Raw genomic sequence first — 115250 nt, forward strand, 5'->3', positions numbered from 1 at the left:
CTTCACATCGATGTTTCTCACTCTCTCTCCCTTCCTCTCTCTCCCTCCCACTCTATCTGTACAAAAAATGGAAAAAATATCCTCGGGTGAGGATAAAAAATAAAAAATAAATAAAAAAAAAACTTCATGAGACTTTAGATACAATCAGCTCGTATGTTTTTTTTGTTGTTTGTTTTTTTTGTGTGTGTTTTTTTTTATCCTCACCTGAGGACATTTTTCCATTTTTTGTTCAGATAGAGCAGGAGGGAGAGAGAGGAAGAGAGAGAGAGAGAGAGACATCGACGTGAAAGGGACACATCGAGTGGCTGCCACCCGCACGACCAACCAGGGCCAGGGACAAACTGCAACCGAGGTACGTGCCCTTAGCGGGAACCGAACCCGGGTCTCTCTGTACCGCAGGCCGACGCTCCAACGCTGAGCCAAACCTGCCAGGTATCATATTTTATTCTCATAACTCTTAAGACATATCTGATTTAATTAAACCAGCCCTCTTAAACTAGCTTTAATGTCAAATATTTTCCCAAATCATGGGAATCTGAAAAGCATTTGGGTTAGTTTCTGTATCTCTGAGAATGTGTGTGTGTGTGTGTGTGTGTGTGTGTGTGTGCGCGCGCGCGCGTGTTGTTTATCCTCACCAAAGGATATTTTTCCATTAATTTTTTCCAAGGATTTTTAGATAGATTGGAAGGGGGGGAGAGAGGGAGAGAGAGAAACATTGATATGAGAGAGACACATCAATTAGTTACCTCCCACACAACCCCAATCAGGGCCGGGGAGCAAACCTGCAACCCAGGTACATGCCCTTGACTCAGAATCAAACCTGCGATCCTTAGGTCCATGGGCTGACACTCTAACCTCTGAGCCAAACTAGCCAGGGCTCTTTGAGAAATTTAGAATACCCTGTCCTTAAGTTATATAAACACTTAATTCCTTTAAGCCAATTAAACATAGCTCTTTTACAAGTAAGCAATACCATTCAGAGGTAGAAATTACCATACTAATACTACACATACATAGACACACATGAACATAAAGACACAGAGACCTAATGGCTTTCAAGAGGTGGCATCTATTCAAAGGACCTTCCTCCCCTGCCCCCCAACCTTTATCATCATCCAGTCCCAATGCTACCAGAGTTGTAGACATTCTAATATTTTCTAGCTGCACTTCTTCCTCTAACTTTCTAAACCTGTCTTTTGCCTCCTGGTGGGCATCTGTGACCAGCGAAACCACCCATAAGAGGAACCAGTCTACAGTTGCAGCCATAAGTCTTCCTGCCTTGCTGTTCCTTATACAAGTCCATGAGACCAGTCAGCATTTTCAGAGCGTCCCCATACTCATGCGGCAGTCCACATGTATCTAACTAACATACAGGCCACCCCTCCCCACATATAGGTCGATGGCCAGGTTGATCCCCTTTCCCAAAGCCCATTTCTTTGGTCTCTTGGCTGGATTGCCAATTGTTAGTATATGCAGACCCAGGGGAAAGCCCCAAGACAGAAAATCTACCTCCATAAACAGAAAGTGGGGAAAGACCAAAGAAAGAAGTTGCCACTCCATTCTGGTAATAGTTTATTAAGGGAAACTGACATACAGGTGTGTCTTGGGTGGCTGCAAGTTGAAATCTATTCCCATGCTGCTTGGCAGGTACCAAAGAATTGTATAGTGTAAAGGTGGGGGAATAGTCATATGTACCAGTATGTGAATGCTACCAGGTATGGGAAATTATTTCACATGCTTGTCCAGGTCAGGACAACCCATTTCAGGAATCAGCACATAGCAGGAGGCAAAGGAGGGATGTTGATATGTGTCAGAATGAACATCGAGTATAATCAGAAAGTTTCTAAGGGGGGAGGGGCGTTTACAGTAAGCAATCTTCCCATTCCAGCCTGGGGCCAGTTGTCCTGTCCAGCAACAGTCAAGTCATGAAACAGTCTCTCCTTCACAGTGGGGTAAGACTCAGTCTTTCATGCCTTTCCGATTCCCTATTAGTCTGTCTAGTTCACTGACATCATCTTATACCTCTGATAAGGAAATCAAAGCCCAGATCCCTCAGGTCAGCAGGGCCATCTGCTGAATTGCCAGAGGTGAGAGTCACTGTCCCATCTCCAGCAGCTGACTTAAGGCATAAGGCTTGTGAATAAACAAGTGAACTACCAGAAGGCTCCAGACTGGACCTGAGTAAGTGGAAGAACTGGAGTCCTTCTAGGAGAGTACCCGCAATGCACAGAAAGAGAGGTCTCAGAGAACAACCAGAATGCAAAACTTTATTGTTAACTGGTTTCAACAAGAAAATAAGTGGATACACCTAGAAACATGGACAGCATCTCCCCCAGCAGCAGGCAGGGTGGGGAAGGAAGGCAGGAGTAGGCCTAGGGTATTCCCCTCTCTGCCCCAGTAAAAGTGGGACCCCAGGGAAAGGTCCAGGTTCCTTCCATTCAGTTGAGGGTCCTGCAACTACCTCACCCCAGGGAAGCCCAGGACAGCCAGCAGCTGAGGAAAGGAGGCTGAGCAGCTAAGGATCAGCCCTGGAGGGAGGTGTATAGAGGGGTCCAGGAAGTGACCTCCCTAGGCTGACATCACCAAGGGGGTGTCATGGGCTGAGGGTTCTGCAGATACGACATCACCACGGCAGAGATGGACAGCCTGAGACCGGAGAGAGGTTTCGGTCAGGATGGGTAGGCTTGAGTCCTCCCTCCCCTTACTCAGGAGTCCCTCCTTCTCTAGGCCCAGCCTCACATGAAGCTACTCATCATTTGCTTAGTGTCCTCAGAGCTCCGGGAGTTAGCGAAGCTGATGAAGGAGCAGTAGACAGCAACCCAAGCGCACCACTTCAGCTACAGAAAGATAGGTGGATGGGTGGGTAAGGTCAGTGGAAGGTTGGGTGGGTTAGGTCAGTGCCTGGGGGCATTCCCAGGCACTGGTTCCAACCCACTGGTTTCAACTGGTACAGCTTGAACCTTGTGCCCCACCTCCCCCAGAGTCCCTCAGTCTTATCCACCCACAGCCTACGCCAGATACACAGTTTCTGGCCCTGCTCCCTGGCCTGTGCCTCTTAACCCCACCACGTCCCCTCAGGTCTAAGAGGACTAGCCTTTGACATAGCTCATCATACTTAGGACCCCACACTTTCAACACCATTCCCTCCAAGGTGCTTTAGAGCCTGGCCCCACCCACACACCAACCTCCCACATACCCACCCTGACCCGGATCCCTGGCTTCCCCCACGGCTTTGGCTTTCTCAGTCCAACGTGTCACCCCAGTCCCGCCCCCTCAGCACCAGCCTGGCTTCATTCTGAATCTGCCCCCGACCTCGTTGTCCCGCGGAGATACGCCGCCCTGCCCACCTTGAGCATGAGGCCGCACATGCTGAAGATCATGCCGAGCAGGTTCATGTAGTCCGGCGTCGGGTCGTCCAAGGCCGGGTTACACTCGCTAGGCGGAGGCTTGTACCTGCGGCAGAATCGAGGGTCAGGGGCAGTCACATCCCGCCCCCAGGATGGGCAAGGGCTTCCCTGGGCCCGGACCCACAACCCGAGCCTTGTTCCCATGATGCCGGGGTACTCACCTCAGCACTTTGTTCGGCCTCCGCGGGTCCGACATATTGTTCGTGAACATAGCGAGTAGGAGATCGAGCCTCTTCCGCCGCCGGAGTTGCCTCTTCCGGCGTAGAAACGAGGATGCTTTTCACAGTAACACGCGCAGCCCTCGCGCTCACTGTACCTAGTGGCGGGGGAGCAGTAAGTGGGAAGAGAAACCTGGAACCTCCAGACAGCTTTCATTAATTATATTTCCAACATTATCTCCAAAAAGCCGAAACTTTCAGCCCGGAAGTGAGAAACAGGAAGTAGAGCGCAGGAGACAATATTAAGGTTACACCCAGGCGTGCCAGGCTCGGAAGCCTCAGTGCTGACCGATGTAAGGCGGCGAGGAAGGGACCCGGAGCAATGGCTTTTCCTGAGCCAAAGCCGCGGGGCCCGGAGCTGCCGCAGAAAAGGTTGAAGACGCTGGAGTGCGGACAGGGAGCGGTGCGAGCCGTGCGATTTAATGGTGAGCGCCCTCATCTTCGTTCCGAGCCTGCCTCCCGCCTCCTGAGGTCGGCGGCCCCGTAACCCCCGCCTGGTCTTCCCCAGTGGATGGCAATTACTGCCTGACGTGCGGCAGCGACAAGACCCTGAAGCTGTGGAACCCGCTGCGTGGGACGCTGCTGCGAACGTACAGCGGCCATGGCTACGAGGTGCTGGACGCGGCCGGGTGAGCCGGGGCCACGCCAGGAAAGGGGCATTGAGGCCGGGATCGGAGGTCGACGCTGACCTTCCCTCCTCTGGCCTCTAGCTCCTTTGACAACAGCAGTCTCTGCTCCGGCGGCGGGGACAAGGCGGTGGTGCTGTGGGATGTGGCATCGGGGCAGGTCGTGCGTAAATTCCGGGGTCACGCAGGGGTGAGTACAAGCAGAAAGAAGCCTCGTTAGAGCACAGATATCGGAGGGAACCTGCATTAGCGCGTAGGCGGTGACATGAACTGCCCCACACGTTACAGTGGATTCACCAGGTCCCGTCCTTACAGTACCCTCAAAACCTTTCACCTACCCCTAGCTTTTCTCCTTACTTTAATCTGCACTGGGAACCCTACCTTTATCCCAGTCCTTTAAAGTCCAGCCACCTCTGAGTGGCATTTCCCATTTCTCAGAAGGTGAACACGGTGCAGTTTAATGAAGAGGCCACGGTCATCCTGTCCGGTGAGTGTGGGGCCTGGGCAGGGGAGCCCAGGGTACTGCCCCTGTACCCCAAACCTGACCTCACCTTCATGCTGGCCTCACAGGCTCTATCGATTCCAGTATCCGCTGCTGGGACTGCCGCTCTCGGAGGCATGACCCAGTGCAGAAGCTGGAGGAAGCCAGGGATGGCATATCTAGTGTGAAGGTGTCAGACCATGAGGTCCTAGCAGGGTGAGTGGAGCCAGAACATTGTTCCTCCCCAAGTGCCAATGGGGAGCATAGCTGCCTCTGTGCTTAAAGTCAACTTTCTCACGGTGACTCCCAAGGCCCTGCACAGTCTGGTCCTTGCTGTCCTCTCAGTTTTTTATTCATTCCCAGCCTCATATCAGGTATATATGCCAAGCATGCTCCCACCCCAGGACCTTTGCAGTTGCTCTCCCTCTGCCTGGATTGCCCTTCTATTACTAATCCTAAGTGTATTTAAGCACCTCCCACAGGCCACTTTTTTAATCAATGAGCATATAGCAGTGACTAAGACAAGAAAATAAGGAAAAATTCCTGCCCACACAGGGTTGATATTCTAGCTGCAGGAGACAGTTTTTTAAAAAAAAAATCCCATGTAGGGCTGCTCAAGTGTTGCCTCAACCCAAGGAAGCAACATCCCCATCGTGGGGGGTAGTTTGAAATGTCCAGCCTGTTGACTGACCTTGTTCCCACCCATCTCCCCTTGGATCCCACAAGGTTGGCTCCTTCTCATCCTTCAAGTCCCAGTTGAGATATCACCTCCCTCAGAAGGCCTTCCTAGATTACCCTCAGTCAATGAGGCTTCAGAAATTCCTCCTAACTTGGTCAAAGCTGTGTCCCAAGCCCTCCCTTCCCGCTACAGGATCTGGCCCAGAGAGAATGTTCAGTACATATCAGAAACAGATGGAGTGGTTCCTGATGGTCCCTGGGTCTGAGTCTGAAAGCCAGTGCCTCAGAATTCCACTTATGAATTCACTTCAGTGCTTGTTTTCCATGGCCAGCCCTGAGAGGGAGTATGAAGGACAGGCTCAGCCTTGTTCTTAGGGCCCTGGCCGGGTCGAAGCATAGAGGGACACCAAGGTTACATGGACCTACTGGCCCAGTTGAGGCTTCAGCTGGGATCTACCCTCTCTTGTAGCTCTGTGGATGGCCGGGTGAGGCGGTATGACCTGAGGATGGGGCAACTCTTCTCAGACTACGTGGGCAGTGAGTGTGACCAGGCTGTGGGGCAGGCAGGGGAGGCAAGGGCAGCAAAGGGGTCCCCAGCCCACCCGCCTGTCTACTCCTTCCCTCCTCCCAGGCCCCATCACTTGCACCTGCTTCAGCCGGGACGGGCAGTGCACCCTGGTGTCCAGCCTGGACTCCAAGTTGAGACTTCTAGACAAGGACACGGGGGAACTACTAGGGGAGTGAGTCCTTGGAGTTGTGGGGCCCCTCCCCCCACCACCTATGTCCCAGGTAAGGCCCAAGCCCCTCTGATCCCACTCACCCCCAGGTACACAGGCCATAAGAACCAAGAGTACAAGCTGGACTGTTGCCTGAGTGAGCGTGACACACACATAGTCAGCTGCTCCGAGGATGGGAAGGTGTTCTTCTGGGACCTAGTGGAGGTGAGTCTCCCCACCCCCAAATTGCACCAGGGCACCTGTCCTGTCCTCACTTTGTTCTTACCTCAGTCATTCCCAGACCTGAAAAAGGGAGTGGTCTTAGAAGCAGGAGTAGGAAGGGGATTCTAGCAAAGGGAATAGTTATGTGCTAAGCCTTGGAGGTGTGGCACACATTGGTCAGGAAATAGAAGCACTTCAGGATGGCAGTGACAGAAGCAGGAGCCATGTCAGTCAGGGCCGCCAATGCCAGGCTGAACCACTAGGACTGACCCTGATGGTGCGGGATCCAATGGCAGCATCTGACCCCGGGGGGGAGATGAGGGTGTGGTTGTTCAGGAAACCTGAGCTACTTCTGAGCACCCTGTGGTTTCCAGCTCCAAGCCCTGTGAGCCCCATCCTGATGCGTCCCAGCCTGGTGGTGGCATCATGCTGAGAATAGACTGGCTGGGCTCAGTGGATTCAGGGCTGGAGAACCTCATGGAAGGAGATGTGGGTGCTGGACCTTGGCCAGGGGAAGTAAGTCTCCCAAGAGGATGGAGGGAACTGGGGGAACTCAAGCCGCCAGCTCTCACTCTGGGGACTATGAAAGCGCCAACGTTCTGCCTACTTCTTGAGAGTTTGGTAGACTGGAGGTCACACTGAAGGGACATTTTGAGATAAAAAGGAACGGTGGCCTGCTTGAGAAACCATGTATGTGGAGCTGTGTCTGCGGGTTGATGAAGGATGTGGAAGCACTGACGCTACCAAGTGGACCGGTAGAGCACCTATGGCGGCAACAGGGAGGGAAGCTGAAAGCCAGACAGAACTGGCTCAGAGCTGGGTGGTGGCCATGAAGGTAGAGAGAATGGGTGGCCTGTGAACTTCATCTAAAAGCAGAACCAGAATTAACAGAAAAAGGGATGTGAGGTGTAAAAAGACTCCCAAGTGTTTGGCCTGAGCACCCAGAAGGTTAGAGCCTCTGAGGGGGGCTTATTTGGGGGCAGACTAGTTTTGCGGTAACTGGAAAGCCATTAGAAGCAGGTGGCTGAAGGTCGGGGGAGGGGAGGCTCGCTGATAACTGCTCCCCTCCCCCTTGTTTCACAGGGTGTCCTGGCACTGACCCTGCAAGTGGGTCCTGGTGTGGTGCAGTCACTGGCCTACCACCCCACAGAGCCCTGCCTGCTGACTGCCATGGGGGGCAGCATCCATTGCTGGCGGGAAGAGGCCTACAAGGCTGAGAGTGACACAGGCTGAAGCCAGAGGACCACCACCAAGGACACAGTCGCAGACTCTAGACCACTGAGACCATTTATTCCAGACATGCTACTGACCAAGGAGTGAGGGAAGGGCCAGGTCTGCAAACTAATAAATAGGGGGAAGCCACAGCTCTCAGTCCTCATTCTTCTCAGGCATGAAGGCATCTATCTTCTGGGCAAAGGTTTCAGCCACGAGCAGGGGGAAGACCAGGGAGGCATCAGCATAGACCTGTGGAGGGGACTCAGGTAACCATGGGACCCAAAGCTACAGCTAGGAGACCCTGCACCCCAGTGGGATGCCTGACCCTCACCTTGACAGGCTTTGCGTCCACCCGGATCTTGCCCCAAGAAACAGCTTCATCCGGCCGGGCACCAGAGTCAGAGCCATCAAATTCCTGGGCTGTGTTGATGTAGACTGCATAGTCAGCCCCATTCCGCTGTGGGGAAGGACAGGGTGGATGGTCAGCCAGCCACAGGAGACACACACACACACACACACACACACACACACACACATACAGCGGCAGGGTACTGCAGCTAGAGAGGCTGAGCCATGTGTCCCAGATAAAGGAGGGCTCTTTGGTGGCCCCTCTCTGCAAGGGAGGAACCCTACGTCAGCGCCAAGCAAAGTGAGGGTTGGAGGGTTACAGGGCAAATGATAGGCAGTGTTGCCCAGACCAACCTTCTAGATAGCAACAACCCTCTCACATCAGCTTGGCAGGAGCTGCCACCAACTCTATCTTCAGAAGACCTGTGAACCCAACCACCTCCCCCTTCCTTGGTCCCCACCCTGGTCCCAGCCCCATCTGTTACCCCTATAGCTGCCATAGGGCGCCTGTGAGTACCTGAGTCACCGCCCTCAGGGCCCTGCGAGTCTTGCCTGTCACCTTCCTACTTCACCTCCCACTCTCCTTTTCACAGGCCTCCTAACTGTTCCTTGATTTATTTCAGGCACCTCAGAGCCTCTGCACTGGCTGTTCCCTCTGCTGGGAACTCTTCCTCAAGGCAACCACATGGCTCAAGGGAGGCATTTACTAAATTTGTTCTACTCACAGATCACATTCCCAGAAAGCTTCCTTTTTGGAAACTGCCCCTTTTTATTACCATCTTTTCATCCCTCCTTATTTTTCTCCATGGCAATGACTGCCACCTAACTTGCTGTCTGTCTCCCCTGACTAAAATATCAATCAGTCCCAGGAAGGCAGGGATCCTGGCCTGTCAAGTCCATGGCTGTGTCCCCAGTACATGGCAGGCCAAGTGCCATCCCCACACTAGGGACCAGGTGCTCTGTTTCCACTCACCATGAGGTTGGCATTTGCAATGTGGTGTTTGACCACACCCCCGCCCAGGATGATCATGCCAGAGCGCTTGGCAAAGATGGCTTCAGTGTTGATGAGTCTCAGATCTAGGGAAGAGCACTGTGGTCAGGCCCTGGGCCCAGCCAACCCTCCTCCCCCACTCCTCTGGCCCCAGCACCTCACCCTCCACGATGTCCAGGACCAGGCCCGGGTTCTTGTAGGAATGGAAAAAGATCATGTCGCCCAGTGAACCATCAGTGAGTGCAGGGCTCAATACAGGGATATGGTTCTGGGGGAATGCAGCACAGGACAGTGGTAGGAGTCAGAGCCTGGTAGGGGTAGGCTAGTCCCCATTCTGGCTGCATTATCTCTCTGCTTGATTCTGGGCAGGGTGTTTAACTTTCCTGGGCCTCACTTTACTTGACTGTAAAATGATAGTAACAATACTACTTCCCTCACAGATGAGGAAGCACGGGTAAGAAAACCCACACAGAACACTTAGAATAATTCCTGGCACGTACAGAATGGTAGCTTTGTTATTTTTCTGACTGCTGAACCTCATAGCCTCTGAGGAACAGTGGACCCTATGACAGGCCCCAGGGGGATTGCTAAGCACTGCCCCAACTGCTCCCAGGTGGTGTAGCAGTACAGCCAGGATATGAGGACCATATTCAGTAGCTGTGTGACCTCACACAAACTGCCTGTCCTGTGTTTGAAATTCCTCCTCTAAGAGTGCAGATGATGGGAACAGCACTAACTCTCACCCTGGTGACTGTGAAGATGAAACAAGTTAACACAGGCCAAGGCCTGGCATCTTTGCCCTAGTCCCTCACCTTCTGGGCCCAGTAATACACTGACTCTGGGTTGTTGATCTCCTTGCCGAGCCGGGCAATCATCTTGGAAGGCGTCCACTTCACACCCTAGGAGGGGACATCAGTTTCAGCTAGCGGTGCCTTCCCTGACTTACACCATGCAAGCCCCCTAGGTTGTTCTGGCCCCACCTCTGTGTTCTGTTCCAGCACCATCTGGTCCAGAATGGGCATCAGCCAGTCCTCAAACTTGCAGTAATTGTCATTGGGCACCAGCAGGTTCCCGATCCTGGGGACAGGAGGCAGACAGGCGTCAGGCCTCAAGACCCTCAGTCCAGCTCCCCTGCCCAACACCACTCAGGCCCCCCACCTGTTAATCCCGTTCTCACGTAGCTCCTTCCCCCTGAGGCTGAACTCGCCCAGGTATGTGGGCGCCAGGCACTTGATGAGATCCTCCTCCACGCCCCCAGCAGTAGTCACCAAGACATCCACCTGCAGCCACAGGCAATGAGGTTGGCCCAGAAAGGAGGACCCTGCCCTCGTTCCAGGCAGAACTAATACCTTTGTCTAGTAACCTTGTAGGAAGGTCTGCAGCAAAACAAACTCAATCCTGTCACACTACTTAAAATTGACCCATATTTCCCTATCATGCTAAAATGACCAACACTCATTGCTGTTGAGACCCAGAGAGGCCAGGGCTACAGCCCATCAGCTCCTCACCATATTGTGCTGCACAAGATAACGGATGGTCTCACGGATGCCTGAACTGATTAGGTTGGATGTGTAGCCAAGGAAAATAGTGCAGCCAGTGAGTGGGCGGCGGCTCTGGGTCAGGTCTCCGTGCTGGTCTTCATCCTGGGGTAGAGGCTCCAGCTTCTTCTCTATCTGTAAGGGCAGGGTCAAATTAACCTCTGAACCCAAACTCCAGCCCAATAACCCATGGTTTTCAGGCCGTGCCCACTCAGGAAAGAGGATCACTTCTACCAGAAACCAGGAAATGGAGCCCCTGTGCAACTGCCGCCCCTTTCACAGCTTAGCTCTCAGGGCACACGCTCACTTTGTCCCTCTTGAGAATCAGCATCTTTGCAGGATCCCGCCGCCTTTCCGCTGGGAAGAGCAAATCCAAGGCCCTGCCCTGATTCAGGCTCTTCCAATTCTTCCCTTAAGGGCATGGTCAGCTAGGGAGCCATTCGAGGACACACACAAAGACTATAACCCACCCCCTACCCAGAATCAGTCCCCGCTCCTTCTTGATGCTAGGATGTCGCTGCTGGGGGTTAACTTCCTCTTCCCAACACAGAAACTCCGGCCCTGGTTAAGCCCCACCTCTCTCCAACTACTGGGCACGCCTCCTTCTCCCCGGGAAGCCCCGCCCTCTCCCTGTATGTACCGGGTTGTTGCTACTAGAGGCCACGCCCCCTAAACTCTGGCAGTTACGCCCCGGCCTCACCATGGCGTTGACTTGATGCACCGCGCGTCGGAAGTTGGTAGCCTGGAAACCAGTGGTGCCGAAAGCTTCCAGCATCGCGTGGTAGTCCACGCCACGGTTGAAATCATAACCCCGGACTTGGGCGCTCTCAGTCGGAAGCGCCGAGCTGTGCTTCAGCACAGCGGCTACTGCCGCCGCCGGCGCAACCCCCTCCGGGGGACCTTCCATCCTCCCGCGGCCGCGCTCTCAGATCAGAGCAACCCCAAGCTAGGCCTCCAGTGGGCTCAAACGCCGTATGTGGCATGCGCTTCTCTACAACAGAGCAGGAAACAGTGCTTAGAAAAAAACTGGGGAGATAGAACGGAAGTTGCTTGGTCACCTGACCGTCTTCTGCCAGCTTCCAGTCTGGGGCGTGGCCTGCTGCAAAATACGGAAGCCTATTTGGCTACCTCACACGAAGGAAGAGTCCTACTTTTTTTTCTATATTGATTTTTAGAGGGAGAGGGAGAGAAACACTGATGGGGGATAACATCGATTGGCCGCCTCCTGCATGCCCCCACTGGGGACCAGACCCACAACCTGGGCATGTGCCCTGACCAGGGATTGAACCAGTGACTTCTTGGTGCATGGGTCAACGTTCAACCATTGAGCCACAGAAAGAGTCCTACTTTTATTGCCTCCTGCTGGAGACCCACTGTGTTGCTTGGCGCTTGTCCATTGGTTTCTGTACCCTGAAGGGGAGAGACTGGCTTCTTAAATGATGCCTTTGGACAGAATTCGAGTTGTCAGGAACTGTCAGTTTCTGCTTCTTGGATCCAGGGCTGACATCTCTTTCCTTCCAGCAAGACTGTGAGATCCTCAAGGATGGGGACTTTATCTCATGGGTTTTCTTAACTATGCATAAGGTCTGGTCCAGAGGAGACCCCATTAGTCACTCAGTCTACATTTGTGGAGTCTATACATTGGGCTTTGTGCTGGATGCAGATTGAGCAGTGAACAAGATGCAGACCCTGCCCTCCAGAAGCCCACAGTTTGGTCAGATAGAAAGTTAACAACAGTGCTAAGTGCTATTCAGGATTTCAACAGGATGATGCAAGAGTCTTTGGCATAGGGATAGATGAAGGGTTTGGTGGCCTTAGTTGGAGGGACAGGTGGTTGAGAAAGGATACCAAAGAGGTGACATTTGCACCAAAGCCAGAAGGCCAAGAAAGGCCCCATATATGAACTTATGGGGAAAAGCTATTTTCCACTGCCCCACATTTGGAGAGAACACCCAGTGTAAGGCCCCAAGGCTGGAAATGAACCTACACAATTGGAGGAACAAAACATCCTCATTGACATTCTTGAAATTCCCTGCTTGGATCTCAAATTCACCACCTAAGCTTTCTCTCCACCTAACCCTGATCTTGCTGTGGTCTTCCACATCTCAGCAAACAACCTCATCTAAAAGCTAAAAAACTGAAGCGTTGAGTTTGATGGCTCCCCTTGTCTCACACCCCACATCTATCCCCAGCACATCCATCAAATTCTACCTACAAAATAGGTCCCAAATCCAAGTGGGTTTTTTTTGTTGTTGTTGCTTTTTTTAAATTAAGGTATATGTAATTGATATATACATTACATTAGTTTCAGGTTTACAACGAGTCAGTATTTATACCCAAGTATTTCTCATCATCCCCAAAGTCTCCACAGCCTCCACACTGCACTCACTTCCCTCCAGTCCATCTCCAAGCTGTGGCCAGAGAGCTCATTAAACACCAATCAGATGCATCCTTCCTTCTAAGAGCAGTGGCTTCCCCCTTGGAGTAGAATCTGGGCTTTCACCTGGCCTGCAAAGGCACTTGTGACTTCCCTGCCCTCACTACCCCCACTTGCCCTCCCCATACTGACCCCCACACTGTTCTAGAACCCACCAAGCTCTTTCTTGACCAAGGAACAATGCACCTGCTACTCTCTCTGCCTGGAACATCCCTTCCCCAGATCCTCCTCTTCTGGGACTCAGTTCAAAATGTCACTTCCACCCTGGCCGGTTTGGCTCAGCGGTTAGAGTGTTGGACTGCGGTCTAGAGAGAACCAGGCTCAGTTCTGGCTAAGGGCATGTACCTTGGTTGCATTTTGTCCCTGGCCCTGGTTGGGTCGTGTGGGTGGCAACCACTCGATGTGTCCCTTTCACATCGATGTTTCTCTCTCTTTCTCTCCCTCCCACTCTATCTGAACAAAATATCAAAAAATGTCCTCAGGTGAGGATTAAAAAAAAATACAAATTCAAAATGTCATTTCCACCCTGGCCAGGTAGCTCAGTAGTTTAGAGCATCAGCCCAACACAAAAGGTTGTGGGTTTGATCCCCAGTCAGGACACAGAAGAATCAACCAATGAATGCATAAATAAGTGGAACACCAAATCGATGTGTGTGTGTGTGTGTGTGTGTGTCTCAAATCAACAAATAAAAAAAACTTTTAATTGTCACTTTTGGCCCTGTCCATGTAGCTCAGTTGGTTAGAGCATCATCCCTATACACCAAGGATGCAGTTTTGGTCCCTGGTCAGGGCACATACAAGAATCAACAGATGAATGCATCAGTGAGTGGACCAACAAATCAATGTTTCTCTGTCTCTCCCTCCCTTCCTACCTCTTTCTAAAATCAATCAATAAATAAAAATATATTTTTTTAAAAAGTCATTTCCATGCCCAGGCGGTGTGGCTCAATGGCTGAGTGTGGACCCATGCACCAAGAAGTCACGGGTTCAATTCCTGGTCAGGACACATGCCCAGGTTGCAAGCTCAATCCCCAGCAAGGGGTGTGCAGGAGGGAGCCGACTGATATTTCTCTCTCTCCCCGTCTCCCCACCCACTTCTAAAAAAATTATAAAATAAAATGTTTTAAAGTCACTTCACTGAGTCTTGCTCTTACCTTTTATTGTCTTTTATAGCACTTAATACATTTTGTTTGCTGTTGTCTGTCTCTGACTAGAACGACAGCTCCATGAAGACAGGATTTTGTTTGGTTTCACTGCTGATCCCTACACTGATCAGTGCTGGACATATATTGGGATCTCAACAAAGATACTGAATGAATGAATGAATGAATGAATGAATGAATGAACGGACGCGAACACATACAAGGGCATCAGAGTGATCCATGAGGAATAAAGGAGGGAGAGGTTGATAAATAAATTCAGAGTGGGCAGAAGGTGCCAGACCAAGCAGGACCCTATGGGCTGCAGTCAGGAGAGTGGGTTTTATTCTAAGAGTCTGAGAAACCACTAGAGAGTTTTTTTTAAAAAAAGTGAGAGCCCTGGCCAGTGTGGCTCAACTGATTGGGTGTCATCCTGTGCAATGCAAGGTCGCTGGTTTGATTCCCAGTCACAGCACACTCCCGGGTTTTGGGTTCAGTCCCTGGTAGGGGGCATGCAGGAGGCAGCTGATAGATGTTTAGCTCTCACAACCATGTTTCTCTCTCTCTCTCCCCCTCTCTTCCCCTCTCTCTAAAAATCAATAAAAAATATTTTTAAGAAAAGAAAGTGAGAGACTACACATAAGATTCACCATCTTAACCATTTTAGTGTACAGGTCAGTGGCATTAAGCACATTCACATTGTTATGCAACCATCACCACCATCCATCTCCAGGACTTTTTTATCTTCCCAAACTCTGTCCCTATTAAACACCAGCTTCCCATCCCCCTGTCCCAGCCCCTGGTACCCACCATTTTACTTTCTGTCTCTATGAATTTGACCACTCTAGGGACCTCATATGAATGGAATCATACATGTGTCCTTTTATGACTGGCTTATTTCACTCAGCATAATGCCCTAAAGGTTCATCCATGTTATATTCTGATTTATTTTTTAACAGTTCCCACTGGCTGCTTTGAGAATAGAAGCTGTCAGGGGAGTGGGGGCAAGAGAGACCAGGGTAAAGGTCCAAGTGAGCAAGGATGGGGATAGGACCCATGTGGGGATGGAGAGAAGTGACCAGATTGAGGACCTACTTTGAAGGTTGATCGGCTGGCTCTTGAGAAAAGATTAAATGTAGGGTTACCAGAAAGAGAGGAATAAAGAAGTTTGAGCCCTAGCTGGTTTGGCTCAGCAGTTAGAGTGTCAGCCCGCAGACCAGAGAGACCTGGGTTCGGTTCCTGCTAGGACATGTACCTCGGTTGTAGTTTGTCCCTGGCCCCGGTTGGGGTCGTGTGGGTGGCAACCAGTCAATGTGTCTCTCTCACGTGGATATTTCTCTCTCTCTCACTCTCCCTCCTGCTCTATCTGAAGATAAATGCAAAATAAAAAGAAGAAGAATTTTGAGATTTGGGCCAGGGCAGTTGGGTAAATGGTGGTGAATTTGGGGGCAGAAAGTCTGGGGGGAAGGCAATCCAGAATGCAGTTTTGGCCTAGTGAGTTGAGAGACGTCAGGGAGATGGGTGGGAGGGTCCTCAGGTGGATCTGAGGTCAGGGAAAGGACTGGGATGGGGCAAAGGAAGCCATGGGCATAAGCAAGTGGACTGAGTCATCTGTGTTGTAAATCCCGGGATAGTGAGTGTACATGGAGAGGAGAGGCAGGGCTGCACCCAAGCCTGGGGACACTCTGCACATTGGGGGACAGAGGCTGGCAAAGGAGGGGTGCTGGTGCTAGTTAGCAGGGGATCGAGCAGGTCATAGAGAAGCCAGGGCCCCACACTCCCCCTGCCAAGGAAACACATAGCCACAGGGCACCCACCGGGCCTCCTGGGGCAGGGAACCCCTTAGCTGAGGCAGCTGCTGCTGCTGTCACTGGTGACATTTCACTCCATGAGTGTCCTGGCTTCAAAGTCTCTGCAGGGGTTAGAGAGGAGGAGCCTGGGGAGGCCAGATGGGTTGGGGAGAGAGGCAGAGCAGGACCACAGGAGGAGGACTAAGCAGCCAGGAGTCAGCCAGAGTCCTCAGCTGAGGTATGTGATTCTGATGGGTGGGGAGCATCTACCCCTATCCCACAGTCCCTAGGGACACTTGGGTGGCCCTAGGACTCCAGGTCTGGGGTTCAGCCTGCTACCTATGGCCCTGCTCACCCTCCCCCAGATGTCTGGCAAGGTGGCCATTGGCAGCGACATCGGGCAGGCTCGCCGGGCGGTGGAGCAGCTGAGGATGGAGGCTGGCATTGACCGCATGAAGGTGAGGCCAAAGCCAGGTGGGCACATCTGGGTGAGGGGCAGAGGAACAGCCAAGGTCTGGCTGACTGGGCTGACCTACAGGTGTCCAAGGCAGCCGCTGACCTGCTGCAGTTCTGCATGGAGCAGGCCAAGAGCGACCCATTACTGGTGGGCATCCCAGCTGCCACCAACCCCTTCAAGGAGAAGAAGCCTTGTGCCATCCTATGATACTGGCCCCGAGGATCCCCTCAATAAACGTGAAGTAATGCTCCTGAGGGCTTGGTGGGCTGCAATGCAAACAAAGGGGAGCTGCAAGCTTGCAGGGGCACCTGGCCCAGCCTCCCTCCCTGGCCCACTGCAGTGTCACTGCTATAGGGACACACACACCCTGGACTCTGGACAGAAAGGCACATACCTCTCTCACCCCTCCCTGCTAAACACCTATGGCAGCCTTAGCAGATCCTCTCTCCCACTACACAAACACATCCAGGGACAGTCCCTATCTACACACCAAAGCATGTCACACACATACATGTTACACGTGCCCCTGCTTCTCTCTCTCTCTCTCTCTCTCTCACACACACACACACACACACACACACACACACAGGTGTCATCCTAAAGAGGTGCCCACATCCTTCAGAATCTCCCTCTTCCTCACATGCACACACTCAGGCATGCAGACAGTCACAGACAGGATTACAGTAATAACACACACAGCCAGCTAGTATGCCTCCCCAGTGACACACAGACATACATGATCCCAGGAATGTACCTGGGTGGGCACAGGCACACCCAGACATACACAGCAGAGGCTGTCACCGAGGCTTCCGTGCACCACCTCACAGACACACACACATCCCAGCATCCTAGTCCCAAGCAAGAACTACTCCAGGTCACAGCACCAGAACATCAGGTTTATTTCCCCTTCACTCTCAAAGGAAAGCAGGCGTCCAAATCTTAAACAAGACCTGAGGGTGGGCTGGAACACCAACCTCACCTTCCCTGGCATGGGGCACAAGCCAGGGACCCCCGCCCTACAGTGGCCGGGAGTCCTTGTGCCCCAGGCCTATGGGGCGCAGCAGGGGCAGCACCAGAAAAGGGGAGGACCCCCCAAGAACAGAGGCCTTGACCCAGCCTGCCAGCCAGCAGATTCACATCCACATCCACGTCTGCCTGCTCAGGCCTGTAACCTCCAGACTTCCAGCGACAGGCCCCCAGAGGCGGCCACCACCAAATTGCCCTCAGCACAGATCTGGGCAGAGACATGAAGACTCAGGGGTGTTCTGGGAAGCCAGCAGGGCATGTCAGGCAGGGCATGTGGGGTAGGGCCTTACCCCATTCAGCACATTGTCATGGCTTCGGGTGCAGATGGTCCTTGGTGGGTCTGTGGGCACGTGCACCTAGTGATGGGCAACAGGCAAAGGTCAAGAGGTAGGCCCCAGGCCAGTGGAGGTTGGGTGGGAGAGGGTCTGTTCTGGGGCCTCACCCGGATAGTCTTATCGGTGGACGTGGTATACAAGGCCCCCAGCGAGTATTTGATTCCTGTGATCTGAGACCTGTGGCCCACATCAAAGGACTGCAGGAAGGAGGGACAGGTGACACTCAGGCGAGGCTCTCCTATGGCTAGCCACCCATCACCACTGGGAGTCTAGGGCTAAGGAGGAGACTCAGAAAGGATGGGGCAGGGGCAAGGGCCTGGCAGACCCGGACAAGCTGGAAGCAGCCATCTCGGTCAGCGAAGACATGCAGTAGACCGTGGTTGTCACCAGCCCAGAGCTGGGGCTCTTGGTAGGACATGCAGAGTAGGTAGGAGTCCAGCTGTCGGACAGACACAGTACACAACAGCTCAGGCTAGGCCATGTCACAGCCCTGGTCCCTTGGGACCCTAGGGAGGGCTCACCTGCAGCCGCTGCAAGACGCTGTTGGCCCGGCGGTCAAATACCACCAGTGTGTGGTCCTCACTGCCTGAGATGATGTGCCGGTCATCTGCCAGCAATGCCAGTACTGCACTCGAGTGCAGCCGCCGGCTCTTCAGCAGGGCAGGGCCAACTTTGTGGGCAATGGGCCAGGGAGAAGGGGGACATCAGAGCCCACCCCCCAGCCCTCCCAAGGATCCAAGGCCTCTGTCATCTGTGGCAAAACCCTTGCTTGGCTTACCCCCATCCCCCATCCCACAAGTGACCCTCTTTCCTCTCCTGCCTCAGCTGAATCTGGGCTTCCCAGGACCCCAGGCCTCTGCCACCCCCCATCTTCTGTCCCATCTCCCTCCTTCTGTCCCATCTGCTCTCAGTACATAGTAGATAGGCAAGTCCCAGCAGAAAATGCTAACTAATGCCAGCAGAGTCACTTCCATCCCCACCCCCACTTGACTCTGCCTGGGTAAGGTACACAGGACCTTCAATTAAAGGAAATAAGAATAAAAAAATAAACAACAGAAAAGGCTATGTGCCGGGCAATGTTTGTTCTAGGCATTTTATGTAAACTAACATTTAATCCACCAATATTCCTATTATCATCTCCTCCCATTAACCTTGTAGGGCTGGAGTTGTACCCCTCCTCTGGGTACCCTCTATGTTCTTTACTCCACTCCAGGTGGAGGTACAGCTTTCTCTGTGCCCCCCCAAAGTCCTCTTTGTTACCCCCAGCACAGCACAGGCTAATCTGAGTGGTTAGCATCTGCTTATATGACTGTCACCCCAGCCAGGCTGTGAAGCCCTAGTGCCTCCTTCCCCGGCATGACCATGGGACCCCCAGGCAGCCCTGCTTTCCCCAATTCAGGTCCCTGGCCCACCTCTGGGATCGTAGACTGTCACTTTCTTGTCATAGGTTCCTGTTACCAAGATGTCAGGCTGGTAGGAAAGGCACAGCACAGCTGCCTTGGCTCTGGGGACACATGAGGCATGAGACTGGACTGTGGCAAGGCAGGGCCCTGCCCTCCCTAACCCCCTCCCCAGGACCCCTCACACTTTATCTCTCCAAACTGCTGCCCATCAGCTGCCATGTCCCAGAGCTTCACCGTGCTGTCCCAGGAACCAGAGCACACTCGGTGGTCCAGCGCTGCCAGTGACCACACCCAACCCTGTAAGACCAAACCTATGTGACAGTCCTCATTTCACAGATAAATAATTGAAGACCAGGGGAGTAAGATAACCAAACCCAAGAACCCAGAGCAAGTCAGCACCATGTAGAGATTAGAATTTAAGTCTGTAGGTCTGTCTGACTGTAGAACCCAGGACATGCCTACCCCCCATCCAATAATATTCCCAAATCAAGTCCTGCAGAGACTCAGAACCAGCAATGGTTTGACATGACAATACAATTAAAAACGGGGCCTCCAGCCCAGCCAGTGTGGATTGAGAGTTATTCCATGGACTGAGAAGTCCCAGTTCTATTCCCAGTCAGTGCACATGCCCAGGTTGCAGGCTCAATCCCCAGTAGGGGGTGTGCAGGAGGCAGCTAATCAATGTATCTCTCTCACATCAATGTTTCTATCTCTCTCCCTTCCTCTCTCTCTCTCTCTCTCTCTCTCTCTCTCTCTCTCTCTCTCTCTCTCTGTGTGTGTGTGTATATATATTTTGGTGTTTTTTTTAATGGGGCCTCCATTCCATGACCTGGGCAAATCACCTCCTTCCCTCAGTTTCCTAATTGGGAATATGGGCATAAAAACAGTCCCTATCTCAGTAAATAATTTGCACATAATGCTGGCTGATGACTGACTTATTCTTCACCAAACTCTCTGAGAATATTGTAAAGTGTCCCATTCTACAAATGAGGAAACTGAGGACACAGAGAGGTTGAGTTCCCAGCCCAAGGTCACACAGCCAGGAAGTAGCAGAATAGGGATCTGAACCCAATAGCCTGGCTCCAAGACCAAGCTCTTGGCCACCAGCCCAGATCACCTCACTGAATGATGGATGTGCCTCTCCATGGCCACTTCACACAAAATGACAGTCATGCTCAGAGCTGTCGGATTCCCAAGCGCAGCCTCCTAACGCCCTACCCTAGGCCTCTTAAGACATATCTGACATCTATTGAGCGTCTACTGTGTATTTGAGTCTGAGTGAAGCTCTTAAAGCCTGTTCATTTCATTCATCCTTATCCTAACTGACCCCTGAACAGAAGTAGAAACTGAGGCCCAGAGAAGTCATACATCTCACCCAAAATCACACTAACAATAGCAGAGTAAGATTTTAATCTATCAGATCTGGTGCCAAAACCTGCACGCTTGGTCACAGCACCCTACCTAGGTCTCATGTTTCCTACATCCTCACCTTGTGGGTGCTGTTCTTCTGGGTGCCCAGGGCCTTGACCAGAACTCGGCTGGGTTCCACCCCAAGCTGCCGCATGTCCCATAGGTTGACGTTGCGATCTCGGGAGCCAGATAAACAGAGCGTCCCTCCCTGGGAGGGGAGTGAGGTGAAATTGTTGGGGTCACCATGGCCCACCCTGGCCCCTCACCAAACCCCATCTCACCTGGAACAGCAGCACTGAGTCAATGGAAGCAAAGTGCCCATCAGCCAAGCAGAAGTACTCAGCCCAGCGCCCATCCTCCGCCCAGTGTGACAGGTGCTGCTCCAGCTCAATACAGGCTGCCGGCCAGTTAAAGTCCTCCTCTATGGGGTACACATGCAAGGTCTTTGGTGGGCAGGAACACTGCTACCCACACCAGCTATCCAAGTCCACCCCTGGCTCCCAGGGAGCCCAACCAGCACCAGACTTGGAGAACCACCGCCTGCGCCCCCAATCTGGATCCCTCACCCATCTAGGCTCTAGCTTTGGGACTACTGCCCCACCTACTTTCAAAGCAGGTCTAGGACTACTCCTCACCTCAGTTTCCAGAAACTGGGGAAGTAGAACCTCAAGATCACCCTTCCCAGGCCTCATCCCAACCCAAGTCTGGGAGTTAGCAGCCTTAGGACATTAAGATCCTTCCTCACCCCCTGACTGAAGTCTGACCTCAATCCCTCAGATTGGGCACAGGAGCTAGGACTTTCTGCCTCAGCCATCTGAACCAGACCCAGGAGAGTTTTTCTTCCCAAACTAGTATCTATAAACCTGTCAAGATGCAGAACCCAAGCCCTAGGTGTAGACATTCAGTGGTATGGATGGAGCCCAGGCCAAGATATTCAGGAGAGTTCCATCACTTGAAGGTCACCAAGCTGTCTTATCCCCCAAGGACCAACGACTTCAAGGGCAGAGGGAATGACCACCAGCCCCTGCCTAAGATCCCAGGCTAGACCCTGAGCTTGAGGATCTGATTGCTGACATCAGGGATCCAACCTCCAAACCCTACACTGGGCTCAAGAGTTGCAGGCTCCATGCCATGGCGGTTTGGCTCAGTGGTTAGAGTGTCAGCTTGCGGACCAATGAGTCTCAGGTTCAATTCCAGTCAAGGGCACATACCTCGGTTGCAGTTCAGCTCCAGCCCTGGTCGAGGTTGTGCAGAAGGCAACCAGTCGATGTGGCTCTGTCACATCGATGTTTTTCTCTCTCTTTCCTTCCCTCCTACTCTATCTAATGATACAGAAAAATATCCTCGGGTGAGGAATAAAATTTTTAAAAAAGAGTTGCAGGCCTGGACCTGAGTCCTTCCCTGCCTCACTCCTACCTAGGTCAGGAATCTAGGGGTGAGGCGCTTTGGCATCACCAGTTGCTGCCTCAGCATCCTAATCCAGAACCTGAGGATTCTTGGGTATACCCTGAACCCCAAGCAAATTATGACAGTCTGAGACTTTAAAGTCGCTGTGTCAATCCTCAGCCAGGGGTCAGGCCCTTTGTACCACCACCAGAACCCAAGCCTGAGGATCACTGGATCATTAGTTCATGGGACCCCAGACAGATTTCTACAGCTTCACGACCCCGAGTGTCTGCCTCATGGTCCACTCAGAGTTCAGGGACTTTGGGCACCACCAATAACTACCTCAGCCTCCACCGGAGCTAGGACTGCCAGGAAATCTGCTCTAGGGGCTGTGCTCACAGCATCCCAGGTAGCCCCTCTCCGGCCCTAAGTCTGCCCTGGGCGGGCGACCCTGGTCCCCAGCGTGCGCACCTTCTACCACTGGATAGGGTGCGCGTACACGGCGCTGCGCGCGTAGCCTCCAGGTGACATGGTCACGCACAAGGTCGCGCAGCGCGTGGCACACGCGCGGCAAGACGTGGAGCACGAGGCGCGCGTCCAGGTAGGCGCAAATCTCGAGCAGCAGCTCCGGAGGAAGGCTCAGCAGGCCTGGGACGCCCATGGCCGAGCCCTTTGACGAGGCCCTCAGCTCCAGGGCGCCAGGGGACGTGGCGGGCGCGGGCAGCGGCGGGGCGCGCAAGGGCGCCAGCTCGAGTTTCGGCGGACTGAGCACGCGGGCCACATAAGCCTCAGCCTGCGCGTCTGGGTCAGGCTCCGGCTCCGGGTCCGAGTCATCGTCCCAGGAGTTGGAATCGTCGCGCTGCCCTGGGAGCAGCTCCATGGCGACCGAGTGGGCGCGTCTGGCCGTGCCCTGTCAGGGCAGACCCCGCGTCCTGTCTCCTAGGCAGCGCAGGCACTTTCGTCTCTGCCTGATGACGTTACGGCGCCCGCCGGAAGTGAGAGGCTGGCGTGGCTCCCGGCTGGATACGGTCAGCCGACTGGCTCCAAGGGTCTCATTCTGGGGTTTATCAGGCCTAGGGCCGGGGAATGCAGATTTCTGGTTCCTGAGGGGTTTGTTTTGTTTTTGTAATATTTTTAGTGATTTTCAGAGAGCAAGGAAGGGAGAGGAAGAATAATCGGTGTGAGAGGAAAACATGAATTGGCTGCCTCCTGCACGCCTCCCACGCCTCCTACTGGGGATTCACCGGCAACCCGAGCATGTTCCCTGATCAGAAATCGAACCTGCAACCTCTCAGTGCATGAGACAATACTCAACCACTGAGTCACACCAGCTGCTCCTGCGGGGTGTTTTGTTTTTTTGGTACGTGCCCCTAGCGGGAACCGAGTCCGGGACTCTCTGGTCCGCAGGCCGACGTTCCAACCCCTGAGCCAAATCGGCCTGGGCTGCTCCTGCGTTTTTTAAACAAGCATCTCCGGTGGTGTGGATGCAGGCTAACGGACTCTGGTTTGAAAAACGCAGCCCTCTGGAAGGCACCTTTCACAGGTGACCCTGAGATTAGAAATGCAAAAACCCCTTTTCTGGGTTGTCTGGGGCACACCAGTGATTAGTACTGTCTCTCCTTCTGTAGGCAGAAACATTCACTGTTACCGTGCAGAGGCCTCAGTGGAACCGTACTCTGAATCATACTGGTAAAAATAGCATCTCTTACTGAGTCTGTTGAGCCAGGCAGTGTTAACACAAAACACTTGAAATCTCCACCTACTCCTATAGGGACAAGGCTCTTTGCTCAAACATCAGCTTCCCAGACTACCTACTGTAAGATTGCGACCATCCCCCCACCCCTTTCCTCCCAGCTGTATTTTTCTCTGTGGGATATGTCTATTTCCTGGTTTATATTCTATTTTCTCTCACTAAAATGCATACATTTGAATGAATGTTGGATGTGTCAGCATTTTGCCCAGGTGATGAAGGTGATCTTTGGGCCAAATGAGGTTGCCACATTTTGTTCTAAGGCTTGTGCATCCCAAAGCTAAGCAATTTCTCATTTGCCTCAATAATTGACACTGATATTTTACATATCTCCCACAGGCCTGGTGCTGGGCTAAGCTTTCTACAAAAATGTAGAACATAAGCCCCTTCCCATTTTCCAACTCTCCCTCCCACCCTGTGGGAAATATAGTGAAGGCCATCTGTAAGCAGACTGTAAGACCTTGGGAACCTGGCCAGCAACTCTAAGGCCAAAGAGAAACTGCTTCTAGAAGTGAGCCTGGGCTGTAAACAGCTACAGTGATACCTCGGTTCTCGAACGCCTCGGATTTCGACCAAATCGGTATTCGACCAGGCGATTCGAGAAACTTTTGTCTTGGAATCCGAACAAACATTTGGAACTCGAACTTCCGAGATGAGCCGAGTTGAGCCGAGTTGAGCCGAATGGCGTTCATTCGGCCCAGCGCGCCTTGCTTGCGTCATCAGTGTGAGTGGAGAGAGTCACGCTTTACACTGAATTTAACCCTTAGACATACTGTACACTTTTATTTCTTGTTGAGACTTATGTTTTTCTACATATTATATACAAATTAGGCCAGTAAATAGGCATTTTCTGGGGCTTGGAACGAATTAATCCAGTTTCCATTATTTCCTATTGGTTTCATTGCTTCGGTTCTCGAACAATTTGGTTCTCGACTGTCCTCCTGGAACGAATTATGTTCGAGAACCAAGGTATCACTGTATTTTTGTTTGTTTGTTTTTTATCCTCACCGGAGGGAGAAACATCGATGTGAGAGAGACACATCGACTAGTTGCCACCCATATGACCCCAACCAGGACTGGGGACAAACCGCAATAGAGGTACATGCCCTTAGCGGGAACCGAACCCAGGTCTCTCTGGACCGCGGGCCAATGCTCTAACCGCTGAGCCAAACCGGCCAGGGCTAAACAGCTAGTGTTTTGATCTCACAGGCACATCCCTCTCCCCCTGCATGTCCTGTTTTTCTGTACTGCATAAAACCTTGTGCTGGGAAAGTCTGAGTGGCAGCAAAATAGCACCGGCCAGCCAATACTGGTGTGGCCAGTCCACAGGCCACAGAGACTTAGCAGTTCAACTTCACTGGTGGCAGCTGGTACAACAGTAAATTTCACTGGTAGGCCACCACTGGCGTGTATGTAGTCCTAATAAAACCATGTCTTTCACAGCCAGTCCTCAGGGTTATTTCTTTGGAATCCATGAACAATATACTGAAGTTTTCTGGGACCTCAGCACTTTGCATAACATGCCCAGCGACCCAGTTATGGAAGTCAGCAAGATTAGAGTGCTACAAGGCTTTGCCCCTTGTCACTCAGTTTAGTTGAAGGCAGGTGGGGATCTTGAATCTAACCTATAACACTAGTGGTTCCCCTTCAGTGAGCTCAGGACATTTACTGAGGTGTAATTATGGCCTAGAGAATGAACTCCATGTATATGTTTTCACATTTAATCTTCACCTTTCAGATTCACTTTAACCATTCTATGGGAAAAAAAACTGAGGCGTGGGGCCCCAAGAAATGTGCCTGGTATTGTTTATTTTCTTCCCCACTCCCCCAATTATTTCCTGAGTCCTAAAAATGTTTTTCCTTTGATTTTTAGAACACGAGGAAGGGAAATGGAGAGATAGAAACATCGATGAAAGAGAACATCGATTGGCCCCCTTCTGCATGCCCCTCACTGGGGATCGGGCCCACAACCTGGGCATGTGCCCTGACCAGGAATCAAAACAGTGACCTCTTGGTGCATGGGTTGATGCTCCACCACTGAGCCACACCAGCCAGGCTGCACCCCCACTTTTAAAGCTCCCCTCAACATCTCTACTGCCAAAAACAAGGACACAGGAGGCCAGCTGGAGACCAAGAGTTTCACAAGAAACTGATCTTTACTCAACAAAGTTCTACACAAGTGGAATCTCACACCACCTCGGTGCCAATCCCCAGCACAGCACGGTAACAAATGGACAGACCCTGGAGCCCGCAGGAGGAAGAGGGTGAAGGGGAAGGAGGGATATGGGAACAAGTGGGACTGCGGATCGAGGCCAGTCAGGGTCCACAGCCCTGGGCAGGGGAAAAAGTTGAGAAGCTACAACTTCGTTGTGCAAAAACCAACCGAAAATAAATTAAAAATTAAATAGTTTTCTTAAAAAAATAATAAGACAATGAACCAGGCTCCCACTTCCCTGAAGGTACTTGGAGATCCCCATTCTGGGTGGAGGAGTTTCCAAACCCATCAGACAGCCAATCCAATCTACACACCCCAAGACCCAACAGAGGATGCTTCAAAGAACTGTAATTACCAGAAAATTAAATGGTATTTAAAAATTTTTTTTTCTTTTTTCTTTTTTACAAATGGCTTCCAGAGACCTGCTGGAGTTTCAAGGGGTTGAGGGGAAACCAGCTGAGTTTATGGAATGTGCACCAAGTGCCCCTTGGAATAGAGGCAAGGCCTGACCCTGTCTGAGAAGACACAGGATTATGATGGGGGTGGGGTCCAAGAACCTCGTGGGATGGATGGAGCAGGCTCCAGAAAGCAGGAATCCAGTCAACCCCCCCCCCTCAAGAAAACCCAAAAGGGGACCCCAAACAAGTAAAAAGCAGTGGAGAAGAAAAAAGAAAACATTAAGGGAGCTGCAAGGCCTAGCTTCATTTCTAGGCCAACTCAGAACCACATTCCTAGTTCTAGAGGAGCCTCTCCCACTGACCATATCCCTGACCAATCCCAGAAGAAGCCCTAGAATCACTGCCCCAATCTGGTGGAGTCTTGGGGCCAATGAAAGCAGTGATGAACAGCAAGCCTCAGGGCCTCAAAGTGTGGGCAGAGGTGGGAGGGCATCATCCCTCCTCCAAGCCCCTGCTTTCCTTCTTGCTGGCAAGCCATAAGCCTTCCTTCCATCAAAATCAATTAAGTGCCCCTGCCCCTGAGTTTTAAAAACTCGGGCCTGGAACGTAAGGAGGACTGTCAGAAGCACAGAGAAACAGATTGCCCTTGAAATGGACGTGCTTATGGAGAGGCATGGGGTAAGTGTAGGCAGCTCTGGTTACCCACAGCTCTCTTCCAGAAAAAGGCCCCAGCCCAATGTCTTCAAAATCACTGGAGCACAAGGGAAGGAGTAAGGGAGACCTCTGGTCAGCCCCAGCAACTCGTGACGCCCACGCTTCTGGCTGGGATAGGACAAGAAAGGGGACATGGTGGCTGAGGCTGCCATAGAGCTGGCAGGAAGTGTGCTGAGCAGGTCCAAAGCGTGTGTGCTGACGGGGCAGCCCCAAGGTGGCCACCCTCTTACCCTGCCCTGGGCTCCGGGCAAGGACCCCAACCCACCCAGCCCTCCCCAATCATCATCAATTCTGGTAAAATGACAGAAGCCTCTTAAACTCTAGATGCAGGTTACACGGAAGGCCTTGTGGGTTAACTTAGGGGTTCACTAATTCTACTGTCTCCATGCAGTCAGGGAAATGGTGGGGCCGCTGGCCCAGCCTAGCTGGCTGCAGCGCCCACATGCGTGTGGCCACGTGTGTCATGTGAATGTACGCATCTCTATAGGGACACCCCTTCCCGCCTACTTTCCCCCTGCCTCATTCTAAGCTGGATTCAATCGGCCTTGTTGACTCTTTCCTCCCACATGGCTGGCCCAAATGGGCTGCCTGAGATGACCTCACTTAGAGAAAGAGGCCCTTGCTGCCAAGAAGTCCCACCCCCCTCCCGTTTGTAGGATGAGTGTGGAGGCCCCACCCACCTGCCCACCTATGGCCAGCCACATGGACCAGGCATGGCAGGTAGATGGGCAGGGAAGGCATCTGGATTTGGGTCCCACTCACTCCTCCCTAACCCCCCTTGACCAGGACACGGCGACTTCTGGACGCAGAGTGCTTCCCAGCCACCCTTCCGATGATGACACAGACAGAAACCTGCAGGGAAAGGAAAGGTCAAGGCCAGTGCCCCTTCAGCCTGATGACAGCACCAGCCCCCTACATGCAGCCTTCTCACCTGGCAGTCTCAATGCTCCTCTAGACCCCGTAGAAGGCAGCCAACCTCTCCTTGAGCAGCGGTGGGAACTGCTCTGAGAACTGCTGCCAGTTTTCCTCCCCAACTTGGTCTTTGAAACCATGGAGAATCTGGGGGGGTAGGGTGTCAGGGAGGAGTGCCCAGAACAGAACAAATGAACTCAGCCTCTCCCCCTAAAGTCTCCCCCGTGCTGCCTCCTGGAATTACATCAGGGCGAAGCGGAAGCCTCACCTTATAAAACATGTCCCGAAGGTCATCCTTCGGGCTCACCCAGGAGGCTACAGCATCGCAGAAGAAAATAAAGTCCTGAAATGTGACGGATCCTGTGTGAGGGGCTTACCAAGCCCAGCCCCAGTGCCTTCCCTCAGAGCCCAGCTGCCCCAACCTGCACAACGCCCCCGGGGTTGACGCCTATCATCATGCAGATGCCTCGGAAGGCTGAGTCCTTCTCCTCATTGTCCCTGATGTTCCTGAGGGACGTGCACCTGTGGGGAAGGTGAGCAGTAGGGAATCAGCCAGCAGGGCTGGGGCAGGAGGAGCATCCATAGGAGCAGTGGGTAGTGGGGCTGGGGTGGGCCATGTACCTATGGGGCATGGAGGAAGCAGGGGGGTCAGTGGGTGATAGAGCCGAGATGTGCATCTGAGGGTGGGCAAGGCTATGTGCACATAGGGAAGGGAATGAGTTGGTCCTGTCCCACCCACTCTGCCACCCGGCCCACCATACAGTAGGCCCCACACAGGTGAGCACACACCAAGGCCGGATGAACTGCTGCAGCATGGGTGCTACCTCCTGCGGGCACACGTAGCCCAGGCGGCCGATGGTGATGGCTGGAATGGCAGAGGGACTCGTCAGGCGACCTGCAACCCCGAGCGGCCCTGGGATGGTACGTGGCGGGGCCTCTGGCACCAGGCACCAGCCCTGCCCCATGGGCCCCAATGAAATATCTCCTGAAAGCCACCAGAGCCCTAAAGCTTGGCCCAACCTGGGTCTTCCCCCGAGGCCAGCATTATCTTTCTTGCCTCACCTCCCAGAACCCCTTTCTAGGTCCTTCCTGATACCTTCCCTGGTTCTTTCCCAAGGCCACTTAACTACACTCCCAGCCCACCTCCAAAAGATAAGCAGGGGGGCAGCAGCAGCCTAGATCTGGCACCCACCTGTATTTTCCAGCAGTGTCTTGGGTGTGTTGGGCCGGTTAATTATCTCCACCAAGTTGTTGAGGACCATCTGCACGTAGGGTTGCATCTCTGCCCCTGGGGGACCAGACAGTCAGAGCCACACACAGCCCATGCCACCCATGACAAACACCTCAGTTGCATCTAGATACTGGCTAACCACATCCAGTGAGGGAGCAAAACACCTTCAGCTGGTTCCCAGGCCAGGACCCATAGCCAACCAAGAGGCAGACCCACACCCTCCAAACACCAGAAACTTCCCTGGAGTCACCGCTTAACATCAAGGCAAGGCCAGATGACCCAGTTTCCCTGTGGAGGGCCCCGAGTGTCCCCAGGATGGTATGTGGTGGGGCCTCTGGCACCAGGCACCAGCCCTGATCCATGGGCCCCAAGAAAATATTTCCTGAAAGCCACCAGAGCCCTACCAATCCCAGTGGGCCTTGCAGCCAACTGCATTCTGGGTGAGGAGGAGGCAAACAGCCCAATCAGAACACGCCTCCTATCCTGCCTTTTGCAGAAGCCAATCACAGATGGCCTTTCAGCCATTCGCCCATCTATGATGAAAATGCTCAGAGGTGTCCTCTTGCCCCTGGCCCATGGGAGCCTTCCTTAAGGTACACCAACACTCCCTCAAGGAGACCTGTTCAGAGCCAGGCTCCAGGCCAGGAACAGATCAATGGGGAGAGGCAGGGCCTGCCCACCTGCAGGGTACTCACCCATCTGCATGCAGATCTCACCAATAGCCCAGGTGGCATTGTTGCAGACAGAGATGAACTCTGGGTTTAGGTTGGTGCCCAGGATAGGCATGAATTCAGCTGGTGGAGAGAAAGAAGAGTATGAGCAGAAGGACCTGCCAGGGTGAATTCCCAGACCTGGCCAGGCAGGCCCCATCAGACAGAACAAATACATCCCAGTTTAATCACAGTCTTCCCTGGTCATTGCTCCATCACTTGAGACCAGGGCTAGGGTCATGAGGTAAGGATAAGATGGGTGTCATACCAATACAGGGCTTGACGTGGATGAAGCAAGCTTTGGTGAGGTCTCCCAGGAGGGCGAAGGAACTCTGCCGGACCTCAGGCATCGAGTCCTGGGGGTCAGAGCAGGGTCAGCATGGCAGGGCTTCCCTCCCAACCAGCTGGGGTCCCAACTAATCCCTCAGCTCAGGGCAGCTAGGGGAGCAGTCCCTGGAGCACGGCCTGACCCTTCTAATTCCCAGCACCAAGGCTGCAGGACCACTATGTATATCAGGACTCAGGGGCCATGTGAATGAGTGTCTTGCTCAGGGCACTGCTACAGAAGGAGGGGGTAACCGCTGATACATGGGTTGGAGGGTGATGTTGAAAGGGCTGTGCTTTCATATTTCCTATTCTCCATTTTTAAATTTTCTACATTGGCCCAGCCAGTGTGGCTCAGTGGTTGAGCATCAACCCATGGACCAAGAGATCACTGGTTCAATTCCTAGTTAGGGCACATGCCTCCATTGTGGGGCCTGAACCCCACTGGGGGGCATGCAGGAGGCAGCCAACCGATGTTTCTCTCTAATAGATCTTTCTGTCTCTCTCTTCCTCTCCCTTTCTCTCTCTAAAAAGTAATAAAATATATATTTTTTAAAAAGACTTTAAAAAGTAAGTTTTCTACACTGTTGGCTTGAAAAACGAGTTTTTACTCATGTCTTATTTGAATCCCCTTTTAAAATAATTACAAGTTTTTTACAGGCCCCCTTTTCCTGATGTCCTTGTGGTATAACCAGGACTCTGACTGCCCTCACCCAGGGTAGCCCACTCAGGCTGTTGGGTGTCATCACTGTGAGAGGTCTGCGAAGGGTGTCCACCCACCTGCATGCACTGGAAGAGCAGTGTCATGATGTTGCTGCGGGCCACCAGCTGCTCCACGTGGCCACCCAAGCCCTCAGCCAGGCCACTGAGCAGGTCTAGCGCCACGATCATGAAGTCCTTGTCAGGGGCCTCGTACTGCTCAGGATGCTGGGTATACATCTGGGCACAGTTGGGGTGGGTGGGAAGGTGAGGGCAGTAGGCCAGGACTGGGGCAGCAGCAGAGAAGTGGGCAGGTGGGTGCTCACCATGGCCTGGGCCAGTGTCTTCTGCACTAGGGTGACACAGCGCTGGTAGACAGGCTCACAGTAGGGCAGGAAGCCACTCTGCAGGGCAGTGGCCACAGATGACAGACACTGGTGGGAGGAAGACAGGAGAGGTAAACTTAGGTGGGGTAGGGCAGGACTTCGAGGGGGAGCCTAGAGCCCACCCACCTCTAGCAGAGGGAAAAGGTCCTTATCTTCATCCTTGAGCTCGTTCCACTTCTGGATGAGCGGAGGCATCAGCTTCTGGATATATTCCTGGAGGGAAAGCAAGAAGTTGGGCTCTCTGGGCACAGGTGGCAGCCTGGGAACCAATAGGGCTCCCTGTGACCCATAAGCATCCATCGCCTGAGTAATGAGGTCTGGACTCCTCATTGTGGCTCATGGGGTCTACAAGGCCTTGCCATCCAGCCTTACCTCCAGGTTCTTCTCACCCATCCCAAGCCCCACCCTATCCATCCCTGCCCCTTCAGAAGCCTGGGCCTCCTGATTCCCGCAGGCCCGAGCTCCCCCAGCACAGCACTTACCACACTGTCTCATAACTGTCTGTTTCCCCCACTAGACTGGGAGCAGAGCGAGGGCAGGGGTCAGGTCAGTCTGTCTGCCTGTCAAGGTCATAGCCATGTCCCTGGCATTCGACATGGGGTCACCGCCAGGTCACTGGATGCCAGAGGGGAGCAGGGGATCGAGAAAAGGGAGCTGTGGAGTCTCACCGGTTGGTTGAGGTGGTGGCCCACAGAGTCAGCTAGGGTGCCAATGGCATCATAGAGGATGAGCAGGTTCTTATGCTGGTACTTGCCAAAGGCAAAGACAAGAGTGTCCAGGATATAGCTGAGGTAGGGCACCAGCTCCGTGCAGGCCTCCTCCTCCAGGGTGGCGAAGGCACTGGAAACAGGGAAAAGGCTCAGTGTGCACCTACAGGTGGGGGCTGGGCTATGGGCAGGTAGAGACAGGAGGGGGCACTCGGGATCAGCCAGTACGAATACATTAGAAATCAGCAGATATCAGAGGTAATGAGTGTCATCACTTCCCAGAGGGCAGCCAGTGGTGCAGGGGGTGAGGACTGTAGGGCCAGGGGTTGGGGGTCACCTGCAGGCTGCCTCCTGTACCCTCTTGTTGCCATCTAGGATGCGCTTGAGCAGTTCTGTCATCAGAGGCTTGAGGTGCATGTCAGGCGGCTGGCTGACCACCCAGTGGGCGTAGCGGCTCAGTGTCCAACAGGCAATGGAGCGAACCAGGGCCTTCTTGTCTGACAGACACTGGATGAGGTGCGGGATCAGCTCAGGAAGGTAGGGCACCATGCCCTGCATACAGCCTGTAAGGATAGCACAGGGGCAAGCCTGAGCCCAGCTGAGCCTGGCCACACCCACCCTTTAGGGGAGAGGATCAGCTGAACCTGACAGATGGGGAAACTGAGGCTTGGAGGTTAATGTACCAGCTCAGAGCCATGGCTCAGTTGGTTACAGTGGCGTCCAAATATGCCAAGGTTGTGGGTTCCATCTCCCGTCAGGGCATATACAAGAATCAACCAATGAATGCATAAATAAGTGGAACAACAAATCAATGTTTCTCTCTCTTCCTCTCTCTAAAATCAATAGTGGAAAAAAACAACATTTTTTAAAGAAATAAATAAACAGTAACTGGCTCAGAGTCACAGAGCCAGTGAAAGTTCAGGTCAGGAGGGGAAGAGGCATCAGAGCAAACCGTTTATGCCATCCGCTCCACCTCAAGAGAGTCACTCATCAATTTATAGATGACCAGGCTGCAATCTGACTTGGGCTTTGTGGGCAGCAGTGACCACAAAGGTTTCTTTTGAAGACTTTCCTGAATGTTTGTGATATTTTTCTCTACTTTTCATCTTCTTTTTATTTATTTATTTATTTTTTATCCTTACCCGAGGATACCTTTCCATTTTGTTGTTCAGATAGAGTGGAAAGGAGAGAGAGAGAGAGAGAGAGAGAGAGAGAAATATCGACGTGAAAAGGACACATCGAGTGGCTGCCACCCTCACAACCCAACCAGGGCCAGGAACAGACCTCAACCAAGGTACATGCCCTTAGTGGGAACCAAACCCGGGTCTCTCGAGACCGCAGGCCAATGCTCTAACCCCTGAACCAAACTGGCCAGGGCTCATCTTCTTTTTAAAATAAAGAACAAAAACATGAGTATGCCTTTTTTTTTTTATACGTGCCCCTAGGGGGAACCAAACCCAGGACTCTCTGGCCTGTAGGCAGATGCTCCAACTGCTGAGCCAAACCGGCCAGGGCAAGTATATCTTTTAATTAGAGAATACAGATAATAGCTTACCCCTCATAATCTAAGACAAGTGATCTGTTTTTACTGGTTTAGGGTCAGTTTCTCTATATCTTTTCTCACAAATATGTAGAACAACTAATGTAGTCTGTTAACATATGTACATGTATTAACATAAGCTATATTACAGTATTATAGGAGGAAACCTCTCCTTAGATAATTTTGGAAGTTCTCATTTTGGAAGAATGAGAGTTTCTGAACTTTTTATTTTTTAGGATAGGCCTGGATGCTGAGGCAGTCACAAGTGATGCCAGTAACATTCACAAAGCCCTCTGGTCATTCAAGCTGTATATTCCATCAAGACAAAGGGTGCTTGAAAGCCACATCAGTAAGAACATACCATGTGAAGTTTGCCCTTATTCTGGCAGGCCAGCCCACAGCCAGGGAGCAGGTTTGAGGCTCAGCTGCACCCTGGGTAACTGGGGAGGTGGTGTACATCCCTCTGTACCTTAGTTTCCCCATCTCTGAATCCCATCTCATCAGGTGGTGCTGAGCCCATAGGAATAGGCTGCCTGCCATGGGACAGGCACTGCAGAAGAAACTGTTATTGATGTTGTAGATATAATTATCCTTACAACTTCATAGAACTGGATGTCCATGAGAATTAAGGAGAGGATTTGCATTTCAGGATTTGGGGTTCCTTTCAGGCTCATAGGCTGAGGGGAATATTCAAATCCCAGAGCTGTCTGAAGGGGCTGAGCAGGCCTCTGAAGAGAACTCAGGGATGATGTCCACCCCCCTCCTATCCTCGGGCAGCCCTGTCTGGGCCAGCCCCAGTCTCACACTAGCACAAGGGTCAGAGATCAATGACAGCCAGGACAGCAGGTCACTCACCCTCAGCAATGGCGCCCAGCACCAGGATGCCTGACTCCTTAACCACCCACTCAGGGTGAAAAAGGAGGCCCTTGAGCAGGGGAAGAAGGTGGGGCAGCAGTTCCTCCCGGAAGACATTGGCCAAGACGTCCAGTGCAGCCGCCGAGCACTTCCCTGGGACAGGAAGGGATATTGGAGGGCAGGCTCAGGGAAGCCCATCAGGCAGGACCTCCTCGACTATACCCCCAGATTAGAGATCATGACTAGGATTCTCCACGATCTGCTCTGAGTAGGCTTCTCCTCACCTCCCAAGAGGGAGCCCAGGGCTAGCTACCCCACCCCACCCCACCTCACCCCACCCCACCCCACCCCTGCCAGGGCCTCACGCACTTAGATTCCAGTCGGATAAAGCATCATCATCGTCATCATCCTCAGCATCCTCAGAGCCGTCGGGCCTCTCCGCCTCATGGGGCAGTGTCACTGTGCGCGACTTGTGGAAGCGTGGCTTAATGTCCTGCTCGCTGTCAGGGACTGCCTCGTCTTCTTCCACATCCCCCTGTGGGCCAGGCAAACCACTAAGCATCAACAGGGCCCCAACCCCAATGCCCCCACCCCACCCACCTGCCTGTGCCCAGTGGTCAGTTCAGCTGACCTTGAGCAGGATAATGTCGATTTCCGAGTACTTCATCCCATTCACCAGGATGGGGATCAACCTGTTGGGAGAGAGGCTGTTCACTGGAAGCAGGGCCCCCTGAGAAGCAGAGGTACAGATAAGAGTGTCAAGAGCAGACTGTACAGCGCACGCTGATTCTGCTGGCCCCACATCCATTCATTTTCCTTAGGGGGAGCTACTCCAACCTAATCTCAGCCACTGTGACAGGGACAGAGCTGACACCACACCTGGCTCCATGGAAGGCTCTTGACCCAAAACTGGCCACCTCTTAATACACTGAGAAGCTTAGAACAATGCTGGATCCCTAGCACACCATAAGGCAGGGACATGTGGCCCAGTCACCAGGCACTTCCCTGGGATGGGGCCAGGTTAGGGGAACAAACAGGCAGGGCAGCCAGCTCCCTCAGCTGGCGCCCATGTACCTTGGTACTGAAAACTTTGACTAGAGTCTTCACTGACTTGGGGATAGTGAGTGATCCAAGCTTGCCCTATCACTTTTGCTGGAGATACTGGTCAAGAGGGAATTCTTTTTTCAGAGGTTCCTAAGCTGTAAAGTTGTAAAAGGTCACAGCACAACTACGAGGGAAGGTCATTCCTGAGAACAAAGCCAATGCACAGAGATCTGAGACTAGACAGATGCCTTTCACATCCTTTGAGCACCTGGATCCAACTATGTCTGAAGCCTCCCTTGACTTCTCATTTACTCCACCTATAACTTATCTAATTATTATTTTGTTAATATTTACCCAAGGATATTTTTTCCATTGGTTTTTAGAGAGAGTGGAAGAGAAGGAGAGGGAGGGAAATAGAAGGAGAGAGAGAGGGAGAGGGGGGGAAGAGAGAGAGAAACATCAATGTAAGAGAGATACATCGATGGGTTGCCTTCCATATGTGCTCTAAATGGGGCCAGGGACAGAATCTGCAACCCAGGTACATACCCTTGACCAGGAATCAAACCCGAGACCCTTCAGTGCACAGACCAGCACTCTAACCACTGAGCCATACCAAGAAGGGCTAACTTATCTAACTTTTAAGTCATTAAAGCTGCTTTCATATCACTTGCAAAATGAATGATGACACAGAAAATAAACTGAAATAGAAGAGGTGGAGGCTGGGACAGGACAGAGGACAAGAGAGAAACTCACTGGACCAGGTGGGAGGCCAGGACGTCCTTGCAGATGGGCTGCTCGGCCAGCGTCAGCCAGAACTCACAGGCCTCAAGGGCCACATTCTCATCATGGTCCTGGGTCCTCTGCAGCATGTACTGAGGCAGGGTGAGAAAAGCTGAAGACCCTGCCTAGCTAGGGGTGGCTCCCACTGTGCCCCCAGCCCCACAGCACCCACCCAAGCCAGCCTAGATGTGCCACCTGGATAATGCTATGCATGTGGGGGATGAGCCTGTCGATCCGCACTTCCAACAGCATCACCAGAGCTCGGCACACATTCTTTCGCACCTCAGGGTCATCGTCCACAGCCAGGGCAAACAGGTGCTGCAGGGAAGATAGGATCAGCCACAGCGGGGACCACAGCATTCACCCTGCTCACGCCCAGCCCCGCAGCCCACCTCAATGAAAGTATCGATATTGTCCATCAGCGCCTGGGCCCGGTCCATGATGAACTGATTCACACAGGCAATGGCGTGGGACCTGGCAGGGAGTGGGCATGTGGGTCATCCCCGCCCTGCCAGCTCCAGGCCCCCTGCAGACCCCTGGGGAGCCACACCCACCGGATCTTGGGACTGCAGTGCTTGAAGAACTGCAGGAACTTGGGGATCATGATGTTGAGGGGCCTGTTGAGGGCATCACTATCCAGGAGCTCAGATGAGTCTTCACAGATCTTTTGCAGGGCTCCAAAGGCTCCCTGAGTAGGGAGGAGCATACATGAATGTGGGTCCAGGTCCAGCCATGGTTCCCACCCAGGTGGACCATGGCTTGTGGCCTACCTCACACGTGTTGTAATCCTCCGAGTTGAGCAGGTTACACAGCTGGGGCAGCAGCTCAGGCCACATCTGCAGCTCACCCTTGGAAGCGATGGTGGTGATGAGAATGCCTGGGCGGCCAGGAAAGTACGCTGCCTCAGGCTGGGTGCAGATGGGCTTACTCGGCACCCTGATGCTCCCTGCCACTCTTCGGACACTCTCCCTCTAAGCCCTACACATCGCTCTTGAGATCCTCCGAGCCCTACTGTAAGTTAGCTCTGTTCCAGGTCCCGGGATGCAACACAGAACTAAATACAAAATCCCTGCCCTTAGGAGCTAACTGTCTAGTGAAGGAGGCTGCTAAGTCAGCATAAACCTGCAAAAGACCTGGGAGGCTATCTGCCAGGAGCTAAAGGGGGAAATAAAGCAGAGAAGATGGCTAGCAAGGACTGAGGATAAGGGTAGCAACTTAAAATTGGGTATCCAGAGCTTCCTCCAGGTGACATCTTGATATCTGAGCAAAGACCTGAAGGAAACAAGGGAGAAGATCCAGGTCCCTAGGTAAAGAGCATCCCAAGCAAAGGGAATGGAAGGTGCAAAGGCCTGGGGGCAGGGGCAGGCCTGGGGAGATTACAGATTGGTAAGGAGCCAGTGGGCCTGAGCAGGAGGAGGTAAGGGCTGGAAGGGGGCAGAGGACAGGTCCAACAGGACCACATGGCCTCTTGAGGGCTTCTACTGCTTGCTGGAAACCCTAGTACTACCTGCAGTAGGTATCGGAAGCATGAGGGCAGTACAGTCTGGGCTGAAAGTGGGCGATGTCAGTGGAGAGATAAATATTTAAAACCAGGAGGTGGCAGTCTTTCCTAGGGGAAGAAACTGCCAGTGCCAACACTCCAGATGAACCTGGCTCACAGGTCTGCTAGGAAAAGTACTCCCTGAGATAGACTGTGAATACAGTTCCAGTCCCATCCCTGTCTGTGTGATGTTAGCCACATCATCTAACTTTTCTATGCTTCAATGGGGACAAAGACCACCAGCCTACTAAGTGGTCAGTGACGTAAGTACTCAGAGCAGATCCTGACACCAGGAATGAGTTTGGTAAGTCCTGATCCTTCTACTCATGTCTGAGAAGGGGTACTGTTGGGGCTATGGGTCTTGTAACAAAATCAGAGGCTCCAAGATCAGCCCTGTGGTAGGCTCCAGCATCTATCACAAATTTAACACAATTTTTTTGCCTTTATTGCCTATTAAGACTAACGTCCATTTAGGGCAAGCACATCTGTTTTCCACTTAAAATAGTTACACACAATATCCTTTTAAAAGCAAGTTTTAAGAGTTGACAAAGATTTTAAAGAAAAAACTGTAAATCATAATATGTCAACTAACCTCAATAAAGCTGGGGGGGGAAATGTAAGTCAGCAACAAATAGTAGCATTGGTGTTTATCAATAATGAAAAAGTTTATGATAAACTGCTGGAAAATTCTGGACATCCTTCTGTTAACTTCCTCAGGCAGCCTTCCAGGAACCAGAAAGGCTCCAAGACAAAACTAACTCATTAATGACACCAAGCTCCATAGGGCTGGGAGCTCTGATTTTAATCTACCAAATCCTCAGCATCTAACACAAAATTCTGGACACTGAATGGCTGCCTCAGAAGAAAGAATAACTGTTTCAGGAGGCAGTGGTTCAGAGCATGGACCTGCACTGGTCACTTCTGAGCTCTGCCACTTACCAGGCAAATCGCTTAACCTCTCTGTGCCTCAGTTTCCTCATCTGCAAAATGGCAATAGTAATAGTTCTACCATCATGGTGAATCAATACCCTTAACATTTTGAGATGCTACCTGGCTGAGAGTAAGGGCTTGGGGCCTCATCACAGGCTGACTCCTACTGCCCCCCGCCTACCTATTGTAGCCCGGATGAGCGAGGAGGCATCCCCGATGTTGTTGAGACACTCCTGTTTGATGAAATCAGCCACAGGTGGTGGAAAGCTCTGATAATGCGCCTTCACATTATTCTTGAGGATGAGGCCACTGAGAGAGCGAGTTGGCTCATCTGAGGGAAGAGGGCTGAGGCTCAGGGGACTACAGGGGAGAAAGTGGGTCTAGCCTGCAAGAAAGGGCATTGAGGGCACCATACCTTCTGACTTGAGTCTGGTCAGGACAAAGATCAGGTAGTTGTTGAAGTCGGGAAACTGGTTCAGTTGTTTAAGTTTCTTTCAGGTTGTTAAGGGACTTGGGAGACTAGGGCCTTCCCCAGGTGAGGCCCCCTTACTGTCATGTAGCCGACAGTACCTCTGACCTCTGGGACCAGGCAGCCACCTCCTGGGACCCCACCTATCAATCCCCAGGCCCAGGTTGATGAAGCATTTCAGACACACCAAATTCATCCAGGAGGTAGGGGAGCATGCCTGATCTCCCCACCACTCCTAAAGACCTGGTCAGAGCAGGAGACAACTAGCAGACCCAGCTCTGTCTGAAGGTGACAGCTGCTACTCAGCTCTACTTACCAGCAGTCCAATGTTGCCTGCTTTTTTAAAAAAAGGAATCCCAGCCCTGGCCAGTTTGGCTTAGCAGTTAGAGCATTGGCCTATGGTCCAGAGAAACCCGGGTTCAGTTGCTGCTAAGGGCATGTACCTCAGTTGCAGTTTGTCCCTGGCCCTGGTTGGGTTGTGCGGGTGGCAGCCACTCGATGTGTCCCTTTCACGTCGATGTTTCTCTCTCTCTCTCTCTCTCTTCCTCTCCCTCCCTCCTAGTCTGTCTGAACAAAAAATAAAAGAATGTCCTCGGGTGAGGATAAAAAAAAAAGGAATCCCAAAAAACGGGGGTGTGAGTGGGGGATCCACGTTTTCAAGTGAAACTGGCCAATGGTTTAAATATTTTAAAAGTTTAACTTAGCATTTTAAACAACCAATTGAAACAAAAAATTTAACCATGAATTTAACCATGAACCTAAACAAAAATTGAGTCCCAACTAGAGGAGTCATCCCCCTCCCACAGAGTCCTGTTTCTTCTGGGAATGGGACCCAAAAATTCTAATTCTTAATTCTCTGCCAAGGTCAGCTCCTAACCACAGTAGAAAGAGTCTGGGTATTAGGGGGTGGGCCCCATCCTCTGTGACCTTCAGGGGATGCATGTCTGCCTGGTTCCCTCAGGCCCAGAAGGAAAGAAGGATACATCCTGCACAATACGCTGAGTGGCTGTATTGGGTGACTGTGAGTCTTTGAGCAGCTGTAGGACCTGCTGCAGGCCCTGCTCATCTGGCTGCCAGTCCATGGTGCAAGGCGAGCTGCAGGGATAGGAGCTAGGGTCAGCACTGGTCCCGGGGGCTCCATATGAGACTAGGCTGAGACCCTGAAGAGGTGGCAGCGGAAGTGTAATCACGGGGTTGCCCTCCTAGAGCAAGCGGAGGCCGCCAATCCAGCCAATCCAAGTGCGAGGTCCCTGCCAGCTGCACCATTCATGGTGGCGCAGTAGCGAGCTGGCGGGGAGATGTGGAAATGGGCCATGGGAGGCAGTGGCTGGGTCCCATAGATCCTCATCGGGCCTGGCAGAGCCTTCTTCCCAAGGCAGCCCCTGCCACCACTTCAGGCTGAGGGCCCAGCCACTTCTCCATCCAGGTACCCTGCCCCACACCTCGATAACTTCCAGCACCACGGTCTCCCCGGTGCAAGCACGGTCCCGGAAGATCCCCCTTCTCCCGAAATCCAGCCTTCAAGTTCCACCACATCCTGATGCCTCCTCTGCCCCGGTCTGGTCCTTGAGCCTCCCCAGGTGCACCATTCGAAGGTGCTCCGATCTTCCTTATCTCTGCCGCCTCCCCTAATCTGGCCCTCCAAGCTCAGCCGGATGCCAGACTCCCCCCTTTCTGGCCTAGCTAGACCAGCGATTCCACTTAACCAGGCTCGAAGACAGGCCGGCGATGCCTCTCCGAAAGAGTCCATCAAGTATGCCCACCCTGAGACAGAAGCCCCCTGGACAGGTAGGTCCCTGTCCCTTTCCCCAATCAGGTCCCCCCCATACCTGCCCTCCACTCTAGTCAGTAGTATCGGCTGCTGACGGATCTCTGCTGCTTCCCCCAATCAAGTTTGGCCCAAACCCCCACCACCTCGGGCTGGAAACCCCCTTTGTCAGATCCCTGCGGCTTCCCCCAAATTCCGACCGGTTGAACCGCCCCCCTCTACCTCCCGGGCACTCCCCACAACTGATCCTAGAGACGCCTTGCAGTCAGACCCAGCAAAACCCTCCAGGCCGAAGTCTGACGACCCTCCCTATCACAGCCCAACAAGGGCCACCAACTTTTCAATGCGGCCTCTCCTAATCAGACCCAATCAAGCAACGCGGAAACATCACCACCCACTCCGTACACACCCGACCCTCGCGACGTCCCCAATTAGATCCCCTCCAGCCCGACCCCAGGAGCCATAGTGACCGGATTCTCACGGCACCGAGAGCTGACTAGGCTCCGAGGCCCCACCCCCTAAGCCCGGCTCGGTTTCCCCTTCCCTCCCCACCCGTTCTCGTTGCCTCGAAAATCGGGCCCAACCAGGTTCTCGGCCTTTCCGGGTCAGGCGTGGCCCTGACTCCCGGGTCGCACGCGGCACAGGCACAGACCCTGACGGGGGTCAACGCAAGTCGGGGCGGAGCCGGTCCGGTTCCGGGTGAGGCCCACTTACCCGGCCCGAGGCAGCAGCGGCGGCGCCTTGTGCTGCGGCTTCTCGTGAGACTCGCGCGGAAGGAGGGAGCCAAAGAGGGGGAATTAAAACACACACACACATACATACATACATACATACACACACACAAACACACACACACACACACACACTAAAAAACGCGGTCCTACATGAGCCGCGGCGGCTTCCGTACGCCGTTCAAATTGGCCCAGCTGAGCCAATCGGAAAAGGCAGCGATCGCACGTGACCCGGCACCCACGTCCCGCCGGTGTCTGGTCACGTGACCAGAGTTACCGACTCTCTTGCTTTCTGGCCAGCCAGTGCTCCCGGCATCCCTTTTTTTTTTCTCAGCGGCTCTCACGTGGAAGCTCTGCTGGGAGCTGAGTTTGGTGGCGCGTCGGGATTTTTGAGGTGTCGTAGCCACTGGAACCCATCGGCCAGAGCCGGATGCGCCTTTGTCACCTCCTCCTGTAAAAATTGAACTATGCCTCCCCATCTCCATCCAGAAGATACTTGGTAGGAGGTACAGTCTGTGTGCTCAAGGAGAGAGTAGAGGGAACAGCCAGGGGTGGACTTGGTACCCTAGAGACCAAAAAAACAGCCAGACGAAGGGACAGACTAGGTTCCTAAAGAAGGCTCTGCCATATTTTACCTTATATATTTTCCAGTTTAGCAATTTTTACATGGATATGAAAAAAACTCACAAGGATATGAAAATTTTAATGAAATGAATAAACGCTGGAGCAAAACGGTCTAAGCCCTTCTTCCCCCACCTCAAGCTGAATGAAGTGGAACAGACCAGGAAATTCAGACAAGGGCAGGGTCATAAGGAGGACATTTTTTGTGATCTTTGCGCTCTCGGAGGACAAAGTGGGGCCCTCTTCCTCTTAAGAGCAGTAAGGCGCTTGAGATCCTGGAGGACCAGTTTTCCCTTCCCGACCCCACTGACAACAAGGTGGGAGACCTGGCATTCAGAACACTAGTTTTCCCATTTGTCAAATGAGTATAAAAATACATAGATTGCCCTGGCTAGTTTGGCCCAGCGGTTAGAGCGTGGGCCTGCAGTCCAGAGAAACCTAGGTTTGGTTCCCGCTAAGGGCATGTACCTCAGTTGCAGTTTGTCCCCGGCCCTGGTTGGGTGGTGAGGGAGGCAGCCACTCAATGTGTCCCTTTCACGTTGATGTCTCTCTCTCTTTCTCTTCCTCTCTCTCCCTCCCACTCTATCTGAACAAAAAAATGGAAAAATGTCCTCAGATGAGGATAAAAAAAAAAAACACATAGATTATCTCTAACCCAGAAAACTAAATTAACCATCACCAAAATTGTTCTTTTATAACGTGGCATCTACCTCAAGAGGCTCAAGGCCTTTCACTGTATTCAGCCCCCCACCCCATACAATATTTGCTGAATTTACCGAATCAACTAGTGTTCTAATCCCAAAGAAACTCCAGCCCACCCTGAGACTCTTTTGGGCCTCCGGTGGGGCACAAGGTCAATTTTTGCCCCAGCCTGTTGGAAGGGGACAGGTTTCTTAGCCCACTTCCCGTTAGCAAAGTCATTCCTGGCTCCATTCATCCAAGAAAAACAGGTACCTTAGACCTCTATTTCTGAGCACTGACTTGAGAAAGGTCGGCTGGTACCTAACGCCTGTCCAACAGTGGAGCCCTAAAGCAGCAGCCTAGATTTCCCACCTCCACCGGCTGGGCTCAACAGATACCCGACGTGACAACGTGCGGAAATCCGCCACGAACGCATGCGCAATGGCCTCCCTCCGGCTAGTGCTTGGAAACTACAAACTCCCTCCTGCCACCCGTGGGTTTACGGGCTCTGGCTGAGGCTGAAAACCTGAAGATCTGTAGAGCCTTGGAGGTGAGCGTCATGCAGAAAGAAGAGTGAGGTTGAAGGACTGGCAGGTGTGTGGGTTTCCGGAGAGTATGCAAACACTGGGTGTTTTCTGCTCAGGGTTGGGGGTTGCCCCAGATAAGGGTCAGGTGGAGAGGGAGGTAGAGATGCAGGAATGTAACATGTAAAGTTCTCAGCGACTCTGCGCAAGTCTCCAGGGAGGGGATGGGGCAGAATAAAGTGGCCCCTGCTCCCAGTATGGTCTACAGTATTCAGACTCAGAAGTCTTTCCTCTCCCCAGCTGGTGGATTTGAGTACTGAATTGGGACTCCCCTCCCCTCCCCACCCACCTCCATTTCTTAGGCATCTGCTACTGCCTTTCAGGGGATTTCCAAATGTAATTCTCACAACAGCTATATGTGCTGGGCAAACATCTAGAAGCTCTAGGGCAAAAAAGAAACTCAAGGAGCCCAACCCTGAATCTGAGATGGATGACAAATGCCTATCACTTTACATTGGCCTCCCTGCCTGAGCATCTCAGCACACTGCACCCACGTTTAAAGGTCAGCATTTCTGAAACACGACCACCAAACAAGCCAGTTGCTTCACCCAAAAATGACAGCTCTTTGAAACGTCAGGGTTACCATTGACTATATGAACATTAGAACCTGGCTCTAGAGATGGTTCTGCATTTTACCCCTATTTCATAGATGAACCTGAACCACAGAAAGGCTAAATGACTTACCCAAGATCACACAGCTAACCGGCAAATAGTTTGAAGCCAAACTATTTGACTCACCAAAACCTGAAATTTTCTTTTCCTTCCCCCTTCAGACTTTCTGCAGGTCAGAGCTGGTGAGCACCAAGGGAGGTGCCAGGACTCCATCAGCTCCTCCTGCCTCTTGACACTCCAGAATAGAATCTGAGGTGCTGCAGGGGCGACCTACTTCTCCCACGTGTTTCTTTTTAAAGATCCAACCACTGCTGGTGGCCTTAAGGGAGGAGGTAGAGGTGGCTCCATTGGCTATGTCCCCTCTCCCCACACTATATTCCCTAGGCAAAAGCCAGCTCAGCATTCCCAAAGTAGGAAAGAGAGCACTTTGGGCCAATGTAGAAAATAAACCAACTTTACTATGTATTGATGGGAAATGGGAGGGGGTATGTCTCCTGTTCCAAAGCCTGCTTGCTCCCTCTTCAGGCATAGTTTCAGCTTGAGGTCTTTGTACCTGCTGTTCCTTCCACCTGGAATATTTCCTGACTCTTCACTGCCAGTCCCATCTCCTCCAGAACTTGGGATAAATGCCACCTCCTCAGGAAGGCAAGCTATCCCTGACCCACCTAAAATTGCCATTTCTTCCATTCTCATCGCGGCCCCCCTTTTATACTTTTTTTCCCCCTAGAATGTATAACCATCTGATGTGTCCTGTTTTTATTTTGGTTTTTTGTCTGTTTCCCCCAACTAGAATGTTAGCTCTACTAGGAAAGGGAGTTTTGTCTGTTCTGGTACTCCAACCCAACCCCCCCCCACCCCACCCCCAGTCTGGATTCTGGCAGAGTCTGAAGCCAGACAGGTGCCTCCTCAGCTCTCTCCCAGGACCATAAATAGCTGTCTGCCCTTCCTCCCTCTGCCTCCACAGGTCCCGGTGACCACCATGATATCCAAGTCCTGGTAGGGGAACCTGACTGAGGGATAGGCTGGAGTATTGAGCTGCTCAGCATTTAGGCCTGGGAACGCCTGAGAGGTGGGGCCATGTTGGGGACCCTGGATCTACTAGGTTTGAGAAGTTGAAAGGCAAGGGCATCTTAAAACATTCCAGTGCCATGCCCTGACCAGCTGGGCTCAGCAGTTAAGAGCATCGGCCCACGGACCAAAGGGTCTCAGGTTAAATCCCTGCCCTGGTCGGGGTCATGTGGGAGGCAACTAGTTGATGTGTCTCTCTCACATCAATGTTTCTTTCTCTCTCTTCCTACTTCCCTTCCAGTCTATCTAAAAATCAATGGGAAAATATCCTTGGGTGAGGAGTAACAAAAAATAAAATAAAACATTCCAGCTCCACCAAGATGAACAAAGGGGCCAAGAGGGCACATAAGTACAAGAAGCATTAGAGGGGCATAAGGGGAGTCAGACTTCCTTTAGGACACCCTGTCCCCTAACATGTCATCCCTGCAAGGTGGGACAAACAAGCCTCTGTGTGCTCCTTCTGAGTTCCTTTCCCTGTGTGCTCCTTCTCCTGTGTTCCTTTTCCTATGTGCTCCTTCTGATCATATATACAGCCAGGTGGGACAATCCCAGCCTCCCTGGAAGGACTGCAAATAGTTGGAAAGACAGAGGAGCCTCACTGAAATCCAGATCCTAGCCCTCCTCACCTCTGCACTGTCAATAGCCCATCACCTCTGCTCCACTGATCACGGCCCAGCCTCCTATCTCCCAGATTCCAGCCCAGCCTCCTATCTCCCAGTTTCCACCCCAGCCCCACTTAAGCCAGATGGATCCTGTTAAAATAGAAAACAGACTGTGTTGCTCCTTAGCTCAAAATTTCCAAAGGCTTCTTCTCACTAAGAATAAAGTCCCAAGTTTCCACCCTAAAACACAAGGTTCTATATGTAATCCACCCACCCTCCTCACTCACCTGGCTCCAGTCATATGGGCCTCCTTGAAGCTCCCCATAAGGGTCAGGCACTCTCCTGCCTGTCTTTACACTTGCAGTTCACTTCACCTGGAACTCATTTCCTCACCTCCCTCAGGTCCCTGATCAGATTTCAGTGAAAATAGACACCCTCCCCACAGCCTCTACCCAGTATTTCTTCACAGGCACCTCCCAAAATGGCTTCCCTTTTATCTCCTTTCTTCCACAAGGGCAGAGAGCTTGAGTCTTCTGTTCTGTTCATGTGGCCCCAGGGCCCAGCCCAGGCACACAGTAGGTGCTCGGTGTCTGCTGAATGACAACTTTGGCCCAGCCAAACGGGACTGTGAAGAGACCCTTAACATGAGGAGCAACAGTGGGGATGCACTCAGGGGTGGGGAGAAATGGGTCCTGGGGAAGAATCCATGCCTCCTGACAGGGCACACACCCATCCTCCCCACACCCCAGAGTTCCCCTCACCAGGCCAAATCCAGGCTTTGGTGAGTACAGCAGGGTATAGATCGGAAGGAGCAAAGAAGGCAAACTAAGCACACAGCTCCAGCACTAAGTTAAGTTCTTTACTTCCCAGAAGTGATGTCTAAGGGAAAGAGGAAGGGGAGGGTGAGAAAAGTAAGACAGAAAGAGCCAGAGAGATCAAGGTGGTGGGAAGAGAGGGGACAGTAAACCACTGTTTTATGAAGTCTCGGAGGCAAGTGCTCAAGGTAAAAAAGAGTCCTGGAGGATCATCCGTGGCTGCGGGAAGCATCTTGGTTTCCTTCTGTGTTTAAGTCCTTGGGGGGAAAAGACTGCCGCCGCTGCCGCATTAAATAGTTATATACATCGCAGAGTCCCAGGCTGTGGGCAGGCGGGGGAAGGGGGTCATTTCACCAGGGGCCGAGTTTTATCATCATCGCCGCACTGGTGGGCTTTGTACTTTTTCACCTCTGCCATGTACTTGGCCCATGCATCACCTTTACTTGTTAATACCTGTGGGAAGGGGAAGGCAGGGGTACAAGGGAAGTTGGGAAGGGGATACCAGGGAGGCCAGGAACCAGGGTCAGGACTGTCCTAAGACAGCTAACCCACCCCCAATGCCGCCACCCCAAGGTCCTAGGTTTGAAATAAAGACATTCAGAGTCAAGTTATCTGGAGACCTTACTGAAAGCCCTCCTCCCCCACCCAGGACCCCCATCCAAGGCCCAGATGCTAGACAGGGAGGGATAGGGCTGGTTAGCCAGGTGCTGAGGCTGTTAAGGAAAGGCCATGTGGGTAGCCTCCCACACCTGGCCTGCTCACCTCATCCTCCGTCTTCTGCTTCTTGGCTACTATTCCCGTCTTGAGGGCTAGTTTGTTCCCGCCTCTGCGCTTGCCCACCTGGGTGAAGGGACAGAAGACTGCAACGGTTACAGGAGCCGGGCCCGCCCTTGGCGGCGCTGAGGCCCACTACACCTTCCTAGCCCGGCCTGGTGGCCCGTCCTGACGCCGCGCCCAGCTCCGCCAGCCGGCCAACCTGCGCAGCAATCAGAGAGGAGCACACGCGACTCTTAGCGCCTGCCCAGGGCCCATAATGCCCAGGCAGTCCTGGGCCCCCAGGTTGCCCTCCCAGGGAGCGAGAAGAACCCCCACATCAGTGGGGACAGGCTCTATCCTCACTCTCCATACTGAAGCCTCACCCTCCCCTAGCAGTGACCACGCAGGCAGCAACAGATCCTTTTATTAAGCACTTACTGTATGCCAAGCCCTGTGCCAAGTGCTCTGCATGTATCAGCTCCTTTCACTTTCACAGTTACAACCACCCCCATTTTACACATGAGGAAACATCTTTAAGAAGAGGCCTGTACCCTCAGTCATGCCAGCAGCAAACAATGGAGCTGAATTCAGGGTCAAGTGGGTCCAAGCCAAAGAGCAGCATTTTTAACCACCAAGCAACACTATGTCCCCTGCACCTAACCTGGCCTCTTTGAGGGTGCTCCCCCAACAGTCCCTCAATGAACAAATGAAAAAGGCACTGACAACTACTGCTACTCCCACTCAAGGAAGGACACTCAGCTTCCACACAGTTCTCACACCAACCCAGACCCTGACACTTCCCCTTCCTCACTCTGGACTTTTGTCCTGGTCCTCCATCTTCTTCCATTGACTGATGGCTTCCTGTGCCTTCACAGGCTGCAACAGGCTTGAAAGGCATCATCCCATCTCCACCCATCAACCAGACATTAAATGATCTGCCCTGCTGGAGCTAGTCTCACACCTATTTTTGGTGGATGAAGAAACTTGACCGTCAGTCCATTATTCTCAAATCAACACGTTTTTCTCCACACCACAGGGACTTGATCTCAACATAAGACACAAAGCAAGCTCAGAGTAAACAATCAATACAGATGCCATTTATTTAACCTACAGTTTCGCAATCCCCCACTAATGACTTTTGAAGCTGGATCATTCTTTGCTAGGATATTGGGGATTGGGCTGTTCTGAGCATTTGTAGAACACTGGGCAACACCCCTGGTCTCTATTTAGATGTCAGTAGCACACCCTCCCTCAGTTCTGACAACCAAAAACGTCTCCAGACTTTGCTGCTAAATGGGAAAAATCATCCCCAATAGAGAATGACTGGTTATGGCCTGGTAGCTCAGTTGGTTTAGAGCCCCAGTCAGGGCACATACAAGAATCAACCAATGAAGTCATAAATAAGTGGAACAACAAAACGATGTCTCTCTCCCTTCCTCTCTAATTAAAAAAAAAAAATGTTTTTGATAAATAAAAAAGGAATGACTGATTTAGCCCCTTCTGTAAGACAGGCCCCATGCTAACCACTTCTCCAGGATAGCCTCACTAAACTCTAATCACATCAAAAGATGAGGTGATGTCCATTTTAATACAAAAAATGAAAGTAGGCCATCCCAGACGCTCCAGAAAAGGAGCGATCTAGTCTGTCATGTTCACCAAGGCATATCCAACACCTAGCACAATGCCCACCACAAGGTAAGATGCTCAATAAACGGGCACTGGATAAATGAGACTCAGGGAAGCCAAGCAAATTTCCTAAGGTCACACACTAAGCGATCTGAGTCTCTAACCCACAGATCTTAAGACTCCAGATTTTAACTTGCTCCCCTTCCGAATAGTGGTAGATGGTCCCAGTATCCAGTTACGGTACAACTCAAACAGGAATCCTGGTTTCCCCATTCCTGGTTCCCGGTTCTCGCGGGTAGGCTACGTGGGGTCCCTACCTTCGGCCCCAAAACTCTCTCATTGGGAATCCAGGTTCCGCATCTTCAGCTAGTGACCTGGATGTCCCTCTCATGGGGCCGGAAGGTGAACCTGGATCCCGATTCCCTTTCTCGGGCCCGATTCCCCCTGCCAAGGCAGGCCCTGGCGCCCGCCCCCACCCCCGCGGCTCCTTACGAAGCTGAGCGTGGGGCCCGGGCCGCCCTTCCTCTTCGGATCCCCGGGACCCGCGGCGGCGGCAGTAGCTGGCTGGTCGGGTCGCGGCGGGCCCGGAGGCGGCTCTTCCTGCCGCTGCCGCTGCTCCTCCTCCATCTTCCGCTTGAACAGTTCGAGGAAGCTGCCGTCGTTGGCGAACAAGTTCACGCCGCCCGACACAGGGCTCGACATTTCCTCATCCCCGCTCTCGGGTGATGTCCCGGGCCCCGATTCAGCCCATCGGCTACTGCCGCCGCCGCCGCCGCCTGCCGCGGGGCCCGGCGTCTCCCGGCCCGGAGGCTCCGCCCGTCTCCCTCGGGCAGCCATTTTGTCACCAGGTGCCACGCAAAGGACTCTGGGAAGGCCGCTCCAGCCCCGCGCTTGGCGCCGGACTACTCAGGTCCCAGGCAATGCATGCTGGGAAGAGCGGTCTGGCCCGGAAGTGTCTTTAGTGGGGGCGGGACCTAATGGGCGGGGCGGAAGAGGGGTAAAAAACTGGCGTGGCTGACCCGTGGGTTCCGATCCGCGGACTTTTAAATCCAGCTACAGTTGGGCAGGCGTTATGCAGAAGGTCTCCCCGAAAACGGGACTACCGTCTAGGGTTGTAGATGGCTCTCCGGAATAAAGTTCCCGCTTGGGACTAAAGGCGCATAGCTTTTTATGGCTAGACTCCCCTTCTTGGCACCAGAGCTAATCTCAATGAGGAGAGGGATCCCCTTACACTCAGTGGTTCTCAACCTTCCTAATGCCGGACCCTTTAATATAGTTCCTCAAGTTGTATTTTGGCTATCTGCATGTGAGCGGACCACCAAATGAGAGCTCCGTCTGGAGACGGATAGAGGAGTGGTATCTGGGTTCCTAAGACCATCAGAAATATGTGTTTTGCAATGGTCTTAGGTGACCCCTGTGAAAGGGTCTTTTGACCCCCCCCCCCAAAAAAAAGGCTTAGAGGCTGTGTGCTCAACTCACATCTTGGAATATAGGTCCCTAACTAGGTCTATAGAGCATACCTAGCCTGGATCTCCGGACTAGAAATAAGGGTGTTCTCGGTTGGTTACCTGTCTCTGGGATGGAGCTCTCATTTGGGAATGCAGACACAGCTAGCTCCTTGGGCCTGGGGACTCAACCTGAGAATAAGGGTATTATTATTTTATGGACTAGAATATGAAGTGGGGTGGGAGGGAGTTCTAAACTGGAGTCCCCCATCTTAGAATCAAGAGTGTCCACCAAGCCCTGGCTAATGCAACAAAAGGTTGCCGGTTTGATTCCTACTCAGGGCACATGCCCAGGTTGTGGGCTCAAACCACACACACACCCAACCCTGGTAGGGAGCTGCAGGAGGCAGCTGACCAATGTTTCACTCTCACATTGATGTTTTTCTCTCTTCATCACTCTCTAAAAGTAAATAAAAAATATTTTTAAAAAAATGTTTAGCCCTGGCCGGTTTGGCTCAGCGGTTAGAGTGTTGGCCTGCGGTACAGAGAGACCCGGGTTCGGTTCCCGCTAAGGGCATGTACCTCGGTTGCAGTTTGTCCCCGGCCCTGGTTGGTCGTGCGGGTGGCAGCCACTCGATGTGTCCCTTCACAACGATGTTTCTTTCTCTCTCTCTTCCTCTCTCTCCCTCCTGCTCTATCTGAACAAAAAATGGAAAAATGTCCTCAGGTGAGGATAAAAAAGAAAGAAAAAATTTTTAGCCCTGGACAGTTCAGTTCAGCGGTTAGAGTGTCAGCCTGCGGTCCAGAGAGACTAGGGTTCGGTTCCTGCTAAGGGCATGTACTGCAATTGCAGTTTGTCCCTGGCCCCGGTTGGGCCCTGTGGGAGGCAGCCACTCCGTGTGTCCCTTTCACATCCATGTTTCTCTCTCTTCCTCTCTCTCCTTCCCACTCTATCTGAACAAGAAGTGGAAAAATGTCCTCAGGTGAGGATTAAAAAAAAATTTTTTTTAGCCCTGGCTGGTGTAGCTAAGTGGTTAGAGATTCGGCCTGCACACCAAAGGGTTGTGGGTTCAATTCCGAGTCAAGGGCACATACCTGGGTTGTAGGTTCAGTCCCAGGCCACAGGTCAGAGTGTGTTCAGGAGGCAACCAATCCACACGTGTGTCTCTCTCACAACCATGTTTCTTTCTTTCTCTCTCTCTCCCCCCTCTCACCCTCTCTCCCTCCCTTTCACTCTCTCTAAAACGATCAAGGAAAAAATATCCTCAGGTGGGGATTAACAAAATAATGTTTTTAAAATTGATTTTAGAGAAGAGGAAGGGAGAGAGAGAAAAACATCAATGTGATCAGCTGCTTCCTGCACCTCTCCAACCCAGACTGAGCCTCCAACTCGGGCATTGAACAACCTTTTGGTGCATGGGACCATGCTCAACCAACTAAGCCACACTGGCCAGGGCAATAAAAAAATCTTTAAGCCCTGGTCGGTTTGGCTCAGTGGGTAGAGCCCCGGCCCTCAGACCAGAGAGTCCCGGGTTTGGTTCCCGCTAAGGGCTCATACGGTTGGGGTCGTGTGGGTGGCAACCACTCCACGTGTCTCTCTCACATCGCTGTTTCTCTCTCTTCCTCCATCTCTCCCTCCCACTATATCTGAAGATAAATACAAAAAAATGTCCTCAGGTGAGGATTAAAAAAAAATCTTTAAAAACAAAAAGGAAAGAAAAACAGGATCCATCAAAGGCCTGAAACCAAATTTGTATTTCTGTCCTTTGCTGAGATTCAAATGGGGAATTCGCAAAACTGGAGTCTCCCCTTCCACAGGGAGCAAACTGCAGGGAGCTTTTCGGGAACAGGGTCCCTGCCAACATAAAGAACGCAGTTGCAAGTGTGGTCCCTACTCTGGCCTGCCCAGCATGGGGGTTCTTGGAGCACTGGAGAAGGACCTGCTGACCTTGCGCACAACTGAGCCATCCTCACTGTAGTCTACTCACAGCTTCAGGACCTGTCTTCAGCCAACTAATCAATTCGTCTGATTGCTTTGCGTCAGGAAACAGGTGGCTCAGAGAGGAGACGGACCTGAGTTGATGTTGGGACCCAATTCGGAGAATATGGGAGTAAATGATCGACATCAGGTTGAGTCTGTGGAGTCAGGCCAGGGCGGACCTAGGATCTAACTTCACCTAAAGAGCACTGACCCGGTGTTTGGCTGGTTGCTAAGGAGAGGCACCTGAACGTGCGAGTGATTGGTGAAAGTAAAAAATATATATAGCCAATGAGAAGAGTGCTGCAAGACTTAGGGTCCAATCAGTAAAGGGAAGTGTTCTGGAATGTACCAATATGTTAATTAGAAAGGGGCGTCTTTGAGAAAACGTAATAGACAGATCGGCAAGGTAAGCCCTGGGAAAGGAGAACACTGAAAATATAGCTTCCATTGGCGCCTAAAAGTCAGGCTCTGAGGAAAGTAACTCGGGTTGCTAGTTCTGATGGAGATATGACAGGGAATGTACCATGTAGCTGCTTGGCGTGGTGCGCTCTGCTTGATCACGTGAGCCGGTTCCAAGATGGCGGCAGGGGTGGCCGGGTGGGGGGTTGAAGCAGAGGAGTTCGAGGATGCACCTGATGTGGAGCCGCTGGAACCCACGCTTAGCAACATCATCGAGCAGCGTAGCCTTAAGTGGATCTTTGTCGGGGGCAAGGGTGGCGTTGGCAAGACCACCTGCAGGTAAGGAGGCTGTGGCGGGAGCCGGGAAGACCGGTGGGATGTACCACTGTGCGAAGGGGAGGCCAGGGGCCGGTTCGTCCACCCCGAGCCAGGCACGGGCGGTGGGTCGAGGTCTTTCGGGATGTATTCTGCAGAAGTTACCCAGAGCAAATAAAAAATACCTACTGAATGCAGGCATGTCATCCTCTGAGTTGGACCATCCCCTTTGGGGCTCAAGTGTCGAAACACATTGAACCCAGTTCACGGGAGCCAGGAGAGCACTTCGATGTCCCAATCAACTGGACCATACCAGAGCGAGTTTAGAGTAGGGGGCGGAGCACTGGGACAAACTATCAGTCTGGTGAAACTTGCTATTCTCTGTCCACGTGGGGGTGGGGTGGGGTGGGGTGGTGGTGAAAGGAGGGGGAGAGGGCACATGCATGATCAGACTATTCCAGTCAGCTGGTAGGAGAGGGAGGGATCCCTGGGGCAAATTATCCTGGCCAAATGGACTGAACCATTCTGAGTTTAGCAGGAGGTTCAAGGGACCCCTTAGCTGTGCTAACTGGGCAGCTGTACCATGCCAGTCTGTGCCAGCAAACAAGTAGCAGGTATCAGGCCAGACTGAACCTCACCACTCTAGTCAGCTAGAAGAGTCGGAGGTAAGGTCTGAGAGAGTCCCTCTGCAGGGATTGAGGCTTGATCCCACCATTACCCATATTCTCAAGGCCCCTGCTTATGGGCTCCACATCTCCCTATGCAGACCTAGGGAGAAGACCCCACCCCTTACTCCCTAACTTTTGACCTTTTCCTTGCCCAGCTGCAGCCTAGCAGTCCAGCTATCCAAGGGGCGGGAGAGTGTTTTGATCATTTCTACGGACCCAGCCCACAACATCTCTGATGCATTTGACCAGAAGTTCTCCAAAGTGCCCACCAAGGTCAAAGGCTATGACAACCTATTTGCCATGGTGAGTAGAGCAAGGCTCAGCTCCCCTGCTGGTGAAGGCCTGTTCAGGCTTTCCTCTGAACACCTACCATTAGTTACAATGTCTTGCCCAGTCTGCATCTTTTGTCTCTCCAGTTTCACCCCTTCTTCAACATACCCACAAGGAAAGGACTGAGGAATGCTTGTGGAGCAGAAAGTAAGCCAGAATGATGGTAGCTTAGTGAGCAAGAGGAGGGAGACATCAGAGAGATTAATCAGAACCATGTGGTGTAGGACCTTGTAGACCACTGGGAGCAGTTTGACTTTGATTCCAAGTTTAATAGGAAGCTGTTCATTTTGAGCAGCAGTGTCATATCCTTGAAAAGCTTCCCGTTACTGCCATGTGGAGATTGGATTGTAAGTTGAGGCTGGAAGTAAGGAACTAACAAGGAGCCTGGAACAGTGACCAGGCAAGAAATGATGGCAGCCAGTACTAAGATGGAGGCAGAATGTTGGGGAAGAAATGGTTGGATTTGGGATGTCTCTTAGAAATAAAATAATGCAATTGCTTGGTTGTAATGGGTGAGGGAAAGAAATGAATTAAGTACATCTCTTAGTTGGCTCCTAAGTAGCTGAGATGAGGAAAACTAGGAGAGGAGCAGGTTTAGAAGAGACAAATCAGGGATTCCGTTTTGGCCACAGTGAATCCAAAGTGCCCACTGGACATCCAAGTGAAGACACCAGGACATTGGGTTAACTATGTGAGCCTGGAGCCAAGAGGAACTTGATGTTGACTTGGGGGTCATTGTTCCAAGGGTGGTATTTAAAGCTGTGTGATTGTTTGGCTAGTGTGGCTTAGTGGTTGAGGGCTGACCCATTCACCAAGAGGTCGCCAGTTCGATTCCCAGTTAGGGTGCATGCCCAGATTGTGGGCTCAATCCCCATTGGGAGGCATGCAGAAGGCGGCCAATTGATGTTTCTATCTCTCTCTCCGTCTCACTTCCTCTCTCTCTCAAAAAAAAAATCAATAAAGGAAAAAATAATTTTTAAGCTATGTGACAAAAGAATATGAGAGAACAGAGTGGCCCAAAAACAACTTGAGGGCACATCACCATTTAGGGTCCAGTAGTAAAGTAGGCCAAGAAGGAGCCACCAGGGAGGTGAGAGAAGAGCCAGAGGTTATGCGTTCTTGAACTCCAAAGGGGCAAACGAACTTGGGCAGAAAGAGGTTGTCTGCTTCAGCAGGCACATCAGTTTTAAAGAGACCACCCTAGGAGCAGGGGCAAAAGCCTGCCTGGAGTGGGTGAGCTAAGGCAGTAAAGACAGTGATCGACATGATGTGGCCATCACTAGAGGGAGACAAAAGGAGGGTTTAAGGAGGGTTGTTTTTTTTTTTGAGAAAGGAGGTGCTAGAGCATGTTTGTTTGCTGATGCAAATACTTCAACAGGGTGGGTCAAGTAATGTTTCAAGGAGTGAGGATGCCAACAGAGGACTCTGCTCAGGTGGGAGTGAGCTCCATCCAGCTCACAGACCCATGACTTGGGCTCCTCCAGAGGCAAGGTGAGGGAACGAGCGTTTCCTGTGGGGGTAGATAAGGGTATTGACAGCTAGTGGATTTTCTTTCTCTCTGAGGCCCAGGTGAGGGACAGGTCTCAGCAGAGAGCAAGGAGTGAATGGGACAGAAGGGGTTAGAGGAGAAACAAGGTATGATGTAAATACTCCCAAGAATGGATGTCTGGCTGTCGAGTTCCCATTGGAGTTTGTGATTAGGAATGGGGAATAAGGTGGGAGTTAATTTGTCAGGTGTGTTCCTTAGTGCAGCCACACCAGAGACCAAGAATAACCAGGATAAGGATTTTGCCAGCCACAGAGGGAAAGAGGAGTGTTTGTAGAAACAACCTATGGAGCCTGGGCTGGATAAGGGTGCTGGCCAGGAGGGACACTGACAGTGAACTGGGGTCAGGGGAGAGGGAACAAGGTGGCCCAAAGAGATTTAAATAACTGAGCAGGACGCAAGGAGGCCCAGGTCAGAGAGTGGGATATGTGAGCTCAGAGGTGACCCAGTGACTAGGAATAACCCATCAAGGATGTGATAGGGTATGATGGGTGGGGTGATGGGTAGATAAGTTCTACGCAGGGAAATGGACCTCTGAGGCCAGTGAGGAGGACTTCATCACAGGACCCATGAAGTTATCAAGAAGAAGTGACACAGGAGGAGGGTAGAAAAGGAGGCATCGAGTCCAGGACTGGCCAGGGTGCCCAGGGATGGTCATACCTTTGTAGATTCCACATCCATGTTGAGGATTTCCTGTGTGCTAGACAGTTCCTGGTGCCTTCATGGGGCTGACATTCTGGCTGGGGAGACAGATGAGAAATGTGATGAGTAAGTCATGTAAGGAGAGGCTGGATGTTAAGGAAAAAGGAAGGTAGAACAGTGGGGGCTGCATCTGCACTGTTAGATGAAATGGTGAGGGAAGACTCACATTAGAAGAATAGTCTAGAAGCAGTCAGGGGCCCAGGTAGGGGAATAGCCAGTGAAAGCCCTGCAGAGGGCTTTGGTGTCCCTCTGTGGACACTTCACAGTTTGCAATTTTCTATCCGTTTTTTAAGTAGTTTGACCCTTTGTGCAATCAAAAGACCTTAGTGCCGCCCTGGCTGGTTTGGCTCAGCAGTTAGAGCATCGGCCTGTGGTCCAGAGAGACCCGGGTTCGGTTCCCGCTAAGGACATGTACCATGGTTGCAGTTTGTCCCCGGCCCCGGTTGGGTCGTGTGGGTGGCAACCACTCAGTGTGTCCCTTTCACATTGATGTTTCTCTCTCTCTCTTCCTCTGTCTCCCTCCCGCTCTATCGGAACAAAAAATGATAAAATGTCCTTGGGTGAGGATAAAAAATAATAATAAAATAAAAAGACCTTAGTGCCTGAAGGAGAACCTTGGCACCTTGGAGGTCTCCCCAGCCTCTTCTCTGATGGGACCTGATGCAGGGCTGAAGTTGGGGCCCTCTGTGGGCTACCCTGACCCTGGTGCCCACACAGGTGAGAAGGCCCTGGGAGTAGCAGCAGCAGCCTGAGTCTCGATCCCTTGGCCTCCCCAGGAGATTGACCCCAGCCTTGGAGTGGCAGAGCTGCCTGACGAGTTCTTCGAGGAGGACAACATGTTAAGCATGGGCAAGAAGATGATGCAGGAGGCCATGAGCGCCTTCCCAGGCATCGACGAGGCCATGAGCTATGCAGAGGTCATGAGGTCAGGCCCAGTAGATTAGTCGGCTTGGGGCTGGGGTGGAAGGGGGAACAGAGTGGTCCTGACCTTCATCTCCCCACAGGCTGGTGAAAGGCATGAACTTCTCAGTGGTGGTGTTCGACACGGCGCCCACGGGCCACACGCTGAGGCTGCTCAACTTCCCCACCATTGTGGAGCGGGGCCTAGGCCGCCTCATGCAGATCAAGAACCAGATCAGCCCCTTCATCTCACAGGCAGGCAGGGCCCCAGGGCATCCAGGTTTCCCCTGAGTGGGAGCCAGTCCCTAGGCCCCCAGATGTGCATTGACAAAGGCCTTTCTCATGCACAACTCCCCTGTTCCACAGTTCCCAATGGAAGGGGCGGATCTTCATTGTGAGGGTACTGTCCCCCCTCTAGGGTACTTGGTGTCTCCGTCCCCTCCTGCGGAGTGCCCCAGACAGAGCAGAAAGCACATAATCCAGAGCCAGGTGGCCCAGATTTAAATGCTTTGCACTCTAGTGTGACAGCTGTGTGACCTAAGGCAAGTCACTTCATCTCTCTGGGCCTCACTTTCTTTGTCTATCAAATAGAAAGCATGTGAGTGTTTCCATTTATTATTATTAGTCTGACAACATGACAACCACACTTCTATACACATTCTATCCCCCAGGTGGTGTGTGTGGCCCCTTTTGGGGACCTCTGCCTCAGATAGTCAAATTTGTAGAGCACTTACTCTGTACCAGGCACTGTTCTGAGCACGTGACATGTTTCAGCTCATCTAGCATACCCACTCTTAGAGGTAAGCTCTACACATAAGGAAACTAAACCTTCAGGTCAAGCCACCTGGCCATAGTATCCCAAAAGAGGCAGAGCTGGGCTTTGACCCCTGTGGTCTGTTCAAGAGCCCATGCTTTTAACTACTGGAAGGTGTCAAGAGTCACCCATCACAAGTGTTTAGCGAGTCCCCAACCCAGGAGTTATAACCACTCCAGGTAAGCCTCAAGCCCTCCCATGTCCTCCCCACAGATGTGCAACATGCTGGGCCTAGGGGATATGAACGCAGACCAGTTAGCCTCAAAACTGGAGGAGACGCTGCCTGTCATCCGCTCTGTCAGCGAGCAGTTCAAGGACCCTGTGAGTCATGGTGCAGATGGACAGTGAGAGGCTCTGGGGCCAGGGACAGGGCCAGCACCTGGCCCTCACTGTCCTCTTTCACGCCCTACAGGAGCAGACAACTTTCATCTGTGTGTGCATTGCTGAGTTCCTGTCCCTATATGAGACAGAGCGGCTGATCCAGGAGCTGGCCAAGTGCAAGATTGACACACACAACATCATTGTCAACCAGCTCGTCTTCCCGGACCCTGAGAAGCCCTGCAAGATGTGTGAGGCCCGCCATAAGATCCAGGCCAAGTACCTGGACCAGGTGTGCATGCCCAGCCCTCTCAAACCTCTGATAACTGGCAGTGGGGGGCTGGCCCAGCCTAACCACAGCACTACCAGTCACTTACTCTATGCTCTGACTCTGCTGCATCCCACCTCTTACTTCTGCCCCAGCTTCCTGCCCTTCACCCCTACTTCAGACCCTTCCCCCTAATTCTGGCCCTGGAGGAATATGTCTGGCCTGAATACCTCTGACCCTGGGTAGCCTGAGGTCCAGCCCAGAGATCTTTGACCTCACTGATACCACTCCCACCTGTGACCCTGTGAAGCCTCTGACCCTGGGAGACCCCCAGCCCAACCCCTTCCATCTACCCACATTCTTTCCCTGCCCTGCAGCCAGCCCCCTGACCACTGTCCTCTGCCCCCTGTCCTGGCCACAGATGGAGGACCTGTATGAAGACTTCCACATTGTGAAGCTGCCTCTGCTGCCCCATGAGGTGCGGGGGGCAGACAAGGTCAACACCTTCTCCGCCCTCCTCCTGGAGCCCTACAAGCCTCCCAGCGCCCAGTAGCACCGCTGCCAGTCTCAGCTGCTACTATTTCCACCCACCCCCACCCCACCAGGGCAGAGTTTGCACAAAGTCCCCCCATAGTACAGGGGGAGCCACTTGGGAGGTGGGAGGCAGGGAGGGGGTCTGTTCCCCCTGGTGGGGCTGGGGAGGCTGTAGCTGCTCCTCAACTCTCCCTGCCTCTCGCTCCTCAATAAAATGATCATAAACCACTGTGGGTCTGGGAGTCAGTGCCTCTGTGTACAGTTGCTCAGGTTGTACACTGCACAAAGATGTCACATTGAGAGGGGCAGAGTCACAACAGACCTAACAAAGCTGTGTGTTTATTAGGCAATTTTGGAAGGTAAGTGTCTTCAGTAAGGGGGTGCTTTTTCAAGCTCTGTATGGGTAGGAGTGTCCCTGCCATAATGCCTGGAGTAGAAGAAAGGGACATAATACCCCCTTCCTTTCAGAGTGTGGGAACCAGGGGGTCCATTGGAGAGCCTCAGGCAGGTCAGGAGCGGATTAGGCAGGCAGCAACCCAGTACTGCCTGCTGTTTGGTTTGGAAATTAGTGGGCGCCCTGGGAAGAGGCAGGGCTGGCCAGACTGAGGATTAACAGTCTCTATTCCCCAATTCCTGCCCCCTCCACCCCCATGAGATGAAATCAGCTCTGTCCACCACAGCTACAGGTTACAACCAGGGGCAGATTAGGTCACAGGATGGTAGAGCACTTGGGCCAGAGGTATCCCTGAAGTCCTATTTGTACAGCCCTCTCAGTGAGTGGCCTCATGTTTCCTGTAGTTGGAGCTTCACCCCTAAAATGGAGACAGATGTGGCCATTCACAGAGCCAAGGGATAAATTCACTTGACCCTGGAAGGGTCAGCACAGCAGCCTGGACAGCGGGCCTCCTTATCCCCTTCACTACTCCCTCTGCAACTACCTGGATGGCCACATTCACCCCCACCTGGGAGACCCAGGACTGGAATGACCTGCACTTGCAAGTTTCAAGATAGAGCTGGTGGGGGGTGGGGAATATGGACAAGAGGTGCCTGAGGACATGCATGAGTCAGGAAGTGGTGTTCCAACAGTGTATACCCAAGGTCTGGGTGTGTTCGGGTGTGCGTGCTTGTAAGGGGAACCCAGCCACAAGCCCAGACGTGTCCTCTACTGGATTGTACTGGCTGTGCACAAGCGGTGTGGGCATGTTGGAGTGGCACTTGTAAACAAACAATGGTGTAGCCCATGGCAAAGACCCCAGGCTCCAGTTGAACTGCCTGGGCTCAAATCCCAGCTGTGCTGTGTAAGGGCTATGTCATTTGAGCCTGTTTCCCTACCAGATAGTGGGAATGACAAATACCAACTTCATATGCCTGCTTACAAGGATTCAATGAGGTGAAATAAGTAATGTCTTGACAAATATTATTCATTGTTACAATTAAGCATGTGAACTAACTTGGGCAACCTGCCCCTAACCCAGCAGGGGTCCAGCGGTCAGAACTGTGTTGGGGACACTGTGAACTGGAGGAGGGAGATGAGCATAGGGAGAGAAGAGGAGGCTTGCTGCAGTGTGTATAAGAATACATCCTAGGGAGTGGGGGCCTCTGGTCAGGAATGGAGCTGCATCAACTTGAAGCCTGTCTCCTCCCCAGGACCCGAAGCTATCACTGCCAGCCCACATCCACTTTTATGGGCTGTCCAGCAGCTGGACAGCAGAGGAGCAGGTTTGAGGGTAGCCAGCCTGGGCTAGTTCTTAATTACCTCAGGTGGGGCAGACATATGCCAGGCAGGACTTCTGGGTGGGGCCACATAAATCCTACACTACTAGTGCACAAGGTGGACATGAGGTGCCCAGGGGCTGGACCCCTGAGCCTCCACCCCTCCGACACCAGGCTGTGTGTTTGAGGAATAGGACAGGGAGGCTGTTTGTGCCAGGCTGAGTGTGCCCCCTTTCACTGAAGGGGGAACATCTGTCCTGCATCCATGCCAAATGTGAGGACAAGTTTTTGTGTCCCCAAGCTTGTGTGTTCATGGCAATGCAGAGAGAGTCTGAGATCTGAGGTGTGTCTGTTGGGGGGATCCACACCCATTCTTCAGCCTCCTCCTCCCACCCCAGGATCTGGCTTACACCACAGTAAGGGGGCAGTAGGGAGGGGTGTCTTATCAATGTGCAAATGCAGGTGAGTTTCATGAGGGGTCATGGGCATGACCTCTTCTGGATGTGCCCCACAGGGTCTGCAGGACTGTTGAGGAGGGGTCCCCGATGTATGAGTCCTTGCAACACTGATGGATCTAAGGGATCCCAGGAACATGTGCAGCTGTGTAGAGGGCAGGTATTCCCACATCTGTTGGGTGACCGTGGGTATATCTTTGTGCAGGGAAGATAGGAATAAATGAGTGCTACCACCCTCTGTGGGATGGTGTATGGCTGTGTGTATGAAGGCTTTCTGGGCTCTGCCCTTAGCTGGTGTGTGTTAAGTGAAGCTGAATTTGTGTCTGGGTTTATGATGTGTATTTCTAAGTACAGTACACCTTTGTGATAGTGTATGACTACAGGTGACTGTGGAGTCCCCATCAGCAGAGAGTGTGTGTGTGTGTGTGTGTGTGTGTGTGAAAGGAGAGGAGGGGAGGGGAAGGGAGGGGAGGAGAGGGGAGGAGAGGGGAGGAGAGGGAAACAGAGACTGGGAAGGACACAGTCCCTGCCCCCTCCCCCACCTCTAGTCCCTTGGACTTGCCAGTGACTGCCAGTGAGAGAGACAGGGAGGAGCAAGGAAGTCCTAGTTGAATTTCTCCCCAGCTCCAGGTAACAAACTGGCCAGACTTACCCAAAGTTCTGAGGCTGCAGCCCAGGGGGGCGGGCCAGGGAGAAACCATCCACGCCCATTCTTCTGCCCCCTCCCACCCCCAGGATCTGGCTTCAGCCACACCCAACACTGAAGCCACCTGCCGTCTTGTCCCTGTCCCTGTGTGTCCTGCACCCACCATCAGGTGAGAAGGGCCCAGGCCTAGGAGAATAGGAGACCCTGAGGATAGGTGGGCCTGTGGGCAGGTTTGAGGCAGAAATTCGTCAGTATCCTCAGAGTATGGAGTGGAGAGCTTGGAAGGCTAGAGAATGAACAGAGGAAAGATCAAGGTGGACTCAGGAAAAAGGGAAGGATAATTAAGTGGAGAGGCTGGAGAGGCTGGAGCAGCTGTGCAGGAGAGGAGGCCAACTTGAGGCAGAGGGAGTGCAAGAGGGGACCTGGGGGCCTGGAGGCCTGAAGGTTTGAGAGCAGGGCTTCCTTCCTAGGGCTTTAAAAGGGATTGCAGGGGTGGAGGACTGGCAAAGACTGAGAGCTAGGCAAGTAAGGGGAGAGCAGAGGTGGAATCTGAGAGAGAGGAATGGTGGGGGGAGGGGGGAGCGGGGGAGTGGCAGTCAGAGCCCTGAGAACCTAGAAACGGAGGCACTGGGGACTCTAGGAGTAGGGGAAGCTGTAGAGCCCAGGTAAGGTGGATGGGATGGATAGAAGGCAACAGGGTTGACTCAAGGGTTTGCAAGGTGGGGGCTGGTGAGGGAGCCTGAGTAGGTAGGCGCAAGATGTGGGAAACAAGAGTCTAGAAGGGGTGGCTTGCCGGAATGGGCTTGGGGAGGACTGGCAGCTAGAGATGGGACTCAGGAAGAGTGGGAGGAGACTGGACCAAAGAGGTGGCCTGGCTCTAGAGGGAACATTGAGCTGAGTCACCCTGTACCTCTTCATCTCCACCAGCAGCCCCCAGCCCCTCCCTCAGGTCCCTCGTTCCTCGGCCACAAGCGGGCGTGAGGTCCGGCCGCACCTTCTCTAGCCTGACAGCCTGGCGCCGGGATGACCGTCACATACACAGCCCGCGTGGCCAATGCGCGCTTCGGCGGCTTCTCGCAGCTGCTACTGCTGTGGCGCGGCAGCATCTACAAACTTCTGTGGCGGGAGCTGCTCTGTTTTCTCGGGCTCTACATGATGCTGAGTGCCGCCTATCGGTGAGGCGGCCTGGGGTGGGCGTGCTGGCCAGAATGGACTGGGAAGGGGCCCCGGTGTGCCCTGGACAGGACGTGGGAAGAGAGATCGGCAGCTGGGGAGGGAGCTAGCTGGTGACCTCGCACCCCTCCCTGCAGCTTCGTGCTGACCGAAGGGCAGAAGCGTTACTTCGAGAAGCTTGTCATCTACTGCGACCAGTACGCCAGTCTCATCCCAGTCTCTTTCGTGCTTGGTGTGTTCGGTTTCTCAAGTTCCCCATCTCTCATCCCCCATCCTGAGAAACCCATTTCCATTCATGGCTTTTGGAGACCCCCATTCCTGCCCCTCTGAGACCCTCTCAAAGCCAACCCCACAGACCCCCATTTCTGTGTCCTTTATGCCAAGTGTGGTCCCTTGGATATCACCTGGTCACAGTGCCCCTTTGAGTATTCCATGTCACTCATATACTTATCCCTGGTCACCTCAGGGACTCTCACCTGTGTCTGCATAAGATTACTAGTGCCCACCTCCCCATGTCCTGGGCCCCAGGGACCGCATATGAATTCATCCTCTCAAGTCCAGCCTTGGAAGTATTTATTTGACAAATCCTGGCCGCCAGCCTCCTTCTCATTGTTCTCTGCCCTCATGGATGAGGTTACCAGCCTATGCCAGGAATCTTTACATAGATCCTGTGCCCAACCCATTCAGATGTTTCTGGTTCAGGGGCTTCCCTGGCCTCAGTGAAAAACTGCCCATGAGCCCCGTGTCTCTGCCTCCATACTGGGATCCCAATCCCCCATCCCAGGTGACTCCCAAGTAGCCAGAGTGACCCATACTGCTCCAGCCACTCTGACCTCAGGGCTAGACACCCAAGTTCCCATCCCAGGTAGACCCACGTGGTCAGGGTAACCAGCCTGCCCGGTGTCACTGATGCAAACTATATTACTCCTCTTCCCACGACCTGGGCCCTAGTGTCCCCCACTGATCTACCCATTCCCGGCTCTGCCGCAGGCTTCTACGTGAACCTGGTGGTGCACCGCTGGTGGAACCAGTACCTCTGCATGCCGCTGCCCGATGCGCTAATGTGCATAGTGTCGGGCACCGTGCACGGACGCGACGAGCGTGGCCGCCTCTACCGGCGCACGCTCATGCGCTACGCAGGGCTCTCGGCTGTGCTCATCCTGCGCTCTGTCAGCACCGCGGTCTTCAAGCGCTTCCCCACCATAGACCACGTGGTGGAGGCTGGTGAGGCCCTGGCTGGAAGCGGGAGCAGAACCAAGACGGAGGGCGGGGCAAGTGACCCCAGTAAGGGACAGGAAGGCGGGGCAAGTGACACCCCGAATTCACCTCTCCAGGGTTTATGACCCGCGAGGAGCGCAAGAAGTTCGAGAACCTGAATTCATCCTACAACAAGTATTGGGTGCCCTGCGTCTGGTTCTCTAACCTAGCGGCACAGGCCCGGCGAGAGGGCCGCATCCGCGACAACAGCGCCCTTAAATTGCTGCTCGAGGTAGGCTCGCCAGTTGGTCATTCATACAAAGTACCAGAGAAATTATACGCCCTCCCCCTGAATTGTGTCGGACTACAGCCTGCCACACACTTCCAACGAGGCTAATTCCAAACACCCTTACCTAGCAGCCCCCAGGTGCACATCTGTCTCTATGGAGCCTCCCACCCCAGGTGTACACTCACTACTAAATACTCTCCCTGGGAGCCCCTAGAAGCACATGCCACCACTTTCCACCAGGTGACTACTCACCTCCATCCCAAGTACCCACACTTAATCTCCATATGTGAGCTCATAAGTCAGGCTCCCTCATAAGTTGCATCCGCCCCCAGGAGCTGACTGTGTTTCGGGGCAAGTGTTCGATGCTCTTTCACTACGACTGGATCAGTGTACCCCTCGTCTACACCCAGGTAAGCCCATGGTGCCTCCGCTTAGATCCACTGTCAGATACATTGGTCTCAAGGGGAAACTGAGGGCCAGCTAAGACCCTATCACTGATTCCCAATCCTAGCCCTGGTCTCTCCAGGAATCCCTGAGGCCTGGAGAGCCCTGACCTGGCAGCTACCTGCCCCCAGGTGGTGACCATCGCAGTGTACAGTTACTTCCTGGCCTGCCTCATCGGTCGCCAGTTCCTAGATCCTGCGCAGGGCTACAAAGACCACAATCTTGACCTGTTTGTACCAGTCTTCACTCTGCTGCAGTTCTTCTTCTATGCTGGTTGGCTCAAGGTAGGTGGGCCCCAAGGCATGGACTTCGGGAGTGAGGCGGGCAGGGGTTCTCAGGTCTCTGCTAACCTTCTCCTCCCCACTAAGGTAGCAGAGCAGCTCATCAACCCCTTTGGAGAGGACGACGATGATTTTGAAACCAACTTTCTGATCGACCGCAACTTCCAGGTGAGACTCTGTTGCAACCATCCTCAGGCTCCCAAAGTGGCCCTGACCCCAACCCTGCCCAGACTTACCCAGGCCTCGCCTCTGAAGCATACTTCTCTTTTTGGTATCACACTGCTACCCATCCTGAGGGGTCCACCCTGCAGTGCTTGCGCTTTGCTACCCCCCACCTAGCACAGTGTCCACGGTTGCAGGTGTCAATGCTAGCGGTGGACGAGATGTACGACGACCTGGCTATGCTGGAGAAGGACCTGTACTGGGACACAGCTGAGGCTCGGGCCCCCTACACCGCGGCCACAGCCTTCTTGAAGCAGCAGCCCTCCTTCCAGGGCTCCACCTTCGACATCACGTGAGCCAGTGGGGTGGGCGGGGCTTCTGGCTCTGCGGGGGGGGGGGGGTGGAGTCTGATTGAGGGGGCTATAGGATACCACAACAGGGCTAAAGGCTAAACTCTGGAGATTTGGGGCTAAGAGCTAAGTTCTATGAGGATAAGGATTAGGATCAAGGTCTGGGACCAGGCCACGAATTGGGGTCAGGGCTAAGGGCTAAGATGTATAAGGACTAGAAGAGTGGCCAGAGGCAATAAAATTAAGGCTTTGAGGTTTAAGTTTGAGCAGAGCTAGAGGATAAGGCGTGGCTCTCTCATGAGGGGCCAAGGTCTTTTGGGATAAGTGAGACAAATGGGTGAGTGAAGCCAGGAAAGCGGTGGACCTTGGTCCCAGATCTGTCAACCAAGGAGAGGGATGAGGTCGCAGTACTGACCCACTGTCTGTCTCACAGGCTGGCCAAGGAGGACATGCAGTTCCAGCGGCCCGAAGGCATGGACGTGCCTCTGGGCGAGGCGCATGGAGACTTCTTGCAGCGCCTCCTGCCTGTGGGTCCGGGTATGGCTGCAGGAAGCCTGCTGGGCCGGCGTCTGTCCTTGTTGCGCCGCAAGAACAGCTGCGTGTCCGAGGCGTCCACAGCAGCCAGCTGCGTGAGCACCAGCGCCCTCGATAGCGTGGCCCCTGAGTGCGGCTGCGGGGACCTACTGTTGGACTCCAGCCTTCACGAGCCAGAACTCAATCCTCACACTGGGCTAGAGCCACCAACCCCTGGGCTGGACACTGAACCCTTCACCACTGTGGCCATGCCAGCACTCCGGGGGCCGGCTCCACCCTGGCTGCCCAGCCCCATTGGTGAGGAGGAAGAGTGTCTCACTTGAGACCCTCGTGGGGGTTCAAGAACCAAGACCCACACTGCATCCAGGCAGCGGTCCAGGTCTGCATAAGCCCCACGTAGATTTCATCTGCTGGCTTTAGACAAGTTTCCTCTACCTGTGCTCCTGCCTTCATGTCTGGCCTGTGTCTCCTGTAGGCCAGGCACTGGGCTAAGGGCCAGGAATTCTTCCAGCTGTTTTGAGCAGCTCTTCCCTCCCACCAGCTCTACTTCCCACTCCCCCTGGCCTGAGAGTGTGTCTAACTTGTATTGTTTCCTTAAAATGGAGATATGAGTACCTACCTCTGAGTTGTGAGGATGGCAATGAAATAACAGCTTTAAAGTGTTTGGTACATAATAGGTACTTAATAAATGTTAGTAGTTTCTACTCAAATGTTGTTAGCCTGAATTTTCCTGCCAGGCATTATGCTAAGTCAGGTTATCTCCTGATGCCCTGCCCACTTCTTCCCAAACTTTGCTCTCTGTTTTTTTTTTTTTGTTTTTTTTTAATCCTCACCCGAGGACATTTTTCCATTTTTTGTTTAGGTAGAGTGGGAGGGAGAGAGAGGAACAGAGAGAGAGAGAGAGAGAGAGAGAGAGAGAAAGAAACATCGATGTGAAAGGGACACATCGAGTGGCTGCCACCCGCACAACCGACCAGGGCCGGGGACAAAGTGCAACCCACGTACGTGCCCTTAGCAGGAACCGAACCCAGATCTCTCTGGACCGCAGGCCGATGCTCTAACCGCTGAGCCAAATCGGCCAGGGCCCAAACTTTGCTCTCTGAAATCAATGCACACAACTTGACTCATTCATTAATGTACCAGCCACAGTCCCAAGACCACAGCTTCTTCCTGCCAGCCTTGATTTAGATTCTGCAAGCAACCTCTCCACCCCAAGTCCCTGAATTCTCAGATATCCTTTTAATGCTCCTGGTCTTAATTTGGTCATATGCCAATTACTTCCGTATTTAGAAGTCCAGCCAGGATCCTTCCTCTGTCTCTAGATCCATAGATCCAACTGTTTTCTCAGAGTCTCTATGCAGGGATCTCCCAGGCATCTTGGACAGAACACGTCCCTGAACCAGCTCCCTATTAGCTCCCAACCTCTCTCTGTTGGCTTTATCCTTCCAGATGATGGGGCCAAAACCTGTAGTCATCTTCAACTCCTTTCTCTCACGTCTCTCCACATCAACCCAGCAGCAAATCCCATCAGCTTGATCTTCAAATTTATCCAGATTCCAGCCATTTCTCCTTCCTCAAGGGCCCCTACCATGGCTAGGTCCCCCATTGTCATGTACCCACCCAGCTAGACTAGTGACCTCTGCCCTAGTCTCCCAACTGTAGCCCTAACCCCCCACAATCAGTTCCTTCCACAGCAGCCAAAGGGAGCCTATGAACACTTGAATCAGGTAATATCCCTCCTTTGCTTAGAACCCTCCATGACTTCCACCTTAATTAGAATAAAAGCTAAAGGCTTTCCCACAGCTCACAAGGCCCTGAACAATCTCCCTGCCTTCATCTCCTCCCTTCCCTTCATTCACTCCACACTGTCCCTCTAACCCACCAAGCAAGGTCTCATCTCAGGGCCTTTGCACATGCTGTTCCCTCTGGCTGGATTGCTCTTTCCCAGATACCCAGGTGGCCCCTCCCTCATCTCCTTCAGTTCTGTGCTTAAGTTATGTCATTTCCTTGGCTAGGCCTCTTTGCTGACCTTTTACAAAAAATTGCCACCTCCCAGAGCATTTGAGATCCTGCTCCCCATCATGTGAATCTGGTTCAAATAAATTCTTAGAAAAAATTTTTTTAAATTGCCACTTCCAAAATCCACCTCCTACATCTCCATCACTTTTGTCTGCTTTATCTCCATTGATCTCCTTACATAAAACTGTTATCTTTTTCCTTTATTGTCTGTCTCCCTTCATTGAAAATAACAGCTTCACCTGGCTAGTGTAGCTCAGTGGTTGAGCACTGACCCATGCACCAAGAGGTCGCCAGTTCGATTCCGGGTCAGGGCACATGCCCAAGTTGTAGGCCCAGTTCCCAGTGGGGGGCATGCAGGAGGCAGCCAGTCGATGTCCTCTCTCATTGATGTTTTTATCTCTCTCTCCCTGTTTCTATCTTTCTCTCCCTCTCCCTTCCTCTCTCTCTAAAAATCAATTAAAAAGAAAGAAAATAACAGCTCCATAAGGCAGGGATTTTTGTCTGAAGCTTCCTTAAAACCTACCACACATGCACAGTTACCCAAATGCAAATATGACTCTCACTGGGCACTATCAGTCACTCATACTTTAGTAAGACCACAAGCCAGGCCTTTCTTAAAAGCAGTGGTCTGAGTCCCGGGCCCATCTTCTCTCCCTCACCTCACTGCCCAGAGTCCAGCCAGGGCAGATTGAAAGTCTTTATTATTTTCTTCTCAAATATAAAATCACTCTCTCTACCCTGGAAGCTCATTAATTTCAGGGAGAATATTAAGAATAAAAATCACATTGCTAAAAAGGACAGACCCATACCTGCCTCCCACCCTGTTCTGCACTCTTGTCTCATCCAGGAGAGCAAAAGACACGTCAAGACCTCAAGGCTCTCAGCTAACCCAGGCATGATGCTGGGCACCAGGGGAGTTGGAGGAATCTAGGATGAATTAAGCACTGACAGGCTGGGCAGGTGGCAGGATCCTGAGGTCCATCAGTGCTTGTCTTTGGGGCGTATGTTCAAGCGTCCCAGGGACCCACGGCGAGTGTTGGTGGCCAGCCGCTGCTGTGCCAGGAATGACTGAGCATGGGTAGGTGCCCGCTCTTCCCCTGCTCGCTGCTGCAAGGCCATGCCCTGGAGGGAGGGGTGTGCTTGGCATTAGGTGAGCCCAAGGAATGCCCCCAACACTGCAGCCTTGGTACTGGTACACTCACCATATTATACCAGGCACTGATGAGCAGCTTTTCTTCCTGCTCCCGCTGACTTCGATTCTTCTCAAAGTCCATCTGCCAAGGATGCAATAGTCAAGGGCCTGGATATACTGAGGGCAGTGAGAAGGGATAAGGGCACTCACCTCCAGGTGCCGGATTCGGACTTCCCGCTCCCGGAGCTGTGTCCTCAAGGTATGGAGTTCTGGAAGCGCCCCCCCAGGTGGCCGCTGCTTTGGTTCCAGGGTCTGTATGACCTAGGAGTTGGGGAAGACACAGCATGGGTGACCTTGGCCTCGCAGGCTGTTCGATTCATTGGGGTATGTAATGTGACAACTCATGGCTGTGGTGTAGAAGTCTGTGACATGATGAGGTATGACAGGTGTGGGGATGGGCAGGCAGAGATGTGCAAACTGGTGGGAAGCATGACCCAATGGGAGGCAGCAGCCTGGGCAAGAGGTCACTCAGCATCCTCACCGTGCGTGCTTTGTCCACATAGCGGCGGTACCGCTCCTCCATGGCCCGCAAGTCTGCATCCTTCTTCTGTAGGCTGTCCTGAAGCTCCTCGATACGCTGGTCTGCTGGGGGAACAAGGTGGCCCCTCAGCTCCACACCAAGCTCAGGACTCCTCCCACCAATCTGGCTGCCAAACACCGCTCACTGCTGCTGTCGGTGGGTGGCTCCAGCTCCTCAATGTACTCGCGCTTCCGCTGCAGCTCCAGATCCGCTTCATGCAGCTTCTGCCTGCAGGCAGGGGACAAAAAGCAGTGGTGATAACCAAGGCATTCCCAGCTGGCTAGAAGTGCCCCTGCATGGCTACAATCTCTCTGCCTGCCTCCCAAGCACAGGGGCTGTGTGCTCTGGCCCCACCGCCTCCTCTGCCACCAGAGCCACAACCCTCCAGACCCCTAGTCAGGTGACCCCTGGACCAGCCCCTATCTGTCCACTTCTATTTCACAGCTCATGTGCTGATCCAGCCACCACTACCCTTTGCCAGTCTCTTCTACTCTCAACCCCTCAGTTCCATTCTCTACCCAGCAGCCAGTGATCTTTCTAGAATGCAAATCTCTTACAACAAAAGGAAATGCAAACTACAAGTTGTAACTAGGTTTAGTGCCCTTTGCCACCAGTGGTAAAACACAAAAGATTTTATAACACTCCCTGTAGGTGACACTATTATTGTGCACTGAAAGTGAAACATAGTATAACATCTAATAGCTACATCTACTAAAATTACAAAGGCATGTGTCCCCTGAGCCACCAATTCCACTTTTGTGATATATTTGCACACAAGTGAAACAATGCATGTGCAAAGTTTTACACTTCTTTGCTTTGTTTGAAATTGCAAATACCTAGAAAGAATGAGTTAAATACATTATGATATTCACAAAAAAATACTACAGGCCAGCCCTTCTGGACTAGAATTCTAATAGGAGAATTAAACCTAATGCCCCCAGGTATCCAGCCTCTGTAAGAAAATAACTTTTTCTGTCAGCCTCCTCTACATTCCATCCTTGGCCAGAACTGAGAAAACAACCACCCAAATCATTTTCAGTAAGGCCTAGATTCTCCATGGAACCCCAGTTGACACAGGCCACTATATATATATTTTTTATCCTCACCTGAAGACAGAAACATTGATACAAGAGAGAAACATCAATTAGTTGCCTCCCATACATGCTCCGACCAACCAGGAATAGAACCTGCAACCTTTCAGGCAGAATCAGGCTGCTATATTTTTCTTTCTTTCTATTCTATCTATCTATCTATCTATCTATCTATCTATCTATCATCTATGTTAATCTATCTATCTATCTATCTATCAATCATCTATGTTAATCTATCTATCTATCAATCATCTATGTTAATCTATCTATCTATCTATCTATCTATCAATCATCTATGTTAATCCTCACCCGAGGATATTTTTCCATTAATTTTTAGAGAGAGTGAGAGGGAGGGAGAGAGAGAAAGAGAGAGAGAGAGAAACATCAATGTGAGCCCTGGCCGATTTGGCTCAGCAGTTAGAGCATCGGCCTGCAAATGAAAGAGTAGTGGGTTTGATTCCTAACCAAGGGCCCATGCCTGGGTTGCAGGTTCAGTTCCAGGCCCTGGTTCAGGTGTGTGCAGAAGGCAATCAATCGATGTGTATCTCTCACATCAATGTTTCTCTCTCTCTCGCCCTTCCACTCTCTCAGAAATGCAAAAAATATCCTCATGTGAGGGTTAAAAATAATAATAACAATAATAATAAATAAGTAAAAGTTTCTTTTTTAGCAATGTAAAAAGTAAAATACGACTATCACTTTCAGCAAAGCAAGAATACCTTGATGAAATTCCCTCTGTGGCTCCCCCACTGCTCCCCCAAAACAATCTTTACTGCTTCCCTTGGTCTTTAAGATCCTACTAAATCTGAACCTTCAGTCTGTATTTCTGCTGACTTGCTCTCCTCACAAATGAATCTCCCTGGACACCTCCCCATCTATCATACCTTTGCCCCAGTCTCCCCCACCACCATCCCTCTGGGACTCACAGATGTTCCTCTAGCTTCCTCTTCAATAAGGTAGGCTGGGGGAGAGAAGAAGCACCGGTTGGATGGGGGTCCAGAGGTCCCAATCCTTTCCCGGAGTAAGGGAAGGGGTGTCACCCCAGGCCCATGGTACTTACAATGGACTGCATGGGGAATCGATCAGCAGGTGGGAAAAGAAAAGAGAGTTATTGGGGAGCAAGAGGGAGGGCCAGGCAAGAAGGAGGTAGGCACTCACGTCCTCGGTCTTGCCCCCCTGCTCCTGCAGTGCCTTCTGTAAGTCCTCCACCTGGACCCGCAGATCCAATAGCTGCTGCTGGCTCAGCCTGCAGGGGGTAGGCGGCCGCTCAGTGAATGCACCGGCCCTTCGCCTGGCCCCCAACCAGTCTCCATGCTGGCCCCTGGGCCCCTGCACCCTGTCCTCACCGGTGCTGTGTCTCCAGCTGATGGCGCGCGCGGTTAGCCTCCTCCAGGTGGCGCTGCAGCTCCTCCTGCCGCTCCCGGTCGGCCGCCTCCTGCTGGCACAGACGCTTGTTCTCCAGCTGAAGCTGCTGGAGCGTCTCCCTGCGGACAAGCAAGAGCTGAACAGGACTGAGGACCAGTTACCCCACAAACCTGGCGGAGGGGACTATGAAAGGGACAGAGCCTTAGGGTAGGACTAGAGTCCTGGGGACAGAGCCCCAGGTGGTGAGCGGAGCTCTAGGGGACCAAAGTGGGCAGGGCTATGAGTTGGGCCTAGGGGTGGTGCCAAGCAAGGGCGGGATACAGGAATTGGTTTGAACACTTAGGGAAGGGGCTGCAGGAAAGCAAGACGCAGGAATGGGAAGAGCTGGGGTAGGAGAGCCCATTTGGGCAGAACACAGGGCACTAAATCTATCAAGAGCTACACTGAGGACAGGGATGTGCCCTGGGGGCAGAATCCTATATGCGCAGGGCTGGGGCATAAGATTTTTGTATGGTTAGTGGAGCCAGACGGTTTGGATCTAACTTGTGCACTGAAGATGGATCCTGGAGAGGCATGCCACCAAGAAGGCTAGAGGCCCAGACAAGTAAAGCAGGATTAGGAATGGGAGAGTCTAGAAGTCCGGCTAGGATTTGGGAACCTAGTACTTGGGAATTGAACCAAGCTGGCAGGGCACTGATGGCAGAGCTAAGGGTGAGTACTGGCAGGCCAGGTGAGGCCAAAATTCTGAGTGACCACAGGATACCTAAGCTCCTCAGGTAGGATCTCCGCTGCTAAGTTTTCCACAGCTGGTGAGGTTGGATCCAGTGAGGGGTCTGGAGAATGTGAGAAAAGTTTTCAAGTAGCTGCACAGCTCCCACTCCTAGGGTCCTCTTCCCAAGAATCATCTTTGAGGGCTCAAGTACAGCCAAAAGCCTGGCTTGACATAAGCCCCCACCCATACCCCCCTCCTAACAAGGAACCATGATGCTTGCTTGGTCCCACCCTGAGCTCAGGAGGACAGCTCCTGCCTTCTGTTGGCCCTTATCGCCCTTCCCCTCCAGTGCTCCTCCAGCATGGCTTAGCTCTGCTCCCAGCCTAGCTCTGCTGCCAGCCTGGACAAGCCCAGAGACACTGCCTTTTCTGCCTGTCCTAACAGCATCCCAGGCCACACACACACCTAGGATCCCAGGATGGGCCCCAAACTCACCAGTCTGGGTTGGTCCCCGAGGCTGCAGCTGGGCACAGCGCAATTCCTCATTGGCCTCCCTCAGTGAATCCCGCTCAGCCAACAGCCGCTGGAGGGAAGGGGTGCAAAACACCACTTGAGGCTCACTCAAGTGGGCTACCCCATGATGGGACAGGACAGGGCTTGGGTGGTAGGACCACAGCCTCACCTCTTTCTCCTTTGTCACCGACTCATACTTTTCCTCCAGATTGCGACATTCAAATAGCCATTTCTCAGCCTTCATGGCCTCCTCCTGCCGCTGGCCCTGCAGTTCCTGAACCTGAACAGAGGGGAGGTGTAAGGACCTGAAGAGTGGGAAGGAGGGGCAGGGGCTGAGTTCAAAGTGAAGGGGTGGGGCCAGAGGACCCAGCCTCAAAGAATTAGAAGGGCTGAGTTTAAGACAAGGGGCATGTCCTGCCCCAAAGGTGTGGCTCAGTGGATGAGCATCAACCCATGCACCAGGAGGTCACCCCTTAGATTGCTGGTCAGGGCACATGCCCGGGTTGTGGGCCGGGTCCCCAGTAGGGAGCATGCGAGGGCGTGGGAGGCAGCCAGTCCATGTTCTCTCTTATTGATATTTCTTTCTCTCTCTCTCTCTCTCTCTCACTCGCTCTCTCTCTCTCCCCCTCTCCCTTCCTGTCTCTAAAATCAATAGAGAAAAAAAATTTTTAAAAAAAGATAAGAGGCGTATTCTAAAATTTAGAGAGCAGCTTGCCTGCCTAAAGGGCATGACCCACATATATATAAACAAGAGAGCACTCATTTCTAAGGGGCTCAGTACCACTTGAGGATCCCCACTTCTAAGGGGCTCAGCACCACATAAGGCCCCCTCTACCCTGCCCCAGTACAGGCACAGGCTCCCATGCTTCCCTGCACCCCAGCCCCTGCCGCACCTGCCGCCGTTGCACCTCCAGCTGGGCACGCAGAGAGCCAGCCCGGCGCAGCTCATCCTCTAGCTGCTGTGTGCGCTCTGCGTGGCCGGTGTTGCGTTCCTCCAGCTGCCGCACCTGTCGCCGCAGCTCCCTGAGCTCCCCCAGGCGGCTCCGGCAGCTGCTCAGTGTGGCCTCTAGCTGCCCAGCACGCTCTGAGGACTGCCTGGGGGAGGGGCAAGTGGGGAGAAATGGCTGGGATCTGAAGTCAGGGTTCAGCCTGAATGCAAGGCCCTCAGGGCAGAAGGGATCATTTCAGTCTGGGAGCATTTAAGTTAGAGATGGTGGGTCTTAAAGGTTGAGGTTAGCCTGGGCCATGCTATTGGGGATTCTTAGGGGAGTTAAAGGGAGCCTAAGTGTCAATGCTAACCAGGGTTATAATCAGGGATGCTTAGGAGTGGCACCATGGAAACACAAAATGGCTGTGGGATTACAGGGAAAATGATGGGGGTTCAGAGAGATTGAGGAGCCCCCAAGAACACTTTGGGGTCATGAGGTGACTATGGGGTTGATGTGGGCACTGTGGATGTACGGGAGATGGTGAGGTCATGGGAGAGCTTTGGGGCAGAGCATCATGGGGTCCTTGAAGTTTAACATTACAGAGATGCCATGGGGTCACAGGGGAGCCCTTTGAAGGTACAGAAGGGACAGTGAAGTTGAGGAAGTGAGTGCTGTGGGGTCCCACTAAGCACATTGGGGTTGCCAGGGTAAAGTGGAGTCAGTCATGTCATGAGGGGCACAGTGGAAATTACAAGGAATGGCAAGATTAGTGCACTGTGGGATCCTGGGGCATGATAAGACCCAGATTGGGGTGGGGGGTGGATCCCTGGCCAGATAGCTCAGTTGGTTAGAGCATCGTCCTGATGCACCAAAGTTATGGGTTTGATCCCCAGTCAGGGCACATACAGGAGTCAACGAGTGAATGCATGAATGAGTAGAACAACAAAAATCGATGTTTCTCTCTCTCTCCCTTTCTCTCTCTAAAAAAATTAAAATATGATAAAACCCAGAATGATGCAGTGGGGTCTGGGGAGCATTGTGAGGGGCCCTTGGCCTGCTGTGGTCACAGGGATGCAATGAGGTTTGGGCAATACGATGTGGAATAACAGGTGTGGGTCCTGGAGGATACCATGGGTCCAGGGGGCTTGGTGGTATCCAGAGTCCAGGATAGTGCGGTGAGGTTCAGGATGGCACTGTGGAGTCTAGAGGACATTATGGGGGTCTACTGGGCATTTCAGGGTTACAGAGGTACAGTGGCATCAGAGGGGCACTCTGGAAATGGGATGTGTGGTGGGGACCCAGGAACCCATCACTCACCGCAGCTCATCCATCTCATCCTTCAGGGCCTGTGCCTCCTGGGCCAGGCTGGTCAGCGCCTGGTTCCGATGCTGCAGCTCAGTGACCTCCCGTTCCAGCTCCAAGCATCGAAGATGATCGTCCTCCCTGCTGGTCTCTAGCCTGGGGGTGTGTGGGGTGGAAACATGAGGGGACTGCACCCACCCCAATCCCATGGCCTGCCTGGTCCCAACCCAGCGCCCACACCTGAAGTTCTCTTCCTGTAGCTGCTCCAGCTGGGACTGTAGCAGCAGCAGCTTCTTGGTAGTGAGGCCCATGGTGACCTCGCCCTCCAGCTGGCCCACCCGCTGCCGAAGCACTGCGTTCTCCTGAGCCAGGCTCTGCTTCTCCTCTGACAGGAGCACCAGCTGTGGGCAGGGGTGCAGTGAACCAGAGCTAAGAAGGGGGCTATGCAGGTAACCCTGCCCTGGAAACACCTGTGGTCCCCCCACTTTAGGCCCACCTGCCGTTCCAGGTCCAGACAGCGCTGCCGCAGTTCATCCCCCTCATCAGCCTCTTCACTCAGGAAGTAGTACCTTCGGGACTGATGAGAGGGGTGGGGGTGGGGAGGAGCAAGGAACTTAGGAATCAAGGGGGAAGGAGGCTGGGATCTCTAGGGGCAGAGAGGAGGGATTCAAGAAACCTCAGGATCTAAGAAGAGAAAGCTGGAATCCCAGGGGACTGGAAGAAGGTGATTTGGGAATCCTGGGTACCCAGTAAGGAAACAGGCTAGGCCCTGAGGGATAGAGGTGGTTTTCAGGCTAAAAGATATCGTTCTTACTTAGGCAATCCTAATAATCAGTAATAGGGTCAGGACCCTGACCAGGTCCCCAACCCCTTACCTGATTGTCAAAGTTCCCATATGTCTCCAATGACAAGACATCAGGGGTGTCTTTGGTCATGAGCTGGAGGGAAATGGGGTGGCACTGAGATGAGATGGCCCTCTGAGGGCAGCCTTCAAGCCTTCTATGATCCAGCCTGAGAACCTCTCCACTTTCCTGTCCCCAAAGCCATTTCTCTATAACCCCAACCTGAAGGCTGCCCTCCTGCCATGGGTCTAGCACACAGGGAAGTGTGGTCCTCTGATTGTGACTTAGAGCTAGACTGTGACTTAGAGCTGGGAGGAGCTGGCAGACATGAGACAGGGAAATCTGGCCAGCTGAGTTACAGGCAAAGCCCAGAACTTACCAGGGCAGAGTCTGTGCCCAGCTGCCTCTGCCCTGGAGATGTTCCCTCCCCTGCAGCTCCTTGCCACATTGGGCACCCCCACCTACCTCCTGGATGGCTTCCATCACCACATGCTGAACTGATTCCTCCAGTGTCATAATTCTCTGGATGTGCTCTGGAGACCAAGGTTGAGGAGACTGAGGTTGGGGAGGAGGATTTCCTTGGGCCTTCCCCTAGGAATCCCATAACCCCCATACCCTGCTTTTTTTCGCAACTGATGGCACAGCCCAGCACCAGCTGAAGCAGCTTCCCGAGCTCTCCAGGGTCTGAGAATTGGCCAATGAGGCTCATGTCTGGGAGGTGCTGCTCCAAAATGGGATGTCCTAGGACCTGAGGATAAGTGGGAGGATGGATGAGTGGGTGGGTGTCAGGGGCTCACGGATTCTCCTCTTTCTCCCAGTACAATACCCTGAATCTCTTTATAGTTACTCACATCCCGGGAGTACTCCACCAAGCTCTGTAAGATTGTCTTCAGGTTGCTGACCTAAGGAGAAACAAGGAATTGTATCCAGAGTTCCAGAGCCCCCCACAAGAGGTCAGGCAGCCCGCACTCTGAATCTATCTACCCCATCCTTTTCTTTCCACTTCCCCTGCCAATCCCTGATCGTCTCATCCTGTTTGGCCTCATTCTCTCTCTGAACGTCCCCTCTCCTAGCCCTGATCTGTCTGGTTGCCTGCCTTTTTTATCCACCTGTTCATCTTGTTCAAATGTCCCCAGAACCCAATCACTTCTCACCACCTGCCCCACCATGCTTTGGCCCTAGCCACTATTAGCTCTCCCCTGGATTATTGCACCAGCCCTGTCTCAGCTTCCACTCTCCATTCCTTTCCAAGCAGTCAGAGGGAGCTTTTTCAAGCCCAAGCCAGGTTGTGTCTTTCCTCTGCTAAAACCCTTCCTTGACTTTGCACAGCACTTAAAATAGAATCCACCTCTCTGCCCCAGCCTGCCAGGCCCCTGATGACCTCATATACCTTTCCTTTGCTTTCTGTTCCAATTTCTCTGTCATTCCTCAATCACACCAAGCTTATTCTCAACTCAGGGCCTTTACATTTGCTGTTCCATAGCCTGGAATACCATTCCTCCAAATCTTACATGGATATCAGCCTATATGGAGTAACTGTCCTCCAACACCCAGTTGTTCTCACTCCTGGCCTACTTTATTATCTTTATACAACTTATTGCCATTGGAAGTCAACATTTATGTTTGTGCATGCAGGTTGTTGTTACTCCTTGCTGCACGCCCAGGCCTGCTGGATGGATGAATGGAAAAACAAATAGTTGACTAATCACCAGATATCTCTCCCTTTTCCTAACCAGATCTGTCTGTCCATTACCCAGGAACTATATCTAGCTGACCCTTCCCTGATCATCTCTTCACCAGGCTGTCCCCCAGTAGAGTCCACCTGTCACCTTCAGCCTCCAGTTGGGACCTGGGTCTTCTGAGATGCGCTGGAGCCAGGCCTCGTTGAACCAAGAAGGGTCTCTGGGGGTGAGAAGGTGGGATGAGCTTCTGGGGGACCATTTTGGGACCCCCCCCTCAGCCTCACTCACATCTGGTTCAGCACATAGGCTACTGCCAGGCCACTGCTCAAGTCCTGGGGGCTGGTACAGGGGGATGGGATGTGGAACGTCTGCAACTGTAGGGAAGAGGAAAGCGCAACGGGCAGTGTCAAGGCCTGGGATCACCGAATCACTCCCCCGTTGCAGACTTTTCTGGTCAGCAGGAACTTCATACGGTTGAACTTCAATGGTTGGTCAGGAGCTGGCCAGTGGCTCCAGCAAGCCAGCTCCTTGGGAGAATGACCTCTGCTCACCTGGGACCGGAGGGGGCGTGGCCTCACTTCACCTCTGTCCCACAAACCTTGTGGGACCAGGCCAGAGCGGAACCAAATCACCTGTGCCTTTGCCCCACGTGACCCAGCCACGAAGGGGCGGGACCTCACCTTTTCTGTCCACGCAGACCTTCTACGTTACAGGGGCGGGTGCTCAGGGCCAGAGTCCAATATTGGCCCATTAAGCTGACGACCCCCTCCCTCCTCCTCCCAGCCCCAGAACGAAAGGTGAACCGAACCAAGGCCCAGGCTCCCGGGAGAGAAGAACGGGCGCACACCTGTCCCTGGCCCCACCCCCGACCTACCCAGGTGAACAGAGACCCACATAGCTCGGTCTTGTCCACGCTCATGGCTCCCGATCGGATTTGATCCCGGCCGCGGAGACCCGCCACCGCAGCCGCCTCAGACCCGCGACCAGTGAGCGCCCGCAACCTCGACCTCCCGCTCGGCCTAGAGCACCGCCCCGCCCCGCCCCGCCCCCTAGGTGCAGGCCCCGCCCCGGACACGTGATTTCTTCCCAGTGCCTTCTCAGGCCTCCAGTGCTGCCATCTTGGATGCGGGCAGCGTTGGGGCGCCCGCCCTGCCGCTAGGGGTCAGTCTAGGCCAATTTTGCGCTTCCCGGCTCTTTCAAGGGGCAGCGAAGACCTCAGAATCATTCCTCAGCATCATACAGGGGAGTTCACGTCCCTTCCCTTCAACTGAAAGAAAGTCTGCTTTCTAATCACCCTAGATCGGAGCCTTTATCTGCGCGAGGGAGGGGCAGGCCATTACACTTTTTTTGGACTTGGAGGGGGGATCCTAAAGGGTCTTAGTGGAAGTGACTTGGGAGTCTTGCCCCTGGGTAGATAAGGAGACACGATGTAGTCCTAGGTCGAGGACAGAATGATCCAGCCAGACATGTGTCCAGAGTGTGGACAGACACACTTGCCCGGCCTGTGTATCTTCAACTGAGTGTTCCCCGCGCCTTCCCCTGCCCGAGACCAGAGCGTGGGTCCTCCTATATCAGAGCCCGGACCAAATCGCCTGGTCCCCGCGGCCCACCAGGGGGCGCTCAGACTGCAGGAACACAGTCTACCGGAAGAGCATGCGTCGGATCTAAGACCCGGCCTGGGAGGTGGAGCGGGCTCAAAGGAAATGGATGACAAGAGCGTTAACAATAAAATCGCAGTCACCATTTATTGAATGCCTACAGTATACAGTCCCTGCGCTTAGCGACTTAAATATGTAAGCGGGTGAAATATCCCCTGGACCCTAAATGGCAAGTGGTGTTTTAATTCCCGGTTCACGGACGAGGAAACAGGTTCTGGGTGGACCCAGCTTTAGGAGGAATGGTAAAGCCCGGGCCCGCGCCCATTGACGCTTGAGTTCTCCCTCAGCCCCTCCCCGGAGGGGCGGGCGACATAATGAGCAGTAATTAGGGGTTATTAGCGGTACCCGGAGGGAGGGGCGGGCTTTGCATTGGGGGTGGGTGTAGGTCTGAGGGGAGGCGTGCTGATCTCTCCAACCCAGAGTCTGGCTCCGCCAACCCTGCCCCAGAGCGAGTTAGGCAAGGTGACCACAGCCCACGCCGCTTCGCACGAACACGGTCCCTCTACCACCAGACACGCGGTTACAGCCCACTCAAATGCGCAGCTGCACGCACGCTCTTGGGGGCCTCGGAGGCTCGTCTACACTCCCACATCCCCTTCCCACATAGTTGTCAGCCCCTACTGCCTAGAGCGGGGTAGAAAGCGGGAAGGGGACAAGGGTCCGCAGGCTGTGCTGGCTTCTGGACTGGACTGCCTTCCTGCGGGTGTGGGAACCAGTGCTGCTGGCTCCCGTATCCGTACTCACCGGAGGAGAGGGTGCTGCCAACAGGGGAAAATAGGGCCATCTTGGCCCCGGGTAGAAGTGGAAGGTGAACCAGGAACTAGGACTGCTCCTGAACAAGGATGGCAGGGCGGGGTGTCTGGGAGTATTTGTGAGAGGACCTGGTTGCTCAGTATTTGGGGACATACTACAATCACCAAATATTTGGGTTGGGGGTCCCCAATGTTTGCAAAAGCCACACAGATCTCGATGTTTAGGAGGAATCTGGGAATCCAAATATTTGGAGCGTCGAGTTGAATTGTTCTAACGTTGATGTGGTAGTATGGGTGTTCTAGCTATCAAGTGACCTGAATTCCCATATTTAAAGAAAGTACGGGTGCCATCAATTTTGGGGTCCAGGAGCCACAACTCTTCATTTGGGGTGACAGGAATATCATATTTGGGGTGAAAGGGAGCTCCAATGTTGGCAGAGAAGCTCAGTGTTCAGAGCAGTACTCGCTATTATAGGATGCTGTGAGTCACATTGTTGGGGGATATGGGTACCTTCAATGAAAGAGATCAAAGCCTTCATTTTGGGGCAGGGACATTCTGGGGGAAGGATGCAACCCCCCATTTTTGGTGGAGGAAGCCCCCCATATTTGGGGGATGGTCTAGAGGCCCCCATTTTGTAGGGACAGAATGTACAGGTCTGGGCCAGCAGCCCCTAGCTAGTTTGGGGACCCCACCCCCTCCTGTCTATTTCCAGGAACAGATGGGCCCAGCCTGGGAAGTACTGCTGGGAAGCGGGTGACTCAGCCCCTCCCTGCGGCCACAGCTGGACCCCTGCCCCCACCCTCCAGCCTTCACATCTGGGCAGAGATCCAGTCATAAAGGCTGGGATGGGGACCCTGGGTTCATGCAATTGGAGGATGGTGCCCCTCCCCCAAGGCTAATTATAACCATAGGGTGGACACCATGCCACATACTGTGGGGAACTAACTCTTGACAGGCCCTTTGCCCTCCAGACACTGACATCCCTCCAGAAACTCCCAACTTGTCCCCCTCCTTCTGTCAGTGTGCCTGTCCGTGGAAATTGAGCTCACATTTATGTGGGTGTGAGATGGTGGGTTTGTGATTGTGTGTGCATGGGTGTGTGTCTGTATCCACCTAGGTCTCTCAGTGTGTTTTTGATGAAAGACATTTTGTTTTTGTTTTGTTTGTTTTCTAGTCCTCACTCGAGGACATTTTTCCATATTTTGTTCAGATAGAGTGGGAGGGAGAGAGAGAGAGAGAGAGACATTGACGTGAAAGGGACACATTGAGTGATTGTCACCCGCATGACCCAACCAGGGCCGGGAACAAACTGCAACCGATGTACATGCCCTTAGCGGGAACCGAACCCGGGTGTCTCTGGATCACCGCAGGCCTACGTTCCAAAGGCTGAGCCAAACCAGCCAGGGCTCTCTGTGTGTCTTGGGGCCCTAAGAATTTATGCAACAGGCTATTTCTATGTGATTTGGTGGTGTGTGGCATGAGGGGCTGTCAGGGACTGGGACATATGCTCTCTATGAGACCTTGCTTTGTGTCTGTATACCTGTGTCCTTTTGTGTAAGAAGTATGTGACAATCAGTACCTCAGTGGGGGTTTAGGTTGTATTTCTGTGTGTCCTACTTTCTAGCCATAATATGTCTTTCTGTGACAGTGTGACCCTGTCATATGTCCTTGGTTTGTCCATGTCCCCACAACAATATGAATGTCCCTGTATGTGGCAACAGGGTTTGTCTCGGTGACCGACTTTACTTCGTGCACCATTTGTGGTGACCCTATGACAGACAGCATGACCATCATGTGTCCTGATATTCAAGACTTTGTCTTACTTTGTCTTGATGGTGATGCTGTGGCTTTATCAGAGTGCCTGTATATGAAGACGGCCCTGTCTGTGTCCCCACCACAAACGGTGGGTGACAAGTGTGTCTGTGTCACTATCTGGCTCTCCGTATGTGTGTATGTGACCCTATCCGCGTTAGCTGCAGGACTGGCTGGGCTAGTGAAGGTTTTTGCCAACGTGTAGCAGGTGTAACACTGTGGGTCCTTGGAGAATTTGTGACCTTGCCGGGGAGTGTATTAAAGTCACATTAGACAGAGCACCCAGTGGAGAAAACGATGTGCGCAGAGGGTCTCCGGCGCACTGCATCCTGCCGCTCTCTGCTGGGAGGGCTCCCTCCCCGGGCTGCGGGGGCGCGTGCGTCGTGCGTGACGTGAGACACGACGGGGATTGTTGCGTGCGTGGAGCCCGACGCGGTCGTGCGTGCGTGCGAGCACGGGGAGCAAGGACTAGACTGGCTGAGCGCGCGTGCGGGGGCGACTGCGGGGGCGCGCAGGGCATAGCCCAGCTCCATCCGGGCCTTAGGGCGCGGGTGAAATCCGGGAGGGGGCCGCCGTTAACCCCTTCCTGCCCGACATGAAACTTGTGGCCCCTCGACAGAGCGCGCGGGGCCTTCCCCAGCGCCTGGGGGCCGTCCCTGAGGGGGGAGGAACCCCGTCGAGCTAAGAACACCCCCCAGTTACCATGGGAACTGGAGCTTCCCGCGGGGCGGCCGTGTGCCCCTTCTCCTCCCCTCCTGCTCTTCCTCTAGCTCTAGTTGTCTGCAGATCACGCGCTTCCCGCTCCCTGTCTCCAGGGAAGGGGGCTAGGGTCAGCGAGGCCGGCGCCTGCGTGACTCAGGCCAGCCCGGTGGTCCCCTGGCAGCAGCGGACCTTGCTACCCCTTTTCTACCCCCATGACTCACCCCTCCGGCTTTCCCCGAGTGTGACTCAGGCCCTTGGGGAGGGGGACCTCGGACTCTGAGACCCCTCAAGAGGGAGGAAGCTGAGAACCAAGTCCTGAGGACCTCGTGCTCCGTGCTCCGGGGGAGGGGATTTCCCTCTAGCAAGGGGGGAGGGGGTGTCAGTGTCATCCCTTACCTGATCCTAGCCAAGGTCACTAGAGAGTTTACCCCTACCCCTGAATTAGCAGCACCCCCACCACCACCCCCTCAGAACTCCGGGAACCCAGCCTTCGGCCCTCCCCCCACAGCCCACAGGAAGTTTTGGCAGAGCCCGTCGTGGCAATGAAACGGTTAAAGCCGTTTTCTTATTCATTTCATCCAGAGGCCCCTTTTGACTCAGAGCAAGCTGGGTGTCCCCTTGAACTGAGCCTCCTGGGGGCCTAGGTTCATACTCTACCCTACATGTACCATTTTTAGAGAGAGAAGGGAAGGTGTTTGGTGAGCTGGCTGGGGAGTCTTGGGTAGCATTCCCAAGAACTGGGTTCAGATCCTGCCTCTGCTCTCATTGCTGTCTAGGTCTGTTTCCCCATCTGAAAATGGGGGATAATTATGTCCAGCTCATAGTGGCATTCTGGAGATTAGGTGAATAATGGATGAGACTCTTTGCATCCAGAGCTGGGCACAAGAGCAGGAAGGTGTCTTGGCCCACAGAAGGACCCAGGCTCCTGAGTGTCAGGGTGTCTAGCAGGAGGGAGTCCTTGCTGGGCAGGCCTTGCCCCACCCAGGCACTCTGAGGCCTTGGGGTTCATACTGTCCACCCCCTGCCCTGGGCTGGCACCCAGGAAGTGAGAGGCGGGACAGGAATGAGGCAGAACCTGTTGGTCCTGTCTCCTCCCCACCCCCACCCTCATTCTGGGGCCCTGACAGGGCCCCCATACTGCAGCCCCACCCCCTGATACCCTGGATCCTGGGTCCTGACCCAAGGGTGGCCCGAGGGAAGGGATGTTGGTGGAGACAGAGTCTAGGGAACATCCTGTGGACTGCTGGCTGGACAGACCAGACAGCAGGGTCAGCCCCTCCCAGGGCAGGGCAGAAGTCAGCTAGGGGCAGAGTAAACATGGCCCAGGGTGGCCAGACTTGGGGGGGGAGGGTTTGCAAGGAGTATACACATACAGTCACTCTGAGAGAGCCATCCACACACACAAACCCCTGGCCACAGAGGGAGTGCCAACCTGGGACACATTGTCGGTCAGACACACATCTGAGCAAGATGAGCCATCGGCGGCTGTCTCACACAGACACAGTGGCAGAGTAGACTCAGGGGCAAGACTGAAATGCTGCCAAACACACAAAGCCATCAACAAGCCAGAAGCATGCAGGCAGGGTGTGTGTGGACAAGGATAAATCAACTTGGCACACAGACAAGATGGACATAATGCCGCACACAAGCACAGAGAGACATTCAGGTGAGCCAAGAGCCTGGCTGATCCAGTGGCATGGTCACACGTACTTTGAGACATATGTGACAGGCCAGAAACAGGACAGACAGATGACTGTAAATCAGATATAGGGAGGCAATGCATGCATGTTGATGGACTCAGAGAGAGGGACAGTCACTTTCAGCACAAATGCCTCAAGAGTTGTACGAGAGGTGTTCAGACACTATTAGAACCTGATACACAAGACAGCAATGTGTGCATGCACTCACATACACACACTAGCAAGATCACCAATTCAAAAAGATACTCAGAAGCAAAAGAGAAAAACATAAACCTATGACAAGATGGATGGTGAGGAATACATATCCCATGACAGAGACCCCCCCTGCTCCCAGTTATACACATACTCAGAAGGCTCCAAGGGACACCAAGAATTACAGACACACTACCTCATTGGTAGCATCCACATATCAGACCTGCTGACAGATGGGACAAATGGGAGAAGACAAACTGACATATTCACACACATGGACTGGCCAGACAGTCACACCAAGCACAGAGAAGCAAAGACAGGCCACAATCACACATTCATAAACACATTGGCACAGAAACACCCTGACAGAACCTGTTGGCTAGTGTGTGCGCGCACACACTAGCTACGGAGTTCACATAGACACATACACAGACCAGCCATAGAACTCACACACACACACACACACACCAGTCAGGCCACAATTATTCATAAATACAATGGCACAGAGATACCCTGACACAAATACACACACACTAGCAAGAACTCTCATAGACACATACACACACACACACACATACCAGCCACAGACCTCACACACACACAGACCTCACACACACAAACACACATACACACCAGACAGGAATAGGTTAGACATATGAACTCCCAAACAACACATGCATATAGGCCAGACATATGCAACTGATTCGATTCCACAGACCATACATACATACCCACCATCCCTCTCACAAAGCAGCCAGGCTCTACACAGCCCTGCAGGTTTGGGCCAACACACAGATGCATGCACTGGGGAGACAGGCCTCACACACAGTCTCACACACCCTGACAGGTCAGTCATATGCAGACCCACAGCCGACCAGACGCACATGCTCCTGAACAATGCTGAGGTATTGAGAAGCTCTGGGCTTCCCAGTCTGCCTCTGTCTGCCCTCCCCACCAGATATCCCTGAACTTCCTCTCTCCAAATATGACCCCCAACTTTCCTCCTCCCTGCTATTTGTCACTTCCTGGGAGGCCTGGCTCAGCTGCCTCAGTCCCTGGTGGGCTGTAGGCCTTTTTTCTTAGCATATCCCTTGTAAAGGGAGCACCCAGAATCTCAGACAGACCCAGGCCCCCCAAGACTTCACCAGCAGTGTGTGGTGGGGGAGACAGAAGTAGTTTTATGGGAAACTCCCCTCATGCCCAGCTGAGTCAGCCTGAAGAGACAGCCTCTCCTTCCTGCTTCCAAGAAAACCCAGCAGCTTCCTCTCCAGCAGAGGGGGTAAGGGACCCCCAAACCACAGAGGTGGGGGAGGGAGGTAGATGGCAGGCCAGGGGTTCCTGGGGGAGGACCTCTGTGATGCTCAGCCTCTTCCTGCCCCATGCCTGTCCACACCCAGGGGCAGGGACTCTGGAGGTTGGGTGCTATGACTTGTGGGTTCTCGCCCTGGCTTGCCTGCTGGCTGACTCACTTGCAGCCCCCAGCCCAGTTTCCTGGTGAGGGCCTCACCAGTCAGTGGGGCCAGGGGCAAGGGGGTCACCAGACTATTTATAAGAAGGAGAAGTCCCTCACGTCAAAGTCGAAAGCCCCAGAGAGACCCGTGGGTGGGGGTAGGTGAACTTCCCCCTTATCCTGTCCCTACCCTAGGCCCTGGGCCCCTGGGCATCGGGGAAACTTGGGCACAGAGTCCTCCTCCAAATGCTGGTCTGGAGCCCAAGGGCTGGGCAGTCTCCAGCTGCATCTGGGCACCCAGGCCAGGAGGGGGAGGGGGCTATTCTCACACCCTCCTCATGGGGGCCATGGCGCCAGTGGGGCGGCATGAGGGGGTGGTGCCTAGGCCACAAGGGTGAGACTGGCAGGGGCCTGGAACCGGCTGTACCAGCTGGGCCGGGGCCCCGCCCTCTCTGGCTGGCCAGTTCCCCACCCCCTGCTCAAACACCCATGCAGAGTGCATGAAGCCACCCAATCCCACTCCAAATTCTGGCCTGTCCCACCACCTACCAGCACCCCTCCACCATGTGCCCAACTCCATTTCTCTCCAGATTAAAGAACCAATGTGAAAGGGCCTGAAAAGCTTGGCATACAGTCAGTCTGCATAAAAGCCTCTCTGCCTGTGATTATCCACAGTATAGCGGCTAATGCTCTTGAGCCAGACAGCTTAGGTTATATCTCATCTCCAACACTTACAGCTGTGGGATATCAGGCAAGTTCTTTACCTTCCTGTGCCTTCCTTTTCTCATCTGTTAAATGGGGCTATGTAGCATGCATTTTGCTGGGTAGTTGAAAACCGACAATTAGTTATTCTACTTAAACCACTTAGAAGAGTGCCTGGCCAATGGTAAGAGCCACATAAGTGTTAGCTATTAAAATAATAATTATTATTTCTCAGTCTGTCTGCATGACGCTAACTCTGCCCCCAGTTTGTTTCTCTGATCATCTTTCCCTGCCCTGACCCCTCCACCCCATACACCCACTTTTCCTTCTGGGTCTTTTCCCTTCATCTCAACACCCTCTAGGCAAGCCTCATGGCTCTCCAAGACTCCCCTGGCCTGGCCAGCCTTAGCACTGGCCAGGGCTGACTCACTGTTGCCTCCTGGCCCATGGGACCTGCAGGTTGGCTTCCTGAGATGTTGCCCTCTGGCCAGACCTGCCCAGCCCCCCAACCCTACCCACTTCGCCCCCGCAGGGCCCCAGCCAGATGTCAGCTGCAGTTATTAGCATGGGCGGGAGACACAGGCCTTGGCAGCATGCCTGCCAGACTCAGCGGCCACTGGAATCTCCCTTGAGCCTGGGGCGGGGGAAGGGAGTAGTTCAAGCTAAGGGAGGAAGGGAGGGGGCACCCAGGGGTCACAAGTACCTCCAAAGACCAAAGATAGGGATGCCCCCAGCTTCTTATGGGACCTTCCTCCCCAATGCCACTGCTCTGTTGGACTTCCCCCTGCCCCCACATAGCTCAGTTTCTCTTTCACCTTTCATTTTCCTTCTCTCCCCCACCCTTAGTGAGTTCTGTGCCTGCCCTACAAAGGCTGGCTAGCCGACCCGATCCTTCAGCATCTCTCTACCTTAAAGAAACTTCCATCATTCAAGATCTCAGAGACCTCTCTCTGAGAGAAAGAGACTCAACTTCTCAATTCTCTAGTGGCTCACATCACTTAACTGTTTGGAAGTCCCACCTTAAGTCTAACTAGGAGCCTCATCATCTAAATCTCCACCCAGTCCTTACTGAGGAAGGGGCCCTGGATTACCCAAGATTCTCCCCTTGGATTTTCAGATCCCTTCAGGTGAAAGAGATACCCTTGGGAGAGAGAGACATCCCTCCCAGGTATTCTGGATGGTTGACCCAACCCCCAGACTAAAATAAGACTAGGAGTCCTTGCTCACATGAGTGAGGGACCCCAGCCCCTAGGTGTGTTTGTGGGGAGGGGCCCCAGATCTCCTGGCAGAAAGGATGGGTACTCCGCCCGAGGGATAGGGCAGCCGTGCCAGCCCGCCCAGGCGCCAGGGACGCCTGGAGGCTTTGGCCCGCCCCCTCCGCGCCCTGTCGGGCCAGGGGCGAAGTCCGACCCTGGCCCGCAGGCAGGCGGGGACCTGCCAGGCTGGGTCGGGCCGGGCCGGACCTGGCAACACACAGCCCCATAGCGACTGGGTGGGGCCAGGCTAGGCAGCCATGGGGGCCCCGGGGGCGGAGGCTGGGGCTGGTCGAGACTAGCCGTTTGGGGGCCTGGGCGCGCCCTGGGACCTGGCAGATACTCTGGCTCCCTGCTTCTGGCTGAGGGCCCGGGGACAGCGCTGGTCCCACCCCTTCCTGTGCCCTTATATGGGAGTCGGGCAGAGACGCTCCGGGGACCGCCCCGCCCCCAGCCAAGTGCGGACTCCGGCCTGTTGCCAAGGCGACAAGGACCCGCTCCCCTGTGCGTCCCCCTCTGTCGGACTAATGGAATCGTCCCCGGACTGCCTGTCTCCAGGATCGCCCGTGGGCACCGTGGGCTGAACCATTGCTGGAGGGGGGAAAGGACGGTAACTGGAGGACTGTGAAGCTGGGCGTGTTCGATGCACTCCGGCCTCCTCAGGGGTCCCGCGCCCAGGTTCCTCTTCGGAGGCGCAGAACCTGGCCCGACCCAGGGCGGGGTGCAAGGTCCCGTAGGATCTGAGTGACGGAGACAGGGCCGGGCTTCTTCCCCCAGGGCTGTTGCCACACTTCCTGCCGCGGAACTCTTCCCCGGCCTGTTTCTAAGGAAGGAGTGGGGTTGGGCGACCGCGCCCCGGCCTTCGGGCTGGGTCCAGGCACCAGGAGCTAACACGGTGTCGGTTAAGCCCAGAGTTACTAGGGGAGGGCTTTGGGATGGGGACTGGGTATACAGGCGCCTGGAGGTCACCCACAAGAGGGGGCGCCAATCATGGCAGATCCAGCAGTCCAGATCCTCAGGATCTTCAAAGACCGTTCCTTACCTCATGTCTCAACCCGGGACCCTCTGTCATTGTCATCACAGCTCTGAAGGTGTGCCCCGACCCTTCTAATTCTCCTTCATCAGGGCATCGCAAATGACCCCAGTGACCCCAACCTATGACAGTGTCTCCTACCCCACATATTTCCCCTGACTCAGTGTACTCCAGGGCCCTCGGTCACTTTCTGTACAGCTAGAGTCTCCTTCCCATTTATGGGGGACCCTCAGTCTCTCCCATGGACTTCAGGACCCCTACTTACTTCTTGTATATTGGGTCCTCAAACCCTCTCTGTATATGCTTTTCATCGCCCCCCCCCCCCGCACTTTTACTGGATTCAGTCCCTCCCATGGAAATTCCAGTCCCTCAGCCCCTCTGTACTCAGGACCCCCACTTAATTCCTGAGTCAGGCGTCTCCTTACCCCTCTCCCATTTACTCTGCTTAACCCTTCCGTCTCTCTTTTAAGGGGTCTCCCAAAATATTCACAGTCCTCCAACCCCTCTGGGATATTATAGGTCCCTCAGACCTGTGTACAACTTGGGACCCCCCCCCCCCCACCTAACCACCACACACACACTTCCTCCGTACCAGTTCCTCGTGTCCCTCATCGCCTACTCCAGGGGTATCATCCTCCTCCCTGTAGCCCCTCCCCGTGTGCCTCGGACGGTCCTAGCATCCCCTACTTCGTGCACCACGGGGTCCCATGAGCCCCTCCCCCTGCAGCCTCCCCAAACCACCCAGCCCGTGGACGCTGTTTACAAGGACACGCGCTTCCTGACAGTGACGCGAGCCGCCTCCTCCCCTTCCCCACGCTCGAGGAGGGGGGCGCAAGGGCCGCTCGCGAGACGGCCAATCAGAGCGCGCTTCCGCAGCTGACAATAGCCGTATAAAGGCGTGTGGCTCCGGCTAAGCGGCCGGGACCTTGAGCGCGGCAGGCCAGCGTCGGAACCAGCAGGGAGAAGAAAGCCGGGGGAAGCGACACCGAGAAAGCGAGCGCGCCAGAGAGGGGCAGAGGGACTCTCGAAGCCGCACAGAGCTTCCGCGCACGGCGGCCGGCTGGCCTCTCCCGGCGGGTGCCAGCCCGGGGACCGCGCTTCCAGACACCCAGTCCAGCCACCGCCAAGGACAGCGCGCCGCTCGCAGCAGCGAGGCCCGGGGCGGCCCCGCAGGGACGCCCCCAGACAGCCTGGGCCGTCCGGATGTGCACTAAAATGGAACAGCCCTTCTACCACGACGACTCATACGCAGCGGCGGGATACGGCCGGGCCCCAGGCGGCCTGTCTCTACACGATTACAAACTCCTGAAACCCAGCCTGGCGCTCAACCTGACTGACCCTTACCGAGGTCTGAAAACACTCGGGGCGCGGGGTCCTGGCCCAGAGGGCAGCGGTGGTGGCAGCTACTTTTCCGGCCAGGGCTCGGACACGGGCGCGTCGCTCAAGCTCGCCTCATCAGAGCTGGAGCGTCTAATCGTCCCCAACAGCAACGGCGTGATCACGACGACGCCTACGCCCCCGGGACAATACTTTTACCCTCGCGGGGGTGGCAGCGGTGGAGGTGCGGGGGGCGCAGGGGGCGGCGTCACCGAGGAACAGGAGGGTTTCGCCGACGGTTTTGTCAAAGCCCTGGACGACCTGCACAAGATGAACCACGTGACACCCCCCAACGTGTCCCTGGGTGCCAGCGGGGGGCCCCCGGCGGGGCCTGGGGGTGTCTATGCCGGCCCGGAACCTCCTCCCGTCTACACCAACCTCAGCAGCTATTCCCCAGCCTCTGCACCCTCCGGAGGCACCGGGCCCGCCGTCGGGACCGGCAGCTCGTACCCGACGGCTACCATCAGCTACCTCCCACACGCGCCGCCCTTCCCCGGCGGCCACCCGGCGCAGCTGGGCCTGGGCCGCGGGGCCTCCACCTTCAAAGAGGAACCTCAGACCGTGCCTGAGGCACGCAGCCGCGATGCCACGCCGCCAGTATCCCCCATCAACATGGAAGACCAGGAGCGCATCAAAGTGGAGCGCAAGAGGCTGCGGAACCGGCTGGCGGCCACCAAGTGCCGGAAGCGGAAGCTGGAGCGCATCGCTCGCCTGGAGGACAAGGTGAAGACACTCAAGGCCGAGAACGCGGGGCTCTCGAGCACTGCCGGCCTCCTCCGGGAGCAGGTGGCCCAGCTCAAACAGAAGGTCATGACCCACGTCAGCAACGGATGCCAGCTGCTGCTAGGGGTCAAGGGACACGCCTTCTGAGCACCCCTTCCCCGTACGGACACCCCCCCCCCCAGCCTGGACGGCTGGGTGCACACCTACCACAGGACGAGGGGGCAGGCTGTGGGCACCGCCCCGGGGCATGGGGGCGCCAAAAACTACACTGGACCCCTGCCCGCCCGCTCTGCACCCAGTCCTTCCACCTCGACGTTTACAAGACGCCCTACACATTTTTATTTGATATTTTTTTTTCTGCTGGAAACAGACTCGATTCATATTGAATATAATATATTTGTGTATTTAACAGGGAGGGGAGGAGGGGGCGATCGCGGCGGAGCTGGCCCCGCCGCCCGGTACTCAAGCTCATTGAAGACACTGGGGTGGGGACCCCCGCCCCCTGCCCTCCCCCCTCTGCACCGTACTGTGGAGAAGAAACACGCACCTGGTCTCTAAAGAGTTTAAGGTGTGTTTGTGTGTGTGTGTGTGTATGCGCGTGCGTTTGTTCTGACTTTTTATTGAATCTATTTAAGTAAAAAAAAAAAGTTCTTTATTAATTCCTGTTGTCTTTTTTTCCAAACCGGGAGGGTGGAGGGAGGAGAGTACTGGGATACCCCCACCCCGCTGCTGTTTGACTTGCTTCGGTCTCTGTGTCACCTTGCCAGCTCCGCCTAAGCAGATCGCATTCCCAGCCCGGGTGTCCAAACCCTCCGCGCGTTCCGTGATTCCGGGGATGGAAAGTCCAGGGCGGGGAAGCTGTCCAGCCTCCCAACACCTGGGGGCAGGATGCCTGGGGCGATGTGCGCAGTGCGCAGGCGTGGCCCCGCCCAACAGCGCACGCCGGGGTTTTCCCCGCTGACGCAACGGAAGCGCTGACCATATAAGGGTGAATTCTGTCCAGTGACGCGACGGCGGTCTCCGGGCAGATTCCGGGAATCCCCTCCCCCCGCTCTGCCGGGCAGGGGCCGTGGCGCCCGGAAGAAGGCCGGGATTTTCCCAGGCGGGTGGCTGCCGGGGCCCGGAAAGCCCCAGGCCTGGGTCCAGAGCGTCCGTGGTGGGCGGGCCGCGCTCCAGAGTCCAGGGAACCGCCCCAGAGCCTCCCTCCTCTGGCTGGCGCCCTGGCCCCGCCGCGCCCACGCTGTCTGACCTGATCCGGTTGGGGGTTTGCTGCTGCCTGCGCGTCCTTGCCGCCACGGTCCCCCTCACCCCCGCCAGGAAGGGCGGCACCCGCCTGCCAGTTTCCCCTCCCGTTGCCAAGCCAGGATCGGGGTGACTGCCAGGTCTGGTCCTGCCGGGGCGGCTGCTCAGGCCACCCGGCGCCTCAGCCGCTCTGGCGCAGGGTCCTTTCCCCGGAGCTGGGATGGGTATGAGGGCTGCTGGTGCGCCGAGCCTCGGAGTTGTAAGCACTCAGAACAGCAGAGAAACCAGCCCACAGGGGCGAGGTGTACAGTACAGACACTTCATTAATTCATTATAAAGTACTGAACAGCCCAGCCCTGAAGACACAGCCTGGACCACCACAGCAGGCAGATAATAAACAAGGAAACATGATTGAGATGGTGGTAAGTGCTAGGAAGAGAAGACAGCTCAAAGCAGCAGGGACGGGGCAGGGGAGATGAGAAGCTTTGGAGAATAGATTAGGAACATGGATCTTTGCAGCAGCAAACCCCCAACCGGGTCAAGTCAGACTGCGTGGGCGCGGTGGGGCCAGGGTGCCAGCTAGAGGAGGGAGGCTCTGGGGCGGCTCCCTGAACCCATGAGACCAGATTTGAAGAAGCCTGGCCCTGATACTGGGTAACAGCATTCTGAGCAGAGGGAACACATGCAGTTCCTGTGGCTAGAACAAGATCAGCCTGTTAAAGAACAACAGTAAGAAGCCAGTAGGTCTGGAATGGAATAAACCAGGAGGGTGGAGATAAGGTCAGAGAAGACCACACAGGGCCTTGGGGAGAAGTGTAGATAAAATTCCAAGGCTGAGATTAGTGATTTTGATGGGTATTAGGCTGGATAACAATATTAATAATGATGAGTCTATGCCCTGACCGGTTTGGCTCAGCAGTCAGAGCGCCAGCCCAAAGACGGAAGAATCCCGGGTTCCATTCGTAGTTCAAGGGCACTCACCTAGGTTGCAGGTTTGATCCCTGGCCCAGTCGATGTCCCCCCCTCCCCCAATCCACAAATCAATGGAAAAATATCCTTGGGTGAAGATAAAAATAATAAGAGGTCTATGGATTAAATGAGCTTGTCAGTCCTGTTTTGTGGAAGGAAATGGAGGATCAGAGTGGCAAAGTTACTTGCCTGGACACATGCAGCATCAATCTGCACTCATGGGAAAATTGCCTTGCTCCTGACACCTGCCTCCCAGCCTATGCCTCACCTTCCATACTAGGGGCTGATAGGCAGCCCTTCCAACCTTTTGTGGAGCAGAGCTTGCCCACTGCATGTAGCTCAAGCTCCCCCCTTTTTTTTTTCTTTTTGAGAGGAAGGGAAAGAAACATCCATTTGCTGTTCCACTTATGTATTCAATGGTTGCTTCTTATATGTGCCCTGACTTGGGATCAAAGCCCCAACTTTGGCATATCTGGTTGATGCTCTAACCAACTGAGCTACCTGGCCAGGGCCTGAAGCTCCCACTCTTGGTTCTGCTGCTGGGACTGGGTCCCCACCCTTTTTGCCATAAGACTGGACTCTTCTTCCAGGCCCAGGAACCCACCCTAGTAACCATTCACTGGTCCCCAAGTGTTACGTACTTTATTTTTTTCAAATAATTTTTCTTTATTGCTTCTAGAGAGGAAGGGAGAGAGAGAGAGAGAGAAACATCAATGAGAGATCAGATTGGCCGCCTCCTTCATGTCCCTCATTGGAGATCAGGCCCACAACCTGGGCATGTGCCCTAATCCAGAATAGAACCAGCAGCCTCTTGGTGCATGGGTTGACACTCAACCACTGAGCTATACCAGCTGGGCTACTTTAACATGCATGGTGATCTGGCTTGGTTGTTTTTATTTCCATTTGCCTGATGAAAAAAGCCAGGAAAGATCACATCTCTTAAAATGACATTTAAACCCAGCCTGGCCCTGGCCAGTTTGGCTCAGCGGTTAGAGCGACGGCCTGCGGTTGGCCTGGGTTCCCGCTAAGGGAGCGCACCTCGGTTGCAGTTTGTCCCGGCCCTGGTTGGTCGGCTGGGCCGGTGGCAGCCACTAGATGTGTCCCTTTCACGTCGATGTTTCTTTCTCTCTCTCTCCCTCTCACTCTATCTGAACAAAAAAATGGAAAAATATCCTCGGGTGAGGATTAAAAAGAATAAAACAATAAAAATAAACCCAGCCTGGCTGATGGCATGGTTCAGGGACTTAACTCTGGGCAAGAGGCAAACAGCCCCACCCCCAATTGCCCTTAGGCCAAAGGTGAGAGAAAAGTGAACATGGGGTAAGACTGCCACCTTGTGGTGCCGATAAGTAACTACAGTATCAGTTTCTCAGGCCAGAGCTTGGGTGGGGGGGGCAACAAGAGACAATAGGACAGACCACACCAACACAGACTCACACCTGTCCCTAATACTTTATTGGTCACCTCTAGGCCTGTGCCCAGTTGGAGAGCTCCAGGGATAGATCACCATTCATCACTCAGCTAGGAATATGAGAAGGCCTTGGTCTAGCCCTTCAAGTCAGGACTGTGGAATATGAAGGGGCAGGTTTGGCCTTTTCTGGGCCAGCACAGGGCATCCAGGTGGGGGCCATGAGCCCAAGCTTGGTGCCTGTCTGCTAGCCTAGTTGTGTTTGGAGAAGTATTCCTTGCTGTCATTCACATTAGGCTTGATCGTGTCACTGCCTGGCTTCCAGCCAGCGGGACAAACTGGAAAGACACAAGGATGCACATATGAGACTACTGCCCCACTCAAGGTAGGTCAGCAGTGAGAGGCAAAGCAAGATGCTGAGTTGCAGAAGAAAAAGCCCAGTGCCAAGTGGTCCAGGCCCAAGACCACACCACACATTGACAGAAGCCCCTAAGCCCAAGTGCAGAATTTTGTGGCTGGTGTTTTTATTTCTTTTTGGCCCCTTTAGCCCCATCTTTTTCCCTCAGCCCCACTCCTACTAGACTTTGAGAGGCCATGGTCAAGCTGGGTCCTCCACCCAAGAAGGCACTCTGATCCAACTAATTTTATTAAAGCCCGCCTTGATACATGCTTTCTCAAATACCTTTTGTATAGACTTTATTGCTTCCCAGCTCCCCATCCTTATTATGAGGTATCTCCCCCATCAAATTAGAAACTTTCTATAGGCCCTGACTGAACCTTTTTTGGGGCCCTCGCATCGATGTCACATAGCTGATAAAGCAGGTAGTGAATGTCCACATGAGTGACAAAGAGAGGGTCTGTGTATTACCCATGTGTGAACACATGTACGTGTATGTCCACTTACCTTCCCCATGCTCATCTGTGTACTGGAAAGCCTGGACCAGCCGTAGAGCCTCATCCACAGAGCGCCCCACAGGTAAATCATTGACGGTTATCTGGCGAAGGACACCCTTGCCATCAATGATAAAGAGGCCCCTGAAGATGTAAGGATTCTCAGTGAAGAGCTGGTAGCTCCCACTGGCAGGGCCAGGGGAGGGAGCACCATCTCCCTTCCAGACACAGGGCAAAGGGCAGGGAGGGCATTGCCTAAGATGGTCCCCTCACCCTGAGGATGGGGGTCCCCTGAGAACCCCACAATACCTGTAGGCAATGCCCTCATCTTCCTTCAGCACGCCATAATCATGGGACAAACTTCTGGTTACATCAGCCAGCAGGGGGATGTTCAGGGGGCCCAAGCCTCCCTCCTTCCGGGGGGTGTTAATCCTGAGAGTAGGGGAGACAGGGTTGGAACCTCAGAATGCCTGACACAGCAGGTACTCACCCTGTGGGCCTGGGTGTGATAAGAGCTGGAGAAGGGGTGCTGGAAAAGAGAGATAAAGGGCTTTGGAGCAAGGCACTGGGAGTCCCACCCACCCCACCCTGAAGTGGGTGCAGGGGCTATTTCCCACAGCTGGGAAGACTAAGCTAACACTCTTGTTCCAACAAAGTGGCTTCACATGTGCTGGTGGTTTCTAGCATCTTGGGGCAAGAGTTCCCATCCTCCTCTCTAGCTGTGTCCTGGGGCTCAGCTCTCCACTCCCTTGAACTGGAGTTGCCACCTTCTTGAAATAGTTCTTGGGAGGGAGATTGCTTTGCCCTAATGAGCTAAAGCATTTGCAACTTCGCACCAAGCAACTAGATTCCAAAGGCTAATTACTGTCGACTTCGGTGTCATTATTTCCATTATTTTTAAGATGAGAAAGGTAGGTGCAGAGGTTGAGCAACAGCCACTAGAACACAGCTCCAATCCTGTAGAGGTGTAGGTTTGGCTGCACCCTCCCTCCCTGTTGGTCCCCACTCATACCAAGCTAGGTGGGTGAACTGCGAGTCTACAGAGACACCCAGCACCTCGCAGCCCAGCGTGCGGAAGTCCTCGGCATGCTCGCTAAAAGCGATTATCTCCGTGGGGCACACAAAAGTGAAGTCCAACGGGTAGAAAAAGAGGACCACGTATTTCCCTGGAGAAGGGGGCGGGAATAGACCAGGAATGAGGGCCCAACGTCCTGCCCCCACCTGCCCCCCGCCCCGCCCACGGCCGCCCTCACCTCTGTAGTCGGAAAGTTTCACCTCCTTGAAGGCGCCCTCCACCACGGCGGTGGCCTGGAAGTCCGGGGCGGGCTTTCCAATGTGCGCGTTGCCGGAGGCCATGACTGAAAGCGGAGACCCCAACCCCGCCCCGCTGCCCGGTCAGTGCGCCCGGGAAGACCCTTTGTCCTCGCTTCCCAAGGTCACGCTGCGTGCGGGGCCCGGTGACTGAGTCGGAGTGGCGGAGGTAGCGACACTGCCCCGAACCCTCCTCGGTACCGGCTGTACGCGGCTTTTAGACCGCGGGAGACCCTCTCCCTCCCGGCCAGCAAGAGCCGCCCAGCCGCTGCCGCTGGGCCTCCCATTAGTGTGTCAGCCTGAAGGCAGTGCAACTGGCTCACCGCTGGAGGAGGAACCCTCGCGCAGGGGCGGGGAGCACGCCAAGATGCGGCCTCTATACCCCCACCCCACCCCAAGGACAAAGGCGTCCACCGAGGCGGGTGGGAAACAAAGGCGGCAAACGCTGACGTCTGGAGTGGGCCGGAGAGACTCCAAAGGGGCTTCCCCCAGCCCGGTGCGCTCCAGGTGTCCCTACCTGCGTGGGGGAGGGCGGGACGCAAACACCAGCAGATCCGCGGACTCGCGTTCTTAGCGCCAAGTAAGCCCAGGGCCGCGAAGCTTTATATGCGTGGCACGAACCATGACGCTCAGGGCGGGGTGTGGTGACGAGAAGAGCGGTCGGGTCCACTGCCACCGTAGAGGAGGGGAGCGAAGCAGGCCGGTTCCGCGTGTCTGCGGGCGGCTGGGGAAGACGCACAGCCGCTGGCCGCGCCCACTGCACCCACCTGCGGGGGTAGTGAGGGCCCCACAGATCCCTCGCGGGGCTCGGCCCCGGAGCGTGCCGGTGGCGGTTGGGGTCCGGCATGACTCCGAGCCCAGATGCGTTACTGCTGTCGCCTCTGATGTTACTGCTGTTGGCGACCCCTGCCCATGTCTACCCCGACTACCATTACTTCGGTGACCAGGGCAAAGGCGACACCTGGGAGCAGCTGAGGCTACAACATCAGGGGGAAGGTAACCACGGGCCATGGGTGTGACAGTGCAGAAAGGTGCCTCATTGCCCTATTTTGCCAGCTGGCTGCAAACAGATTCTCCTCCGTGGACTTAAGATCGCCTAGCTAAGCACCGGTGGCGTCCCTAGGGCTGGTCACTTTTGTCTGAGGCTCAGTTTTCTCATCTGTAAATTGTAATAGAGACTGCCTTTAAGCAGCTTACGCGGGGAGAGGGGGCATGAGCAGGACCCAAGCAGACACATCCGTAAACCCAAGGATAGGTGGTAGGAAGGGCGGAGACAGAGAAAGAAGGTGGCAGGTCAATTTCTGAAGTCTGAGAAGGCCTGGCTGAAGAAGATAGATAACCAATGCACCGGCATGACAAGAAAAGCAAAAAATGCAAAGATTTAGGGGGAAGAGTGTTGCCAGGGAGTGGGAAAAGCATGTGCCAAAGCCAAAAGTCCTGATGGAATGTAACCAAAACCCAGATTCACCTTCCTGGTGCCATGAAAGCCAAACTCCTGAGAGAGATGTTGGTGAAAAAGGAAAGAGGTTTATTCAAGTGTCAGCCATCTGAGAAGATAGAGGACTCTTGTCCCAAAGCTCATCTCCACATCTTATTGCAGGCAGAGGTGTTTATAAGGAGGAAGAGGGAAAGCGGAACAAAGAGATCAAGGGGAGGGGATTGAACAGTTTATGCACAAACCAGCACAGTCCATTCTGACAAGAACCTCAAAACTGGTCAAGTGATGGTCTGGTGTGCATGAGCCTGGTTTTTGTCATCCTGGTTTTCCCATTGAAGGCCAGCAATTCTCCTAGAGCTGGGATGACTGAAGGTCAGAATCTGTATCTTCTTAAGTTAGTTCCTAGGATTCTTATACAAACATACTGTTTATTTGCAAGCTACATATTAGTCAGAGTCAGCATCTACAGAAACAATGTGAAAAGAATGGAGGAGTGGGTTACAATTTCTCACTGTTACAGGAAGAATGAAAGATGTTAGTGTTGTGTGATGGAGACTTGGTGAGTTACGGCCTGTCTCATAGAGCCTAGGGAGAAGTCAGTAAAAGAACCCTGTGAAAAAGAATGGTTAATTGCTCAGCAAGCTGTAGTTGTTTTGTTAATTCTTCTTCTTATTTTTTGTATTGATTTTAGAGAGAGAGGAAGGGAGAGGGAGAGAGAGATAGAAACATCAATGAGAAAGAACATCAACTGGCTGCTTCCCGCATGCCCCCCACTAGGGATTTGGTCCACAATCTGGGCATATGCCCTGACCGGGAATCAAACCGGCGACCTCTTGGTACATGGGTAAACACTCAACTACTGAGCCACACTGGCCGGGAAAGTTGTAGTTGTTTTAAAATTGATCATACTTGCGCCAGGCCCGGTGTTCATGGCCCGTGAGAACCTGGTGCAGGTGCAGCCCTGCAGGCAAAGGGATTGTTCATCCTGCAAGCCAATGGACTGCGACTGGAGGCCCTGAGACCGGGTGAGCATCGGCCTGCAGTCTAGAGAGACCCGGTTCAGTTCCTGCTAAGGGCACGTACCTCGGTTGCAATTTGTTCCCGGCCCTGGTTGGTCATGCGGGTGGCAGCCACTCTATGTGTCCCTTTCACATCTCTCTCTCTCTCTCTTTCTCTCTCTCTCTCTCTCTCCCCCATGTACAAAAAATGGGAAAATGTCCTCAGGTGAGGATAAAAAAAAAATAAAATTGATCATACTTGCCCTGGCCAGTTGCTCAGTGGTTAGAGCATCAGCCCTCAGACCAAAGGGCCTTGGGTTTGATTCCTAGTCAAGGGTGAGTACCTGGCTTGCAGGTTAGATCCTGGGCCCACCAGGGTTGTGTGGGAGGCAGCCAATCAATGTGTCTCTCACATCGATGTTTCTCTCTCACTCTCTCCCTTCCTTCCTTCCACTCTATCTAAAGATCAATGGAAAAATATCGTCAGGTGAGGATTAACAAAAATAAAATAAAAGTGATCATACTCATTGTTTTTGTTCCATGAGCTAGCACAGTGCCAGGGACTTTTAAGTATCTTTATTATGCTAATTATGTCATTTAATTTACCACCTGACAGACCTGCTGGTCAGGTGGTATGGTGCCTGCCAGACAGGCTCATGATTATGTCCCTAAAGACAAGAGTCAGCTTATGAGGGTAGGCACGAATGGTGTACCACAGTTTCAACTGGCACAGGCGGGAAATGTCAGTTTGCAGTCCCTCTGGGTCATTCACCAGATGTGTGAGCTCAGAAGGGTGGTTTGCTCTTTCCAGGTATCAGTTTCCCGATCTGGGACTAATGGGAAGACTAAATGAGATCATCTATGACAGGGCACCTGGTACGGGGGCACAGCACTGAAATATGAGCTGTTGCTGTTAATGTCTTTAGCCTCCTCCCTCCCTAGAGGAGGGCCTGAGGGTAGGTTCTTCCATCCCCAGACTTGGAGGACTCGATCCTTGGCCCTTGGGGAAAGTGGCGCTGTCTTTGCGACCTGGGCAAGCAGGAGCGCAGCCGCGAGATGCTGAGTACAGCGCCAGGCCCGGTGTTCATGGCCCGCGAGAACCTGGTGCAGGTGCAGCCCTGCAGGCAAAGGGATTGTTCATCCTGCAAGCCAATGGACTGCGACTGGAGGCCCTGAGACCGGGTGAGAGACAGGCACATAGGAGGCAGGCCAGGGTGGGCTGGCAAGTCCCCAGGGTGAGCGAGAAGACAGGAAGAACTTCGGGGGTCACAGACGAGGTGGGCACTTCGAAGGGACAATTGGAGCCCTAAGTCTGGGGCTTGAGGTGGGGATGCAGGGGGAGAGAGCTGAGTCCTGCTGATATCAGGGCAGAAAGGAAGAAAGATAGTGGGGGAAAACATGAAGGAGCCGTGACCCTGAGGAAGGGACATGAGCCTGGTGATGGCCAGGGACCCACAGGCAGAGAGGACATGAGCCCTGTTGAGGCCAGGTAATAAGATGGGGGACAAGAGGAGGGCGAGGTGGGGGACAACATGAACCCTGATATAGAGCAGTCTTATGAGGTCTAGGGATCTCAGACCTTGGTTTGGAGGAAGAGGAGGCTTAGCTCGAAAGAGAGGATAGAAAGGGGGGTCGGAGATCTGGATGAGGTACCGAGAGGGAGGTAGTTGGGGGACCCCAAGTCCAAAGACCTGAGCCCAGTGGGATGGTATACCTAGTCTAGGGTGCTTCGACTTTATGGAGTGACAGGGATCGCGGGTGCAAATGGCCTAAATCCAGGTGGGGGATGGGAATTCTGGGAGCGTAATGGTATTTCATCTTATAGGCCCTGACTGGGCCAGTCTTTCAAGATCCGTCTCAGTTTTCCGTTTATTTGCCGGTTCTTCCACCAGCCCCAGCAGACGAGGCTCCGGAGACCTCGGGGCGGAGCTTCGAGAGCGACCCCTCCTACCCCCTTTCTCAAATTCAGAGCTCTGCGGTCAGCCTCAGGAACTACACTTCCCAGAAAGGAGCAAGGCAGCGGAGTCGGCGACAGCTGCGCAAACGTCAACGGCGGCGAACGCGTTGGGGGCGTGCCCTGTGCGCTGATTGGTCGGAAGCTACAACTACTGGGGCCCGCGGAAAACGCGCGCGGAGACCTGCACCTGCAGACCTCGTTCCTGCAGCTGGTGGTGGCAGCCAAGTTGGCATGGATTTCAGAGAGCTGGAGAGAGACAATATGGGCCGCTGTCGCCTGAACTCGCCTGTGCCCGCAGTGTGCCGCAAGGAGCCGTGCGTCCTGGGTGTCGATGAAGCAGGCCGGGGCCCGGTGCTGGGTGCGCCCCCACGGCTGGGGTGGGAGAGGGACGTGATAAGGGGGCTGAAAATTTCACTGTAATGGGCTGGTATTGCGCCGGATTCGGTTTGTGTTTGTGTGTGTGTGTGGGGGTGATAGTGGTGATAGCAATAGCATTGGTGATGGCACCGAAAAAGTAGTGCCGATGGAACAAGGATGGCGGCTTTCATGGGCTCACTGGTTGGCTCCCCGCTTCCTTAGGCCCCATGGTCTACGCCATTTGTTATTGTCCCCTGTCGCGCCTGGCAGATCTGGAGGCCCTGAAAGTGGCAGGTGAGCCCTTGATGTATGTCTGGGGCGGGGGTTCCTGGGCATGTGCAGGGGCGATGTAAACTGGAGGGAGAGAGCAGGAACTGGGAGAAGCAGCTACTCCCCTTCTCTCCCAACCTTTCTCCCAGACTCAAAGACCCTGTCGGAGAGCGAGCGGGACAGACTCTTTGCGAAAATGGAGGAAGATGGGGACTTTGTGGGCTGGGCACTGGACGTGCTGTCTCCAAACCTTATCTCTACCAGCATGCTTGGGCGGTGAGGAGTGCCCAGGCGGGCCAGAGTAGGGGGGCAGCCAGCCTGAGCTGGAAGGGATCGGTGGCTGGAATGGGGTTAATTGGGCTCTGTTCCCCACTGTAGGGTCAAATACAATCTGAACTCTCTGTCCCATGATACCGCTGTTGGGCTGGTGCAGCATGCATTGGACCAGGGTGTGAAAGTTGTTCAGGTGAGCTAACTTTTGGGTTGCTCCATTTTATTACCTCAGGATAAAATGGGCCATTCAGTGTCAGACATATTTGTAGTACCTCCACAATATTTGTTGCTGCTGTTGACTTCCTACAGCTATTCCTACCCTAAATATGTGTCCCACTGAGGACCATGGTGGGATCTCCCAGCCCCACCCCCATCTATATCTATCCTAAAAGCTCAGTGTCCAGAAAAAATCCCACATCTATCCATTTGTCCTAGTCCAGGGTACCCTCCCATCCTGGACACCCGCCCCATTCTCTTCCCTGGTTCCCCACCTCCAGCTTCCCTCCTCTACAATCTGCTTCCAATACTGCAGCAGCCAACAGTAATTTTTTTGAAATGTAAATCTCAACATTTAATTTTCTAATCACAGTGAAAATTAAAAATTATTTTCCTTATTCATTTAGAAAGAGAGGAAGGGATAAGGAGAGAGCTAGAAACATTGATGAGAGAGAACATCAATTGGCCGCCTCCTGTATGCACCCCACTGGGGATCTGGCCCACAACCTGGGCATGTGCCCTAACCAGGAATTCAATGGGCAACCTCTTGGTGCATGGGTTGATGCTCAAGCACTGAGCCACATAGGCCAGGCCACAGTGAAAATTAAATCAGGAAAATCAGCAGTCAAGGGGAGGAGAATAGGATTAAATTACCAGAGAGAAATATAAGTTGGCATGGTATTTAGTGCTCTGAAGCAAAGAACCAGCTGTTTTGAGAGAATAACATGGGCAAGTACACTTGAGGTAGGGAATGGAACAAGGGAAGCCTTGCTGAGGAGATGGCTGAGGTCCAAAAGAGGAATATGGAGCTGAAAAACAAGGACCCTACCTCAGGCTCATGGCCAAGTCAGGGAGATGGGTATTCAGCTGGTAAGCAAATGATTAAGGTGATTTCTGAGAACAATGACTGCTGTGGAGATCACTTTCCCTTTTACCTCCATGACCTCTTTGCTCCAGACATGGGGTCTCCCCACCTCAGGATCTTTGCCCTGACTATTCCCTCTGCCTAAAACAATTTCCCAGATCTCCACCCACAAGGCTTATTCACTCCCTCATTTCTTTTAGGCCTTTATTCAAATGTTACTACCTCAGGGTGTTCTTCCCTGAATTGCCCACCTTCATTTAAAAGGACAGTCTCGCCATGGCCAGTTTGGCTCAGTGGTTGGAGCGTCGGCCTGCGGTCCAGAGAGACCTGGGTTCAGTTCCCGCTAAGGGCACGTACCTCGGTTGCATTTTGTCCCCGACCCTGGTTGGGTCGTGTGGGTGGATACCACTCGATGTGTCCCTTTCACGTCGATGTTTCTCTCTCTCTCTTCCTTCCACTCTATCTGAACAAAAAATGTCCTCAGATGAGGATAAAAAAATAATAAAATAAAATGACAGTCTCTCCCAGCTGGTGTGGCTCTGGATTGAGCGTGGTCCCATGGACTAAGAGGTCCTGGTTCGATTTTCCATCAGGGCACATACCCAGGTTTTGGGCTCAATCCCCACTAGGGAGTGTACAGGAGGCAGCCAATGGATGTTTCTCACATCAATGTTTCTATCCCCTCCCTCTCTAAAAATCAATAAAAACATATCTAAAATGACAACCTCTTACAACTTTTCCCTATCCTTTTTTATTTATCTTGTTTCTTGTCTGTGGCCCTCACCAGGGTGTCCCCTCCATGAGAACATGGATTTTTGTCTGGTTTGTTCGCTGCCATAATCCAAGTATTAAGTGCAGCTCATGGCATGCAGTAGGTGCTCAGAAAATGTAGACTGGGTACAGCTTGATCAGAAAAAGCCTCTTTGAGTGATGATGCTTGAGCTGAGACCCCTGAAAAAGATGCAGCCTAAGAGAAGCTAAAAGAACAGTATTCCAGGCAACAGAAATGGCAAGTGCAAAGGCTATGAGTCTGGATCATTTGCAGTTGTTTGTTGAGTGAATACATGTCTGTCACCTCTGCAGGTATTTGTGGACACTGTGGGACTACCAGAAACATACCAGGAACGGTTGCAGCAGCGCTTTCCTAGTATTGAGGTGACAGTCAAGGCCAAGGCAGATGCCCTCTACCCTGTGGTCAGTGCTGCCAGCATCTGTGCCAAGGTAAGCCCCTTGCTGTCCATGACTGGCTCCCAGCATTCCTCTGGGCAGGGGGCAGGTGTAGCTGCCTCAAGGGAGGAAGATCTCAAGTGCTTGTCTTGCCCACAGGTGGCCCGAGACCAGGCCGTGAAGAACTGGCAGTTTGTGGAAAAACTACAGGACCTAGACACCAATTATGGCTCAGGCTACCCCAATGGTGAGCATATGGTGATCAGAGCTGCTTTGGGAGCTGCCCTGAGATAGTGATACTCTGACAAGGCAGGCCTGAGAGTGGTTCTGCTTATCGTGCTCCACAGTGGAAGAGGCTGAGGCCCACTTGCTCATGGCCAGTGTGTGGCAAAGCTGGTTTCCAGCTGGCAGGCTCCTTCCTCTCTGCTTCCCCCCTCTGTCTGCTGTCTCTCTGGAGCCCCAGTGAGAGACTGAGACCTATGGTGGGTGTCTGTCTATTTGTTAAGCAAAAGGGGACAGAGTGAGGGACACCGACTTGTGTCCAGTGACCCCAGCTTAAATCCATAGTTTTCTCCCCAGTATGAGACTTAGTTTCCTTGTCTGAAGTGGAAGTGATTGTTCTCCCCCAATACACCACACACAAGGGCAGATTCGAAGATTCAGTTGTTGGGTTCAAGGAATCCCCTGGTCCTTCTGAGGCCCAGGAAGATTCTGGAAGGTGGAAGGGGCCACACAGTCTGTGACTGGAACTTAGGTGAGGCCAAAGTGAAGAAACCAAGTCCAGGCCAAAAACAGTTTGGCCAGCATTCAGTGCTTACTGAGTACCTGATACATGCTGTGCAGGGCCAAGGCTTGGGGATATAACTGTGAGCAAGACAAACAAATATTTCCCTGTCCCCACTGAGCTCATGGTTATGTGGGGGAGACGGGCATTAACCTGATGGTTCACAAATGCTGGTTTAATGATTATTGTTCTTATGGGGTAAGGGAGATGTCTCAGAGGCAGTCTTCTTAAATTGTACCTTGAGCAACTGAAGGTCAGTTGAAGAGTTGGAGGGAAGCTGCCTGTGCAAAAGCCCTGAGGCAGGAGGATGTCTCAGACAGTGAGAGTTGCCTTAGATACTCAAGAGGAGGCCTGAGATGAGGTGGTGGGGCCTCAGATGGCAGGCTGAGGAGCTGGGACTTTATGGCAGGACTCGGGCTGTCACCATTACCTATTCCACCCTTTCCTTAGATCCCAAGACGAAAGTATGGTTGAGGAAGCATGTGGAGCCTGTGTTTGGCTTTCCCCAGTTTGTCCGGTTCAGTTGGCGCACGGCGCAGAGCATCCTGGAGAAGGAGGCGGAAAGCATTCTGTGGTGGGTGTCTCAGTGGTGCTGTGAGGAGGGAGGGGGACTAGGGCTCAGTCCTGCCTGGGAGGGCTGCCCCCCTGGCAGGTGGTCATTGTCACCACTTCTCACCCACAGGGAGGACTTGCCAACAGGGGATCAGGAGGGATTAGGGAGGATTACATCCTATTTCAACGAAAGCCCTCGAAACTGCCCCCATCTCCCCCATCGGTACTTCCAGGAGCGCGGCCTAGAGTCAGCCACCACTCTCTAGGAACCAGCCTGTACCCTATTTACCCTCAGTTTGTGATTAAAATTGCTTAAGGAAAGCCAAGCATGGGGGTTGTACTTTGAGATGGAGGTGGGCAGGGGTGTGCTCTGTGGCTGAACCCAGCTAGTGACTTTTGCAACCTAAATAAGGTGGTAGGCGCTGGTTAATTGACTTTATTTTATTTACTTTTTAAAATGTTTGTGAGTTTATTTGAGCCAAAATGAGGACATATGCCTGGGAGCAAGATCTCAAATGCTCCCTGATTTTATTTAAAAATATATTTTTTCTTTATTGATTTTAAAGAGAGGAAGTGAGAGGGAGAGAGAGATGGAAATATCAGTGAGAGAGAACATTGACTGGTCACCTCCTGCATGCCCTCCACTGGGGATTTGGCCCACAGCCTGGGTATGTGCCCTGACCAGGAATCAAACTGGTGACTTCATGGTGCATGGGTGGACGCTCAACCACTGAGCCAAACTGACCGGGCCCCTCCCCCATTTCTGAGACCTGAATATTCCAAGTTACTGAGGCAAGTTCTCCAGGGTACAGGCCATCATCATTTACACACTAGTGTGACTCAGTCCCTAACTCTAGGACCTGAGGATTAGAAGTAAGACACTTAACACTCTAGCAACTATCTTTGCCACCTGTTTCCCCAAGAAGCTGACACATCAAATGCTCTAGTTGGTGACTTTATTTAGGTTGGGGGGGTGGAAGAGGAAAATGAACTAGTGTTGAGTTGTTTTTCTAATAATCAGGACAGGAGAGAGTCTCTGGGGCTCCAGGGAGAAGGGACAGGGCTCTAGAAATTAGAAGACAGAGAGGGAAAAAGGTAGAGCTCTGAGTGTCTAGAGGTGCTGGGCAAGGGAGTGGGGGTTAAAGGGAAGCCTCTCCCATCTAAGGCCAGTTGCTGCCACTTCCACTGCCACTCCCGCTGCCTGCCGCATTCAGGATCCAGCCACGAGGATGGTGGGAGCGCAGCATGGTGGTTTCCCGGGCCCTCCGTCCCTGTCTGGGGTTGGGAAGCACTGAGATGGAAATGTTGAGGCAGTGACCAGCACCAGGAACTGCCACCGGCAGCGCGTAGCCCAGAACGGAGCGGCAGAGGTCCACCCCGTCAGTGAAGATCTGGGAGAAGAGGTGGAGAGTTAGGGCCCGAGTGGGCAGAGTGCAGATACCTTGTGAATGTGGCCGTCTGGTGCAAGCGGAGGGTGTTTTCAGGACCAAGACCTTGGGAAGGGAAAACCCTGGAGTTCCTTTGAGAGTAGGGGCCCAAGGGTGGTTTTGGGACAGGCAGTTCTCACCTCAGGGTCCTCCTGGGAGTCTGGGGGAGGGGCCATAGTGGGGGTGGGGACTTGGGGAGAGCCATTACTTCTTACTGGGGCCCAAGGTGGCTGGGGCCTTGGGGAAGGTGATGGGGCCTTTGGGTCTTCAGACTGTGGGTGGGCCTAGAACAGTGACAGTCCCTTGGGAAGGGCAAAATCGGACTCAATGGGCCTTAGGGAGACTATAGGCATATATGCGTATGTATTCTATTATGGAGGTTGGGCTGTAGGAGTGGTAAGGATGGGAGCAGGGACTTGGGATTGCCAACCCAGACTCTGGGGCCTAGGCAGGTTAAGACAGCACATAAATAAGGGGAGGTTTCAGCCTCTTCCCTGCACCCTCTGATCTGACCCATGCTAACCTGCTCATAGGTACTGCAACCAGGGTAGCAGTTCCTCTTCTCTAGGAGTGGGAGCCAAGTTGGGCCACAGGTGATATCGCTTTTGCAGGTGGCAAACCTGGGGGGTTGGTGTGTGGAGAGAAGGTGGGTAAAATCTCTGCAGTTGTATTCCGGTGGGATTCTTACTTTCCAAGGATCGATCCCATGTAGTTTCCTTCCCCAGATCCAGTCTCTGACTCTTTGTATCACGCCCCTACAAACACTGTCCTCCATATTTCACCCCACCCCCTACTCTCTATGAGTACCAAAGGTTCTTGTCACCGTAGCAAGCATCCCTGCCCATCACAGACCATCTATTCCAGGCCAGCCCCTTACACTTTCAACCCTTTTAGTTTCTCTTTTCACTCAAGAGGCCCACCCCTTTATTTAAAAACCAGGTCCATGGGAGGCCATGCTTCTGTACTGCCAATCTTAAAAGCCAGGGGCTCTACAAGCTCTACCCCTTTCTGCCTATCCTGAAAGCATTAGGCTTCATCCTTTAGAACTTGGCCGCATTGGAGGTAGGCCATGTCCCTTCAAACATTAGGACCTGAAAACTGCAGATCCTCCCTTCGGTCCTGCCCAAAACATAAGGCCATTCTTCCCACACCCCACCTCTCCTACCAGGCATGGCAGAGCTCCGCGCAAAGTGGCTGTGTCTGGTGTATCCCCAGTAGCAGGAAGCGGAAGTGACTGTGGAGGGAAACCTGGAGATGTCCCAGGAAGGATTCGCACCTGCACATCGGGAGAGACAGGTCCAGATGGGTCAATATGCGATGGGGCTTTGGCCCCTGGTTAAGGCAACTGGAGCAAAAATCACAAGGAAACACTGGGAGGAGCTGTACTTACTCAGGGCTAGGCTCCCTACAGCCCTCTGAGAGGATTCCAGGGTTCAGTGCCTCTGGTGTGTCCATCTCTATGGGACAACAAACAGGACAATGGAGAAGGGAACCCCTTTTAGTTGGGGTCTTGGATCCTTGGGTAGGGTTGACCTCAGTTATATAATTCCTCCCAAACATAAAACTTAAGACACTTTGCTTGAGGTGTAATGCATCTTCAGGTAATAATAATCACTTATCATAATCAGCTAATTTTTATGTCCCTGGTAGTGGTATAAGTTCTCAAATGCTTACATACACCCCTTTACAATACTCCTATGAGGTAGGTCTATTATTTTTCCCCCTTAATGGTCCACATGAAGCCCAGAGAGGTTAAGTGACTTGCTCAGGGTCACACAGCTATAAAGTGGCAGAGTTGGGATTTGAACCCAGGCAGTCTGACACCAGAGCTTGTTATAGTTAACTACCATTCTTCAACACTAACCCAGGCTACCCACCCTGGTCACCCTAAGTCCCTGTAATAAGGAAATTCTGTCATTGCTCTGTTGGATTGGAAGTTGAGGGTTTGGCAGGGTCTGGAGTACTCACCTGCTAGGTGCAGCTGGCCTGTGCCCAGATCAGATGCCAGCCTATGGTGTCTCTGGGACCTAACAGAGAGTGTAAGGCTCCCTCCACAGGCCCCTAGCAGGATCCATGCCAGGGTCAGTTGCAAGGCCCAGCCCAGGCCCCTGGGTTGATTATGGCCCCTGCAGGCCATGTCCACCTGAGATAAGAGTCAGCTGTTTATGGGGTAAGGTTTGTCCGTCCTTCTCTGGGAGCTCAGGGTGGTACTTTTTGTTGTTGTTAATACTCAGTGGAGGATATTTATTTCCATTGATTTTTAGGGAGGAGGGATAGGGAGAGAAAAATTGATGTGAGAGAGGCACATCGATTGGTTACTTCCCCAACCAGGGCCAGGGATCAAACCTGCAACCCAGGTACTGTGCCCTTGACCAGGAATTGAACCTGTGTGGGCTGATGGTCTAACCACTGACCCACACTGACCAGGGCTCAGGTGGTACTCTTTTTTTTTTTAAGATAGTATGGAAGGGAGAGAAAAACATCTATGTGAGAGAGGCACATAGACTGGTTGCCTCCCGCACTACCCCAACCGGGGTCAGGGATCGAACCTGCAACCCTTAACTGGGAATCAAACTCAAGACATTTTGGTCTGAGGGCCGAAGCTAACTGCTGAGCCAAACCAGCCAGGGCTCAAGGTGACACTCTTTTTTTTTTTTTTTAACAAATATTTTTTCTTCCTTATTTATTTTAGAGAGGGAGAGAGAGATAGAAACATTGATGTGAGAGTACATCGACTGACCACCTCCTGCATGCTGCACATTGGGGATTGGGCCCAAATCTGGGCATGTGCCTTGACTAGGAATTGAATGAGTGACCTCTGGTGCATGGGTCAATGCTCAACCACTGAGGCACACTGGCCGGGCTCAGGGTGATACTCTTTTTTTAAAAAATATGTTTTTATTGCCTGGCTGGTGTGGCTCAGTGGTTCTGCATCGACCCATGCACAAAGAGTTCATCAGTACGATTCCCAGTCAGGGCGCATGCCCAGTTTGTGGGCCCGATCCCCAGGTGGGGGGCATACAGGAGGCGGCCAGTCAATATTCTCTTTTATTGATGTTTCTATCTCTCTCCCTCTCCCTTCCTCTCTCTCTAAAAATCAATAAAGAAAATAAAAACTTAAATATGTTTTTATTTCCCAGGCTGGTTTGGCTCATCGGTTAGAGCATCGGCCCACAGACCAGAGAAACCCGGGTTTGGTTTCTGCTAAGAGCACATACTTCGGTTGCAGTTTGTCTCTGGCCCCAGTTGGGGTGGCAGCCAGACGATGTGTCTCTCTTTCTTCCTCCCTCTCTCCCTCCCTCTCTATCTGAAGATGAATGCAAAAATGTCCTCAGGTGAGGATAAAAAAACAAAAACAAAAAATCTTTTCATTAATATTTTAGAGAGAGAGGACAGGAGAGGGAGAGAGAGATAAATGTGAGAGAGAAACATCAATCGGCTGCCTCCTGCATAGCCCCCACTAGGGATCAAGCCTGAAACCCAGGCAGGTGCTCTGACTAATTGAACCAGTGCCCTCTTGGTGCATGGAACAAGGTTCAATCCACTAAGCCACACTAGCTGGGTTCAGGGTGATACTCTTGTTGCACACTCGGGAGATGGAGCTAGGCAGAACAGAGAATGGATAGTTGATGAGGAGGCATTGGCCAAAGACCTTAAAGTCCCATGGGGCTATCAAGGCCTGCCTCTGACCCAGGAGCCCGCCCATCAGACTCGTCCCATTCATTTCTTCAGACCCAAGTGCCCCCCAGTTAGACCATGTTGCCTCTCCCCCCTCCCACCCTTTCAGCTCTCAGATAAACCCCTCCATCCTTAGAACCAAGGGGGACATCCCCAGCTCTTTTAATGTCCTTCTGTCCAGGAATTCTCCCTGTCTTCTGCTCAGTCTCCTCCCTCCCTCTCTATCCCTGCTGGGCCCTCTCATGGTCACCTTCTCTCAGCCTACAATCGGCTTAGGGGCTATCACCCAGGGCTGGGCCTTTGGAGCCAAGCTTGGCAGGGGTAGGACTTGCGTTCTGCCGCTGGGGTCCAAAAACCCAGGTCAGAGGAAACTGGGTCTGTGGAGACAAGACAATTCCCTCCCCTCCTATGCCCCTTTGGGCTACCTCTCACCTGTTAGCAGGACTGGGGTCTAGGCTGCTGCTGAGATACCTCAGGGTTTAGTTCAGGAAATGGTAGAGCTGAAAGGGGTGTGGTTTGATGCAGGGGAGGTGTTTCGCACCACCCCGCCCCCTGCTCCAGCTGACCAAAGGCTGGACGACCAGGGACTAATGTCTTTGCTTTTATGTTGAGGTTGTGGCTTAAACTGGATCTGTATGTGTGGGAAGTGTGAATGTCAAATGAGGTTGTGTTTGTGTGGCTGTTGTGTGTTGAATGTGTATGTTGTGTGCTGTTTATATGTGTCTTGGTTGTGTTCAAAATCTGGATAAGGAGGACTCTATGCATCCCAAACCAACTCTGTACAGTTGAGTAAGAATCAGATAATCGCCCAGCTGGTGTGGCTCAGCAGTTGGAGCGTCAGCCCCTGGACCAGAGAGTCCCGGGTTCAGTTCCCGCTAAGGGCTCCTACCTCAGTTGTGGTTTGTCCCTGGCCCCGGTTGGGGTCGTGCGGGTAGCAGGCATTCAATGTGTGTCTCTCCCGTTGATGTTTCTCTCTTTCTTCCTCCTCTCTTCCTCCTGCTGTATCTGAAGATAAATGCAAGAATGTCCTCAGGTGAGGATTAAAGAAAATAATAATCAGATAATAAATATAGGGGAGGGGAATGTAGAATGAGGTTACAATGGGTGTCCTGTGAAAATGTTGGATCCATGAGTAGATAAATGTTGTTGATCATAAGTGTTGACTATGAGTGAACAAGGTGATATTCTATGTAGAAAGGGTGTGGCTGCATCTGAAATATGTATGTGTGTCCTTTGTAGTTTTTGTAAATATATGTTCCTTGAAAACATTTCCTCAATTCATTCATTCAACATTTATTGAGTACCTGCTCTGGGTCAGATTCTGGGGATGTGGTAGTGACCAAAACATGAAAATCTCAATTCTCATAGACCTGACATTTTAATAGCAGAGTCTGATAAGAAAAACAGCCCTGCAGTTAGTATGTGTGGGTGTGTCCATGTGTTGCTTTGGGAGGATAATGTGTCTGTATGTTAGATGAGAGTGTGTGTAGCTGAGCTTCCTTTGATTTTGAGACTATGTGTGTGTGTTTGCAGAGTGTTTGTGTAGTATATCTTTGCAGAGTGTGTAGATATGAGTATGTGAGGCTGTGTTTGCTGAGGATCTATTGGTATGTTCGTGTTTCTGTGTATGTTTGCAGAATGTTTATGTGTGTATGTGCCTGTGCTGTAGAGCATGCATATGTGTTTTTGTGAGTGATGACCACTACCACAAATCTCTCTCTCTTTCTTCTTAGGCTAGTGCAGAATTTTTGTCTATTTTACTGACTACTGTATTCCTAAATCCCAAAATTAATCTTCACACAGTAAATGCTCAATACGAGTTGAGTAAATGAACCAATTAGGAGGCACTGTTTGGGCCCCCATTGATGTCCTGGAGGTAGGTGTCAGCAACCAAGACCTGCTGTACCTAGCCTTCTCTGGCCCATCTTGGGGTAATCCAGGGTGCTTGTGGGTCAGACCTGTCCAGACTGGTCTGTGCCTTCCGCCAGCCACACTACTCTCCCTGACCTCAGCCCCCAACACTGTGCGTAGATTTCAGCACCGTGGACAGGAGTGCCCAGTATCAGCACCACGGAGAGCTCCCGTGGCTACAGGCGTGACAAGGAGTGACAGGAGCAGAATCCAGTACTTGGACACAGAAATATGAGGAACGGAGTCAACGAGACGACAGTACAAACACGCCAAACCAACAGAAACACATAACTTAGACAAAGGCGCAGAGATGAGGAGACAAGTGCCCGGCGAACACCCAAGCCTTCTTTCACAAGCAGGTGTTGCTCCTGTCTAGCGACCTTGCCTTCCACAGCTTTTCGGCCAGTTAATGGGCCAGGACTCTTGGGAAGAGGCCTCCCCATCCAGTCTCCCAATGCCTAGGCTTGAAATGGGGAGTTCTCCAATGCTTTCCAAGCTAACTCTAACTCTAGGAAGCATGGTCAGTTTGATCCCAAATGTGGGAACACTGTGGTGGGGGTTTTGGAAATCGCTTCAGCTGCCCACCTCCCCAAAGACCAGCTAATCACTCCTATAAATACAGCCTGGCCTGGCCTGACTCCTTAATCCTGACGATGAGGGAGGGGGTCACTAGAGAGACTAGGATTCTCTGAAGAGTCTGCTTGAGCTAGAGGGGCAGTATATGGATGTAAATGCTTTTCTGAGGAGGCCATCTGTGAGGACGGGTCTCGGTAAAAATATCACTCTAAAATGTCTCTCCTTGGGATGCAGGGGTCTTGTGGGTGGGGACAATTTCCCACAGATAATATGGCATTTAGGGGGTCTTTTATTGGGGGTATCTTTACAAGGCTCCCCACATAAAATGTCACCCAAGGAAATTTTTCTCTGCAAATATGTTTCTTCGTGGGGGAGGGGGCTAATGAGAGGAGGCGTCACCTCTCATAGACCATCTGTCTTAGGAATGATTTTCAAGGTGAGAGGAGAGTTTGATTGGAAGCCTCCCTGTGAAGACTGTCCCTGTGGGAATATATCTCCCTGGTAGGGTCGCTGGGGGGGTGGGGGTGCTTGCATAAGGAATATATTTAAGTGAAGATGTCTTTCTTGAGGTGTTTCTTGGGGGTCTACACCTGAGTATGTCTCCATGAGCATGTCTCTTCCCTGGGGTGTCCCCTTGTAGGGGTCTCGGTAGCATGGCGCTCGGGTTATCTGGAGGCTCCTCCCCCAACCCCCAGCTTGGGGAATCTTGGCCAAAGCCCCGCTCCGGCACCCGAACGCAGTGACGGTGCCGGACCCGCCCCACTTCGCCCCGCCCCCCCTCCCTGCCGCTGCCGCCGCGGTCCCGGCGGCTTCTCACTACCTCCCTCCTCCCGCCACCGCGGCTGCCTCCCTCCTCCCTCCCCCGGGCTGCAGCCGCTGCTGCTACCATGGACGACTCGGGCCTGATCCGCCGCCGGAGGCTGCAGGTAAGTGGTTGCCCTAGCTCGGGTGGAGAGAATAGGGTTGGCGCCCTAGGGCGGGACCTGTCTGAAGGCGGAAGAACTTGCGACAGGGTCGGCCCCGGCACCCCCTCAGCCGGCCTCGGGTTCCTACCCGCAGGGAACGCGGTGGCCGCACGTCCTG

The 115250-nt window shown here is 53.2% G+C and overlaps 15 protein-coding genes and 1 non-coding gene across 26 annotated transcripts; 7 read left to right on the plus strand and 9 right to left on the minus strand.

Moving 5' to 3' along the window:
• Positions 1 to 2250: 2250 nt before the first annotated feature.
• Positions 2251 to 3785, minus strand: WDR83OS (WD repeat domain 83 opposite strand). Its single transcript, XM_036239850.1, has 4 exons — positions 3569 to 3785; positions 3348 to 3453; positions 2740 to 2837; positions 2251 to 2646 (listed from the first exon to the last, which is right to left on the minus strand). The coding sequence occupies exons 1-4, from the start codon at positions 3616 to 3618 to the stop codon at positions 2580 to 2582; spliced, it is 321 nt and encodes a 106-aa protein (XP_036095743.1). The 5' UTR covers positions 3619 to 3785; the 3' UTR covers positions 2251 to 2579.
• Positions 3786 to 3861: 76 nt separating this feature from the next.
• WDR83 (WD repeat domain 83) lies at positions 3862 to 7704 on the plus strand. Its single transcript, XM_036239849.1, has 9 exons — positions 3862 to 4050; positions 4134 to 4254; positions 4336 to 4441; positions 4690 to 4738; positions 4822 to 4948; positions 5880 to 5947; positions 6042 to 6150; positions 6237 to 6351; positions 7432 to 7704. Exons 1-9 carry the CDS (start codon positions 3948 to 3950, stop codon positions 7579 to 7581), a joined length of 948 nt encoding a protein of 315 aa, XP_036095742.1. The 5' UTR covers positions 3862 to 3947; the 3' UTR covers positions 7582 to 7704.
• DHPS (deoxyhypusine synthase) lies at positions 7622 to 11489 on the minus strand. Of its 2 annotated transcripts, none has more exons than XM_036239847.1 (9): positions 11141 to 11489; positions 10411 to 10575; positions 10061 to 10182; positions 9883 to 9979; positions 9715 to 9801; positions 9065 to 9170; positions 8885 to 8988; positions 7895 to 8020; positions 7622 to 7812 (listed from the first exon to the last, which is right to left on the minus strand). In XM_036239847.1, exons 1-9 carry the CDS (start codon positions 11345 to 11347, stop codon positions 7717 to 7719), a joined length of 1110 nt encoding a protein of 369 aa, XP_036095740.1. In that variant the 5' UTR covers positions 11348 to 11489; the 3' UTR covers positions 7622 to 7716. The 2 variants fall into 2 exon arrangements, with proteins under 2 accessions (XP_036095740.1, XP_036095741.1); XM_036239848.1 differs by lacking the exon at positions 11141 to 11489 and adding an exon at positions 10748 to 11096 and having other exon boundaries at positions 7629 to 7812.
• Positions 11490 to 16147: 4658 nt separating this feature from the next.
• On the plus strand, positions 16148 to 16470 carry GNG14 (G protein subunit gamma 14). The gene is made up of 2 exons (XM_036241489.1): positions 16148 to 16264; positions 16345 to 16470. The coding sequence occupies exons 1-2, from the start codon at positions 16148 to 16150 to the stop codon at positions 16468 to 16470; spliced, it is 243 nt and encodes an 80-aa protein (XP_036097382.1).
• A 682-nt stretch (positions 16471 to 17152) lies between these two features.
• Positions 17153 to 22713, minus strand: FBXW9 (F-box and WD repeat domain containing 9). The gene is made up of 10 exons (XM_036241181.1): positions 22295 to 22713; positions 20719 to 20858; positions 20517 to 20645; positions 19212 to 19324; positions 19037 to 19128; positions 18146 to 18294; positions 17950 to 18063; positions 17732 to 17821; positions 17580 to 17645; positions 17153 to 17497 (listed from the first exon to the last, which is right to left on the minus strand). Exons 1-10 carry the CDS (start codon positions 22701 to 22703, stop codon positions 17423 to 17425), a joined length of 1377 nt encoding a protein of 458 aa, XP_036097074.1. The 5' UTR covers positions 22704 to 22713; the 3' UTR covers positions 17153 to 17422.
• A 2989-nt stretch (positions 22714 to 25702) lies between these two features.
• TNPO2 (transportin 2) lies at positions 25703 to 41702 on the minus strand. Of its 7 annotated transcripts, none has more exons than XM_036239789.1 (25): positions 41510 to 41702; positions 40011 to 40122; positions 38974 to 39049; positions 38740 to 38889; positions 36859 to 36965; positions 36643 to 36776; positions 36481 to 36562; positions 36284 to 36406; positions 36062 to 36180; positions 34896 to 34956; positions 34634 to 34799; positions 34265 to 34417; positions 32207 to 32432; positions 31831 to 32002; positions 31289 to 31375; positions 31103 to 31210; positions 30858 to 31016; positions 30022 to 30109; positions 29739 to 29837; positions 29005 to 29100; positions 28602 to 28677; positions 28235 to 28334; positions 28081 to 28155; positions 27858 to 27959; positions 25703 to 27752 (listed from the first exon to the last, which is right to left on the minus strand). In XM_036239789.1, the coding sequence occupies exons 2-25, from the start codon at positions 40107 to 40109 to the stop codon at positions 27669 to 27671; spliced, it is 2742 nt and encodes a 913-aa protein (XP_036095682.1). In that variant the 5' UTR covers positions 40110 to 40122; positions 41510 to 41702; the 3' UTR covers positions 25703 to 27668. The 7 variants fall into 7 exon arrangements, with proteins under 7 accessions (XP_036095682.1, XP_036095676.1, XP_036095678.1 ...); XM_036239783.1 differs by having other exon boundaries at positions 27832 to 27959; positions 28602 to 28707; positions 41510 to 41700; XM_036239785.1 differs by lacking the exon at positions 41510 to 41702 and adding an exon at positions 41361 to 41458 and having other exon boundaries at positions 27832 to 27959; positions 28602 to 28707.
• LOC118616703 lies at positions 32082 to 32150 on the minus strand. Its single transcript, XR_004956678.1, has one exon. It is a non-coding gene; the product is annotated as a small nucleolar RNA SNORD41 (small nucleolar RNA).
• A 4830-nt stretch (positions 41703 to 46532) lies between the features above and the next one.
• Positions 46533 to 49795, minus strand: TRIR (telomerase RNA component interacting RNase). Of its 2 annotated transcripts, XM_036241685.1 has the most exons (3): positions 49384 to 49781; positions 47272 to 47349; positions 46533 to 46962 (listed from the first exon to the last, which is right to left on the minus strand). In XM_036241685.1, the coding sequence occupies exons 1-3, from the start codon at positions 49726 to 49728 to the stop codon at positions 46855 to 46857; spliced, it is 531 nt and encodes a 176-aa protein (XP_036097578.1). In that variant the 5' UTR covers positions 49729 to 49781; the 3' UTR covers positions 46533 to 46854. The 2 variants fall into 2 exon arrangements, with proteins under 2 accessions (XP_036097578.1, XP_036097579.1); XM_036241686.1 differs by lacking the exon at positions 46533 to 46962 and having other exon boundaries at positions 47273 to 47349; positions 49407 to 49795.
• A 3068-nt stretch (positions 49796 to 52863) lies between these two features.
• On the plus strand, positions 52864 to 59337 carry GET3 (guided entry of tail-anchored proteins factor 3, ATPase). 2 transcript variants are annotated; one of them, XM_036240105.1, is made up of 7 exons: positions 52864 to 53055; positions 53855 to 54002; positions 57054 to 57202; positions 57282 to 57432; positions 58205 to 58312; positions 58404 to 58601; positions 58955 to 59063. In XM_036240105.1, exons 1-7 carry the CDS (start codon positions 52895 to 52897, stop codon positions 58964 to 58966), a joined length of 927 nt encoding a protein of 308 aa, XP_036095998.1. In that variant the 5' UTR covers positions 52864 to 52894; the 3' UTR covers positions 58967 to 59063. The 2 variants fall into 2 exon arrangements, with proteins under 2 accessions (XP_036095998.1, XP_036095997.1); XM_036240104.1 differs by having other exon boundaries at positions 52865 to 53055; positions 58999 to 59337.
• A 3536-nt stretch (positions 59338 to 62873) lies between these two features.
• On the plus strand, positions 62874 to 67170 carry BEST2 (bestrophin 2). Its single transcript, XM_036240272.1, has 9 exons — positions 62874 to 63100; positions 63236 to 63330; positions 64089 to 64322; positions 64433 to 64587; positions 64917 to 64994; positions 65160 to 65312; positions 65397 to 65477; positions 65669 to 65823; positions 66255 to 67170. The coding sequence occupies exons 1-9, from the start codon at positions 62949 to 62951 to the stop codon at positions 66676 to 66678; spliced, it is 1527 nt and encodes a 508-aa protein (XP_036096165.1). The 5' UTR covers positions 62874 to 62948; the 3' UTR covers positions 66679 to 67170.
• Positions 67171 to 69057: 1887 nt separating this feature from the next.
• On the minus strand, positions 69058 to 79528 carry HOOK2 (hook microtubule tethering protein 2). Of its 2 annotated transcripts, none has more exons than XM_036242019.1 (22): positions 79397 to 79528; positions 78811 to 78896; positions 78670 to 78742; positions 77692 to 77742; positions 77456 to 77588; positions 77306 to 77373; positions 76874 to 76936; positions 76495 to 76575; positions 76239 to 76399; positions 76014 to 76154; positions 74661 to 74862; positions 73937 to 74047; positions 73750 to 73837; positions 73306 to 73375; positions 72524 to 72661; positions 72336 to 72423; positions 72104 to 72138; positions 70232 to 70314; positions 70048 to 70148; positions 69717 to 69827; positions 69577 to 69648; positions 69058 to 69496 (listed from the first exon to the last, which is right to left on the minus strand). In XM_036242019.1, the coding sequence occupies exons 1-22, from the start codon at positions 79439 to 79441 to the stop codon at positions 69356 to 69358; spliced, it is 2142 nt and encodes a 713-aa protein (XP_036097912.1). In that variant the 5' UTR covers positions 79442 to 79528; the 3' UTR covers positions 69058 to 69355. The 2 variants fall into 2 exon arrangements, with proteins under 2 accessions (XP_036097912.1, XP_036097911.1); XM_036242018.1 differs by having other exon boundaries at positions 70048 to 70151.
• Positions 79529 to 90699: 11171 nt separating this feature from the next.
• Positions 90700 to 92532, plus strand: JUNB (JunB proto-oncogene, AP-1 transcription factor subunit). The gene has a single exon (XM_036241815.1). It carries the CDS (start codon positions 90981 to 90983, stop codon positions 92022 to 92024), a length of 1044 nt encoding a protein of 347 aa, XP_036097708.1. The 5' UTR covers positions 90700 to 90980; the 3' UTR covers positions 92025 to 92532.
• A 2989-nt stretch (positions 92533 to 95521) lies between these two features.
• On the minus strand, positions 95522 to 98345 carry PRDX2 (peroxiredoxin 2). The gene is made up of 6 exons (XM_036241672.1): positions 98216 to 98345; positions 97641 to 97745; positions 97400 to 97553; positions 96697 to 96819; positions 96401 to 96531; positions 95522 to 95834 (listed from the first exon to the last, which is right to left on the minus strand). Exons 2-6 carry the CDS (start codon positions 97741 to 97743, stop codon positions 95749 to 95751), a joined length of 597 nt encoding a protein of 198 aa, XP_036097565.1. The 5' UTR covers positions 97744 to 97745; positions 98216 to 98345; the 3' UTR covers positions 95522 to 95748.
• Positions 98346 to 98392: 47 nt separating this feature from the next.
• LOC118616203 (thrombospondin type-1 domain-containing protein 8-like) lies at positions 98393 to 102132 on the plus strand. Its single transcript, XM_036241673.1, has 3 exons — positions 98393 to 98694; positions 101111 to 101316; positions 102027 to 102132. Exons 1-2 carry the CDS (start codon positions 98544 to 98546, stop codon positions 101308 to 101310), a joined length of 351 nt encoding a protein of 116 aa, XP_036097566.1. The 5' UTR covers positions 98393 to 98543; the 3' UTR covers positions 101311 to 101316; positions 102027 to 102132.
• A 71-nt stretch (positions 102133 to 102203) lies between these two features.
• Positions 102204 to 106897, plus strand: RNASEH2A (ribonuclease H2 subunit A). The gene is made up of 8 exons (XM_036241671.1): positions 102204 to 102449; positions 102671 to 102742; positions 102868 to 102994; positions 103097 to 103184; positions 105156 to 105293; positions 105399 to 105486; positions 106474 to 106597; positions 106706 to 106897. The coding sequence occupies exons 1-8, from the start codon at positions 102323 to 102325 to the stop codon at positions 106839 to 106841; spliced, it is 900 nt and encodes a 299-aa protein (XP_036097564.1). The 5' UTR covers positions 102204 to 102322; the 3' UTR covers positions 106842 to 106897.
• An 838-nt stretch (positions 106898 to 107735) lies between these two features.
• On the minus strand, positions 107736 to 112174 carry RTBDN (retbindin). Its single transcript, XM_036282207.1, has 6 exons — positions 112113 to 112174; positions 109971 to 110145; positions 109393 to 109459; positions 109168 to 109278; positions 108526 to 108622; positions 107736 to 107966 (listed from the first exon to the last, which is right to left on the minus strand). The coding sequence occupies exons 2-6, from the start codon at positions 110137 to 110139 to the stop codon at positions 107736 to 107738; spliced, it is 675 nt and encodes a 224-aa protein (XP_036138100.1). The 5' UTR covers positions 110140 to 110145; positions 112113 to 112174.
• Positions 112175 to 115250: the final 3076 nt, after the last annotated feature.

The sequence above is a fragment of the Molossus molossus genome, unplaced genomic scaffold (genome assembly GCF_014108415.1).
Source record: "Molossus molossus isolate mMolMol1 unplaced genomic scaffold, mMolMol1.p scaffold_m16_p_4, whole genome shotgun sequence".
Classification (NCBI taxonomy): domain Eukaryota; kingdom Metazoa; phylum Chordata; class Mammalia; order Chiroptera; family Molossidae; genus Molossus; species Molossus molossus.

What these genes read in the sequence shown, in the direction of transcription:
- WDR83OS (XM_036239850.1), bottom strand. Translation starts at nt 3,618, where the DNA reads ATGTTCACGAACAATATGTCGGACCCGCGGAGGCCGAACAAAGTGCTG. An exon ending in TGTGCGGCCTCATGCTCAAG is followed by an intron (nt 2,838 to 3,347) that starts GTGGGCAGGGCG and finishes ATCTTTCTGTAG; the next exon opens with CTGAAGTGGTGCGCTTGGGT. An exon ending in CAAATGATGAGTAGCTTCAT is followed by an intron (nt 2,647 to 2,739) that starts GTGAGGCTGGGC and finishes CTCCGGTCTCAG; the next exon opens with GCTGTCCATCTCTGCCGTGG.
- WDR83 (XM_036239849.1), top strand. Translation starts at nt 3,948, where the DNA reads ATGGCTTTTCCTGAGCCAAAGCCGCGGGGCCCGGAGCTGCCGCAGAAA. An exon ending in GACCATGAGGTCCTAGCAGG is followed by an intron (nt 4,949 to 5,879) that starts GTGAGTGGAGCC and finishes CCTCTCTTGTAG; the next exon opens with CTCTGTGGATGGCCGGGTGA. An exon ending in ACGGGGGAACTACTAGGGGA is followed by an intron (nt 6,151 to 6,236) that starts GTGAGTCCTTGG and finishes ACTCACCCCCAG; the next exon opens with GTACACAGGCCATAAGAACC.
- DHPS (XM_036239847.1), bottom strand. Translation starts at nt 11,347, where the DNA reads ATGGAAGGTCCCCCGGAGGGGGTTGCGCCGGCGGCGGCAGTAGCCGCT. An exon ending in ATCTTGTGCAGCACAATATG is followed by an intron (nt 10,183 to 10,410) that starts GTGAGGAGCTGA and finishes CTGTGGCTGCAG; the next exon opens with GTGGATGTCTTGGTGACTAC. An exon ending in TGGACGCAAAGCCTGTCAAG is followed by an intron (nt 7,813 to 7,894) that starts GTGAGGGTCAGG and finishes TCCCCTCCACAG; the next exon opens with GTCTATGCTGATGCCTCCCT.
- GNG14 (XM_036241489.1), top strand. Translation starts at nt 16,148, where the DNA reads ATGGCCCTGCTCACCCTCCCCCAGATGTCTGGCAAGGTGGCCATTGGC. An exon ending in CTGGCATTGACCGCATGAAG is followed by an intron (nt 16,265 to 16,344) that starts GTGAGGCCAAAG and finishes GCTGACCTACAG; the next exon opens with GTGTCCAAGGCAGCCGCTGA.
- FBXW9 (XM_036241181.1), bottom strand. Translation starts at nt 22,703, where the DNA reads ATGGAGCTGCTCCCAGGGCAGCGCGACGATTCCAACTCCTGGGACGAT. An exon ending in GCGTCTTGCAGCGGCTGCAG is followed by an intron (nt 18,064 to 18,145) that starts GTGAGCCCTCCC and finishes TCTGTCCGACAG; the next exon opens with CTGGACTCCTACCTACTCTG. An exon ending in ATGACAATGTGCTGAATGGG is followed by an intron (nt 17,498 to 17,579) that starts GTAAGGCCCTAC and finishes GTCTCTGCCCAG; the next exon opens with ATCTGTGCTGAGGGCAATTT.
- TNPO2 (XM_036239789.1), bottom strand. Translation starts at nt 40,109, where the DNA reads ATGGACTGGCAGCCAGATGAGCAGGGCCTGCAGCAGGTCCTACAGCTG. An exon ending in AGACACTGGCCCAGGCCATG is followed by an intron (nt 31,017 to 31,102) that starts GTGAGCACCCAC and finishes AACTGTGCCCAG; the next exon opens with ATGTATACCCAGCATCCTGA. An exon ending in TGCTCTTCCAGTGCATGCAG is followed by an intron (nt 30,110 to 30,857) that starts GTGGGTGGACAC and finishes TCTGACCCCCAG; the next exon opens with GACTCGATGCCTGAGGTCCG.
- TRIR (XM_036241685.1), bottom strand. Translation starts at nt 49,728, where the DNA reads ATGGCTGCCCGAGGGAGACGGGCGGAGCCTCCGGGCCGGGAGACGCCG. An exon ending in CGGGCCCCACGCTCAGCTTC is followed by an intron (nt 47,350 to 49,383) that starts GTAAGGAGCCGC and finishes CCCTTCACCCAG; the next exon opens with GTGGGCAAGCGCAGAGGCGG. An exon ending in AGCAGAAGACGGAGGATGAG is followed by an intron (nt 46,963 to 47,271) that starts GTGAGCAGGCCA and finishes CCCTTCCCACAG; the next exon opens with GTATTAACAAGTAAAGGTGA.
- GET3 (XM_036240104.1), top strand. Translation starts at nt 52,895, where the DNA reads ATGGCGGCAGGGGTGGCCGGGTGGGGGGTTGAAGCAGAGGAGTTCGAG. An exon ending in AGCTATGCAGAGGTCATGAG is followed by an intron (nt 57,203 to 57,281) that starts GTCAGGCCCAGT and finishes ATCTCCCCACAG; the next exon opens with GCTGGTGAAAGGCATGAACT. An exon ending in AGGCCAAGTACCTGGACCAG is followed by an intron (nt 58,602 to 58,998) that starts GTGTGCATGCCC and finishes TCCTGGCCACAG; the next exon opens with ATGGAGGACCTGTATGAAGA.
- BEST2 (XM_036240272.1), top strand. Translation starts at nt 62,949, where the DNA reads ATGACCGTCACATACACAGCCCGCGTGGCCAATGCGCGCTTCGGCGGC. An exon ending in TACCCCTCGTCTACACCCAG is followed by an intron (nt 64,995 to 65,159) that starts GTAAGCCCATGG and finishes ACCTGCCCCCAG; the next exon opens with GTGGTGACCATCGCAGTGTA. An exon ending in GGCTCCACCTTCGACATCAC is followed by an intron (nt 65,824 to 66,254) that starts GTGAGCCAGTGG and finishes TCTGTCTCACAG; the next exon opens with GCTGGCCAAGGAGGACATGC.
- HOOK2 (XM_036242018.1), bottom strand. Translation starts at nt 79,441, where the DNA reads ATGAGCGTGGACAAGACCGAGCTATGTGGGTCTCTGTTCACCTGG. An exon ending in TCCGAATCCGGCACCTGGAG is followed by an intron (nt 69,649 to 69,716) that starts GTGAGTGCCCTT and finishes CATCCTTGGCAG; the next exon opens with ATGGACTTTGAGAAGAATCG. An exon ending in TCAGTGCCTGGTATAATATG is followed by an intron (nt 69,497 to 69,576) that starts GTGAGTGTACCA and finishes CCCTCCCTCCAG; the next exon opens with GGCATGGCCTTGCAGCAGCG.
- JUNB (XM_036241815.1), top strand. Translation starts at nt 90,981, where the DNA reads ATGTGCACTAAAATGGAACAGCCCTTCTACCACGACGACTCATACGCA.
- PRDX2 (XM_036241672.1), bottom strand. Translation starts at nt 97,743, where the DNA reads ATGGCCTCCGGCAACGCGCACATTGGAAAGCCCGCCCCGGACTTCCAG. An exon ending in CAGTTCACCCACCTAGCTTG is followed by an intron (nt 96,820 to 97,399) that starts GTATGAGTGGGG and finishes CCCTACTCTCAG; the next exon opens with GATTAACACCCCCCGGAAGG. An exon ending in CACAGATGAGCATGGGGAAG is followed by an intron (nt 95,835 to 96,400) that starts GTAAGTGGACAT and finishes GTGTCTTTCCAG; the next exon opens with TTTGTCCCGCTGGCTGGAAG.
- LOC118616203 (XM_036241673.1), top strand. Translation starts at nt 98,544, where the DNA reads ATGACTCCGAGCCCAGATGCGTTACTGCTGTCGCCTCTGATGTTACTG. An exon ending in GCTACAACATCAGGGGGAAG is followed by an intron (nt 98,695 to 101,110) that starts GTAACCACGGGC and finishes TTCCATCCCCAG; the next exon opens with ACTTGGAGGACTCGATCCTT.
- RNASEH2A (XM_036241671.1), top strand. Translation starts at nt 102,323, where the DNA reads ATGGATTTCAGAGAGCTGGAGAGAGACAATATGGGCCGCTGTCGCCTG. An exon ending in AGGCCGGGGCCCGGTGCTGG is followed by an intron (nt 102,450 to 102,670) that starts GTGCGCCCCCAC and finishes CCGCTTCCTTAG; the next exon opens with GCCCCATGGTCTACGCCATT. An exon ending in GGAGGCCCTGAAAGTGGCAG is followed by an intron (nt 102,743 to 102,867) that starts GTGAGCCCTTGA and finishes CCTTTCTCCCAG; the next exon opens with ACTCAAAGACCCTGTCGGAG.
- RTBDN (XM_036282207.1), bottom strand. Translation starts at nt 110,139, where the DNA reads ATGGCCTGCAGGGGCCATAATCAACCCAGGGGCCTGGGCTGGGCCTTG. An exon ending in TGTAGGGAGCCTAGCCCTGA is followed by an intron (nt 109,279 to 109,392) that starts GTAAGTACAGCT and finishes CCCGATGTGCAG; the next exon opens with GTGCGAATCCTTCCTGGGAC. An exon ending in GTTGCAGTACCTATGAGCAG is followed by an intron (nt 107,967 to 108,525) that starts GTTAGCATGGGT and finishes CTCTTCTCCCAG; the next exon opens with ATCTTCACTGACGGGGTGGA.